Below are 144,179 nucleotides of genomic sequence, written 5' to 3' on the forward strand. Positions count from 1 at the left end.
TACACAGGTATTGTCTTCATACTGAAAGTGAAAGCGTTAGTCATGTCCAGATTTCTGTGACCCCATAGATTGTAGCCCACCAGCCTCCTCTGTCCATGTTATTCTCCAGGCAAGAATACTGGAGTGGATAGCCATTCCCTTCTCCAGGGAACCTTCCAGACCTAGGGATCAAACCCGGGTCTCCTGCATTGCAGGCAGATTTTTTACAGTCTGAGCCACCAGGGAAGCATCTTCATTATGGAGGGGATGAGAATATGCCACCCCAAATACGCCAGTTTGGCACAAGGATATTTTGAGATGAAGGCAATTGAGAAAAAGTAACCATAGGAAAAGCTTTCTGCTCTCCCGCCACTTGCTTAAAAGCAGGGCATAAATATCCCTTTGAGAAAATGTCCCCTTTTCCTCTTCCGTACCAGGAAGGTGACACCAATGTGAGTCTACATAAACAAACATTACTAACTAGCCCTTATCTTTCATTAGTTCCCTTATAATTAACATACCTCCCACATTTACTACCTCTAGAAACCCAAACCCTTTTCCTTTGTCTAATCACTCTCCACAATTTATCACCCTTTGCTGAAATGAAACATAAGCCCCCCAAAATAACTGCTTCTTTGAGTTTCACTTCTAATCTATAAACTCCTGTGAACATAAAAATATTAATAAATGTGTATTCCTTTTCTCCCATTAATCTGCCTTTCATCCATTTACTTCATAGGCCCCAGTCACAAATATAGAGGGTAAATGAAAGGTTTTCCTCCCCTACACTATATATGAGAAAACAATTTTTTGGAAAACTATATAACAATACATTTAGAAAAACAAAAACATGAAATACATAGACATAAATATACTGAAGATGTGTATCTGAAAACCACAAAGCATTGCTGAGGGAAATTAAAGATCTTGAGATGTCAGGTCTCTCCCACCACTGATCTATATATTTAAAACAATCATAATGAAAACCCTAGTAGTCTCTCTTGTGAAAACTGAAAAGCCAATCCCAAAACTCACATGGAATATAGTGGACTTAGGATAGCCAAATCAATTTTGAAAAGGAAGCACAAAGTTAGATGAAAACACTGTTTGATTTCAAAAATTATTATATAAAGCTTCTTATTCAAAACAGTGTCGTATTTGTATAAGATTAGGTATATAGGTCATTGAAATAGACCACACAAATATAGAGAGTTTACTTTTCAAAAAGTGCCAGGGTAATTCAATGAGGAAAGAATGGTCTTTTCAACAAATAGTGCCAGAACAACTGGATATCTATGTGTGTGTTGTTGGGCGGGGGGGACAGTGGGGATTACCTTTAACCCTTGGCTCTCAACAAACACAAGAATTAATTCAAATTGAATCATCAACTGAAATGTTAAGGCTAAATTGTAGTATTTTTAGAAGAAAACATAAGAAAGTACCTTTTGACACTGGGTTATATAAAGATTTCTTAAGCCACATAAAGCAAGAACCATGAAAAAAAATTAATGAATTGGACTCCTTCAACATTAAAAACTTCAGTTCCCTGAAAGATCCCATTAAGTAAATGAAAAGACAAGCTACCTTGGAGAAGAGATTTCCAGTTCATGTATCTGACGTGGACCTTGTATCCATAATATAAAAAGAACTCTTGTTTTTCAGTATTAAGAAGAGAACCCAAGTTTTTTAATGGGCAAAAGATTTTAACAGATATTTCACACACAAAAACACATAAATAGTCAACCATCACATAAATGACATTCAGTATTATTACTCATTGGGGGATGCAAATTAAAACTGCAATGAATGTCACTACACAGCTACTAGAATAGCTAGTCAAATAAAGAGTGATAATAAGTATTGACGAGGCTGTAAAGTACTTGGAATTCTTACATCGCTGGTCAGAGTGTCAGGCACTATAACCACTTCTGAAATTAGTTCAGCAGTCCTGTTAAGTTCAATATGTACTTCCCATATCATTGAACAATTCTACTACAAAGTATTTTCTCAAGAGAACTACTTGTACACAACTGTCCATAGCAGCTATATTCTTAGAAGTCCAAACCTGGAAATAACCCAAATGTCCATCGATAGAAGGATGGATAAATAAAATATTGTATATTTACAACATAGAATACTACACAGCAATAAAAATGAACAAACTACTGATACAACAAAATTAATGAACCTCAGCAAAAGAAACAGATACAAATGAGTATAGTACAAGGTACATGGCTGGGTTGTCACTAGCATGAAATTGAGAGAGTGTCTGCTTAACTTTGTATCTTAGGCACCTCATTTGCGTCCCCCTTGTCCCAGCCTGAAAGTTCTCACTGTATAGTTCCATTTATGTGAAACTCTAGGACAGGCTAAACTAATCCATAGTGACAGAAAGCAGATCTCTGGCTGCCTCAGGCCAAGAGTAGATGGAATTTACTGCAAAAGGCTCAGGGGAGTGATGGAGTTGTTCGGTGTCTTGATTGCAGTGATGGTTAAATGGCTGTAAACACATGTCAAAATCCATTAGACTGCATGCTTAAAATAGGCACAATTTACTTTTTGTTAATTATACCTCTATAATACTGACTTTTTAAAAGAAGGCGTTGCTCATGCTCTGCTCTGTCCCGCTGGCCTTGCTGTGAGCTGAGTGTGGAGTGGGCAGGGATAAGCCAGCTTCATCCACTGCAGAACAACAAGGAAAAGACCTGGAGCCCAACTCACCTCGAGGGCTAGACAATTGATTCCTGGAGAGGAATAAGCTTCTCTCTTGTTTGAGTCACTGCACTTTTGAGACATTAGATAAAACAGCTTAACTTGAGCCCCAACTAATACAATTACATGTAATTAAGAATTTTTATCAAATATTTTCCTGTGTATTAGCCTTATCTATTTGAAATAGACCATAAATTCTTCATAAGTCAGGCCTAGAGGAAAACGAGTCTTTAAGCCCCAAGTCATTCAGGACATACAGGCTAGTCAATTACAGACACACCCCATGCTTTGCTCTATTGTCCACAGCACCTCATCTAATTGAACTCTGCAGAGGTGGCCCATACAGAGCCAGCCAGAATGTATGACTAGTTCTTTCTGTGTCCCAGTAATATTCAACACTTAAGCAAATACTGGAGTCATTTCAGTCTCCTGCTTAAAAAAAAAAAAAAAAAAAAGAGAGAAATTATTTAAAGAAATAGCAGTACATAGATAATTAGGAACACATTAAGAATATTATGAATTCTTAAAATGGCTAATGATAATATTGAGAAATTCAGAGTCTATATGACACCAAAATAATCAAGCAGTTCAAGAGAAGAATGTGACTAGATTATCAAAAGACTATACACACACACAAACACATGCTATTAAAAGCAACTTTTAATTCATTTTATTGATACTGCATAAACGTATCAGTCTATCATTCTTCCCACTAATTTACTAGAATCTAAATTCACTTATATTTTGGGACATTGTGATAAACCATTTTTATGATAAAGATGATGGCCATTTTTCAAAATGGCTAGGTCGTAGCAATAGTTTTAACATAATTTTATACCTCAAATAAAATACAATGAGATGAAGAAATGGGGGGTAAAAGTTAGTATCATAAATTGATGACTGGCTCCTTTTCTTCACTGAGTACCTGCTATGTGCAGGGTCTCATCCAAAATTCTAAACAAATGAAGATATGTGGGCTGAAGCCACGGTAGGTAACAGTCTTAAATCCTATGCTCAGTTTATAGCAGCAGCTGTCTGTTAACTTTGTTACTTTTGTTACTTTTTAAAACTGGTAAATTGGAATTTCAGGACTGGGAGACCTGTATTTTGCTTAGAACATGCTGGTCTAAATCCCTTTGTGGCACCCACCCTCCTTTCCAGGGTTTTAAATTTCTATATATAACCTACTAAATGAGTAAAGGGATAACATTAGTTGAAAAGTCATGAAATCCCACAGGAAATTTGGAATTGACCGTGTAAAATCATTAGCTATTGTTTCATCAGAAACTCACAACTTTTTTCATTTAACAGAATTCAATGTAAAAAGAACATTTCCTATTTGAGTCCCATAAAATTTGACTTTAAAAAATTCAAATTTTAACCAGGATGTATTTTAAATGTTTAACTTTTTAAAGTCAAAAATAAGCAAGACTTAAAATTCACTGATAGAAGACAGTCATTTCCTTCTCCCTCCTATGTGAATGAGATAACTATACTTATGCATTATTAGCCAACTTTAAATGAAGGAACACCAAAATTGAAATACACAGCCTGTCAATTCTTAAAATACCCTGTTTTCTTTAGTCTCATTTCTTCATTTTATCTCTAAGAACTTAACAAGAAATAAAGCTGCTGCTGCTGCTGCTGCTAAGAAACTTCAGTCGTGCCTAACTCTGTGCGACCCCATAGACGGCAGCCCACCAGGCTCCCCCGTCCCTGGGATTCTCCAGGCAAGAACACTGGAGTGGGTTGCCATTTCCTCCTCCAATGCAGGAAAGTGAAAAGTGAAAATGAAGTTGCTCAGTCGTGTCCAAATCTTAGCGACCCCATGGACTGTAGCCTACCAGGCTCCTCTGTCCATGGGATTTTCTAGGCAAGAGTACTGGTGTGGGGTGCCATTTCCTTCTCCAAGAAATAAAGCTACACCATGTTAAATCATAGGTGTTAAGAAACATTTTGCTTTCTTAGAGATGTTACAGCCATGCCCCAGGAATAGTTTCCTTCAGTGCAGTCCTTCTGCTTATAAGATGGAAACATAAGATGTAATTTCTGAGTAACTACAAGCAAGGTATCACACATGTGTCATCTTTAGGAGATAGGAGGAAAATAAACTCTCAAACACACACACACACACATATACATACCCTTCCACCACCTACTTACAAGATTTTCATCTGAGATTGGCTAGCATTAAGATCCTGACAAGGTACCAAATTACTGGCAAAGAAATTCTTTGGAGTCATACATTGACAGCTCCTCTGGAGTTCTATAGAGTGACCCTTATCATGAGTGTGGCCTCGTATCCTTTCCTTCCATATTTCCTTGGGGTGGAATATATCTTCTCTGCGCAGACACAGTTAAAGAGGGAACTCTGCTTCTTGGCCACACACATGCACCCCTCTGCCTACTGCTTCATAAGTTACCTCTCACCTCCAAGTCCAAGGGAGGGAAACTGTTCATCTAACCCGCCTAAGTCCAGGACTTAGACTGGACCAGGATACAGGAAGTGCCTGGAAAGCAGGAGCCCTTCTGTTTTCCTGCCTCCGCATGGGTGACAAGTGAGGCCGGGCTGCAGGGCTCACCTCTTCCCCTACAGCTGCAACTAGTCAGCTCTCCTGCTCACTCTCACTCACTCTCCATCTCACTCCACCCCGTCACTCCTTCCCTTCCACCTCCTCTACTCAAGATGATGGAGCTTTCAGATTCAAAAGCAACCACACAGGAGGCCTCACCTGGGCCTGGAGCCTCACCTATTCAAATACAACTTTTATAAAATGAGATTATTGGGTTCTTCTCAAATACTAATAAGATGGGGTATTACCCAGGGTTCTCCAGAGAAGCAGATCTAATAGGACATATATAGACATATAAAGAGGAAATTTATTATAGGAATTGACTCATGTGGCTAAGGAAGCCAAGAGGTCCCATGATCTGCCATCTGCAAGCTGGGAAACAGGAAAGCCAGGGGTGTAACTCCGTCCAAGTCCAAATTCCTGAGAATCAAGAGGCTAATAGTATAGCTCCCAGTCTGAGTCTGAAGGCCCTAGAACCAGGAGTTCTGGGGTCCAAGGTCAGGAAAAGATGATATCTTAGCTCAAACAGAGAAAACAAACTTGTCCTTCCTCTGCCTTTTTGCTTTTCTCAGAACTTCAGAGGATTGGATGATGCCCAGCTGCATTGGTGAGGGCAATCTAACTAAGTCTACTGAACCAAATGCTAATCTTTTCCAGAGACACCTTCACAGACACACCCAGAAATAATGTTTACCAACTAACTGCATGTTCATCTCCTTAGCCCAGTGCAGTTAATACATAAAATTAACCATCACAAGTGGTATTTAGTTTCCTATTTGGCTATCGTTCACTACTGTGTGCCCCCTCCACAGGGATCTCCCCCCAAAAAAGAAGGGTGATGATTGGAATTCCCAAATGCTGCCCTGAACCCCTGAGAGGAAATGTGGAACTTCTCCTTCTTGCCATCCTGCATTGACCAAGTTGCGAAGCAGACTCAAAACAACCATAATGTGTTTAGGTGAGCAATAATCTGCTAATTCTCAATTACAACACACTGTCTCACTTGAATTCCATACACCCCTGTGCATCTGGTACAACAAAGATTATCAACTCTGTCTGTAATAGCAACACTACAGCTAAGAAGAACCGTTGGCTCACAGAGTGAGTTTACAGAAGGGCCAGGACCAGAAGCTGAGACCTATACTTTGTCAGGACATTTCCCTCCAGGAACTGCTGTAGTCTCTCAGTGTTCATTTGCTTCTAAAAGGGACAACTGGAAAAAAAATTTTTTTAATAAAAAGCACAACTGAAACTGTATTCAGAAAACATGTCAGGGGGGATTTTGTGGCAATTCGGATATAAGAAGAGTATGCCGGTATATGTCTGTGTGTACACGTAAGCTGGCAAAGGACCAGAGCATAAAAGGAATATACATCATTATTTGACCTAGCACCATTTTAGTGGGTCTTATTACTTTTTGCAAATTATCCAGAACTAAGCTTGTCCATTCTCCTGTCTTTTGGAAATTTGCACAATAGTGATTTTCCTCATAACCTCTTTCTGTTGACTGGTCTCAGTTTAATACAGGGACTCCTACCAGATTTCCCCACCAATAGGAAGTAATTACAAATACTACCATATGCAGTGATGTCACAGCCTTCTTTTCTTCCGTAGAATAGACAGCACACATCTAAAACAAAAAGATTTTGTCACTAGTAATAAAAAAAGTCCACTTGTTGGCTGTTTTCTCTTCTACCATACTTCTTATCTACCAAGTATTACTTTTAAACTAGAACTATAGAATTTAACTAGAGTACACCCAGTACCAATAAAAAAATGAGAAGAATAAAAAAGGAGGTCATCAGGCATCCTTACTGGTATTAAATAGACAAGTCAGCCCTGAGATGGTTGGCACAGAGATCAAACTAACGTTTCAGAATAAAAATAAATCCCTACTGTGATAAAATAAAAACAATTTTGGCTCAAAATCAGAAACTCACTATGGTTATTAATAGTAACAGTCTACACACAGAGTACAGCCAGACTGTAGCCATGGAGCAAAGGAACAATAACAACCACATTAAACAGACTTAGCAGGTAATGGAGCTTCAACCAGCTGGAGTGAAACCAAATTAACCTCCCTAGTTTATTCCCATGGAGAGACTCTTTTTGCCAAGTTCCCACATGACAAATGCTGCCCAGGATCACTGCAACACACAGAGCAGTGTAAGTGTTGACAGACTCATTAGGTCTGGGGTGGCCATCAGACTGCTCTAATGAACAGGATATGTGTTCTGTTTGCTCACAGGTGTCATTTGGCTAAAGAATCTAACCAATTTGCATATGCTGGAGTCTTAAACAGTGCTCTCATCAAACATCTGGGTTGATAGAGTTGTAAAATGAATTCCATGGTATTTCCATGAATTATGTATACCATTGCATCTTTTCATCAGTTGCAAAGCTTAGTTGTTTATAGGATGAAAAGGGGACTCTGAGTCCTGAGACCTTTGCCAAATAGTTGAGGTAACTTGATTCCTCCATCTGTTAAATGGTGATAACATATTACTTTACCCTGTTTGATTTTGTTTTGACTTTAACCAATTCATTTGTTGTTGTTTTTTTTCCTTCATTAAATCCTTATGGGATATCCGCTAATATGCTGGCCACTATTTGGGAGTATGGTGGGTGGAAGGCGAACGGGATTCAGCAATGAATAAACAGACAAATATTCCTGCCCTGTGGAACTTATACCAGCTGTGAGGGAGGGAGGGGACAGCACAACTAACAGTAGACACATAAACAAGCACAATGGATATTACATCAAAATGCTACAAATGCTATGCAAACAATTTCGTGTGAAGGGAGATAGGGATTGCCATGCTCATAGTGGCTTCCTGTTTCAAATGGAGGGATCAGGCAAGTCCTCACTGCTAAAATGTCAAAAAAGTTGAAAACATCTCATTGTTTGTATCTTCCCCAAAGAGAGAAAATACCTGGATAAGTGAAGAGTACATTTCAGGAACAACAAGGCTGTCCTCTATTCATTTTGAGCCCCTGGTTCCAATCCTCTCCTGAAGTCATAATGAATTATCTGAATGCTTATGAGTCAATACTGTATGTTATTTGGAATCAATCAAAATTTCATCCTCAGACAGGGTTAGTTTTCCATTGGGGAGTATTGAAAGACACCATCATTTGAGAAGAGATCAGAAAGTTGAAATCTGGGGCTGTGAGGGTCCAGTCCCCACTCTGTTTGTTAATATTTTTGTAACTTTACACAAGTAGTTGTTTTGTTTATTTCTCTTAATGGGTCTCAGAACATTTGGGGAGTGAGGTATATGACATGAAAACCACAAATTAAATTAGAAAAGAACTTTTCAGTACAACTAATGAAAAAAAAAAAAACAACTCTCAAAAGAGATTTGAAGAAGGTGAGTGAAGTAATTTATCAAGTGATGAATGTGAGACAAATCAAAACATTTAGAAGAGAGTGCACACTAGAGAGGGCCAGAAGTATGAGGCATGAGTGAAGAATAAAAAGAAAAATCATTCCCTTAATTGGAGCTAAAGAAGTTGGTCATACAGAATGAAGGAAAGAATGTAAACCAGAGCTGAATAAAAGATCAACTTGAAAAATCAAAACCAATGAACAAGCAAAATAATATGAAAACAAACTCACAGATACAAAGAACAGATTAGTGGTTACCAGAGAGGAAAGAAGGTGGACAAGATGGGTGAAGGGGTTCAACTAGTTGGTGATGGATGGTAACTAGACTTGTGGTGTGATCACTCTATAGAGTATATGGATGTTGAACTATAATGCACTGTATCTGAAACTTACATTAAAAAAATAAAGAACAAAGGATCAACTTGAAGATAGAAGAAACTCATGTCTGATCTAAAACTTCAAGGGATAAGGAAGCTCTGTTATTCTAACTAGGTAGGAAAAATAATGGGGTTCAGGCAAAAGTCAAGAAAGAGAATTTGAGAGGTAAATTCACAGTGAAGAGCAAAGTTCTTCAAAGATAAAACCAAGAGGACCAAAAAGATAAATCAATATAAATGCTGCAGATAACCTATTATGCTTTTATGTATTTTCCACCTTTTCCAGAAGTGACATTTAGTAGTTTTATAATCAGAAATATATGTGTATGTGTAAATATAAATACAGTCTGAACAAAAGACTGCAGTGCCAGAAGCTACAGAAAGCTAGAACTACGATCCGAATTAAGTCACGGCCCCAAGGCTGGTGGTTTGATGACCATCCATTTCTACTAGAAATATTTTTGAGGACAACTGTGGCTTTACAAAACATTCAGTCTCCTCAAAGGGCTGTTTCAGGTGTGAAAGATGTTTCTACAGTATAAAGGACGTGTGCAATTGCAAGTGGAGATACAATAGAGAGGATTAGCAGAAAAGAATCAGAACCAACATCACCACTAGGGCCAACCCTTCCAACAAGAAAGCTTTTGTCAATGTCCTAGCTAGAAAAGATGGGTAGGTCACACCAAAATGACATTTTAAATCTGTTTTTAAAATTTGACCCACCTAACTCTTCCAATCAAATCTTATCACAGCCTCAGTATAAACAGGAAAAAAAAAGGTCTGGATCAGCTGTGGTAGAAGAGCCTGAAAATCCACCTTCTCGGGGTATGCACACACCTATAAACTGGCTCACCTGGGGCACCTCTGTAGAGTCCCTAAATTCAATGAAACATGGCTGGAAAGCATCGGCTATAACTCATACTGATATTCTAGGAGTTACACTTGCTGTCTGGAGGATAACTTGTAAATATCTTCATGACTGTAGTCCGCCAGCCTCTTCTGTCCATGGAATACTTCAGGCAAGAATACTGAAATGGGTAGCCATTCCCTTCTCCAGGGGATCTTCCTGACCCAGGGATTGAAACCAGGTCTCCAGCATTGCAGGCAGATTTTGTACCAGCTGAGCCACCAGGGAAGCCCTGTAAATATATATATATAGCCAACGCTTTCCAGCCATTACACATATATATATATATATATATATATATATAATGTAATGTACTGGTGTTCTGGGATTCATGGGGTTGCAAAGAGTCAGACACGACTGAGCGACTGAACTGAACTGACTGAACATACTTATAGAAATATATATCCATATATTTCATGTATGAAAAATGAACTTACATTCAGTTCAGTTCAGTCACTCAGTCAGGTCTGACTCTTTGCGATGCCATGGACTGCCACATGCCACACCTCCCTGTTCATCATCAACTTCCAGACACTAACTGTTCAATAATGCCGGTATCTCTCTGATGTCTAGAGCTCACTGGGGGTCATCTGACCCTGGATTCAAACATCCAACTTTAGAGTCACTGTGCTGATGGGAGCAGTTGGCTGTGGGGCCATTTTGAACTGGCTGCCTAACAGTCTACCTGAAGGAGAGTCAACTAATAACACCCATCCTCTATAAACGTGTTTCCGGGAACACATATTCAAGGATGGTCTGTGAAATCCAATGACCAGTTCACTTGAAAGTCTGAAAATAGGTTTTTTAAACTGAAAGAAGCAGAAATTAGAGCAAAAAAGAGGCCAAAATAAATCTAAATCTAGAATATAGTCTTTTGCCTAAGAACACTGTACATCAATCATTTGTTATTCTCTAGGTTGCTGAGTTGTTTTTTTTTTTTTTTTCTTTTTATCTGGTTCTCTTTTGCTTTTCTGCCTGGGTATTTGCCATTTAGACATCTTTATCAAACAATCCACAGTGACAGCTACATATGTGATTTTCTCTGAGTCAAGAAGTACACAGTCCACTGTTGTATATAGACAGGGTCTATTGAGATGTCTGTAAGAAGGGTAGATGAGAGTGATAAATGACGTACATTGGACTCTAAAACAAGCCCCCAAATCTAAACTCTAACTCAATAGTAATACATAATGGAAATGAAATCATAGCCATTTATTCATTTTATTTGACATGTTTTATGGGTTCAGGAAAATAAGAAGAGCAGATTTAGATCAGGGCTTTCCATGCAGACAAGTGCAAGGGAAAAAAATGAACTGGTTAGCAGTACTTTATAAATCAATTCTTAAAACAAATGGAAAAATTCGCTCCATGCATTCACTCATTTAGGCTTATAAATAAGAACCAAGACGCCAGACAATTCTTCAGTAGGCTCTACACAACCTAGCAGAAATGTCTCTCAAGATTTCTGACTCTCACTTCTTCAAGAGCAAACAGTTTATCACCGATTTTCTAAGGTTCAAAACAAAGGTACACAGACCGGAGTTCCCTGAATTTTCAAGGAACAAGAAACTGAACATGTATATTACCATATGTGAAATAGATGACCAGTGCAAGTTCGATGCATGAAACAGGGCACTCGAAGCCAGTGAACTGGGACAACTCAGAGGGATGGGATGGGGAGGGAGGTGGGAGGCGGGTTCGGGACAGAGAACACATGTACACCCATGGCTGATTCATGTCAATGTATGGCAAAAACCACCACAATACTGTAAAATAATTAGCCTCCAATTAAAATAAATAAATAAATTTTAAAAAAGAAATACTATGTTTTAAACAAATACTTGTCAAATAAAAGCATTGGAACTGTGGCGGATTCATTTTGATATTTGGCAAAACTAATACAATTATGTAAAGTTTAAAAAATAAAATAAAATTTAAAAAAAATAAATAAATAAAGACTAATCTTCTCCCTCTTAAAAAAAAAAAAGCATTGGAACTAAAAAAAAAAAAGAAGAAGAAGAAAAAAAAATACTGAGCAGAGTTGGGGATGGGAGAAGTTGCTGCTGCAAATCCCTTGGAGGGAAATTCCCTTTCTATTCAAATTAAAACCAGCCAAGGTAGAGATCATAATTTAAAAATCGTCTCAGGTACTAGGCAATAGAAGATCATTTTCAAATTCTCTAGGAATAAGCTTCTCCAGCTGCATAAACCCTTTATAAGTTCAGAGGTTTTTCAGACAATAACTGGCTCCCATCCAAGCACTGAAATGACAAAAATCTACGTTTAATAAAGGCGGCCATGATGATGCCCTCTGGAAAACAGAGAGTAAAAAAGGTGTCTGCAGAATTCTGCAGAGCAGAGCTGGGTTTGACTGGAACAATACATTTTAAGGGTTTTATGACTCCAGTTACAAAAGGCAGTATCAGCAGGAGTTTCTGTCTGGGTTCTGAATGAGCACTAAGAACAGGCTGAGCTGGGGGTGTGGGGAAATGGGTCCCCCAGTGGAGGTGTGTGAAGATAAGGAAATGGAACTGAACATTTACCTAAACAAAGTATTACTGCACTCCTCACGTTCTGCCTCTCCTGGGGCCCTTGAATAAGTCTCAGCAAGAGACAAAAGGGGAAATGGTCATGTCTTTATTTCTCCAGAGGAGAGATGCATCTGATTTCATCCTTTAAATGAAGTGTCCAAGGGAAAATAGGAAAAATGAAATGTTAAGGTTCACTAAGTTTTCCTCTAATGTCTCTTATGTTGCCTTGAACCTTTGTAGTTCAGTTTAGACTTAATCTAATATTCCAAGGATTTCTCCTGAAATTTAATTGAAAGCAGCAGTATAAGCTCATGGGGGAAGGGGTGGAGGGAAGGGGAGATCAAAAAAAAAAAAAAAAAAAAAATCCTATCATCTCATCTCATGAATATTGCATCAGTTTAAAAACCCTGTCTAGCCAGCTTATCTCCATGGTTGTCAGATTCCACAAGCCTATATTGAATGCAATTAAAGGAAAAAGTAAAATTCATGAAAACTATTTTGAAACAAAGGAGTATTCATTCAGAGCTTGGTGAGATGCCCTCCTTGACCACATTTCAATCAAGCTCTTTTCAGCCTCCTTTTTCAACTAATCTTTGGGGATATTCTGAGCATCCTTTTTCAATATGTCTTTGGGCATATTCTCAAGAACCCAGTTTTAGCCAGAATCCTGCTAAGTCAGTTTAGAGATAATCTCCATCCTCAATATGTGACCAGTTCTTCATCCTCCACCCTTGGTATCTGATCACCCTAGTTTGCCTTCAGGAAGAATATTGTTAAGTCAGCTTAGCCAGAATCCCCAACCCCTGGTGCTTCCTCTTGGTAATTTTCCATCCTCTAATGTCCACCTGCCTCCTTGGCTATCAATCCCCAGTTGCCCATGCTGTACTGAGCCCATATGAGGAGATCTATACTAAGGACTCTTTTTCTTTATTGCGATAGTCCTGCATAAAATCTGCTTTTACCACTTTAAATCCTGTCCAGTCTGGTATGTCTTTGAAAATCTTATCTCTTCCATGAGGCTCATGCATAGGAACCTGTGCCATTAGATTATTCACAGAATGGAAGGAATTTTACTTCCAGTAGATGATTTTACACCAATCTGATACAGAATGGTTTTATATGTTGAGAATTCACAGAATCTGATTCTGAGTTCCATAGAACCGGTTAATTTTTTCGTTGGGTTTTAGAAGCAACCACAGGATCCCTGACACTGACTAGATAGGGTGCTATGAGACGAGAGCAAACCCCTTAATCCCACAAGACTCTCAGACTCCATGGGAGAACTTCCTGCTCCTCAAGCCCTGATGTTTATCTCCCTAAGAAATCTAGATTTAGCACCCTTGTGGTTAAACCTTTCCCTGTATTGAGACCCTATAGTGAAACGCCAAGCAATCTACAGAATCCCTACATACTAGACTCTTCTGTGGCTCTTATTTTACAGATGTGGGAACTGACAATCCCAAACAGCACTCTCCAATGCTCAGTAATGTCTTTCAGAGGGGTGACGCAATACGTGTGCAAACAGTTCCCAACAGTCAAAAATGAAAGGAAAGAGTTTAATTCCAAAATAAATTCAAATAATAGGCCATTCTAATAAAAAAAGATAAGCAATAAATTATTGTGCACCTTAGAAGCTAAAAGAAAACCAAGGTATTTGATTAAAATCTATCTTCCTTCCATCAGTTTAATGCCATAGTTAAAACTCCATGTTCTTTATCAGACTCTAAAGAGAGAATGATTATGGTTAATAGTAATTAGAAGACAGATTGAGAAAATGGTTAAGAAAGCAGGTGTTGATAGCAAACGAAACAACTGACAAAGGATTAATTTTCAAAATATACAAGCAGATCATACAACTCAAGATCAGAAAAACAAACAACCCAATCAAAGAGTGGGAAAAACACCTAGACAGACATTTCTCAAAAGAAGACATACAGATGGCTAACAAACACATGAAAAGATGCTCAACATTGCTCATTATTCAGTTCAGTTCAGTTCAGTTGCTCAGTCCTGTCCGAGTCTTTGCAACCCCATGAATCACAGCACACCAGGCCTCCCTGTCCATCACCAACTCCCGGAGTTCACTCAAACTCATGTCTATCAAGTCAGTGATGCCATCCAGCCATCTCATCCTCTGTCATCCCCTTCTCCTCCTGCCCCCAATCCCTCCCAGCATCAGAGTCTTTTCCAATGAGTCAACTCTTTGCAAGAGGTGACCAAAGTATTGGAGTTTCAGCTTTAGCATCAGTCTTTCCAATGAACACCCAGGACTGATCTCCTTTAGTATGAACTGGTTGGACCTCCTTGCTGTCCAAGGGACTCTCAAGAGTCTTCTCCAACACCACAGTTCAAAAGCATCAATTCTTTGGCACTCAGCTTTCTTCACAGTCCAACTCTCACATCCATATATGACCACTGGAAGAGAAATGCAAATCAAAACTACAATGAGATATTACCTCACACCAGTCAGATTGCTGCTGCTGAGTCGCTTCAGTCGTGTCCGACTCTGTGCGGCCCCAGAGACGGCAGCCCACCAGGCTCCCCCATCCCTGGGATTCTCCAGGCAAGAACACTGGAGTGGCTTGCCATTTCCTTCTCCAATGCATGAAAGTGAAAAGTGAAAGTGAAGTCGCTCAGTCGTGTCCAACTCCTAGCGATCCCATGGACTGCAGCTGACCAGGCTCCTCCGTTAATGGGATTTTCCAGGCAAAAGTACTGGAGTGGGGTGCCATTGCCTTCTCCTCAGTCAGATTGGCCATCATCAAAAAGTCTGCAAACAATAAATGCTGGAAAGGGTGTAGAGAAAAGGGAACATTCTTGCACTGTTGGTGGGAATGTAAATTGATACAGCCACTATGGAAGACAGTATGGAGATTCCTTTAAAAACTAGGAATAAAACCACCATATGTCCCAGCAATCCCATTCCTAGGCATATACCCTGAGAAAACCAATATTGAAAAAGACACATGTATCCCATTGTTCACTGTGGCACTATTTACAATAGCTAGAACATGGAAGCAACCCAGATGTCCATCGACAGATGAATGGATAAAGAAGTTGTGGTACATATACACAGTGGAATATTACTCAGCCATAAAAAGGAATGCATTTGAGTCAGTTCTAATGAGGTAGATGAACCTAGAACCTATGATATAGAGTGAAGTCAGAAAGAGAAAGATAAATATAATTTCCTAATGCATATGTATGGAATCTAGAAAAATGGTACTGAAGAATTTATTTACAGGGCAACAATGGAGAAACAGACATAGAGAATAGACTTACGGACATGAGGAGAGGGAAAGAGGGAGTGAGATGTGTGGAAAGAGTAACATGGAAACTTACATTACCATATGTAAAATAGCCAACGGGAATTTGCTGTATGGCTCAGAAAACTCAAACAGGGGCTCTGTATCAACCTAGAAGTGTGGGATGGGGAGGGAGGTTCAAAAGGAAAGGGATATATGTATACCTATGGCTGGTTCATGTTGAGGTTTGACAGAAAACAACAAAATTCTGTAAAGCAATTATCCTTCAATAAAAAATAAATTAATTTAAAAAAAAAAGAAAGCAGGTGTTGAATCTGACCAAATGACACCCTAAAGTAATAATAGAGCTAGTTTGCTGTTCTAAGTCCTTTACATGGGTTAATCTGTTTAATCTTACAACAAATTATTAGATAGGTACTATTATTAACTGTATTTCACAGGCAAGGAATCAGAGTTGAGAGGGATACATACGTTGCCAGAAGTTTCACAGCCAGCATCCTTGCCCAGGCAGGTTAGCTGCACTCTTAACCACTGTATTACACTAACTTACAAAGGAACGTCCAATACGACAACTAAGACACTAATCTCAGGGGTGGAGAAATACACGAGACTAGGATAAAAGTCAAAAGGCTTGAAAAGGTCAAAGGTTCTTATTTTCAAAAACAGACAGAAGATTATGAAAATGATATCCCCACGAGTCTGACATCAAATCCCAGAAAATGCATTTCTAAGCAGATAGTCTATAAGCTTAGCAAAGAAAGTAGTAAGTACTGAGTAGCAGCCCAGGCTCATTAAAGTGAGGTCGTCCCTTCTAATAGGATCACTAAAACAGCAGGCTGGGGAAATTCTGCAGACACAGAGTATCTGAGTTTAACAACACGTCAGCAATGTCTCTCTTACCTATTTTTAAATTCACAATGGATAAATGCTGTTGGTTGAAAATAATGTTCCCAAAGAGAGTTGACAAGTAGATATCTATCAAATAAGAAGGTCTTGAGTGACGTAGAACTTACAGTTATTTCTGATTTGTTCTATTGATCAGGATGGAACAAACTTTTCAAATACGAAGAGATCACAAAGTTTGGAGGTATCACTAAGAGAACAACTAAGAGAATCAATATTCAAAAATAATTTTGACAGGCTACAATAATATAACCAAATCCACAAGATGAAATTTAATGTAACAAATGAAACACACTGCACCTAAGTTAAAGAAACATAAGTTCCAGAATAAACGATGGCCTTGAAAACACTTCCTGTGGAAAATGACTTCAGGGCTGGAGTAGATGGCAAGCTCAAAATAGGCCCATAGCATGATCCTGCTGCTGAAAAAGCTAATGCAGTCCTAGGCCGTGTTTTAAAAATGTAGCTGTCATTCGCCTGAGCTCTGATCACACCCAGAACTAGATTTACTGGGATTTACAACACATTTGAGAGGTGCATTGGAATGTACCTAAGAGGAGACCTACCAAGTACCGTGAAGGGTCTAGAAAACCACATCAGGAAGCATAGTTGACAGAACCTGTAATTCCGCATGCCCAAACACGTAACTGTGTATTCCCCTCACCCTATTTGTTTCTCTTCCAGTGGTACCATGTTGGCTAATGACATGATCTGCCCACCTTTCCTCTCAATCTAGAAACCTATATATCACCTCCTAACCACCCATCTTACTACTGAGTTAATCCTTCAGTCCTGACAATTTCTATAATAAATTCTGTCTTGTCTCTCCATTCACTCTGACTTTTTTATCCTTCAACATCCGTTACTTAGACTATTGCAAAAGCCTCCTGACATGTCCCCTCATTTCATTCCTGGGTCACTTTAACCTACCTCATCACTATATGTGGTGTAATTTTATAAACATGCAAGCCAAATAGAAATGTGTTCCTCCACTTTAAACCACACTGTCCATAATATGAAGTCCAAACTCCCTAGCATGGCCACCAAGGCCACCATCTGAACCATTTTCCCATGGCCAACCCCACTTCTTGTGGCTTCTCAGTCTATACCAGATTCCAAACATACCAAAGTCTGTGCGCTTCCCTTGAATACGACCAGTACTGTAGATTAGTTCCACCATCAGAGGAGTGAGTCTGGAGTGTGAGGCGCAGGCCAAGCTGTAAGGCTTGAACCATGGCCCCTAGGACTTGACTGAATCTCCTGCCACTGCTCTTCCAAATCCATGACCTCATTCCTGCCGAGGCCACGATCCCTGAGAGCTGCTCTCCGCCTGAGTGGGGTGAGGGGACTGAGGCAGACCCATCCCAAAGGGAAGCATCATCCTCTAAAGGGTCACTTTAGAGGTCTCTCCCTCAGCCTGCCTGAAGCTTTCTTAGGACTGTGCTGCAGTAAGAGACCCTTCTTACCCAACCATCCCATTCATTCTTCAACACCCAGACCCAGATACCTCTCCTCGGTGAAGATTGCTTTGATCTACCTACAAATACAAGTTTCCTTGCGCCCCTCTTCTGGACCAGTTCCCTGCACTCTCACTCTCACTGTATACTTTTGGATGGTATAAAGGAGAAAAAATGGCATGAGAAGCCTTTATTTAAAAAAAAAATAATAATAAAGGATCAAATATAACTGACTCTTCTCCTCCTCCAACATGAAATTACTGTGCCCTGAAAATGTGTTTATTCCATAAGGCATAGAAACAACATAAATCTGCTCTGACCTGGCAGTCAGGTCTTAGAAGACACGTAAATAACAAAACTCTTTTTCACTGGGCACCTGTAGCAACGGTGCATGAAGGTAGTACTTTTGTTTCTTGAGGCAATCTTAGAAACGTGGTTTTAAAATATCATTTTTCTCCCGACAGCATTAATCCTAAAACATAAATTCTGATTTCAGCTCTCTTCTCTCTGACACTAATCCTGGGCCCAGCATGGACCATTCCTTAAATTTATAACATATGAAGCAACAGAAACCAACCTTAATCCTCTGCTCCAAGTTTCTAAAGAAATGTAACATCTTGATTGATTGAAATACTTTCTCATTTTGGAGAGTGGTGTTCACCTCTGCGTGATTCCTGTTGAGAGAAAGCTCTTGTGAAATTTCTTTTCTCCCATTAGTAACCCTTTTCCTACATACCTAGGTGTGTTTCCTACCCCTAGATAAATTTATGTTAAAATGTAAAATGCTTCTGCAGCATGTATAGCATAATGTCTCCCCAATATTATAATATCCCCATTACAAACAAAATATCATGTGAAATCTGAAATTATTTTGCATAGTCCCTTGTTTCTGTGGTTGATTTACTAATGTTTTCTTCTATGTGTCCCATACAATTAGGTAGAGTTTCTGTCTGTTTTATTCAATTCCTAGCACCATAATAGGCTCTCAAATATTTATCAGTTCAGTTCAGTCGCTCAGTCATGTCTGACTCTTTGCGACCCCATAAACTGCAGCACGCCAGGCCTCCCTGTCCACCACCAACTCCCGGAGCCTACCCAAACCCATGTCCATTGAGTCGATGATGCCATCCAACCATCTCATCCTCTCTTGTCCCCTTCTCCTCCTGCCTTCAATCTTTCCCAGCATCAGGGTCTTTTCAAATGAGTCAGCTCTTCGTATCAGGTGGCCAAAGTATTGCAGTTTCAGCTTCAACATCAGTCCTTCCAAAGAACACCAGGACTGATCTCCTTTAGAATGGACTGGTTGGATCTCCTTGCAATCCAAGGGACTCTCAAGAGTCTTCTCCAACACCACAGTTCAAAAGCATCAATTCTTCAGCACTCAGCTTTCTTCACAGTCCAACTCTCACATTCATACATGACCACTGGAAAAACCATAGCCTTGACTAGACAAGCCTTTGTTGGCAAAGTAATGTCTCTGCTTTTTAATATGCTGTCTAGGTTGGTCATAACTTTCCTTCCAAGGCGCAAACGTCTTTTAATTTCATGGCTTCAATCACCATCTGCAGTGATTTTGGAGCCCTCAAAAATATTTATAGGGTGAATGAAAATCCTAGAGAAGAGAAGCATTGTAACTCTCCAAACTGAGATAGCAAATACAACATGTTGCCGCTGCTAAGTCCCTTCAGTCGCATCCGACTCTGTGCGACCCCATAGATGGCAGCCCACCAGGCTCAGCCATCCCTGGGATTCTCCAGGCAAGAGTACTGGAGTGGGGTGCCACTGCCTTCTCCGAAATACAACATGAGAGTCTATAAAATCAGATGTGAACTATGTCCCATTCTATTTTTTCTAGGCAACATCAACATCATCATATTGAGAAGTTGAGGTGGTAGAGTGAGTATATTATAAAACTAAAATTTAGTCAGATTATGTAGTAAGCTGAATATCCAGTCCTCACCCCTGGAACCTCTGACTGTGACGTTACATGGAGAATGGACTCTGCAAGTGTGATTTGAGGATCTTGAGATGGAGACATTCTCCTGAATTATCCAGGTGGCCCTAAATATAATCATGAGGGACCATCTAAGAGGGAGGCAAAGGGAGACTTGACAGAAATAAGAGAGAAGGTGATAAAGGTGACATCATTACATCACCTTTGTCATGATGTAATGACAAAGTAAAGAGAGATCTGAAGACCTCATTGATGGTTTTGAAGATGGAAGAAGGGGCATACAGTGTGTGCCAACAAAGGTCCAAAGTTTCCAACAAGGGTCCGTCTTGTCTAGGGGCACGCAGTGTGTGAGGCTCACACTGCAAGTAATGAAGCTTTCGAAACTGGAAAAGGCAAAGGAACAGATTTTCCCCCAGAATCTCCAAGGGGGTGTGGCCCAGCCAACCCTTGGATTTAGTCCAGTGAAACTGATTTTGGACTTCTGACCTCCAGAATTATAAGAAATAAATGTGTGCTGTTTTAAGCCACCAAGTTTGCAGTAATTTATTATAAGAGTCATAGGAAACTGCTACATATATAAGTATCATCTCTTGGCAAGACCTATAACATTGATGATAGTGAATATTTACCAAGGCTCTGTTATAAGTCCCTTATGTGTATTGCTGCTTTCATATCTCACAGAGTATCTATGAAGGAATTACTATTTACATCCCCATTTTATAGTTTTTTACTATGTCATACAATTAACACAGTACAGAGATGGAATGTGAAGCAAAGCAGTCCACAAGCCATAGCTTGTTGCTCTGACCTCTACCCTTCAATGTTTACTATTCACATGCCTCTTGTATTTTGATATGTTAGGGGGTGAGAAGCAGTGATGGGCCACCCAGAAATCACACCATTACAATATAATGTGTCTACTACCATTATATCATTCACTTCAAAGGACTGTTTCAAATATTTCCTGTTTAACACTTGGAAAAACCGAGTCATAAAGAGATTCAGGGTGTTCAACAAGCCTGTGGCAGGCTGGGAACAGAGCAACCACTGAGTGACTGACTCTGCTCTCAATCAATTATATCACATTTTATGTGCTTTCAATTCTTTAAAGCTCCTTCACACCTTTTATCTCTTCTGAGCCTGTCAACAATTCTACAAGGTGAGAGGAACAAGTGTTATGACTTTCATTTTAAAGGTGAAAACCTGAAGTACAGGAGTTGAGCAAAGTTCATACACTCACTCTGCTGATTTGTGTGATGACAAGAAAAGTGCTCAAGTCTCCTGTTTCCAACTCTGAGCTCTTTCCACTCATCCACACTTGGCCATCTCATAAATGGTCCAACATGAGTTTCCAACAAAGGTCCACCTAGTCAAAGCTATGGTTTTCCCAGTAGTCACATATGGATGTGAGAGTTGGACTATAAAGAAAGCTGAGTGCTGAAGAATTGATGCTTTTAAACTGTGGTGTTGGAGAAGACTCTTGAGAGTCCCTTGGACTGCAAGGAGATCAAACCAGTCCATCCTAAAGGAAATGAGTCCTAAATATTCATTGGAAGGACGGATGCTGAAGCTGAAGCTTCAATACTTTGGCCACCTGACGTGAAGAGCTGACTCATTTGAAGAGACCCTGATGCTGGGAAAGACTGAAGGGGGGAGAAGAATGGGATGACAGAGGATGAGATGGTTGGATGGCATCACCGACTCAGTGGACATGAGCTTGAGTAAGTTCTGGGAGTTGGTGATGGCAGGGAAGCCTGGCATGCTGCAATCCATGGGGTCACAAAGAGTTGGACACAACTGAGCAACTGAACTGAACTGAACTGAGTTTCTGGGCTATTCTGTAAATAACTTCAGAAACAAGACTCATCACTGGAATGGGTCCTATCTAGTCCTGTGATACACAGTGTGGGAGCAAGAAACCATGATCAACATATGGCTCTTAAGCATTTGAAATGTGATGGGTCAAAATTGAGATCTGTTGTATGTGTAAAATGCACCCTGGATTTTGAAAACTTAGTATGCAAAAGAGAATATAAAATACCGTAGTAGTATTTTTATTTGAAAGTGAAAGTCACTCGGTCTTGTCCAACTCTTTGTGACCCCATGGACTGTTGCCCAGCAGGCTCCTCTGTCCATGGGGATTGTCCAGGCAAGAATACTGGAGTGGGTGGCCATGCACTCCTCCATAGGATCTTTGCAACCCAGGGACCGAACCCAGGTCTCCCGCACTGCAGGTAGATTCTTTACTGTCTGAACCACCAGGAAAGCTATTAATATAGTATTTTGGATGTATTGGGTTAAAATATAATATATTTTTAAATTAATTTCACCTATTTCCTTTTAACTTCCTGCTACTTGAAAAGCTAAAATTAACTATATGACCCACATTTCACAGCTCTAGATTGTATCCCAGCCAGTGCAGAAAAGAGTCCCTTACCAGCATCCATAAGACAATCCCAATTCAAAAATCTCCAGAGACAGAAACATACTCAAGGAGCAGCCAATTCTATTTTTGGAAGTCTCTAATGGAAAGTTATTTTCCACTGAATGAAAACTATAGGTAAGGGAAGGGAAATCGCTTACCAAGTATATATCCCTGAGTGATAACGTGCCAACACAACAGGATATTGATAGTGGAGTAGGCTGTTTGCATGTACATGTGTGGGGGCAGGGAATACACAGGTAATCCCCATACCTTCCACTAAATTTTGCTATGAAGCTAAAAACTTGTCTATTTTTTCACTACAATTAAAAGAAAAGAAGAAGAAAAGAGGTTGTGATGGCCAATTTTTTGTGCCAACTTGACTGGGCCACAAGGTACCTAGCTATTCGGTCAAAACATAATCTTGAGTATTCTGAAGGATGTTCTTGGATGTGCTTAACATTTGAATTGATAGACTAAGTTAAGCAGAATGCCCTCCATAATGTGGAAGGCCATCAGCCAGTCAGCTGAAGGCTGGACAGAGGAAGAAGCTGACCCTCTCACGTAGAAAGGGAACTCCTCCTACCTGAGTACATGTGTGGGTACACTGGTCTCCTCTAGCCCCTGGATCAGACTGAATCAGTGGTGCTTCCTGGGTCCTGCTGACTGCAGATCTTGGGACTTGTCAGCCTCCATAATCATGTAAGACAATTCCTTATAATTAACTGTTGTAATTCCTTATAGTATACACTATTGGTTCTGTCTCTCTGAAGAACCCTCATTAATACATATGTCTATAAGAATTGCCATAGAAGATACTTTGATAAATAAAAAAACTTAAAGAAGATTCACATGAAGAGAGAGAGAGGGGAAGTAAGGAAGAGGAAGGAAGGAGGGAAGAAAGGGGGAAAAATGAAAACCAACAAGAATAAAAACAAAATCTTTATCCATATAGTCTTTTTATATATATATACAGAGTATCTCTAGAAAATAGATGCAGTGATGACCTCAGGAGGGAGAAAGAAATTAGAGGTCTGGGCAATGGTGGGGGTGGATAGAAAATGCAGTTTTCACAGGATGTCTTTTGGTACTCTTTAGTGTTTTTCTTTGAATGTGTCCATTCGAATAAATACATTTGGAATAAAAATCACTATGCTTTGACTAAGAATTCCTTACCAAAAAATCCTAAGAACAGATATTTTAAAGAAAACTCTTCAGCTTATGAGCTTGAACAGGGAGTAACTGGCCAGAGTTTTATAGCATGAAATATTTTGGTACCTTATACCCTGACTCGAGGCTCACTCCACGTCTGAAAGGACATCAGCAATGACTGAAACCGAGGGCTGAAGGAAGGACACCACCCCGACACTGCCTTCCCAAGATCACACCCTCACCAGGCCTCTCTCCCCTTCTCTACAGGAGGGGGATGGCAGTGGGCAAGCTGCAGAGCTAAGCTGCAGACAGGACCGTGAGTCCCTTCACCCTCCCCTCGGGCACAGGGGACATGAGTCCCCAGGAGGGTAGCCCCAGACATGGGGCTCCTCCTCCCCTGACACGTCCAGTGACAGCTAGAAGGGTGTCATTCGCTGATGGCTGACACAGGATCAACTGAGAACCCCACGAGGCCAGCACCTAACTGGGAGCCCAAACTACTGACCTGTGAGGGTCTGGGCAGGGCAGCCTATTTCACCATTCAAACTGGGCACAGAATCCATTCCAGAAGCCCTTCCTTGCTTTCAAATCTAGCTCTGTGACACACGTGTAAGCACAGCACCCTCACACACGGGCTTCCCTCCTGAGGAAATCTGTTTGCTCTAATCCACAGGAAATGACAGTGTTGACATCAATGCCCTAATTTATGAACCTGCCTCCTAAATTGTTCAGAGTGATTTGCTACGAGCCTATGAACATTTCTCATCTGCCATCTACCGTGATCGATAGAGATTCAGGAACTGTGATCACAGTGGGGAAGGTGAGGTAACCGTGCTGAGCGATCATCCAAGTCCTCGAGTACGTCAAGAGAAAAATCCCTGTTTCTCTTGGAGGGAGAGGGGCGAAGTACTTCTTTCACTGTCCTCATCAGGAGACGGGGTTTAGACATCTCATACTTGCTCTTTGCCAACAAATGACTAATCTAATGGCCCTCAATTTGTTTCCTTGTCTGCTAAAAGAATAACGATGCCTTTTTCATAGGCTAGTGATAAGGACTAAATGAGAGAATATAGGGGAAACTGTTTATCGCTCCGTCAGTCATTGAATTTAATTTCCTCTCACCTTGGAAGAAGTGCAGAAACGTGGTGCAGCATTCTACATACAGAAAACAAGCGGTATCTTCTCAATCCAGGAGCAGCCTAAAAAGCTTTTCATGCTGTCTCTATGTTTCAGCTAAACTCTACCTCACACACTTTCTTCTAATGTTACCTGGTAATTAATACAATAGAGGATCAGTATGCATGGTGCATACTAGAGTCCCAATCTCTAGTTTCCAGAAAATGTTGAAGCAAAGGAGAGTCTCAAGTAGTAACAAGGCCCAGGTAGCAGCTGAGCACATCAGATGCTTTGACTCTTTCAAGTCTCTCAACAACCCTGACGTGGGTACTATTATTTTCTACCATTTTGCTGATAGGGAAATTGAAGCACAGAAAGGTAATTTGCCCCAGGTCACAGAGTCCATATGGTGGACTGGGATTAACAAAATGCTCAGTGCTTAATCATTAGGTTAAACTGCCCTCAAGGGGCCAGAAGACCACCAGCCTGAAGTTGAGAAGAGGAGGAGGCCAGTGTCTGAGGTCGGAAAAGAAATATCCCTCCTTTCCTTCTTGATCTTGCCTTTAATGTAACTCTGCCTTTTCATTTCACTTCAGCCCAATTCTCTAACCTGTTAGCTCTATTATTTTTTCCTTTGCATATAATTTTATTTATTTTTGGCTGTACTGGGTCTTCATTGTTGCACACGGGCTTTCTCTAGTTTGAGGTTTCGCGAGGTGCAGCAAGCAGGGGTTACTATTTGCAATGCATGAGCTTCTCATTGCAGAAGCTTCTTTTGTTGCAGAGCATGGGCTCTAGAGTACAGGCTCAGTAGTTGTGGTGCATGGGCTTAGTTGCTCCTTGGCATGTGGAATCTTTCCAGACCAAGGATTGAACCCATTGAGCCGATTCTTAACCACTGAACCACCAGGGAAGTCTGCCCCTGAATCTTTGACCCCTTAATTTAAATTAGGATTTTGTTTTTGGATGTTTGACTGAGGTCTCCTTTCCCCAGATTTTCTCTTCACATATGCTTTCAATGCTTGCCTTTTCCAATTCACTGTTCTACAACACCTTCCAAGCTCTGCTCAACTCTGCTCTAGTTTCATGGGTCTATTCAGTCTCCCCTAGTTCATCTGTGGATTCTTGACCTTCATAGCTTTCTTCCAATATTCAGTTCAGTTCAGTTCAGTCACTCAGTCGAGTCCGACTCTTTGTGACCCCATGAATCGCAGCACGCCAGGCCTCCCTGTCCATCACCAACTCCCGGAGTTCACTCAAACTTATGTGCATTGAGTCGGTGATGCCATCCAGCCATCTCATCCTCTGTCGCCCCCTTCTCCTCCTGCCCCCAATGCCTCCCAGCATCAGGGTATTTTCCAATGAGTCAACTCTTCGCATGAGGTGGCCAAAGTATTGGAGTTTCAGCCTCAGCATCAATCCTTCCAATGAACACGCAGGACTGGTCTCCTTCCAATATTACTCAGCCACAAAAAGAATGAAATAATGCCATTGCAGTAACATGGATGGACTTAGAAATTATCATACGAAGTGAAGTTAATCAGACAGAGACAAATATCATATGATATCACTTACATGTGGAATCTAAAAAAATAATTCATATGAACTTATTTACAAATCATAGACTTACAGACATAGAAAAAAAATTCTTACACCTACTAAAGGGGAAAGCAGGGTGTAGGGATAAACCAGGAGCTTGGGATTAACAGATACACACTACTATATAAAAAATAAGCAACAAGGACTTACTGTAGAGCATAGGAAACTATATTCAATATCTTGTAATAACCTTAATAAAAAAGAATCTGAAAAAGAACATATATATGTGTGTGCATATGTGTATAATCGAATCACTTTGCTATACATCTGAAACTAGCACAATATTATAAATCAACAATACTTCAATTTAAAAAACAAAAAATCACCCCCCCTCAAAAAAGTATAGTGAATCCTGCTCCTGTATGAAACCTTCCTCTTCTGCGCTCTCCTGTGGGGAGAGAGGTCATCCCTCTAGGTGTCCATGGCCTGCCTTGCTTGTGACACGTCTGCAAACTTCCATGGAGTGTCTTCTATATTTTGAAATATCCCATCTCACCTAACACAATGCCTTAGATACAACAGAAGACTGATAAGTTGAGGCTAACGTTACTGTTCTAATCAAACATGCCAGCGGCATCAGCCACATCCACTGTGTCTCCCTTGGGTCAGTTAAAGGCCTACTGGGCTTCGCTAGTGGTTCAGCAGCAAACCATCCGCCTGCAACGCAGGAGCTGCAGGAGATGCGGGTTTGTATCCCTCAGTCGGGAAGTTCCCTGGAGGAGGGGATGGCAACCCACTCCAGTATTCTTGCCTGCAGAATCCCATGGACAGAGGAGCCCGGCAGGCTACGGTTCATAGAGTCTCAAAGAGTCTCACACAACTGAAGAGACTTAGCACAGCACAGCACATATTCACACTCGTAAACCCATGTCTACACATGATCATTCTTGTTGCCAACAAAAAGCAATGCAGATGCCATTGTACACACAAATGGGCAAGAGAGCTGTTCCTCACACAGAGACAAAGAGAAGGAAATATGCAATATTAAGAGAAGGCGAAAGAGAAGGGAGGAAGAAGGAGGATAGCCGTGCTGCAACAGGAAGGGGGGAAGCTGCAGCGCTGAATTTGCGTCACTCTTAAATAAACACTCCCCACCCTGAGGCCTATTCAAAGACAGAAGAAAGGTTTCAAAACATAGTCTGAAGACGCACTGAAGAAAACATGTCAGTAAATTTAATATTATTTAAATTCCTGCTGCATGTTCTGAGAGAGTTATAAAGTCACATCCATTTTTCATTTGCTTTTATGTACTTTCTGATTCACAAATATACATCTGTACAGTTCTGGAGGGGAAAAAAGTCAGGGTTTTGTTTAGATTATTTTGTTTGTTTTTGCTAATCATATCTAACTAAGAGGAGTTTTTATTTTTGATTAAAAATAAGTCAAAAGATTATTGAATGTGAAGCCAACTGCTGCTTTCCAAACTCACCAGACCATTGCTAACTCACCAAAGTCAGGAAGCAATAATAATTCCTTCTCTTTATAGAATGCCTTTTCTCCCCAGGAAACTTCAAAGCTCTTTGCTGACGCTCAGGCTCTGCAGCTGCCAGGAAAGAAATGTGGCTCCACTTACCTCAAAGGGAGGGTCAGAAGCACATGGGGAACCACTCACCCACAGCGGGCATGCCCGCTGCTTCCACTTTATCAGAGCCCACACCCAAAGCTCTGGTTTGGGGGCAAGAAAACAGGAGAGGCAGCAGTAGTACCAAGCTGCTTTCATCCCTCACCCGCCCAGACAAAGGTCCTAATGACGGGAGTGACTAGATGCAATGTTGTGAGTCAGGTAATCATATCAATTACTGGAATGAATAGTAGTCAAAAACACAAAGTCACATCCTTCACTGCTGGAAAAACTGTCTTGGGCTAATCCTATCAACACTCCTACAAAAAAAGTTATTGTGTGAACAGAAAAGAAAAACAAAAACCTATGAACTCTGGTACCTCCTGGCATACATCCTATCTTCCCATTATTGTTGTTCGGTCATTAAGTTGTTCGGTCACATCTCTCTGTGACCCTGTGGACTGCAGCACACCAGGTCGCTCTGTTCTCCATTGTCTCCCAGAGTTTGCTCAAATTCTGTCCATTAAGTCAGTGATGCTAAGACCATCTCATCCTCTGTCGCCCCTTCTCCATTCACCTCAATCTTTCCCAGCATCAGGGTCTTTTCCAGCAAGACAGTTCTTCATATCAGGTGGCCAAAGTATTAGAGCTTCTGCTTCAGCATCAGTCCTTCCAGTGAATATTCAGGGTTGATTTCCTTTAGGATTGAGTGGTTTTATCTCCTTGCAGTCCAAGGGACTCTCTGCACCACAGTATTTTCCAGCACCATAATATCTTCTCAGACTCAACCCTATCCTCCTAGATAAAACAAAGGAACTATTATTTCCTGAATACCTAATATATGTGGGGCATTTCAGTCTTATGGTTCTGAATCCTCACAGCCATCTGGAGAGAGAGGTATTATTACTTATTTTTTAATAAATGATGACACTCAGGTGCAAAAAGATTTCATTTTTTTTTAATCAATGCTAGATATCTAAGGAGGAAACATTTCTAATAGAGCTGCAACCATCAGTTTGTCTTGGGAGATATAATTTCACTGCTGCTCAGTGTAGTGATGCCATGGCGGCCACCTCCAGCTTGCAAACCCAGGTCAGTTTGATTCCAACTCAATTGCTAGCAATGAAGCCTTCCTCCATCTTCATAGGTCTTAAAAGCATCCAGTTCTTTGGGTACAAATAAATGGATACAGGCAGAGCATCATACAAACTCCATTTCTGCTTTTACCCTCTCCATTTCTGGTTTTGCTCTCACAAAAAAGTCAAAGAAAAGAAGGCAAATTTGAACATATAAGCTAGCCATCAGCTGATGAGCCAGCTGAACGTGCACTCAGGTGAAACCAAGCAGAGGGTGGATCTGCCACAGTTTTACAGATGAAGAGACTGAGACTCGCAGAGATGGACCCTCTCACCCAAGAACAAAGAACTAGTTGCTGAGTCAAGAGGCGGAATGTCAACTTGAATCTTCCTGTTTCTATTGCACTTGCTCTTTGCAGAGGAGCCCACTGCATCCATGTTCATGATGACTCTTCTAGGCTTAGTCAACTTGTGGGGTCAGGCATTGAGCAGGACTCCACACTCTCCAGTGAGGTCTCATAATTAAACTTGAATGTTGACATCAGTCTCTAGGTTTACTGAACACCAGATCTGTTGATTTACATGGGAGCAGGAGTTGTTTCTCAAAAGATCTGGTCTTTCCAGGGAGAAGAGGATACAGTCTTCTATCTAGGGACACCCTGTGGCTCATAGACTCTCCCTCAATGGGCTGTCAGCACCACTTGACCATCCCTGAGCCTTCACCCTACTCAGGGGCCAGGGTGGCTCAGAGTCATCCTTTGTTCATGCTTTCACGTCATTTCCGATGCTGGGTATATTCTGCGGATAGAAGTGATCCAGGCCTTTCAGTTTACTTCTGCCATTACTGAACCTAAGACCTGTGAAGAGGCCTGCGTGTGATCAGTATAAATTTTAGAAAGACAGCCAGTCCCAAGGAAATTGTGGGCAGTGGTGGTCTTTCTGTGAAGTTTGCATAGTTTTATTCTATAGACTAAATGAAGCATGACAGTGTTAGTAGCTCAGTTGTGTCTGACTCTTTGTGACCTCACGGACTATAGCCCAACAGGCTCCTATGTCCATGGAATTCTCCTGGCAAGAATACTGGAGTGGGTTGTTATGGCCTCCTCCAGGGGAATCTTCCCAACCCAGGGATTAAACCCAGGTCTCCTACACTGCAGGCAGATTCTTTACCGTCTAAGCCACCAGGGAAGCCCCATAGACTGAATAGTAGCCCCTTATTCTGAGGAGGGAGAGCACTCTTCTATATATAAATTGGAATTTCCAGAAAATTTTGGAATTTCCAGAAAAACGATGGAATACAACTAGCCTCCGAGGATGGGTATATCATGTAGTGTCAAAGAGAGTTTGACAAAGAGAACTCTCTCTCACAAAGAGAACAAGAAGATCTCCAGCAGATGGAGAAAGGAAAGGAGCAGGAAAAGGCAAAGATACTGTTGAAAATTTAGAGATGAGAATGCACAAAATGCATGGCTTTAAGTATATAAGTATATAAGTAGCCTTAGGTGGAAGAAAAGGATGATGACAGACAGCATGAACTTGATCAGTTCTTGTATCTGCTGAGATAACATCCCTTTTCCTTTGCAAATAAATGCCAAAAGGCTAGCCCAGGCCCCTCAACATCCACGACCAGTAGTTTTGGAACAGAGTGCAAGTTATACACTGATTATCACTTAAATTTCCCTATGCAAGTGAGCGATGATGCCTATATTTGATGAGAGTTCCTTGCAGGACAGGGCAGCTTCTTTCTGGTTGTTTTCACGATGTTCCCAGGTTACAAACCACTCCCCTAAGAGGAAGATAGTGAAAGACAGATGAACCTGGTGTGTTGCAGTCTATGGAGGCACAAAGAGTCGGATACCACTTTGCAACTGAACAAAACAACAACAGAGGGTCCCAGTCATTCTGATTGGAGCCAAGACGTAGGCGGCTTAATGCCTCCCTTCCTTCAACCCCACACAACTCCAGTGATAGCTTACTGGAGAAGTTCGCACTTCTCACGATGTGAGCAAGGTCAATAACTACTGGAGAAGTGACAAGTTCAGAAACCAAACTAGGACACGGGCCCTCTGGCTCTAGCCCTACTACTGTGTTTCCAGGGCTTCAGGCCTGGGAGAGGACAACAACTGACACGGTGTGAATTCCTAAGCCATGCCAGGCACGTGCTGTGTGGCACTGCGTACTTTACACTACTCAACCCCTGTATAAGCATATAAAAGTGTTATTCATCCCCATTCTATAGATTAGAAAATCAAGTCTCCACAAACTTATGGAAGATCAAACAGTAAATTGTGGAGCTAGAATTCACACCCAAATTTTTCTAACTTCAAAACCAATAAATACCCTTCAAGTAAAGGGATAAAAAGGAATGGGAGAAAAAAGACCTTTTATGGAACAACACTGAGTCAACTGTAGTGATGTGGATGTACCTAGAGCCCGTCATACAGAGTGAAGTCAGCAAGAGAAAAACAAATATCAGGTATTAACTTATGTGCTGTGCTTAGTTACTCAGTCGTGTTCACCTCTTCATGACCCCGTGGACAGTAGCCCACCAGGCTCCTCTGTCCATTGGATTTTTCAGGTGATAGTATTGAAGTGGCTTGCTGTTTCCTCCTCCCGGGGATCTTCCCAACCCAGGGATCAAACCCGCGTTTCCTGTGTCTCTCTCACTGCAGGTGGATTCGTCACCCGCTGAGCCACTGGGGAAGTCCCTACACATATATATGGAATCTAGAAAAATGGTGCTGGTGAACCTATTTGCAGGGCAGGAACAGAGGGCAGATGTAGAGACCAGCCTTGTGGACATGAGGTCAGAGGAGGAGAGAGCGGAACGAGCGGAACGAGCTGAGAGAGCAGCACTGCCATATATACATCACTACGTGTTAAGATGCTAAACAGAATTAGCGGGAAGCTGCTGTTTAGCACAGGAAGCTCAGCTCAGCGCTACGTGCTGACCCTGTTGGGTGGGTGCGGGGCTGAGAGGGAGGCTCTCAGGGAGCGGGACATGCGGACACACGGTGGACTCACACTGCTGTGTAGCAGAAACGAACACTGTAAAGGAGCAATATTCCAATAAAAAAATACTCTATCACTCTTTACTAAATAGAAACTGCTTTTCTATTTAAATATTAAGACCTCTCTCTGTTTTTCATCCCTATTAGCTCTAAAATACTATTAATATTCTGATTCTGGATAGAGTCCTAATAGTTGAGTTCTTCCTTTCTGTGATTCATTACTTTATTTTTTTACTGAGATATAACTGTAACATAACATTATATTAATTTCAGGTGTACAACATAGCAATTTGAAATCTTTATATTGCAAAAATAGTTGAGTTCTAATAGGAAAAAAATTGTATCCACATGCCCTATGAACTGTTATCAAAGGAGATCAAAATAAATGAAAGCATATACAACTCATCAGGTAGGTATTGCAATAAAATTTTAATAAAAATGCGTACTTTCCTCCTAAGGCCTTTGACATTTCAAGAAGTAGGAGGTATAAGGTGCTCCATGAATATGTAAATATCTGAATTATTCTGAAACAACTAATGCATTGTCAACCCACAATTCAGTTAAGTTTTCTTTTTTGGTCTGCAAAAAAAAAAAAAATGCAGGTTTAAAGGAGGTATTCTAACAATCTTACTCAATTTTTCTATGGGTGTACATACATATACAAACTTGAAGAAACGGAGAGAGATGTCCACCCATCTGGCCAAATCCAGTGACGCATATTTCCCACCATCCTGCCTGTCCCCTCTGCAGCGGCTGACACAGGTAACATCACCCTCAGTCTTGAAACACTGTCTCCATCCCTTTGCTGCACTTTGGACATGACAACTGCTTCTCAGTGTCCTTTGCTCCTGCTCCTTCTCACTTCTAAATATCGAAATGTTCCAGAACTCCATCCTCTCTTCACATTATCCCTAAATTTATCTCATCCAGGCTCAAGACTTTAATTGACATTTATACTCATGGACCCAACATGTATATCTCTAGTTCAGCGTCTCCTCTAAGCACCTGGTTTATATATCCAGTCTCCTCCTTGACATCACCAGCTGGCCTCCATCAGGCATTTCAAACTTAACATATCTAAAACATCACTCCTAATAAACTGAATCCCTTTTCACATCACTGTTCAGTCCAGAATCCCAGGGGTCATTCTGAATCCTCTTTTTCCTCTAACCCTTTATTCAAGCCATCAGCAAACCCTGTTGACTCTCTCTTCAAAATGTGCCTCAAGTCCAAACCTTTTTATCACCTCCATTGAAACCACTATGGTCCAAGTTCCAACATCTCCTTTTTGCACAGCTGCTAAAGCTTACTGGCTCTCCCAACTTTGACTCCTCTCTGCCTTCAGTCTAGTCTTGATGTAGCAGTCAGTCAGAACTCTTAAAGATGAATCAAATTATGTGATCCACCTTTGCTCAAATCCTTCATTGTATTCCCACTTATAATAAAACCCAATGGCCTTCAGTGCTTCACATGACCCAGATGCTCCTACCTCTTAAAAGTGAAGTAGCTCAGTCGTGTCCAACCCTTTGCAACCCCATGGACTGTAGCCTACCAGTCTCCTCAGTCCGTGGAGTTTTCCAGGCAAGAATACTGAAGTGGGTTGCCATTTCCTTCTCCAACCTCTTAGGCCTCATCAATTACCTCTCTCCCTTCACTCACTCTGACCCTCATCCTTGCTACTTCCAGAAATGCTTCAAGCTTATTCCTACCTCCGAACTCTGCACTAACTCTTTCTTCTCCTGGAACATTATGCCCCCAATGTTCACATAGCCCATGACTTCACATAACTCAGGTCTCTCTGCTCAAATGTAACCCCTTCTGAGAAGACTTTCCCAGCTGTTCCAGTTAAATTCATACCATGAAACACAAACACCCCTAGTTCTATTCCTTTATCTTGTTTTAACCTCTTCAGAGCCCTTTACCTGCAATTATTTTAATTATTACTGTCATAACTATCTTATTATTTGTCCATATACATTTCTCCATAAATGGATTCATTTACCCATTTATTTATTCATTTATTCTCTGCTTTCCAATTAGAATGTAATCTCTTGTCTGTTTTATTTTTTTTCACTGCTATATTCCAGTGCTAACCATGGTCCTTGAAACACAGCAGGCACTCAATAAATGTGATAATTGAATACCTGAATTTTCTGGATGCCCAATGCCATTCTGTGATGCTCTGTTACTTTTCCCAATATAGCCTTTATCTTTAGTATCTTCCTATATAGTTGCCAGAAGTTCATTTTGTTTATAGTTCATACACTGAATTTTTATCCCTTCAATACCAGTTACCCACTTCCTAATTATGGCTAGACTTACTCCTCTATTTTTTAGATGCTACATCTCTGCCTTTTTTATCTAAATACTCTTGATCTCTGAGTAGTCCAAATACAGCCTATGTACCCTCAATGGTAAGAGTATTTTTATTATGCTCCTCTGGATACAAGTATAATCTTCTGATTAGGCTCTAGAGAGAAAACATTTTCCCTCCTTATCTCTGTCTCCTCCCAGCCCTCCTGCCCTAGACACACACAAATACTAGACAGCACTGTTGGGCTGATGTCACTTCCTGCATCGTGCTGTGGATCCGTCTATGTCTGCTGCTGTGTAAGCTGCATAATCACAGAAGAAAGATAATGAGAAAACCCCACATGATTCTTCCCCTTGACTGGGGCTGGGGCAGAAGGTTATCACAGTGTGTATAAGAGGATGTGTCTGTGTTTTGCTGGGGCTAATGTGCAGAAATACAATTATAGTCAGATTGGCCCCAGTCTGGGAGTAGCAATTAGTAATGCACACCAACTAAAAAAATAAAAGACTGTTCCAGTTCATCTTAAAAATAAGCAAACCTTTGAGAGAGGTATATTAGAAACCATTTCTAAAAGACATTGACAAACTTTTACTGCTAAACTATATTAAACAATTGAAAGAACAATATAGTTTTACCAGTCTAGAGTGAGACTTGATCACTGGAAGGCTTTTAAAAATGATTGAAAGCAACATTACTTTCCCTGTACTTCATAGAAACCATATTTGCATAATTGCATAAAGTGACTCAGAATTGACCTCACTCATGAAAACAGGCAACAGATGGCATTAAAATGTGAGGGTGAAGGAAAATGCATTAGGGAAATCATTTACAAAACCTAAGAGATCAGCCTATTTTTCAGAGTCCATGGAATTTATAATTATTTGTTTGCTGCTATGTTCATTGTTTTGAAAGATGTGACCCAGAATTTTGTGAAGGCTCCCATACATGGCCTCTAATTTTTTTTTTACTCACTTACACTTGGCTAAGGAGAAAAAAAAAGCTTCCATAATCATTGTAGTCCATGCAATCAAATCTTTTTCATTTTTTATATCCCATTTCTATTATTATCTGTTCTGAGTGTAAATCCTCAGTTGTCTTCAGACAGCCAGCTCCAGTAGGACTCTGAGATTTCCCCCTCTCGAACTGGAATTCATTTGGAGCATCACAAATCTCAAGCCATTTTACTGAATGAATATTGGATATAAACAGGATTTTAAATCATGTGAAATGAAGATAGGAACTTGGATTATCAGAGAAACAACAAGCATCAAAGAAAAATGGTGTTTTCCTTTATAAAATACCCAGCACTGAAATAAAGAAAACAGCTGTTTCCTAAATGAACATACAGCTTCTCCTAAAATCATGAGTTTCCTAGGTAATATGAATACATAAAATTTTTTCTGAGAACTGCTACATTTCCCTCCAGAGGCATCATGTGCATAATCTTCAAGCTGATCATAGAAAAGAGACAGGAAAAATTATCAGCGCTACTTGTTTCCTAGGCAACCCCTGCCACATACCTACTATGTGTCAGACACGTATCCTGAGCTCTGAAAACAAAATGGTCTTTACTGGGTTAGTAAGAAAAAGGATACACGGCCACTTTTTGACTCATATAAAGCACAATGTCTAAATGCACAGCTTCTGTGGTAAGACAGTGCACACAGGGAGGTTCAGGTGGTTTCATTCATCCATGGAGCATGCTCATCACTCATCAAGGCGGGTAACTTTCACTGGCCTCACCTACAGACCCTCAGCTGACATGCGGCCCATGGATGTGAAACGGATGCTACTGCTTCTCCATATCTCCAGTCTGCCTGCTCCTGGCAAAATCCTAGCTGCTGCTGCCCCTAACTCCCAGAAGACAGCTCTAAGAAAGGCTCAGTTTTCCATGTGGTACCTAAATGGTTTCTGTAGGAATGTCTGTTTCCCTAGTGGTTGCTGACATCAGAGCCATGCCCTCCCCTTCTCACCTCCCCCGCCTCACCCCTAGTCACCAGCAGGATCAAGAGAAGTCCTCACCTGGGAAAGCCCTCTTTATTTGCATACCTTCTCCCTTGGAAGACTTGTGCTCTTTGTCTACTTGGCTATAAGGGGAGAGACTGGAGGAGGAGGGAGGGTAGGAAGAAAGGCATTATTGATCCTCTTAGAATCCTTATAAGGGTGACAGTGCCTTGAATTTTCTAACCTAGCGCTTAAAACTTTCTTCCCCTGCATAAGTAAAACATAACACATAAAATTACCAATATTCAATCTTTTTTGACATGCAAAAATGTCAGTTTCATATGACTCAATCTAATAATAGCGACTTGATTCTTTGAATCTGTTCGTTCTGAAGTTCAGCTTTCTGGGACTTCCCTGGGGTTCCAGTGGTTAAAACTTCACCTTTCAATGTAGAAAGTACAGGTTTGATGTCTCAAGGCCAAAAGACCCAATTATAAACACCAGAAGCAGTATTGCAACAAATTCAATAAAGACTTCAAAAACGGTCTACATCAAAAAAAAAAAAAATCTTCAAAAAAAATTTTTTTAATAAAGTTCAGCTTTTTAATGGTTCAGATGACTACTCCAACCTGCCACTTTCCTTTGTAACTTTGTTACTATGGGAATTGGGTTCTACGTCCCTAACCAACTGACCACAAACAAATTTTGGAACATAACCCATTTATACACTGAGGATTGCCTACAAAGGACGTTCTTTCTTAGGGAAGACAAGGCTGATGGATTGCATTTATTAGAATTACAGGCTAAGGAAACCACAAAAGGCTTACTTTGGGTCTCCAGATATCCCTCTTAGCCTTCTGGCTCCAAAACATAATCATAATCTAAGGTTGTCTGGTGGTGAGCCAGACCATCCCAGGGAGAACTGGAACCAGGGATACAATCCACTCACGAACTGGACAAAAGCCACGGGTCTAAACATGGAGGCACAGAAGGGGCTGACTAATCTGTGGCTGGATAGACAGGACACATAGTCAAGAACAGTGGCACACTGGGTTAACCTGTGGAGGTTTAACATTCCTGGTACCTATACATCCCCCAGAAATCTTGATTTCATGGATCCAGGGTGTGCCATGGGCATTCAAATTCTACAAAGTTTCCTAGGCAACTCTAATGAACAGTCCCTTTTAAGAACCATTGTTCTAAACTTCAGTCCAAAGCCAGGAGAGAGATTCATGGGTTAAATAGTATTTAGAGGTCCAAAATGAGTCCTTGATCCAGGATATTACCCAGACAGGTGAGGCCAGTGGTCAGAAGTCCATGGCGCCTAGAAGCATGCAGGCTGCCAGGAATCAGGACGGCCTGAGGGGTCACGGGTGCCAGTCATGGCTCCTGGGGGCAGAGGGGAGGGTTGATGGGGAGAAGGCCAGAGACCAGGTGCAAAACTCCCTCCCAAGACATGGCCGCCGTCAAAAAAAACAAGGAGCTGAGGTTGATGGGCATGAGGTAGCACCCTGAAACTGAAAGGGGAGGAAAGTCATTCAATGCTAACTTCTCAGCTTCTTCTATCCTTCTGCCTACAGTCCGGATGGCTCCTACAGCTGCAAGCAGGAGGCTTCATTAACCCAGCTGCAGGGGTAAAGACTGCAGGGGCAGATCCCAGCGGGTCTTTATAGTTTTCCCCACAGAATAAACAACCTACCTTCCTCCTGTATGTCCTGCCCCAAAGACAGAGCTATTTCCTTTAAACCCTGCTCAACACCTAATTCTTCAGAAACTTTTCCAGTCAAAGGGCATAATGGATGGTCCAGTCTCTTGCCTCAAGGTAGAGTCATGCACAGCTGTACAGTTTGTACACTGCACAGACATCCACCTGAGAGAGGCTGAAGCCTAAAAGCACGTGGCTTGGTGCAGGGCTCTTTCTGCACAACTCAGTGTAGGCTAGCAGCAGCTCTGACTACAATGACTGATTTGTATCTATTCAAATACTTGCTGACTGAAAGATTAATTTGTTAACTCTAATCCATCTCCCTATCAAAATAGATGGATAAATGTTTTATTTTATACAACTCACCAGACATTCTACACTTAACTTCACACACATATATTTTCTTCCTAAAAAAAAAATGCTCATTAGACTTAAAAAAAAACAATCCATCCAGAGTAGCTAGGGAAAGCTTCTTGCTCTGCTTTTTCAGCCAATTTTACCCACTGACGACAGCAGAGAAAAGCATAAGGGCCCCTTGTTTTGCTGTCTTTGTTTCCCATGTCATGAGCAAAATTGCACAGGAATTATGAACAGTTAGCAAATGGTGTATAAGTGACCAAAAATTAAATGACAGCTCTATGAACAGAACCAGACCGGTCCCAGCAAAGCCAAGCTGCTGGAATCCTGGAACAAGAATCGGGGAATCAAGTTCTCCCTCTGGCCCGGGCCCTGTTCACTGCTGACCTTCGCCTGCTCTCACATCCCCAGCCTCCCAGGGTACACACAGGCCTTTGTGACCCATCCTGCACTGCCAAGACCATTGAGATGCTACTTGGATGGAGGCCACAAAGTCAAGTCACTGATGGGAGACCTCTTCAGCTGTGTCTCTCCCTGGGATCCAGCTCTCTCTCTCATCTCAGCCACTGCTTGGATGCCAATCCTTGAACAATGAGATCCATCGGAGGAGAAATGGGTTGTAGGAAGTATTTCATTCTCCAATGGGACTGACGTTCTTGACAGAGCTTAACCCAACAGTGTAGCAAAATTCTAGTAAAATGTGACTATGCCTTTAAAGAGCAGATACCTTCTGTACATTTGAACTGGGCTTTCCCTCTGCTCTCCGCACTACCCTTCCCCAGGCCACACTCAATAGGTAACCCTTTGATACCCTTTGTCCTGTGAGTCCATCACAGTTGCTATGTGCTCAGAGGAAGAGGACTCAAATGATCCCAAACGGACTTCATTTTCTGGCCTCTGTCTCTTTCTTCACCAGTGAAAGCACCCCTTCTATTTTGGAAATCGTATCTCTTGTGAACATGGTCTGTCTCAGCTGACTTGGAAGTCAAATCTATTGTGAACATGCAAACATGGTTCTGTCTCAGCTGACAGGGTTCTCCGAACACACGTCCAAGCCCGATTTGGTTGGTTGCCCAGAGAAATACCTCCCTTCTCCAAAACTGGAAGCAGCACAAAGAGGGAAAGGGTAGAGAATACACCTTTAGAATTTATTCATATTTGACTTCAAGTCTCACAGCCTTGTCTTCCTTCCACTCACTCACTGGAAAGCTCTGATAATGTAAGGAGTCTCTGAAGCAAATAGAAAAAAAGAAGTTCTTACTGTAGTGGAGTTTCTGATATGACCCCTGAGTCCTAGCACTGTCTCAGGGGCCTGGTTCAGGGGCTTGTCTTAATAGGGGCCTCCTACCCTAGTGCCACCTTCCTCTGGGAACTTGAAATGTAAGACTGGCTGAAGGAAGAGCTAGATTTTGTTTTGTATGTTTTGTTTTGCTTGCTTTTGTTTTGCAAAGAACCACATATTTGTCTTTATTTCTAAACTGGCCTTCACCTTGCTCACCTGGAAGAGACCAGGACCTGAGACAGACATTGTCACTCCCCACCCTTCCACTCAGGCCCCACCCCACCCCTGCACCCCAGATTTAAGAGATTCCAAGGCTGGACCAAGCTACTCCTAAAGCCCTTTCCAATTTGAGATTCTATAATTCTTTGAAAATTTTTCATCTACTGAAAAAAAATTTTTTTTTTTTTTTTCAAAAAACAAAGCTTTGCAAGTATAGCTTCTTATGGTGTTTCTTCTTTTCATGATTCACTTTCAGTTAAGTTGGTTCAAATCAAAAGGAATAAAGAGTAACAGAACCACATGTCTGTGGTGATTATTATTAATAGGAAACTCTAATTTTAAAACCTCAATCTTTTCATGGGGAGGGATGCATAACATCTATACTTGAACCTTTAACTTTCTTTTCTACTTTATTTTTCTTCTCTAGAAAAATTATCCTCTAAGAAAATAAATAAAAGAATAAAATATATTTAAACTGTAAGTCAACAAAGGTCCGTCTAGTCAAGGCTATGATTTTTCCAGTTGTCATGTAGGGATGTGAGAGTTGGACTGTGAAGAAAGCTGAGCACCAAAGAATTGATGCTTTTGAACTGTGGTGCTGGAGAAGACTCTTGCGAGTCCCTTGGACTGCAAGGAGGTCCAACCAGTCCATCCTAAAGGAGATCAGCCCTGGGTGTTCATTGGAAGGACTGATGCTGAGGCTGAAACTCCAATACTTTGGCCACCTCATGCGAAGAGTTGACTCATTGGAAAAGACTGATGCTGGGAGGGATTGGGGGCAGGAGGAGAAGGGGACGACAGAGGATGAGATGGCTGGATGGAATCATCGACTCGATGCACATGAGTTTGGGTGAACTTTAGGAGTTGGTGATGGACATGGAAGCCTGGCATGCTGCAATTCATGGGGTCACAAAGAGTCGGACACAACTGAGTGACTGAACTGAACTGAACTGAAACTGTAAGCATATATGATTTAATTTATCCACTCATATAAAATTAAATGGGGAGGAATGCAAGGTCCAATCATTTGGAGAGACTTAAAACCACCCAGTGCAGTGGTCCCAGCCAGGGGCAATTTTTTCCCCCAGGGGACATTTGGCAATGACTCAGGACATCTTTATGGTCCTCCCTGATGGTGTAACCATAAAGAATCCACCTGACAATGCAGGAGATACAGGTTCCATCCGTGGGTCGGGAAGATCCCCTGGAGAAGGAAAGGGCAACCCATTCCAGCATTCTTGCCTGGAGAATCCCAGGGGATATCTTTGGTTGTCACAAATGGGGAGGCTGGGTAACGGTGCTTTCAACATCAAGTTAGTAAAGGCCAGAAATACTGATAAACAACCTACGTTCCTCAGGACAGCCCCCACAACAGAGAACTATCCAGCCCAAAATTTCAATGCCACGGTCGAGAAACCAGCCCCGCCCACTCCTGCCCAGGTCTAAAAGTATGAATGACTCTAGAAATACAAAACCATAATTTTTCCATACAAAAGAGAAAAATCATTTTTTCTCATTAGTAAATAGTAGACTAAGTCAAACAGCCTCAAAAACAGCAATAAATAAAATTTGACTATAAAAACGTGCAGCCTCTGCCTTTAGTAGAGATGTGCTGTGCCACAGAGCTATTTCCCCCTGAGCCAGAAAGAACGCTGCTGCCACCTAGCGGATGACAAGGGATCCTCAACAGCACAGCATTCCTGGCTCCAAGGGCAGGAGACACGAGGTCTACAGGCATAGAATGAACCTATTTCCACGTTCATAACACTGAAAAGAAAAGAAAAAAAAAAAATACCTTCGGTTGCATGGCAAGCAATTGTTCACAACTTTTTAAAAATATACATGACTTATAGTATTCAATTAGTTAATTAACTTAGTGCCTTCAATTAATTTATTTTCTCCATTTCACGTATGTGATACAAAATGGAAGGTCAAGGTTTCTGATAACAGGTGTTTCACGGCTGTTTTTATTCTCACAGTTGATTGGGGGTGGAGAGTGGTGAGGCGGTCTCAGTGGCCCCAGAACCCTCTGGTAGGACCTTCTCTTCTACTCACGCTTTTCATTGGATCATAGCAAGACAGCAGTAAGTTCTCAGCAAATTATAAATCAAGGGAATGCCTTCACTTTAAAAAAATATATATGAATTTTTAAAAATTAAACAGACTCTAATGAAATGAAAATTAAGAAGAATGAGAATATAGACAGAAGTCTTTCTCCAACCACACTGTCCTACACACACATACACTGCCCCCCCACCCCCCCACCCCCCAGCCCCACCGCCCCCTGCCCCCCGAGGAGAGTGGAACCACCTTCCCTGCAGTTTCCAGAGGATCAGACCTCAAGCTAGGGGACGGCAGTTTACCCAGAACTGTAGGCTCCCTTCTCATTCTTTCTGGTGTTCTTTCTCAAGCTTTACCAAGGCTGAAAGGACTGAGCTTTACCTATTTTCATGTGCCAAAGGTAGAAAGCTTCCAACTCCTTCACCATGGAGATTCCTAAACATCCAAATGAGAAAACTTATTGTGATCTTCACAATGTGCCTTTTGAATGGGTTCTGAACTCTATTTCTGTGTTTTTGGACAAAGAGATGGTGGTTGGTTGGTTTATTAATATTAGGACATTTTATCCTGGCCCACCCAGTCCTTTAGTTCCCAAACCAGCTCATAGTTCAGGGTGCTCACATAAATTGAGATGGTTCTTCCTCCTCACTGTTTAAGGGAGTAGCCCTGTCCACCTCCTGCCTCTGATTTTGCTGGGGTCCTACAAATACTACAATCCTGAGCTTATTCTATTCAAGGGGGAAAAGCCTTGAGAGAAACTACTATTAGAACAAGAAAAGAGAAACTTATGTTATAACTCAGTCATGATTGAGTAATTGAGCAAAATAAAAAATTGGCTATCTGTATAATTATCTCTTTTACAGTCCCCAGACCAACCATAGATGGATGGATGGACAGAAGTGAGCAAGGAACAAAATTTCATCAGAGTTCCAGCATATTCATGAATTTTCTACAATCTGATGCTCCTAAACAAAGAATCTCATGCAATTTTACATGAAAAAAAAATCCTTTCTTAGACAAACACAAAGTGTTATTTATGGTAGATATTGTTATTAGTGTTTATATTATATTAAATATTAATGTGGGCTGTACAAAAAATCTTCTATTTATGTATCTCACAGTTGTTCTGAAATCAAGTGAAGTAAAGACAGCTCTTAAAGGACAGTATGCATATATAAGATGTCATTGTTATTGTCAAATACAGTAAAACTGAACTGAGGCAACTTTTATGTCAGAGTCAGTTTTCCTGAAGGTGAGAGCGTGTCCCCAAGGATAAGGATAAGGGCGCTTTTTCCTTCAAAGATCACATATTCTAAACTACCCCTTCCCCCTCCTCTAAAAAAGGAAACATGATTTGATAAATAGACAGAATAATTTGAAATTGGAATATCCCCCATTCAAGTCCAGGAAATTTGGTTCTTGTGTCTAGCCTAACTCATTATTTCATCTTATGAAGATACCCCAGAATATCTACCGGAAGCTCTTCTTCATCTAATTATTTATTGTTTGTGTTTTATATGATACAGGGAGAAATGTTTGTGATGCATTAATATGCAAGGAAAATAAGAAATAAATTATATATTACAAAATATGTAGGAAAAATACGTGAAAATAACAGTAGTGATTATCTCTGGATGCAAGTTTACAAAGTTGCTTCTAATGAGGGTCCAAAACTTTTTAACCTTTTGCTTCTTTTATCAAAGTTATATATGCATCTTTTACAGGTTTGTAACTTTTTACTGTCTGAGCCACCTTTTAAAAACTAGATTTTCCTAAATGTCCATCGACAGAGGAAAGGATAAGGAAGTTGTGGTACATATATATGTAATGGAATATTACCAGCCTTTAAAAAAGAATGAAATAAAGCCACTTGCAGCAACACGGATGGACCTAGAGATGGTTATACTGAGTGAAGTAAGCCACACAGAGAAAGAGAACTATCATATGACATCCCTTTTGACAGAATCTAAAAAGAAATTATACCAATGGACTTATTTACAAAACAGAAACAGACTCACAGACTTAAAGAATGAACTTATGGTTACTGAGGACACAGCTGGGAGGAAGGAATAGTTAGGGAGTTTGGGATCACCATGTACACACTGCTATACTTGAAATGGATAATCAGCAGGGGACCTGCTGTACAGCACAGGGAACTCTGCTCAATGTTCCGCGGCAGGCTGAGTATGAGGGGAGGTGGGGGAGAATGGATACATGCATATGTGTGGCTGAATCATTCTGCTGTGCGCCTGAAACTATCACAACACTGTTAATGCGCTATACTCCAATACAAAGTAAAAAAAAAAAAAAATGGATTTCCCTGTCTCACCTCTTTCTATCACCAAGTCCTTCTCCTCAGAGGCAATGAATAATTCTTTTAGACATTTGTTTTGAGTTTTGCCTCCTTATTTTTAGATAACATATTTATATAGCTATTCCTTAATGTTCCAGATTTAGATATTATCTGTGTCTTCCTATTAAGGAAGAGGAAGATTTAGCACTCTTGATGCCTCAATATGTTCATGGATTCCCTGTTCCCCAAACTCGGGTATCATTATATCATTAATTCTTATGGAATCATTAGTCAGTATTTACAGCACTATGGCCATCTCAGTATCACCCACATTTCTACCTACATGTTATTTTAGTGTTAATAACAGTCTCTTTTCTTTGTTTACTGTTCTATGTACCCGTCTCTCCAATCTCTATCAAAGAAATCTTTTCTCAATGCATCAAGCACATCAGGAATTCTAAACACTTCATCCATCCCTTTACAAGGCCTGTCTGGAGCCTTCTGTGCCCCATTCCCTCTGGATGTGTTGCTCTCCAAGCCTGTTTCACCACTTATTGCATCTGAATTTCCCTTTACCACCATCCTGGAGACATTTTTGTTTTGTCTTCTGAGTTTAGTTTCTGATTTTCTAGAGCCCCTGTTTTCCTCTTTCCGGGAATATATCTTCCAGTTTTCCTTGAGCACATATGCCAGTATGAACTAAGAAGAGGTAAATGGGAGATAAAATTTTGAGATCTTACATGTTTGGAAAAAAGCTTTATTGTTTCCTCAGATTAATTATGAGATTGGCTGGGTATGAAACTCTAGCTTGGATATCAATTTCTGCCAGAATTTCTCATTCTCTATTGAGAAGCCTGATGACACTCCAATTCTCATTTATTTGATTATGATCTGTGTTTTTTTTTCCCCACCTAAAGCTTTTATGACATTTTCTCTATGCCAATATTTTTAAGTCTTACAATGACATGAGTTGTGAGAGAGGTTCTTCCGTCTATTTGTAACTTTAAAATTTCAATCTGGAATTTTACATGTTTCAGTTCTAGAAACCATTTTTTTTTTCCTTTATGGAAAAAAACAGTTGGATTTTCTACAATTGTATTAATCATTTTATTTTTTATCTAAATTTCTTTTCTCCTATTTTTCTGCCTCTGTATCATTTTATTATACTTTCTGGGAGATTTCCTCAACTTTACATTCCAGTTGTGCTGTTGAAATTTTTATTTGTGCAATCTTGTTTTTAAATTCTCAAAGTTCTTTTTGGTGCTTTTAATATTTCTTTTTATGTCATCCTGTTCTTGGTTTATAGATGCAATATCACCTTTTATCTCCCTGAGGATATTATTCATAGTTTTACTTTTTGCAGGGTTTTCTTTTCTCTGTTTCTTGATTTTTTTTTTGGCATCTTTCATGGCCCTTTTGTTCCCATTGTCTTCTCAGGGTCTGTTTTTAGAAGCTGTTTTCAGATGACTGGTATTCTTGGCTGTCACTTATTCTTCAGAAGTGAGACACTTGGTGATCATTTTGTAACATACAAAGACACTGAACCACTAAAAAATAAAAATGTTTTAGATAAAAAATTTAAAAGTGAGGCAATAAAAAACTGCCTGGGGGCTCCTCATGCTTAACATGATATACTGCACCGTGGGATGGATTGATAAGTGTTGAAGATCTTCCCTCCATGGCTCATTTTACCCTCTACTCGCATGTCCAGGTGGTGCAAGCCTGGCCGGAAGCCTGCTTTTGAAGGCAAGTTGGGAAAGGAGGCTAAGGATCTCTCCATGAACAATGTAGACTTTTACTTAATCCCTCAGTAGAGTCTGTTCCCCTACAAGGTATGGTTCTGCCATACAAATGGCTTCTATGCATTTGGCACATAAAAAATGTCAGTATAATGCAAAAGTCACACTAATTCACATGCAGTATTTCCTAAGCACAAGAGAATAGATCGTGGAGTGGAATTCCAAATGTGCCTGTATTTTGTAAATTAAAAACAAGCATTTCCACCTGGGCTCCCACCCCAAAGAGGCTGCACCCAAGCCCTGTGTGGCTTTGGACTCCAGGCAGGTTTTTTGCCTCTTGGGACCTTAAGAGCAGCCAAACTGACTTAAAATGCCACTTCTATCTACACTGCATGAGTTACTAGCAGCCCTGCTATCATGAAAGTGTTGCCAACATTCCCACTCAATTATTTCTCCAACTTCTTATTACGTACCAGCCACAAGAGGCCCCAGCCACAAATACACTGCCTGCCTTCAGAGTCCAAGTTATTTCCCTGAGTATCAATTACTGTTTTTATTAATGTTTTGTATAAGTTTTGAGTTCTCTGCCCCAATCCTTTTTTTTTTTTTTTTTTTCTCTCTCTCCCATATGGCCTTTTATTTTTACAGTGCAATCTTGAAACCTATGGGTGTTTTCAGGAATCCCATCCTTACTGCATCTTATGGTAGACTTTTTCTCTTTTATCCATACCCCATTGGTGCTCACATGACTTTGCAGCCCTGTCCATCAAGAGGTAGAATCTCTCTCTGTCCCCTTGAATCTGAGCTGGCCATGTACCTTGCTTTGCCCAGATGAATGCATGGAAAAGACACTCTGTCGCTTCTCACTCTAGGCCTCAAGCGTCCCTTCAGGCTTCGATTTCAGGTTTCTCTCAGAAACCCACTCAGCCAAGGGGAAAAGCCTGGGCCCAGCCTGCCGGAAGATGAAAGACCCTATGGACCAGAGATGGGTCACTTCAGCTTTCCCAGCTGAAGATACGGGGCAAGGCAGGGAGGGTATCTTTGATTACCTGCTTTTGCTCCACATCTTTAGCCGATTTTCCTGTTTCTGACCCGAGTGTGCCCCCAGTTTCAGAAGTACCTGGGGTCTCAGCATATTGAGCCTTGCCGCGTCTTTGCAGGAAGAACATTATTGCTTGTGGGCTCCTCTACACCCGGCTGAGGTTTCCATTTCCTTAAGTCAGCTTACTCACCCCTCATTCACACCATTCCTGCTTTCAAAATGTTATTGCTGCGTCCTCTCCTCCTCTCTTTGCCCTCAATTTTACTGTCTTTTTACTTACCTACTGCAAAGTGTAGTGGTGTTTTCAGAGCACATGTAGCCAAACACGTATGTTCAATCTGCCAAGTAAAATGAAATCTCCTCACTTCATTTTATAGAGAAGAACACTGAAGTCATAGCAGCTGAGTGACTTGCCCAAAGCCAGGGTGGTTAGTGAAACATCTGGAACCCTCCAGAGCCGTGGGAGCAGTCAATGGTCCTTCCTCTCTTCCCTGCTGCCTCCATGACTACGTCAGGAAGCCCACAGGACTCAAGGTTTCCTTAGCTGATATAATTGCAGGTTTTTTCTGCACAGCACAGGAGATCCTGGGGTACCATTGTCTGTTCCAGCCTTAAAAACAATATGATCAGCCAATTCACCACACATTCTGAAGTAAATGGTAAAAATATACTGTATATTGTGTAAATATGTGATCTCTGAAGTGAAGTGTTGGTCACTCAGTCGTGTCCAACTCTTAGCGACCCCATAGACTGTACCCTGCCAGACTCCTCTGCCCATGGGATTCTCCAGGCAAGAATACTGGAGTGGGTAGCCATTCCCTTCTCTAGGGGATCTTCCCCACCCAGGGATCGAACTCCTACATTGGCAGGCAGGTTCTTTACCGTCTGGGCCACCAGAGAAGCCCACAGGATCTCGGCTGATGACTAAACCATCGTTCACATAGAATCGTGAATTTTTGGGGTTTTTTTAACCAATTACCTGTAAACACTCAGACACAATTTAAAAAATATTCAAAAAGCATTTAAAATTCTAACTACATAAACAAATGCTCATGCTCTACACTAAAACAAAATTGCAAAGTACACAAAGCATCCTCACTGGACAGACAAATGACTCTTGAACTGGTAAGAAGTAGCTGGAACTGGGTCCTTTAGAACAATGCCAACAACCATTGCTGGTGTCTAATGGCCCACAGACCAGTTGCAGGTATCTAGTTTCTGCCAATAGTCACCACTGACTATGCAGAAGAGCACAGTTCACATGTTGGGGTCACTCATGAGGTGCCCACGAGGGCTGCCCTTGTGCTCCCTGCCCTCTCCAGGAAGCATGTGCAGCTCTACCACAGAGGTGCGAACAGACCCCCTGTCTCCAAACCCCAGTAGTACAAGAACACTGCATCGCGATCAGTAGGAGAAACCTCTGGCCTTGTGTTTTCTGCTTTCTATGTCTAAATCAATAAATCACAAGAAACAACTTCATTTCCATCTCTGCTCAGAATATAGCCTGACATAGGATAACCAATCACTGCCCAGCTTATGGAATTCAAACCACTCACTATTGGCTGCAGGGTCTTTCACCAATTGTCCACCTCCCTTTTGTTGTTGTTGTTTAGTCACTCAGTCGTGTCCAACTCTTTCTGAACCCCGTGGACTGCATCATGCCAGGATTCCCTGACCTTCACAATCTCCCAGAGCTTGCTCAAATTCATGACCATTGAGTTGGTGATGCCATCCAAACATCTCGTCCTCTGTCGTCCCCTCCTCCTCCTGCCTTCAATCTTTCCCAGCATCAGGGTTTTCCAATGAGTCAGCTCTTCACATCAGGTGGCCAAAGTATTGGAGCTTCAGCTTCAGCATCAGTCCTTCCAATGAATATTCAAGGTTGATTTCCTCTAGGATTGACTGGTTTGAGCTCCTTGCTGTCCAAGCGACTCAAGAGTCTTCTCCAACACCACAGTTCAAAAGCATCAATTCTTTGGCGCTCAGCTTTCTTTATGGTCCAACTCTCAAATCCATACATGACTTCTGGAAAAATCATAGCTTTGACTATATGGACCTTTGTTGGCAACCTTTGTTGTCTCTGCTTTGTAATACGCTGTCTAGGTTTGTCATAGCTTTTCTTCCAAGGAGCAAGCGTCTTTTAATTTCATGCCTACAGTCACCATCCACAGTGATTTTGGAGCCCAAGTAAATAAAGTCTGTCACTGTTTCCATTGTTTCCCGCATCTATTTGCTACAAAGTGATGGGACCAGATGTCATGATCTCAGTTTTTTGAATGTTGAGTTTTAAGCCAGCTTTTTCCACTCTCCTCTTTCACCTTCATCAAGAGCCTCTTTAGTTCCTCTTTGCTTTCTGCCATAATGGTGGTGTCATCTGCATATCTGAGGTTATTGATATTTCTCCCAGCAATCTTGATTCCAGCTTGGGCTTCATCCAGCCTGGCATTTTGCATGATGCACTCTGCGTATAAGTTAAGTAAGTAGGGTATATACAGCCTTGACAATATACAGACTTGACCTACTCCTTTCCCAATTTGGAACCTGTCTATTGTTCCATGTCTGGTTTTAACTGTTGCTTCTTGGACACCTCCATTTAGCCATCCCTAACTGAACTTCCTTTTCTTAGCAGTATACATAGACTCCTGCCCCATATATAGAGTTTGCTCAGTCCCCATTAGGATCCTTGTCAGTTGATAAAGAATCCTCCTGCAATGCAGAAGACCCTGGTTCAATTCCTGGGTCAGGAAGATCTGCTGGAGAAGGGATAGGCTACCCACTCCAGTATTCTTGGGCTTCGCTGGTGACTCAGCTGGTAAAGAATCTGCCTGCAATGTGGGAGACCTGGGTTCGATCCCTGGGTTGGGAGGATCCCCTGGAGAAGGGAAAGGCTCCCCACTCCAGTATTCTGGCCTGGAGAATTCCATGGACCGTATAATCTATGGGGCCGCAAAGCGTCGGACATGACTGAGCAGCTTGCCCTTCAGGGTGGCTCTGCTGCCTGCCCTTCGCCTCCTTCACAGTGAGGAGGCGCAATTGAGCAGAGCTGAGCTAGCATCCCGAGTCATGGGAAACGCAATGATTGCTGTGCATATCCTTTGCACTCTTGCTCTTCCTCTGCACTCTGTTAAAGGTGCATCATCTCTTTTATAGGCATCATCTCTTGCCAAACCCAAGACAACTTTATGATGTAGGTACACTTATCTTCAGCTTAGAGAAGAGGAAATAGACTTTGGGGACTTCTGAAATGCCCTAGTTTACACTCGTAAGTGTAGGGACAAACCAAACTCTGCCAGATTCTAGAGCTCTGCTCTTAACCACTATATTTTGATAGTTATTGTAGAACCAGAGCAGGACAGAGAAGTTTAGATTTTATGTGGTAGCAAATTTGGAGCCTGGGAGATTTCAGTATACATGATTTAAGAGTTTCCTGGCAGAATGGTTTGTTGTTGGAAGAGTTATTCAGCAAAGTTCTCTGGAGCTTAATTAACTGTGAAGTGACCCAGGCCTGAACTAAGAGTAAAGAGCAGCAGAAATGAGAAAATGGAAATAATCTCAAAGAATACCCAATAGAATCTGGTGTCATACTGCTGCTGCTAAGTCGCTTCAGTTGTGTCCGACTCTGTGCGACCCCATAGACGGCAGCCCACTAGGCTCCCCCGTCCCTGGGATTCTCCAGGCAAGAACACTGGAGTGGGTTGCCATTTCCTTCTCCAATGCATGAAAGTGAAAAGGGAAAGGGAAGTCGCTCAGTCGTGTCCGACTCTTAGCGACCCCATGGACTGCAGCCTACCAGGCTCCTCCATCCATGGGATTTTCCAGGCACGAGAACCCACTGGAGTGGGGTGCCATTGCCTTCTCCTACATTATGATTTAAAAAAAAAAAAAAGAATAAAACAGTTGAGTCAAAAATGCCCTCCAAATTAGAAAATGGAATGATTTTCAATATTTTGAAGCCACTGGTGTAAACAGAGCATTTTGGAGAAGCTGATGAATTTGGTATTAAAGGTGTTTGGTTAGAATTTATACACAGAATATGTTGGAATGTTATCATAGCCCAATCAATCAAATACTATTTAAACATCGGAAGTATAGGTCAATAGGCAATAATTAAACAACAAAAGTCACAAAACCCTGTCGCTGGCCCTGTGAGAAATAAAACGTGGACCTGATCTAGAGAGTAGAGTGAGGGAGACAGCCATGCACATAAACAACATAAAACAGAAAAAGAAAAAACTACAACAGAAATCTGAGCTACATGCTGTAGGACTTGAGAGAGGCAAGACAGTAACTCCTACTGGGGAAACTAGAGAAGGCTTTATGGGGAAACTGATGAGCTTCCGAGACTAATGGAAGGTCAAACGACAGAGAAGGTGGAAAGGACATTCCCAGTGGAGTAAGTAACAGCAGAAGGTCCAAGGGAGTGGGAGTAGCAATTAGTCCAGGAGACTGGAACACAAGATTCCAGAATGGGGGAGGGAAGGATGGGAAATGTCAGGCTCGGGAAATAGGTTGGAGCCAGATAATAGAGGGCCTTAAAGCCTGTGCTAAGCAGTTTGGACTTTGTTCTACAGCAAATGGGAGTCATCAAAAGCTTTACAGCAAGCAGTGACAGGTTCATATGTGAGTTATATGCTAATCTTTCATTTCCATAAATGAATGTTGGATTTATGTAAAATAAATAAAATTCTGCTTTCTCTCTCTACCAAGTCACTCTACTTTCTTTGGCAAAGTTTGCCCTTAGGTTAACATTCCTGAATGTTTTTGCATTTTTATATTCCATACAGTACTTTTAATTAACCTTCTATCTAACCTAGAGTACTTTTTCTTTCCTTTTTGGTTAAAACTGAAAATGTCACCAATGTGGACCAGAGACATCAATGAAATAATTTTTCCTATTTTATTTTAATCCAGAAGTCAATTTCAGATACTCTACTAGTTTGATTCAGATTCTATTTATAGCTGATACAAAAGGAGGACTTACTCTGAATGCTTCAATCAATGTTTTCCTTGAGTGAATTTTTATATTGCAGCATTTTTGGGTGCCCTTTTACAAATAACTCACAGTTTCAGAGGAAAAGGATCTGAAGAAGTGAAAACACATTCATTTCCCTCATAAGGACAGATGTCCTGCTTTAAAGAGGTGGGGGAAAGTCCAGAATGAGATAACACCATTTAAAAACTCAGACTAGTCTTTTTCAACCTGTCCAACCAGAACAGAGAAAATCCCAGGTGCCACCCCTCTGAATTTTCAAAGCAGCAACAGAGACAGTTAACCAAAAAACAGAGTTGTAATGCATTATATTCTCAGCAATTTTCTTCTAATTATTTACTTAAAAATCCTTCCTTCTGTAAAACAAACCCATTCCGCCCTATCCCAGCCTCAAAAACAATGAAGAACAGGACCTCCCTTTGTGCCCTACTGTATTTTGAACTGAATTTCCCTTTAAACTCCTAAAGACTAAGTATTACATTGGACAGTTGTCATGTTAATTAAAGAAATTTGGCTACGTAGTATTTTTCCTCTCTTGTGGATACCAGCTCATACCCCAAACAACAAAGGGTCCCAGAGGACAGGCTTCCACCTGTCTCTTCCCCTCCCCAACCCTCCAAGATGCATGCTCCTCTTTGGCTTCTCAGAACACATTAAGCTCACCTATAAAGAGCCTGAATGAAGCTGAGTGGGAGCAATGCCACAGGAATGTGGGGGCTGGTGGGGGAAGGAGACCCTGTTAAAGGCGGCAGCTTCTCTTTAGCTGTACTTGGGCCCAGTGTTGCTTAATTCGTCTTTTTTTTCTTCCAAGAGAAGCGAGGATTTCAGAAGCTAATTATTTTGCAAATATTCACAAGTAAAAATTTAAAAACCTTTGTAAGAGCACTGTGTGGACCAAAGAAGTTGTGCCCAGTCTGCACGCCTGCACTGCTCTGAGGGTCAGCCCCGATGAGCAATCCAGGACCTGCAGCAAATAGCAGGACTGTCTTTGCCATAACGTCTTCAGTGATATTTCTGCTAGGCTTTGTGACATAACTAAAGGGAGAGAGACCATAACAGACAGGTGTAAGTTCTCATATTTCACTGCCCTTACTTTCTTCTAGATTCCCTACTGTAAGTTCTGCCCCCTCATCTCCTATACTCCATCCCAAAGGGTCCTCTTGCCCATTCCTATCAACAGATAACATGCTCTCTTGCCATCAGCAGAAAGAACTAAGAAAACCCTAAGGAGGCCTTATTGTCCCAGATACCAGAAACGATTCCCTGGCTGTGTCTCCTGAGATCCCCAGAAAGACCTCTTCCCTTGACTAGAGAAACAATACACTGAGTCATTTCTTGCCAATCACAACGTTTCCCCTGGAAAGTAAGTTACAGTGCTTCCAGACCCTAAGTGAGCTCCTCATCCTACGTCATCCCCTTCTACGTACTCGATCCTGGGCGGCGCATTCCCAGAGTATCAGCACTCTTCCAGAGAAGAGACACTGCTACAGTCCAGCATTTGACAGTCATAATCCCATTGGGCAGACAAGGACTTACAGATGATCCTAATGAAAATGCGCAATAAATCAGGCATGATACCTGAGCAGTCACAAAGCCAGTTTCCCTAGAATGAATAAGCAGCAGCAAACACAACCCAGTCACTGAAAGGTATTTTTCACACTTTGCTGTGATTTTTTATGAAAGACTGGACTCAGTAAATTAGCCTTAAGGACCCATGGTCTCCCCAGCGCAGCCTATATCAGACCATACCTACATGTAGAGTTGTTTATTCTGTCTATAACATCTTCCCTTCAGGTCCTGTCAGGTCCCCACACTCAGTGAATGATCTGAGCTCCCAGGTGAATTATCCCCAACTCCAATTTATAATCTTTACGATGTTCTGATCATTAGGGCCTTTATTTTGATCTGACATTTTTTTATTCTTAAGTTTTGCTACCTCACCTCTATAATCTATAGTTACTGTCCATTTTGGTTGACTTCTATTCTTGGCCTGCTTCAGAAACCATCAAATGGATTCAGTTACCCCAGGCTCACCATGCTTCCTAAATCCCTTGAAAGCAGAAAGTCTTTGCCCCACTTTCTACCATTCACCACTGGCATGTCATGGTCAAGTGTGGAGGTTTGGAGACAATGCCATTTACGCTCTGAAGACTGACACCGGAAGGCTTCACTTTGCAAATGGCTGCAATCCAAAGCATGCATTTACTGTAATGATTTGGGTTTTGCTATTTAGTGCCACATCCTGCAACTGCCTCATGAAATCACTTTTCTGCTATTTTCTTATTTTAGATCATAGATTTGACTCTTTACTTGTAAATGTCTTCCCATCTCAGTCCAGGCATAAGTCACCATTTCTTTTTCTCCATTTAGAGAGTAAAAGGTCATGATATTCTTATTAATAACTTGAAAGTGAAAGTGAAGTCGTATCTGACTCTTTGCGACCCCATGGACTGTAGCCTACCAGGCTCCTCCCTCCATGGGATTCTCCAGGCAAGAGTACTGGAGTGGGGTGCCATTTTCCTTCTCTAGGGGATCTTCCCTACCCAGGGATCAAACGTGGGTCTCCCACATTCCAGGCAGACGCTTTAACCTCTGAGCCACCAGGGAAACACCAATAACTTGAAAGAACCTGTTAAATTTCTCTATAATTATTTTTCGTTTTCTTCTTTTGACTTTAATATTCAACCTGGTCTCCACTCTACAATGGTGTTTGGACACTTTAAGATGATGTTTCCCAACAGGAATACAAAGACTTCACAGGCATGGTCCTAGCTGGTTGCCTGTCTCACTGGTTGCCAGTCAGAGGCCCCGTACACTCTTTCAGCCCATCTTCAGGCAGAGCTTGAGCTCTGGAATTGATCTGCTTGGATTCGAATGCTGACACTGCCCCTATCACTCTGTGTAGCTTTGATCAGTTTACTCACTAAACTTCAGTCTAATCCTTCTACGATGGGGATGATAATGCTAGATTTCTTGTGAGGACTGTCATGATGATTAAAGAACTGGCGTGTATGAGGAAAACATTTAGCAAAGAAATTGGCACACATTGAGTGATCAGGAATCCCAACGTTTCCTGTTGCTCTCTCCACCTTTCAGAACCAGAGCACAATTGGAGCTTGCCTGATGTGAAGCAGTGGGTGAGCCGCGGTGAATATTGACATTTCCATTTGCACAAACTTCCCCTGCTTTTTCTCGTCTTTCCTTAGACTCAAGATATTTTCCCCAGCCTCATCTACTGCACATAGAAATCCATTCCTCCTCTTGACAACTTTGTTTATATTAATAAATCAATCCATCTAGCCGAAAGCTGATCTATGGCATATTTTAAAGTTAAGAGTTAAGGAAAACTGCCATAAAATTCATTTCTAGTCCTCTTAAATATCACAGGGGAAGCCCTGTCAGCCTGAGGAGTGAATGCTGGTCTTGCTCACATAAAAATAGGCCAGCACAGGCCGGGGGCTGGGAGCTGTGATCACTGTGCCACTAAAACAATTTTGTGCCCCAATTATTCTTCCAAGTGCCTCCCAGAACTAACTAGGTGACACCTCGCCTCACCACCTCTTCCTCCCTCTTGCCCACACCTGCCTTAAAAAACAGGTGAGTTGGGTTTTATCTGGGGGAGTGCTTGTTGTATTTTGTAAATTTTTCCCATGTTTCTACAAAATTCTATATATTAAAATAAATAAACAGTAAATCATTATAAACTCTTTATCAGTAAATGCTTTTCATGAATTTATCACAAGAAATTATTAAACCGTAAAGTTAGACTTCTCTTGAGTGAACAATTATACTTCCCAATATATGATTAAGCCATTTTATCAATATGAAATATAAATATTGGATAGTATTTACATATAAGATAAAAGAGTTCTTAACTTAAAAAGTGGTCATCTATATCTATCAATGAATAAATCAGCAAATGTAATGAAAAAAATCTCACTACCTACTCATCCATGTATTTGAGTAGGGAACACAGTAGCTGGCTTCAAATTTCAAATTGGATCCCTAGTGTGGCAGCAGAAAGGGGCCTCATTCAAACTTTCAATCTCAAGTGGTTTGGTTTAGAGATGAGAGTCTGGGGATAGGAGATAATCACTGAGACAGGCCTCCATGGGCACATGGCCGAGAGACCCCTAGTCCAATTATCTGTGCACAGAGGGGAAATTACCTCCAATTCTAGAGTTCCCCTCACTCTGTCACCCCTACTAGTAGGATCCACATTCATGTTCCAAACCCTTGCTGACATTTCTATAGATACCTAATTCCAAATCATTATTGATTCTCTGATTTTTTTCCAAGTTCATACATGCAACATTCCCTACATGGGCCAGCAGCCTCCTGCTCTTCCTCTGAGACTCAGCATAGGGGTCTTCTTCTTCCCCTTACCCCAGGTTCAAGGCCTTATCCCTCCTCGTTCTTATCACCCCAAGCTCCTTCTCCCTATACATCAACCACGGTTATCTGTGTACTGGGGAATGATATTCAAAATAAGTCACAAGAACCGGTGCAGCCCAGGCCGTGCCAATCAGGACACAAGCTGGCTGCTCCTGCATCAGTGCAGAGTGACCACAAGTCAGCCTGATAAGAGGGGATTTTCACCCATCAGGCAGTTAACCCCTTAAAAATAAGGGCTGTGTTTTATTCATGCATACATCACCAGACCCCAGCACATGGGAGATGTTTAATAAGTGTTTGTGGATTAAATCAGCTGAAGGTTACATGGAAAAGGCAAGGTGATGGGAGGCAGGGCAATGCTTCAAGTGACCTCAGTTGACTGTCCTTACATGTCATGCCCCTACATATCCCTTCCTGGGGTTTTTGTAGCTGTGTGAGAGTCAAACTAGGCCAAATGTGAAAGAATATGACATTCTGGGCTTCCAAAAGTTAATCTTAAAGACCCCAGTAGGTTTTAGATTTAGGTAACTAAATGGGTTTCCCAGGTGGTGCTAGTGGTAAAAAATCTGGCTGCCAGTGCAAGAGATTCAAAAGATGCAGGTTTGATCCCTGGGTGGAGAAGGAAATGGCCACCCACTCTGGTACTCTTGCCTGGAAAATCCCATGGACAGAGAAGCCTGGTAGGCTATAGTCCATGGGGTCGCAAAGAGCCCGACATGAAAGAGCAACTTCGCTTTCACTTTGATCCCTGGGGTGGGAAAATCCCCTGGAGGAGGACATGGCAACCACTCCAGTATTCTTGCCTGGAGAATCCCATGGTCAGAGAAGCCTAGCAGGCTAGAGTTCATAGGGTCGCACAGAATCGGACACGACTGAGCAGCTTAGCACACACAACTAAATATCTGCAAATTCCAGTCAGTTATAAAATCTATCACCTTCAGGAACTAGAGACCCCTTGGAAGGACTGGTGTTAAAGCTGAAACTCCTATACTTTGGCCACCTCATGCGAAGAGTTGACTCATTGGAAAAGACTCTGATGCTGGAAGGGATTGGGGGCAGGAAGAGAAATGGACGACAGAGGATGAGATGGATGGATGGCATCACCGACTTGATGGACAAGAGTTTGGGTGAACTGTGGGAGTTGGTGATGGACAGGGAGGACTGGTGTGCTGCAGTTCATGGGGTCGCAAAGAGTCAGACACGACTGAGCGACTGAACTGAACTGAACTGAGAGCCCAGCTTTTGTAAACCCATCTTCCTATGTTTCACTCACACAAATTCTACTACTTTAAAAAAATGTAACCAGTCCAACAGATGCAATTTTTAAATGACTGTCTAATTATGATATATCCCTCTGGTATTATTGGGGGATTAATTAAAAGAACTTAATCTTATTTTAAGAATATATAATTGATGAAAATTTCTCTTGGGACACCAAGAGGCTAGAAGGTCTTCTAGCAAAAGCACACATTAGCCTCAGTCTCAAGACAATTATGCGGTGCAGACTCATTACCAGCCAGCTCTCAGCTCAAAGGCGATTCTAGGAGACTGCTTTAGTAAATCTAGAATCTAAAGGTTGTTCTTGGTGTCATATGGGCTTCTATACTGACATGACTTTGTTTTATATTCTGGAAGAGATTCATAAATAGGAACCAGTGCTAAATGCAATATTTTATTTTGTTTCAGTATTGTAGGATGTACATGCAGTTTCTTACAGGTCTAAATAAGAAAAAAACATTTCCAGAAGCACCGTCCTATAGCAATAAAATATTGTTTTAATCAAAAGCTTGGTTATGCTACATGAAACAGAAGTACACAGTACCATTCAGTGTGAAGGTTTAAGGGTGAATTCTTTAATTCTGTTGAAGGAGGAATGGGATTTGCAGCTACAAAAAAAACTAAGGGAAAAGATAGTGGGCGGAAAAAGAAGCAAAGCTATGGACTTTATAGTGAAGCACACATTTTTCCATGACTAGTTAGAAGGAAAGTTTCAAAGTCACATTATAGAGGAAAGCACTGGAAAAACCCAGAGAAAAAACAGTTCTATATCAAGTTGTAGACAAAGAAGAGGGTTTGACACTCACAACTTCGTGTTACCATGACCCTTCTAGGAAGTTCATGGGCAAGGACACTGCCTGATTCTGACCTTGAACTAGAGGATACACACCTGTCCAGGACTACTGGGCTACTGCTACCTCTTACAAAATGACCATTATTGAGATGATTCATTAATTAATTAACCTAAAGGAAGGTTTTAGATAACTTAGATATGGGCATGAAAAATTTACTTTAGAAGAGTTGACAGAGATTATATCCCACTTTTCTGTTGCTGTTGCTGCTGTTCACTCGCTCAGTCATGTCTGACTCATTGTGACCCCATGGACTGCAGCATGCCAGGCTTCCCTGACCTTCACTATCTCCCAGGGTTTGCTCAAATTCATATCCAACAAGATTGATGATGCTATCTAACCATCTCAACCTCTGCTGACCCCTCTCCTTTTGCCTTCAATCCTTCCCAGCATCAGGGACTTTTGCAATGAGTCAGCTCTTCACATCAGGTGAAAGTATTGGAGCTTCAGCTTAAGTCCTTCCAATGAATATTCAGGGTTGATTTCCATTAGGATTGACTGGTTTGATCTCCTTGCTGTCCAAGGGGCTCTTAAGAGTCTTTTCTAGCAGCACAGTTTGAAAGCATCAATTCTTTGGCATTCAGCGTTCTTTATAGTCCAAAACTCACATCCATACACGACTACTGGAAAAATCATAGCTTTGATTAGATGGACTTTTGTCAGCAAAGTGATGTCTTTGCTCTTTAAGGTGCTGTCTATGTTTGTTAAGGTTTTTCTTCCAAGGAGCAAGCATCTTTTAATTACATGGCTGCAGTCAACATCAGCAGTGATTTTGGAGCCCAAGAAAACAAAATCTGCCACTGCTTTAAATTTTTCCCTTTCTATTTGCCATGAAGTGATGGGACCAGATGCCATGAATGTTTTTTGAATGTTGAGTTTCAAGCCAGCTTTTTCACTCTCTTCTTTCACCCTCATCAAGAGGTTCTTTAGTTCCTCTTTACTTTCTGCCATCAGAGTGGCATCATCTGCATATCTGAGGTTGTTGATATTTCTTCTGGCAATCTTGATTCCAGCTTGCAATTCATCCAGCCTGGTATTTCTCATGATGTACTCTGCATATAAGTTAAATAAGCAGTGTGACAATATTCAGCTTTGTCGTACTCCTTTCCCAATTTGGAACCAGTCCATTGTTCCATGTCCAGCTCTAAATCTTGCTTTATGTTGTTCAGTTGCTCAGTTGTGTCTCTTTTCAACCCCATGGACTGAAGCACACCAGGCTTTCCTGTCTCTGCTTTTTAATACACTAAGTTTGTCATGTCTTTTCTTCCAAGGAGCAAGCGTCTTTTCATTTCATGCCTTCTTAACCTACATACAGTTGCTTCTTGACCTGCATATGGTTTTCTCAGAGGCAGGTAAGGTGGTATTCTCATCTCTTTAAGAATTTTCCACAGTTTGTTGTGATACACACAAAGGCTTTCATGTAGTCAATAAAGCAGAAGTAGATGTTTTCCTGGAATTCCCTTGCTTTCTCTATGATCCAACGAATGTTGGCAATTTGATCTCTGGTTCCTCTGCCTTTTCTAAATCCAGCTTGTTCATATGGAAAGTTCTCAGTTCATGTACTACTGAAGCCTAGCTTGAAGGAGTCTGAGTATAAACTTCATAGCATGTGAAATGAGCACAGTTGTGCAGTAGTTTGAATACTCTTTGGCATTGCCCTTATTTGGGATTGGAATGAAAACTGACCTTTTCCAGTCCTGTGGCCATTGCTGAGTTTTCCAAATTTGGTGACATATTGAGTTCAGCACTTTCACAGCATCATCTTTTAGGATTTGAAATAGCTCAGCTGGAGTCCATCACTTCCAATATCTTTGTTCGTAGTAATACTTCCTAAGGCCTACTTGACTTCACCCTCCAGGATGTCTGGCTCTAGGTGAGTGACCACAATATCATGGTTATCTGGGTCATTAAGACCTTTTTTGTATAGTTCTTCTGTGTATTCTTGCCACCTCTTCTTAATCTCTTTTGCTTCTGTTAGGTCCTTACCTTTTCTGTCTTTTATTGTGCCCATCTGTGTGTGAAATGTTCCCTTGATCTCTCAATTCTCTTGAAGATATCTCTAGTCTTTTCCATTCTACTATTTTCCTCTATTTATTGGCACTGTTCATTTAAGAAGGCCTTCTTGTCTCTCCTTGCTATTCTCTGAAATTCTGTATTCAGTCGAGTATATCTTTCCCTTTATCCCTTGCTTTTCATGTCTCTTCTTTCCCAGCTATTTGTAAACAAAGCCTCCTCAGACAACCGTTTTGCTTTCTTACATTTCTTTTTCTTTGGGATAGTTTTGTTCACTGCCTCCTGTACAACGTGCAAACTCCTGTGCATAGCTCTTCAGGCTCTCTGTCTACCAGATCTAATCCCTTGAATCTATTTGTCACCTCTACTGTATAATCAAAAGGGAGGTGATTTAGGTCATACCTGAATGGCCTAATGGTTTTCTCTACTTTCTTCAATTTAAGCCTGAATTTTGCAATAAGGAGCTGATGATCTGAGCTCCAGTCAGCTCTAGGTCTTGTTTTTGCTAACTGTATAGAGCTTCTCCATCTTCAGCTTCAAAGAATGTAATCAATCTGATTTTGGTGTTGACCATTTGGTGATGTCCATGTGTAGAGTCGTCTTCTGCGTTGTTGGAAGAGGGTGTTTCCTATTACCAGAGTGTTCTCTTGACAAAACTGTTAGCCTTTGTCCTCTTCATTTTGTACTCTAAGACCAAACTTGCCTGTTACTCCAGTTATCGCTCGACTTCCTAAATATCCCATTTACCTAATACATAAAAGAACAAAGTAATGAACTCCCATAGTTGCTGTTTCCTTGTAAGATGTTACCAATATCCTATGTTTTATCATGATACACACATTACCAGGTTATCTATATTTCTATCTATTTTATTAAAAATAAAATGCATACAAACTGCCTGTGAAGTGATCAGGGCTTAATACATCCTAAAACTGAAGGAAAGCTAATACTATTTCAATTGGATACATTTTAACAATTACAGAGATGGTTGATATCATAATATGAATCTTGAAGATCAAAATGTTTTAAAGATCAATTCAAATATTACTTAAAATTTTATCTTATTGCTAAAATTTGCTCATTGTTATAAAACAAGAATTATTGCATATAAATATTTTATAATCTGCATTTTATCTAATAAATCATTCAAGATGGTTGGACATTCAGCCCCTATGCAATCAACATGAACCCAACAAACCTAGTTCTATGAACAATGCCTAATAAGCATAGAGCTTAATGAAATTTGGTTATTAGAACTTATATCAGGAAAGAAAATCTGTAGTAGTTTATTGATTTTACTTGATCACTAATGTGCTAGAAGTCTCTTAAATATCTCTAAATTTTTACATGACACAAATGCATAATAGTTCCAGCTGTGAGGCCTCTCTTGGTCATTCATTATTTTTATTCATTAAAACAGTTTCTATCATGAGGATATCCTTTGGGGTTTGGAATCTAATGGGGAATAAAATCTTGAAAAAGTTAAGTTTTCAGAGTCAAGAACAATGTATTAAGAATGGAAAATTAAATCTAGGGTACAGAAAATGGACCCAGAGGGCAAACTAGGGAGGAAATGCCCCTTTTGGCATTGTTACCCACACCTTGTTCCAGCTTTCTTTCATCTTGCATTTATATGCCCCACTGCATCATCATAGTTATCCAGACACTGCACCAAAGCAAGCTGACAGCCTGTGTGGGTTGCCTAATTATAGTAACCTGAGATTCACCCACTTGGTAGCCAATTTTCCCCTTATGAAGGAAGGTCTACTAATGATTTGTATCATCATAATTATTAATACCTCAAACGCAACCCCACCCAGAAATGCTGAGAACTGGTGGGATAGGACATGGGAGGCGCCAGTGTGCACCTTTAAATACCTATCATCACAGCACAGGCTCCCCTCTCTGCAGGCAGCTCTGAAGAGTTGTCAGCCTGTTCATTCTCTCTCTTGCACACCAGAGTCTGGTCTTTGTATTTAACTTCTGTTCAGCCATCTGGAAGATTCTGGACAGGACCATGAGTGATGACGAGCTGTCTGCCTTGGTGGTGGATAATGGGTCGGGGATGTGCAAGGCAGGCTTTGGCGGTGACGATGCCCCCAGGGCTGTGTTCCCCTCCATGGTGGGGCGTCCCCGGCACCAGGGGGTCATGGTAGGCATGGGCCAGAAGGACTGCTACGTGGGGGATGAGGCCCAGAACAAGAGAGGCATCCTGACCCTGAAGTACCCCATTGAGCATGGAGTAGTCACCAACTGGGATGACATGGAGAAGATCTGGCACCACACCTTCTACAATGAGCTCCGCGTGGCTCCAGATGAGCATCCCATCCTCCTCACTGAGGCACCCCTCAACCCCAAGATCAACCGGGAGAAGATGACTCAGATCATGTTCGAGGCTTTCAACACACCTGCCATGTATGTGGCCATCCAGGCCGTGCTGTCCCTCTACGCCTCAGGCCGGACCACCGGCATCGTGATGGATTCTGGGGATGGGGTCACTCACACTGTGCCCATCTATGAAGGCTATGCCCTGCCTCATGCCATTCTACGTCTGGACCTGGCCGGCAGAGACCTGACCGATTACCTCACGAAGATCCTGACAGAACGAGGCTACAGCTTCACCACCACGGCTGAGCGGGAGATTGTTCGTGACGTCAAAGAGAAGCTGTGTTATGTGGCCCTAGACTTTGAGCAAGAGATGGTCAGCACTGCAGCATCCTCCTCCCTGGAGAGAAGCTACGAGCTTCCCGACGGGCAGGTGATCACTATTGGGAATGAGCGCTTTCGATGTCCAGAAGCCATTTTCCAGCCTTCCTTTCTGGGCATTGAGTCCAGTGGAATCCACGAGACAACCTTCAACTCTATTATGAAGTGCGATGTGGATATTCGCAAGGATCTGTACGCCAACACCGTGCTGTCTGGAGGCAGCACTATGTACCCTGGCATTGCTGACCGGATGCAGAAGGAAATTGTAGCCCTGGCACCCAGCACCATGAAAATCAAGATCATCGCTCCCCCAGAACGGAAGTATTCCGTTTGGATTGGGGGCTCCATTCTGGCCAGCCTGTCCACATTCCAACAAATGTGGATCAGTAAGCAGGAGTATGATGAGGCTGGGCCTCCCATTGTCCACAGGAAGTGTTTCTGACGGGGCTTCCATGCTAATGCATTGGCATTGTCCCCAAGTTCTAGATCATGGCGATAGTACTGCTTTTATCCACTTCCAATTGAGTCAAGGTAAATTTCCACTCTTGCTAGTGTGTAAACTAGCAAACTCATCTCCATCCAAGCATTGTGGGCTCCCGCCCAGCTAACAATATATGACCTCTATCAACTGGGGAATTCTGATATTCTATTCTATTTTCTTTACCATGAGGGGGTCAAAGAAATATAGACTTGCTTAAACGAAAATAAATGACAAGGAGTAAAATGAGAAATGTCCTTCCAGAACAGATAACTAGAATTTTCAATCTTTAAATACTAGTTCTTGCTTTAAATATTTAACAATATCAGGCTGTACAACCTGTAAAAAAAATGTGTATGTATTTAGCAAACATGCCTTATTAGTTAGAATTTTGGTTTTGTTTTACTTCTTTGTATAGAGACAGTGAATTAGATGGGTCAGTGATACTCGTATTTATATAAGCACTGAGGAAATAGAATATCTTAAAATATACTGAAAAATCTGGCTATCTGAACAGCTAATGTGAATTTCTTAATTCCCCAACAGTCACCATTTTGGTAACTCCTTATTTTGTTTCCCTTATTAAATAAGCATAATGGAACAGCAGCATTCCATTAATATTTATAAAGTTTATAATCAACTGAACTTTTAGCTCAGAGTAGAGTTCTGCTGATCAAATGTGTATTCTAATATCTGACTTATCAAACTTCATTATACTTGTAAAACAGCAAAACTGTTACAGATAAGGCCTATTAAAATAGAGAGGAAAATTGTAATATCAAATTAATTAACATCATTATGTTACCATTTGACAAAAATAATTTTATTTCCATTGCTTAGCATAATAGCATGTCTTGAGTTATTTCTATAGGTCATGATTTTGAATATTTCTCTTATCAAGGATTTAACTGTGGAAAAACATATCTGCAGCATTTTTATAAACTACAAATTCTAATACCAGTATAATAATTTCAATTTTATTATTGGCAGATTTTAGAATAATTCTATTTTATTATGTCCAGTAACAGGCAATATCTCTTTATGTGAAGTGTCTCTAAGATATCAACATCTTACAAAGCATCTGTGTATCTTCCTATGTTCTATAAACATTTTTAAGGAATTCAGTGGTGATTTTCAACCAATTTTAATTACTAACACATTTATTTCAATCATTCTGTGACTTCTCATTAAGTCAATATCAGAAATATTTGTATTTTTCAGGGTTTTGCTCTGAAATTTTAGACTGTTTCGGGAGAGTTGCTTATTAAGCCATTATCGCAGTCTCAGGAAAAGGAATTTTCTTCTCTTTTCCTTTGGTTTGGGAAGCTTATACTTGTGTTTTAAATGTTAAATTGGAGTCTTTAAGCTTTCTTTTCCTTAAAAATTTTCAGAGCATTTGACTGTTGCTTATTTCCTTTAATCTGAAAACAGTTTTTAATTTAATTTAATTTAATTTAACCAAAATTAACCTCCAAAGGCACTTTATTTTAGAAGACTTGAGTTTCCTTTCTTCTTTAATTTTAAATAAATGAAAATTAATTCACACCTACATTTCCTGTTTTTTCTCCTCAATTCTTCCCAAAGGAATGTAGAATGATCCAGAGAGGATCACTTTTTTTCATTTATTTATTTTTTTAATGGAAGGATAATTGCTTTACAGAATTTTGTTGTTTTCTGCCAAATATCAACATGAATCAGCCACAGGTATACGTATATCCCCTTCCTCTGAACCTCCCGCCCATCTCTCTCCCCATCCCACCCCTCTAGATTGTCACAGAGCCCCTGTTTGGGTTCCTTGAATCATACAGAAAATTCCCATCGGCTATCTATTTTACATATGGTAATGTAAGTTTCCATGTTACTCTCTCCATACAGAGAGGATCACTTTTTATATGTGTAACCTATTCATTCATATAATTTTATACCTCATACATTTGACCATTTAGACATTAAAAGGTAATTAAAATTTTAAAAAAGGAAAAGGACTAGTAGATAAGGTTATAAATTCCTTGCAGTCTGCATTAAAAAGTTAAGTTTTAGTGGATGAACTGGTCTTCAGGTAATTAGTAGGCAGAGTTAATAGCAATAATAATAATAGCTTGAATTTATACACTGCAACACTTCCCATTTGCAGAGTGGTTCTCAAAAACATTGACCTACATTCTCAATTACTGGAAAAAACATATCTCCCCATTCACAGGAAAGTTCTAGGACATGTAAAATGTCAGAGAGAGAACTATTGGGCCCTGGATCATTAGCTGAAAATATGAATTCCATAATGCAAATAAATTTAAGCCTGAGATCTTCGGATATTCTGTTCATCAACACTGACTGACTGACTGATGGCTGAATTCAATGAGGAAACACTCACAATTTTAAATTTTAGAATCAATGTCATCTTTTCAGGTAATGTAATTGGCTCGTTATTCACCAGTGTTTCACCAGATGGCACAGCACTGAGAGAGGCTTCACAGATGAATTTCACACCGTTGTAAGTGGTTCCCACCCTTTCCTGATGAACCATGCTGAGCAGCAATCTAGGACTGGGGTTGCACCTCAGCCTCCTTAAAACTGTTATTTCCTGACCACAGGTAATATTCTTCTGAAAGTGCACATGATGCGAAGCCATTACCTACACTTCATCCCTAACTTTCAGATGTGCTTTTTTTTAACAGTAAGATAAAGTCATGCTAGATGGTGGATTGAGCCTTACATTCACAATTCTGTTAGAGAGAAGAGGCTAGAACTAAGTGTTACATCTTCCAGATAATCAAAAGCGTAATCTTTTGACATGTCAAGAGCCTTACCACATTGATTCTCATTTTGCAGCTGTAAATTCCATGGGGTTGCAAAGAGCCAGACACAACTTAGGGAGTGAACAACAACAAACAACAAATGCTAAAATTTACTAGGAAAGTATTTCAAGGACACTACGGAATTTACGGAGAAGGCAATGGCACCCCACTCCAGTACTCTTGCCTGGAAAATCCCATGGATGGAGGAGCCTGGTAGGCTGCAGTCCATGGGGTCGCAAAGAGTCGGACATGACTGAGCAACTTCACTTTCCCTTTTCACTTTCATGCATTGGAGAAGGAAATGGCAACCCACTCCAGTGTTCTTGCCTGGAGAATCCCAGGGACAGGGGAGCCTGGTGGGCTGCCGTCTATGGGGTCACACAGAGTCAGACACGACTGAAGTGACTTAGCAGCAGCAGCAGCAGGGAATTTACAATCCAGTAATGAGGGAAATTACATAGAGTGGAAAGCAGTATGATCTAATGATGGTTCATAGACTAGACATGGTCCATAGTCTGTGATAATTCTAATAAGGACAGTTTAAGTCTGGGTGATCAAAGGAGATCACCTCCAAAGAATAGATGGAGTCACTGAGTTAAGTCTTAAGGCACACACAAGTTGTACAGAACATAAAAACTTTCCTTAGATGGTTCAGGCACCATTATGATCACTATTTACTAGGGTTGGTAGGTGGTTAATTCTTATTTTGAATGTCTCCATTGGAACCTGCCAGAAACTGTAAGGAAGTAACATTTAAGGCTCAGCTCAGAGTCTTTTCTAGCCTTCCTTCCTCATTTTCCAAGGAAAAGTGGTAAATTCCTCCCTTGTGCTCCCGCTGTATCATTTGCACACGTATAGCATCATCGCTATCATTGGAGAAGGAAATGGCAACCCACTCCAGTGTTCTTGCCTGGAGAATCCCAGGGACGGGGGAGCCTGGTGGGCTGCCATCTGTGGGGTTGCACAGAGTCAGACACGATTGAAGGGACGTAGCAGCAGCAACAGCAGCAGCAGCATAGCACCTATAACATGGGTCCACACTCTCCCACCCTCACCCAACATTGAGCACCTGGAGGACAGAGATGGGGACAGTATTTGTCCACCTTTGAACCATCCAGGATTTTCCTAATGTTAGGCACAGATGATTAACCCAATAAATGTGGTTTGAATGAATAAACGAGTGAATTCATGGAATCTGATACACATCATGAACGTCACAGTTCTGCATTATCTGTTTTTTACCACTCTGTTCTTAGCTCCCGGAGAAGGCGATGGCACCCCAGTACTGGAGATACCTCCAGTACTCTTGCCTGGAAAATCCCATGGATGGAGGAGCCTGGTAGGCTGAAGTCCATGGGGTCGCTCAGAGTTGGACAGGACTGAGCGACTTCACTTTCATTTTTCACTTTCATGCATTGAAAAGGAAATGGCAACCCACTCCAGTATTCTTGCCTGGAGAATCCCAGGGACAGGGGAGCCTGGTGGGCTGCTGTCTATGGGATCGCACAGAGTCGGACACGACTGAAGCGACTTAGCAGCAGCAGCAGCAGTTTTTAGCTCCTGTCTTCTAGTGTCTGCCACTTTTGTTGTGTTGTCTTTCCTCTGAGGCATATTTTTTATTTATCCCTTCTTTATCTCTTCTCTTTCCTATTCAGTTCTCCTATGCATTTCAACCTACAGAGCTGGATCTTAAAAGTTTTGGCTCACCCATAACATTTTCCCATTCTTCTAATTAATCAAAAGATTAATCAACCTCATCTTTTGGAGTGTGAGCTAGCTAAGTAGCTGCTGAAATTTTAGCCTAAAAAAGAGAAGAAGAAAAAGGAAGGAAGAATGGATGAATGAATGAATGAAAGAGAAGTTTTTCAGCGAGTACAATAGTATATTCAACTCTTCTAATCTAGTCACATCCTTGCTGATATTTTTCTCTTTTTTTCTAAACTCCAGATTGCACTAGAGTTGCGTTTCAGACATCTGACTCCCTAATAACTCAGACATTAGAATATATTGAAAAGTCTACTTTTTTGGTAACTATTCACAGCTTCCTTCCAAAATTTATAAAAGATTCTTTTCAAAATATGGTTTTTGATGTTAAGAACTAAGCACGCGGTTTGGCCAACACTGCTTCCAGATGTTGATAAGTATACTTGGAATGTCTGTAGGGATATACATGTACATATCAGTAGAGAACCTGCCCATTAAAATTAATTGATACCTGAAGACTTCCTCTTTAAATATGAAGGGTCTGTCTGAACTCTGTCATTTTTTTAAAGCTGATACCATAATTAATAAAAAACAATAGATACTCCTCAAGCTGCCTGCCTTTTTTTTCACGTCATTCCACATCTGCTGTTCTAATCATATTACAGTTTTAGATTCAGTTAAATCTAGTCAACAGATGTGCCAATGTGATAGGATGACAGATATTTTACCTAGACAACACCCTAACACCACTTGAAAAATGGAAAATCTTATTTAATTGGCTACTTGACAACATGTAAGCCAAAAGCCAAGTTGTTCTTTCTGGGATTGGGAATGAGGCCTTTGTAACTATATACATACCATACGAAACAGCGTCTGGTAAAGAAGGGAGAGGACGTGATACACAGACACAGCAGAAGGATTTAAGTTTCCGTTCATGTCCCTTTCATGGAGGTGTTGCAGTAAGAGGGGTTTTTCTTAACTATTTTATAGGTTAGGGGTGAACAGGGAAAGCCAGATGCCATCAAGATATTTTAACTTTATGGCTCCTGCATATTCTTTATGACTCACTCAGAACATCCCCAAATATCATTCCCTGTTCTTTTAATTGATAAATAGTAACTACTCAACACTGTCTATTTTTTCCATAGCTGGATCATGAGCGAAAAGCTGGCCTCAACAATGACGACAAAATTGTTTACCAGTGACAATACTGGGATCTTCTAGGGCAATTCACAGTGTTCATAGTTCAAAAATGGAAGGTTTCCACAGAAATACAAGCTTTTTCTAAATCTTTAATTACCCAAGTAATAAGAACTTATAATATGTGAAATCTACAATTTCTAGATAATAAGTTAGTAAAATGACAGAAGAAATCATAAATATGCCCCTACTTATTGTAAAAAATGGTATTCATTTAATCATTAGAATCAAAACATTACATCCTTGGCTAAATAGTCAATTTTATCAAAATGGAAGAAATTATCTGCAGCAGAGTAAATACAAAATGTACAATTTTCAAATTTTGATGGACTCAGAGAAACAACAGTTGAAACAAAGAAAGAGAAACTATATTAATTTTAAAAAGAGACAGTACAGATAACAAGAACATTCTTCCCCTTTACCTGTCCTCTATTATTAATATTTGATACTAGGAATGGCTTAGCATCACTTACTGATTTGACTAATCAGCCAAAATTACAAATAATAAAAAATAAAATTATCAAATCTCTATGGTAGAATGGAATACAAATCAACAAAGCTTTGTGACCAGTGGGATATTAGGAAAAAGGAAGAAAGGGAGAGGAGGAGTTTAGACCATAAATGATGTACATAACAATGCTCAAACCATAACCAATTTGAGTAATCATTACTTTCATATTTGAGTCACTGTGGCCAAGAATTATAGCAAGTATGCTTGACTGCTCTTCCAACATTGGCCCCACAAAGGGACTCTGACAATCCAGAGTCAAGAAGGCAGCATGCATATATTAAACAGTGATTGCTTCCTTTTTTTTTTTTATTCAGTTTTTGTCTTGATTTTTAGCTAACCAACAGCTGAGTGGATGCGTGCATGCTCAGTCATGTCTGATTGTTTGCAACCCCATGGACTGTAGCACACAAGTCTCCTCTGTCCATGGAATTTTCCAGGCAAGAATATTGGAGTGGATTGCCATTTCCTTCTCCAGGAAATCTTCTCAACCCAGGGATCAAACCCGCATCTCTTACATCTCCTGTATTGGCAGGCAAGTTCTTTCCCAGCTGAACCAATTCAGCAAGAATTCTCTTTTGTGGTAATATTAGTGGGAGGCAAGGTCCAGGCTCATACTCATTTACTAACAGCTAGAGCTTAGACTAAGTCTACCAAATGCTCCAATCAGAGATTTTTAACACCGGCAATCTGAGAAAATGCCCTGAATATGCGAGAAATGTTGAAAAATTATTCACGGTCTCAGTGACACCAGGAGGCTATCAATGACTATGGCAAGATCCCATGGTAGAATCCTAACCAGACTATTGCTTTGACATGATTTTAGTTAATTTTCTTATTTTCTAGACTCTTCACTTAGTGTCTGTTCACTTTTTAGTGGAATCTGAATTACTCATCATCCCTCCAAAAATTTCTTTTCTGGCTTAAACCACCTAAAGGCAATTTCTGTTGATTAAAATCAAGTATGCTGATTGAAACATAGTTTGATACCAGAGAATGAAATTGCAGGTAATGGACCCTTAAAGAAATGGTCAGATCTAGGATTGGTTATCTGGCTGAAAACATAAGAATCCCTTTAGTATTCAGGAAAGAGAATATTCTAACTCATGGCAGACAGGAGAAACAGCTCATTAAAGTATCTCCTGGGATCACTTAAAATGAAGTCCTTTTGTACTTCAAGGCTGTGGGGGACCAATTTTTCAGTGTCATGAAACAACATAAAGGATGCGAGGAATTCCATGTAGAGCGGTGGATGGCTTCTTTTACTGGCTCTGGACAGTTCAAAAAAGAGAGTAACACAGTCAAATCATGGCCTACATCTCAAAGCACAGACTGAGCTAAAAGAATCTTTTTATCTCTTAGAGATATAAGGCTGCTGCTGCTAAGTCACTTCAGTCGTGTCCAACTCCGTGCGACCCCATAGACGGCAGCCCACCAGGCTCCCCGGTCCCTGGGATTCTCCAGGCAAGAACACTGGAGTGGGTTGCCATTTCCTTCTCCAATGCATGAAAGTGAAAAGTGAAAGTAAAGTCACTCAGTCGTGTCCGACTCTTAGCGACCCCATGGACTGCAGCCCACCAGACTCCTCCGTCCATGGGATTTTCCAGGCAAGAATCCTGGAGTGGGGTGCCATTGCCCTCTCCAAATAAGTACCTTAAAAACAAACTCCACTGATTGAATTCACAGACTTACTAGAATGTTCATGTTAAATATAGAGCAATGATGGGAAAAAATGGTCCAAAAATCAAAGTGGAGCTATTTAGGAGGTTTTGAGAACTAGGAGACTCCAAACATCCAACCACACCCCCTTGTAGCCATAGCAACCTCTTTTCCTCATCTGATGAGGCCTTTACCATTTGGTTGCATAAATACAGATGAAACAGCCTTAGATGTTGGAGGTATCTTGAAAAGAAAAGCTAATTTTATCATTTAAGGTCCTTGTAGGTAAGATACAGAATACCCAAGGGGTTTTAACTGAAAAGGATTTATTTTATAACTGTTTACAAAGGTCTAGGTTCCAAGATAGCATTAATGGTAAAGAACCCGCCTGTTGATGAAGGAGACATAAACAGAGGTAGGTTCGATCCCTGGGTCAGGAAGATCCCCTGGAGGAGGGTATGGCAACCCACTCCAATATTCTTGCCTGCAGAATCCCATGGAGAGAGGAGCCTGGTGGGCTACAGACCATGGGGTCACAAAGAATTGGACACGACTAAAGCAAACTGAGCGAGCAAGTGAGCGAGGCAGCTTTAAGGAACCAATAAGGAATGATGAGGCACCCCGTGCTAACAGCAAGAAACCATTATCATGACTAAGCCCAAAGGAGCAAGAAAAGAAAGACATGTGGCCTGAAACCAGTGAAAGCTGTCCAGGAAGCGGGCCACCCACTGGGAAGTATGGGTATAGAGGAATACAGTCCCAACCAGGACCCTGGCAAAAGAAGAAAGAAGAAGGCAAAGGAAAAGTTCTGAACTCTATCCTCTTTCACTACCCAAGATCCTGTTTCCCATTCACCTAAACCAATGAGAAGTCAGAGGTCAAAGGAGCTCAGTCCAAGAGATCAGTTTGCCAAAGCACCAAGCAAGACAGAGAAGACAAAGAACCAATGGGAAGGAGCAAACACGTAACAACCTGCACACCCATTCTTCTCATGCCCGGCTCCACAGTCACCTCCATTATCTCTAGACCTAGAGTCAGATCCCAACATGACCTAGGGTACTCACTTCTGAAGTCAAAAATCTGGAGGAAAGGGCTTAGCTGCAAAAGAGGAACTGTGAAATTTTACTAATCTCTTTAGACAAAAATCTTCGAAATCTGTGTACAAAGAGTGCTTTGCTCCTTGTAAAGGGAAAAATCTGATAAAAAGAGTTCTCTACCTAAGAGGGAAAAGCATAGTTTTATATCAGGCTGAAGTCATACTTAGGAGTTTTCTCAGTGGGTATGTTGCATTAATGCGATAGCTTCAATAATTGATATCAGTTCCAATTGTGTGCTGCAATAATTGCTGGAAATTTGGACTAAGTGCTGAGCCCTATTAGATGAAGTTGAGATTCTGGAAATTCCCTACTGCAATACTGAGGAAGGAATCAAAAGATTCTGCAAGATAGGAATAACCGATTAGGTTGATCAAATGCTCCCTCTCCCACGCTGCCTAATTATGTTCTCCTAGCAAACCTGGAGTAATACCTTTCACCAAGACCTTGGGAAACAGATTGGAACGGAACCTACAATATTACTAAATTCTTTGTATTTGGTGTGCTGTTTGGTGGGGCGCGTTTCCCAGGTTTTCAGATGAGGCCTCACACCAAAGAAAGAATGACTATAACTTGAGGGTGATGCGCTTCACATGGATTCATTAAGCAGATGGAATAGAATTTCAGTTGAAAGTGAACATTTGCTTAGAACTTTTAAAGCATCAACCACTCACATCAGTGAAGTCTGTTCTCTTTGAAAATACAATGTGAGAAATTTTTGACATTTGAAATTTTTATTTCCAGCCCCAGCGATATTAAGGCTTACCGCTTTAGGAAGGAAACACATGCTTTCAAATGTGATGAAATATCAGGCTATTCCAGGGAATATGCTTAAGTAACTTAATATGATTCTAACAAATCTTAAGGGAATAGGTAACCCAAACAATTCACTCTCCTTCCCTCAAAAAAGCTTCAGCATTTCCACTAATTCTTTAATTCTTTTAATATTGACCCATTATATATTGCCAAAACTAATATAACGAGAGATAACATATTTAGCTATACTTGATTTATTTCAAGAAATAAAGAAAAAATGGTAAAAAGAAGCAGCTTTCATGAAGGATAATTCTAGAAAGACAAATAAGACTCCCATAAAAAAAGCAAAATCCAGCAAAATTAAGAAATAATTCAGCTGTCATCAGTAGGCTTTAAGTGACAAAACCAACTGAGCACTTGAAGTTGAAAGGAAAAATTAAATCTAAAGAAATTATATAAAGAAAGTTGACACTATATAAAGCTCTTGAGTTTTCCATAAAAGTGCTCAAACCAGGTCAGGATTATCATTTTAATTCTCTAAGTGCAGACAATTTCAAAAATGATTGCTCCTGGATTAGTGAAACTTTCCACTTCTTATATTTGCTAAGTGATTTGAATAAATCTCATCGCTATACTTTCTCAGAAATCTCAAGACAGGGACACATTTTGTCTCTCAGTTCTAAGTCAATATATACAGCTGTTCAATCTATCAAGACATTCCATGTCCCTGGCTGGAATAATAAAATGAGAAGTACAAGAAAGAATAATGAAACTGAGTTCTGATGTCTTCTCTACTCTCTTACATGGGGTACATACAAAAATGCTCTAACTTCTTAATTTGGCTAGCATGAATCATTAAGAGCTTCTTAGAATTTCAATAAGTCCACAATAATACCAAACACATTTCAGAGAAGTAAAAAGACCTGTTTGTGAAGCCTTTCTGTTTCCTCCAAATCACAATGCAAGTTGTCAACACCTGAGCAGCTCCCTCAGTTATGTGTGCCATGTGTATTTCTAGAATTTAATAACTTCTTTTTCACAAGAGCTCCTATCCCTTTTAGAATGACTGCATGTTACTAAGGTTTAGCTCTTAGTTTCGAAACAAAAGGCTGTGGGTGGAGGTAAACAGGAGGGTGGATGGGAGAAGGTGGATGTAGCTGTTGCTCCCTTCCTCTGGCCACACTGTTCCCAGGACAGCAGCACTCCTGGAACGCGGGTCTGATGGAAAGCACTGACCTCAGGGTGCACTATCCATTTCCCACTTTCTCTTCCCAACTCCGTTCTGTCATGTCAGACACTCCCTCCCACTTCAAATACCAGCTTCAGTCTGTCATCATGTTCTCACAACTGCCACCAATACCAAAGCAGCCACTCTCTCCCATAACCTCCAACATCATTTACTATCTTTTCCAGTCTCTCCTTTTGAATATGTGGCATTATTTGTTAGACAGTTGGTGAATCACAAAGTCCTACTTTCTGGACTACCCTCAGAAACCTATTTGGCTTGAACATAAACGTTTTAATTCCAGTATCACTTAAATAACTAAAATCCTTCCTGGGCTTAAGCCAGGTTTCTGATTGTGCTGAAAAGCTGGTTCCTGTGCTTACAGATAGAACTGCTGAGATCTGGGTGTGTGGCATGTACGACAATTGTCACATTACGCAGGGGGTCATGTTATTTCAGAAGAATTTTACACTCATTACAAGAAATGCAATTTTTAAAACTGCTTCTGTTTTATGGCAGACCAAAAGGGTTATGCATTTTCTCTGGCACAAAGGTGTTAAACAGTTGTTGAACAACTGAACAACTGTCCCACTAATGATTGTAGTGGGACATAGCAAAAGAAACACATGCTGTTTGCTGTTTAAGTGTTACAGTACCCGTGGTAAAGGTAACTGAGCCCTTGGCTGCGTATAATAGAAGCAATGACTCACCTGCCAAGAAGCTAACTCCACAGAGGCTGCCTCTGTCTATTTCTAGGGTTGACAGTCCCCATTGCCACCAAGCTCCTAAGTTCCACTTTGTTATTGCGTGTCCCCAGATCCTGGGGTTGAAAAGTGGTGGTTGGCACAGAGAGGCACACTCACATTGCAAAGGAATTTCATCCTAACCCTTATTGAGACAGGCTGGGACCTGGGACCCACTGGTATTAATGCTTACACCTGGATCCTCCTCTCCTGAAACAACAAAATACAAAGAAAGTTGGGGCAAATTCTGGACAAAAGCTACCAAAAGACCAAGAAAGCCCAACTGCTGCTTCTAAAGAGCAAAATCAGGAAGTCAGGAGCAAAAGCAGGGTACTGAGCACCCCTTGCACACAACATCACCCTAGGAGTGGTGGGCAAAACACCTAAGCCACCCCTCCTGCCCACCCCCTAGGCACAAGCCCTAGCCTCACTCCATATGAGGAACAAGCTCACGCCCCTTCAGGAGGTGAGTGAGCAAGGGACCCTGCTGTTTGTTCTCCTTCCCTGCTGCTGCAGCAGGGCCCCCATAAAGCCTGGCCTGAATTTCTTGTCTGGCCTCTAGTCAATTTCCAATTGATTAAAGAAGACCAAGAACCCTGATCATTATGGCCACGACATGCCTTTCTCAGAAAAAGCATTTTGGATTCTTCCCTGCAGGTGAGCATCCCCCGGGAAAATTAATTATCACTGTTGTCTCCCCAACTCTGGCTTCAAAGGGGCTGTTTCCCCGTTATCGCCTTGGCCGAAATAGTCATTAAGCTCCCCTTGCAAGTCTGCAGCACAGTTATGGCACACATGAACTGCTTTGGAGAGGCTTTAGTCAAGACTTGGGTTGGGGGGTGGGGGAGGGCAAGAAGCAAGTCAACATACAGAGCTGCACACAGTTAACTGATTGTGCTCAGTCGCTAAGTTGTGTCCAACTCTGTAACCCCAAAGAAGCTATTAGGGCTTCCCTGATAGCTCAGTTGGTAAAGAATCTCCCTGCAATGCAGGAGACCCCGGTTCAATTCCTAGGTTGGGAAGATCTGCTGGAGAAGGGATAGGCTACCCACCCCAGTGTTCTTGGGCTTCCCTTGTGGCTCAGCTGGTAAAGAATTTGCCTGCAATGTGGGAGACCTGGGTTCAATCTCTGGGTTGGGAAGATTCCCTGGAGAAGGGAAAGGCTACCCACTCCAGTATTCTGGCCTGGAGAATTCCATGGACTGTACAGTCCATGGGGTCGCAAAGAGTCAGACACGACTGAGCAACTTTCACTTTCACTGCACCCCCATGGACTGTAGCCCACCAGGCTACTCTGTCTACGGGATTCTTCAGGCAAGAGTACTGGAGTGGGTTGCCATTTCCTCCTTCAGGGGATCCTCCCAACTCAGGGATGGAATCCATGTCTCCTGCATTGGCAGGTAGATTCTTTACCACTGCACCACCTAATCAAGTTTCCCAATTAAGGCAAGTTCCTCAGAAGCACACAGCTGGTCCATCACCTCAAGTCCCCTTCACACCTGCCTATCTGCCTAGCTCACTGGTACGGCTGATACATAGGGGCTCTGTTTCTCCCTAAAACACAGCAGAGCACGTTAGGACTTCTCAAAATCCCAGTCCAAGAATGTGAAGCCATGGTGTGTGTTAGTGGGAAATGGAAAATGGTTTGAGTTCATCAGGAAAAAAAAGCAAAGCATCCCTAAGTCAGTGGGTTAAGTCTGTGATTTGAGGAAGCAACAGGTGATTAGGATGGGTTGGAAGGGGGCTGTATTCATTTCCAATTGCTGATGCCACAAATTACCACAATTTAGTGATTTAAACTAACACAAGTTTATTATCATATAGTTCTGGAGGTCAGGAATCTACATGGTTGGCAGGGCTTCTAGAAGCTCTAGTGGGCTAAGTCACTTCAGTCACATCCGGCTCTTTGTGACCCACACTGTAACCCACCAGATTCCTCTGCCCATGGAATTCTCCAGGAAAGAGTATAGGGAGAATCCATTTCTTGCTTGTTCCAGCTTCTAGAAGCCACCTGCTCTCCTGTGCTCAAGGCCCTCTTCTCCCTCCAGAGCCAGCAATCGCATCAGTCTGGCTTATGTTGCTGTCCTCACATCTCCCTCCTCTTCTGTCTCTCCTGCTACCCTCTTTTTTATAACTGGATGATCCATATAATAACTATAAATGTCATATAACCTTTAAAAGTGGTGAATCACTTTACTGTATACCTGTAACTTAAGTGGGGCTTCCCAGGAGGCTCAGTGATAAAGAATCTGCCTGTCAATGCAGGAGCCACAGGAGATATGGGTTCAATCCCTGGGTCAGGAAGATTCCCCTGGAGGAAGAAATGGCAATCCACTGAAGTATTCTTGCCTGGAGAATTCCATAGATAGAGGAGCCCGGTGGGCTATAGCCCATGGGGTCGCAAAGAGTCAGACACACTAGCTAGCTAGTTAACTTAAGTAATACTGAAGAGCAACTATATTTCAAGTAAAAAAGTAACTAGATGATCCACAATAACTTCCATCAAACACCCTGAACTTAATCACATGTGAAAAGTTCATTTGCCAGGTAAGGTAACATATTCACGTGTTTGGGGGATTCAGTTCAGTGCAGTCTCTGAGTTGTGTCCAACTCTTTGTGACCCCATGGACTGCAGCATGCCAGGCTTCCCTGTCCATCACCAACTCCTGGAGCTTACTCAAACTCACATCCATCGAGTTGGTGATCCCATCCAAACACTTCATCCTCTGTTGTCCCCTTCTCCTCCCACCTTCTATCTTTCCCAGCATCAGGGTCAGTCTTTTCAAATGAGTTAGCTCTTCACATCGGGTGGCCAAAGTATTGAAGTTTCAGCTTCAGTATCAGTCCTTCCAATGAATATTCAGGACTGATTTCCTTTAGGATGGACTGGTTGGATCTCCTTGCAGTCCAGGGGACTCTCAAGAGTCTTCTCCAACACCACAGTTCAAAAGCATCAATTCTTCGGCGCTCAGCTTTCTTTATAGTCCAATTCTCACATCCATACATGACCACTGGAAAAACCATAGCCTTGACTAGATGGACCTTTGTTGGCAAAGTAATGTCTTTGCTTTTTAATATGCTGTCTAGGTTGGTTAACTTCTCTTCCAAGGAGCAAGTGTCTTTTAATTTCATGGCTGTAGTCACCATCTGCAGTGATTTTGTAGCCCAAAATAATAAAGCATGCCACTGTTTCGATCTGGGGTATTAGGACATGGATATTTTGCAGGGGATGGAGAATTATTCTGTCTACCACATGGTGTTGTTCTTTTATTTGAAATCTCACACATAAGCCTCAGACACAGCGAGAACCAGGTACAGACAGAAGCACAGACCTGACAGGGAGGACACTTTATGAGTGACCTTCAAGTCCTACCTGAGTAAGGGAGAGTAGTGAGTGGACTCTTGGGTCAGGGCTTGTGCTTTAGAAGAACTCTCAAAACACAAAAATTTTCTTTCTCTTTTTAGTCCCACAAGAAAGATTTTTGAAAGTTTGATAACTGACTTGACTGAGGACAATTAAAGGAGAAGGAAGAATGGGCCGCAGAAGCCCCCAGGCCAGGTGGCAATAGGGACCAAGAGCCCTGGGGTATGATTGTGTCAGATGGTGGGAGAGGAGAAAAGAGGGTCACAGACTCTGCCTTTGCTTTTGTTTAAAGTGAAACAATAAATTATCTATTTGACACATCTGATTTGCCCCCAAATAACGGCACAGCCTTGTCCTTCTTTTCTGTTCCCATGGTATCAATTTTAGAGGTGCTCAGAATGATTTGAAAATCTCATGAAAAAAATGAGGTGAAGTGGAGGGAAACATGCCCTTTCCAGCTGTCCAGGAGCCTGACTGATCCAGAGTTCCATCCTGAGACCTGCCAGGAGTGCTGGGCACGGACCCAGCTCCTACGGGTCCCAGCAGAACCATACCACTGCTGGTTCCTGGGAATCAGGGCTGGTCCCCACTGGAGCATCCTCCAGTAGCTTCTAGAGCACTTGCTTTCAGTCCCAGGGAACAGGTTGCAGGGCTACGAAGTGGGAAGCTGCCCAGGACTGGGGCACAGTCTGGTTTCTAGTTTTTAAATATTTAGACATGTGGTGCATGCACACCTCCAGGTGAACTCTTGCCCTGAGCGCTTTAAATGTTAGGGACAGACCAAAGGCACTTTTTCCTCCTGTCATCACTAAATCAATCACTAGAAGGATGTTGATGAACCTAAAAAGTGGAACATAGCCAAATCCTCCAAGCTATAGACACAGACCTAGCCAGGGAGGCATAAAAAACAGGAGAACTGAGCAGAGAGGACACTGCTGGAAAATAAACATCTTTCAAATAAATCAAGGTGCCTTCAGTCCTAGAAATGTAAAACAGTTTCTCTGTGCATCAATTTAATGAATTCTATTCTATCTGAGGAGTTCCAACCACATCATTTACGGTAAAGAAAATTGGGCTTACATTAACAGAATGTCCATAAAACTCTTTAAATCCAAACCTCTTTTATGTCACATGGTCTTCATCTCGTGAAGAATGTGGTAGTCTGGTTGTTTCAGAAGCTATTTCAGGAGAACCGTGTCTGGTAAAGTCCTAGGAGGCCAGCAGCTGGGCTGCCTTGGGAACTTTCATCTGCTGCTATTTCCAGTCCCTGCAATTTCTGTGCCTTGAGATTCATCTTTCGATAGGGAGGCTAACCACCCACAATCCACTGTTACAAGCCATCCTTTCTGACATTTCCAGTATAGATTCTCAGTTAGGAAAAAGTGCTGCACTGATATAATAAAAATGTCATTCTAGGGAAATACTCCAAGAAGGGACAATAAGAATATCAAAGCTGATCAGAAAGATCATCTTAACAGGAAATCTTCAACCCTTCAGCCAAGAAAATAAATGAGCATAAATGCTGGAGAGGAAAGGGGAAGGAACCAAACAGGACAATCACCTTTTGCAGATTGGGTGTAGATTCAGACAGCAGCTGGCAGCCAGGGGACCAGGCAGGTCTCACCTCCTCTCCTCCCCCACACCAGGGGCCCAGGACACACCTCTTTCCCATCCTCATCTTCTGTGGCCCTGATGCTCAACTCTTATCTCCTTTCTCCATCTCCAGCTTTATTCCCTACCTACAATGCAAATACGTGGACACCTCTGCCAAATGTCTAAATGATGCTCAAGACACATCACAGGAACAAGGAAATAAAGAGAAAGCTGAAGTCTATCGCTTTTTCTTTAAAAAAAAAAAAAAAAATCACTCTCTGCATACAGGAAACGGTTTTTAAAACAATCAGCTCACAACGTTCCACACTACCCTTAGAGAGCCCCCAGGCTCTTCTGAAATGTCAGGAGAACACAATCAAGGTAGTATAAAGTCCTTTCCTTTCCTAAACAATGTGATCTTTGTAAACCTAATATTAGGTTTCTGAAGTGCTCTGTAAAAGCCTGTGTCTCCTAACTCTCAACTTCAGGAGTGTAATAAAGCTGCTGGCCCCGGGCTCCTTTTTTTATTCAAGGGAACATTTTCAGAATGAACAGAGTGGTCTCTTCCATTACCCAGGCTCTACCTTATTCATCACCAACTCCACTTTGGAGGTATGCTTGTCTTCCTCCTCTAGGAGGCCTCTTGGAGGCTGTCCTCCCTACCCACCCCAAATCTACCACCTTGGATTATAAATTATTCCATCACTGTCTCAGAGCAATTCCCATTTTCCTAGCTAGACTGAAGGCTTGTCCAGAGTACAAAGCATTCCCCTCTGTCCCATGCAGCCTCCACCCTCATGGATCCGCTACAGCAGAACCTTTCCGGGGTCCAGTAGATTCTGAATTGGCGTTTACTGCCTGACAACGTGGCTGAGATCTAACTCCCTCCTGGGAAGTGGAGGATTTGCAGGTACTGCACTAAGCAGAGATGCGTGCTACAAGGCATCTCTGTCTACTGAACAGCTGCAGGTTTCTGAGTCTGCCAGTCCTAAATACAAACCCTGACTCTGCCCCTCTTTGTAAGTTAGGAAGTTACTTTACTTTTTCTGTACTTGTTCTTTGTCTGAAAAATTGGAATAATATGTGAATAATAATATGTTGTAGCACAGATACAACATGAATGAATTCGATGATACATTTAGCTGGATGGGCTTCCTAGGTGGTTCAGTGATAAAGAATCCTCCTGCCAAGCAGGAGACATGGGTTTGATCCCAGGGTTGGGAAGATTCCCTGGAGAAGGAAATGGCAACCCACTCCAGTGTTCTTGCCTGGAGAATCCCAGGGACGGGGGATCCTGGTGGGCTGCCGTCTATGGGGTCGCACAGAGGCAGACACGACTGACGCAACTTAGCAGCAGCAGAGTGAGATCCCAGAGGGCACAATCAAGTCATAAAAAGGATTTGCTAAACTGGCTTCAAAAGAGGGTGAATATTGGAAAGAAAAGACTGTTGAAATAGACAAGACTGAGTTGAACTACTTTGCACAAAGAAAGAAGAGGAGTTTACTTCGTGGGGGCTGAGAGGAGAACTGACAGAGAGAGAAACCTGCTTGGATGGATGCAATTGGGAGAAAGAGAACTCAAAGGACCTCCTTGTGGTGAAGTGTTTGAGAAATTTCATTCGTAAGAGCATTAATAAGCTGTTACTGCCAGTGTGCGGTATACAGCTCTCTTCCTACTTCCCCTATAAAATCCTCAGTAACATCTACACCATTGACTCACATGGATTCCAGGGGGATTTGAAGAAGGCTTTGGGTCTACCTCTAGCTGGGCTCCAGAGAAGCAGAAGATGGGGTCTCTGAGCTTCACATTACATCCCAGAATTCCTTTACCAAGATCAAAATGGATCTTACAGTTGAATTACTGATGGAATATAGTTGTTTTTAATTTTCCCAAAAAATATTGTTCTAAAATCAATGTCATTTTATAATCAAGAAAATCCAAATAATTAAGAAGTTTCTGGCTCATAGCAGGTACCTAATAAGTGATATTTTTCTCTCCTTTCCTCCTCATTTCCCCCATGGATATAGCAGGAGAGTGAGTGATATTATCCCACTAGGCTGAGAAGATTTATGAGAGGCATGCAATGGAAGACCAAAAAAATAGCTTCAGGTGTTCAAAGTCATGGCTTGAACCCACACATGCCCCTTCTCGGGCAAGAGCTACTGGCTCGATGCCTGCTATTCCCAGTGCTGCCACATCCTTATTATTCAAATCACTGCTGCTTCCATTTGGTTCCACAAACATATTTTAGCTAACCTCTTCCCTGGGTGGAATGGGAGCCCCCCAGATGAATAAAGCATTCCATTGCCTTGAAAGAGATTACTAGATGGACATGGCATGTACAAAAATAACTGGAAAGTCCAGCTGAATGTGTGAAGCCCCTGAAGAAAAGGCAAAAGCAGCACTGGGTGTCCCGAGAAATGAGACAAGATAACCAGTTTGGTGAAATCAATAAAGGCTTCATGGAGGAGGTGGCGTTCAAAGCTGAGTGCAGTTTTGACACGCAGATTTGGGAGAGGATCGTGTAACACATCATGATGCAATTTTAACACTGGCCCTTACAACCATCACTGTCGCCTCTGCCAGCTAGGGTCGGGCAGGCCTCTCCCATTTTATTGGATTTGAGTGCACCTGCCACCTCAGAGCCTTCAGCTCTGCTTCTCTTTTCTTATCACCTACAGATCAGAAGCAGGATACAAACCACATATCTCATGACTATCACTAAAAAAGTTTCTTTCTCTCTCTTTAGTCACTCAGTCATGTCCAACTCTTGCGACCCCATGGACTGTAGCCTGCCAGGCTCCTCTCTCCATGGGATTCTCCAGGCAAGAATACTAGAGTGGGTTGCCATTTCCTTCTCCAGGGGATCTTCCCAACCCAGGGATCGAACCTGGATCTCCTGCGTTGCAGAGAGATTCTTTACCAACTGAGTCCAGTTCAGTTCAGTTCAGTCGCTCAGTCATGTCCGACTCTTTGCGACCCCATGAATCGCAGCACACCAGGCCTCCCTGTCCATCACCAACTCCCGGAGTTCACTCAGACTCACGTCCATCGAGTCAGTGATGCCATCCAGCCATCTCATCCTCTGTCGTCCCCTTCTCCCCCTGCCCCCAATCCCTCCCAGCATCAGAGTCTTTTCCAATAAGTCAACTCTTCACATCAGGTGGCCAAAGTACTGGAGTTTCAGCTTTAGCATCATTCCTTCCAAAGAAATCCCAGGGCTGATCTCCTTCAGAATGGACTGGTTGGATCTCCTTGCAGTCCAAGGGACTCTCAAGAGTCTTCTCCAACACCACAGTTCAAAAGCATCAATTCTTCGGTGCTCAGCCTTCTTCACAGTCCAACTCTCACATCCATACATGACCACAGGAAAAACCATAGCCTTGACTAGACGGACCTTTGTTGGCAAAGTAATGTCTCTGCTTTTGAATATGCCAACTGAGTTATGAGGGAACAAATAGTAAAAGCTAGAGATGGTATGGAGAAAAGAAGATCTCCTACACTGTTAGTAGGAATGTAAATTGGGGCAGCCACTATGGAAAACAAGTAAAAACTAAAACTAGAGTTTCCATATGATCCTGCAATTCCACTCTTGGGCATATATCCAGAGAAAACTCTAATTTGAAAAGCTACATGCATCCCAAATGTTCACAGCAGCACATTTACAATAGCTAAGACACAGAAGAAAACTAATTGTCTACCAACAGATGAATTGATAAAGAAGATGTGGAATATATATATACAATGGAATACTACTCAGCCATAAAAAGAACAAAATAATTCCATTTGCAGCAACATGAAAGGATCTAGAGAATATTACACTCAGGGAAGTAAGTCAGACAAAGAGATAAATATTATATGATATCACATATATGTGAAATCTAAAAATAATATAAAAAATTATGTATACAAAATAGAAACAGACTCACAGGCATAGAAAACAAATTTACAGTTACCAAAGGGAAAATGTGAGGGGGAGGGGTAAATTAGGGGCATGGGATTAACAGATATAAACAACGATATATAAAATAGATAAGCAATAAAGATATGCTATATAGCACAAGGAACTAAATATCATCTAGTAACCTATAACAGAAAAAAATATATATGTGTGTATATATATATATGAATCATTTTGCTGTACACCTGAAACTAACACACTATTGTAAATCAACAACACCTCAATTTAAAAAACACACATCTCAAAGCACGCATGGCAACCCCAGACTACAGTACTTCTCTGGGATCACTCAGAAGTCCTAATTGTCTCCTTCCTTCTTTCCCTCCAACACGTCCCATTCTTGTCTCTAAACTTGTCTTCTCAGTGCTTCTCTTGTATCTAGGATGCTTGTCCATCTGCTCCTCATCCACCAGTTAACTTTTTTCAAACCTTCCCACTAGCAACATTGGTGGGATCACAGTGAGCATAGCTGCCTTCCATACTTTCCTATGACGGCCAAGAAAATGTACCACCTACCAGAAAAGGAGTGGCTTTTTCCACTGGGACGTATTCTAACCAAAGCATTCCCTTTCTCTTTCAGGATTTTGCAAGATAATTTTAGTCCAAAAACATTTTGTTTCTAACCAGTTTGTTTATGCTCTGTATCTGTTGTATTGGTACAGTTACAGATATGTTTCTCTTTCCTGTTTATTCCTTAAAACAAATCTAACTTAAGCAGCTCTCACATGTGCCTGGAGGGCTGAGACCAGGCCTGGCTCACTCAGTTTGCATAGTGCCTGGGACGGAGCAATAAAGAGAAAAGCACCCCATTAATACTGTCTAATGTTTGTGGACTTACAGTAAATGTTAATTTAATATTTTCTAAAGCTTTTATTTGCAACAAACTCTAGCCCTCGGCAGATCTTCCTGAGGGGGGTCAGAATTATTGTCCTAATATTTAACCAAGGAAACCAAGCAGGAAGAGGTGGGAAGACTTATGCAAAGCTACACAGTCCGGTAAAAGACACTGGTAACTGGAGTTTCTGCCTTCTAGCCCAAAATTCACAGTGACGGGGCAGTTCAGTGACACGGAGCAAAGCCAAACCTGGAATCTAATCTAGGCTCTGCTGCTTGAATCTTTTATGAATGTGAACCTCTCCAAGCCTCAGTTCTATCACTTTTAAAATCATATAATGATACTTGAGAGGGATTGCTCAGGATTAAAGGAGGTAACAGAAGCATCTGGAAGGATTCTTGCTAAATAGTAGGCTCTCACCAAATACAAGTTCTCTTTTCCTTCTGGGCCTTGTGAGATATTCCAGAGACCAATTCCATTTTTGATCCAATTCCACGTAGGAGAAAAGAGATCAAAAATGGAAGATGGTGCCATGTGAGAGCCGCTGGGAGCCCCTGGGAGCCTGTGAGCAGAGCAGAAGCCACGGCATGAACACTTCCAGGACACCCGGACCTGGTGCTAGAACCATAATCATGGCTCCTGGTCTTGGGCCTTGACCACTGCTCATGATACTCCGCTGGAGTCATTTTCTTTTCTCTCCACTGGATCCTTGATCAATGACAGATGTGGAGAAAGACAGTGGATACCAGCAGTAACCCAGAAGAACCATGCTTTCTAAATAGGAAAAAATCCACTGAAGATTGGTCTTCTCTGTGTGCATCTCATGCCCCTCAGCTGCCCCATGCTCCTCGCGCTATATAGACAGCGTTCCAAGCACAGCACATCAATTCACATGGTGGGCACATCTAAGGCTCCACAAATTAATTTGACAGCAAGCCGCCAAAGGCACACTTATTGCATCATCCTATGCCTGACATCAGAAGCCAGCAACTCACCACATCCTGCTTTCTTCAATGGAAACATACTATTTCCTGCCTCTCTCTCCTGGTGGCTAATAACAAAAGACAAGGAGGCTTCAGAGGTAACCCATTACATCAAAGGCATCTAAGCCTAAATTAGATGCTTGCAAGCCCTGTGTTCTCAGCTTATGCCCTGCTGCTGTTTTCTCTGGCAGAGCTAGGGAAGTCATAAACACAGAGGGATTTCCCAGGCACAAATGTTGCCTTTTGCACTGTGTTCAAGTTCCTGTGAATTAAGCTCACCTTCTCTGAAAATACAGCAAAAAGAGTATTCAGCCAGTCACAGAAAAGACAATGGAATTCAAGCCACAGAACGAAAAGTCCTTTAGGAATGTATCTTGGAGAACTCCCAAGTCTAATTCAGAGTTTTGCTTATTTTGACCAGAGATGGGGACTAGCAATTATCACTTCATCCATTGTACCCTGCATAGGTTCCAAAGAAAATAAAGCAAAAATTCAGTACAATGATTTTTTTTTTTTTCCTTCTAGTCTTCTGTGAAAAATAAATAGCATGGTATCACAATAGGAATGAGTGTTTCTGGAGATTTTGATTATTTTGGATCTATGGTCTGAAATCTTTACATTCCACAGGAAGGCTCTCTTAGACTGTGAAATCTTTTAATTTGGTGTGACAGAATCATGTACAGGGAAACCTATCAAGGAACATTATCTAGCTTCTTGACTTACTTCAAATACGCAGATAATTCATTCCTTCTCCCCAGTTTTCCTCATTCCTTGGGTAGATCTCTTTTAACTGCCTCAAAATCCATCCAGCAGCTTACCAAATTCTCTCCGAAAAAACTAGACAAAAAAACAAAACATGATTATCTTAGCTGAACAACCTCAAATATCTAATGGTGCTGGGTGCCCTGACAACCCCCTCCAGTGATGCTCACAAAGTAAGACTCAGATTCCTTCCCCTTAGCCGCAAGCCTAGCCCTAGGGGAAAATGATACCTTTACATGGTCCCCTCCTAAACCAACCCACCGTCATCACTGAAGTTCAAGCCCTCTTCATCTCTCACCTAACCTCTTGCTCTACACTCTCATTTGGAAGATTCACATCTCATTTCTCTCTACTCTAATCTAACCTCCACCACTTTTTGATTACCTTTTTAAACTCAGCTTTGATTGTGTCATTGGATTGCACAGAACCCTCCCTGGACCCACTCCCTACCGAACTATAGATTCCTCAATAGCCATTTGAGGTCCCACGTGATCTAACCCTAAAACATCTCCCTCTGCCTCCTAAGAGGTACCTCCAGCCAATGTAGACTTCCTACAGTTTCCTGACACAGTGTCAGTAAGTATGCTTTTGTGACTACTTATATGTTCAGAGTTCCAACTCAGATCATGCCAAATCAATAAAAGCTAGACATGACCTAAGAAATACTATTGGGTTGGCCAGAAAATTTGTTCAGGTTTTTCTGTACAATGCTATGAAAAACCTGAATGAACTTTTTGGCCAATCCAATATATTCCCTCGGGTTCTTCACTCTAACCCACTCTTTCCTTTAAAATCATCCTGACAGACCATTCTGCCTTTATGGTTGCTTGTTAATTCCTCTGCATTTGACAATTCTGCTTCCCAGTCTAACCTTTGAACTGCCATCTTGGATCGAATAGGTTGTGAGTTAAATTTTGTCTCCCCCAAAAAAGATACATTGACATCCTAACTCCCAGCACCTTAGAATGCAATCTTATTTGGAAATAGGATCTTTACAGAGGCAATGAAGTTAAAGTGAGGTCATTGCGGGGGCAGGGGATCGTAATCCAGTGTGGTTGATGTTCTTCTAGAAAGGTGAAATTTGGACAGAGACAGGATAGCTAGAGGGAGGATGATGTGAAGAAATGCAGCAAGAGACAGCCATGTGAATGGAGTAATGCATCTATAAGCCAAGGAACACCACGCATTCCCAGAAAACACCAGAAGCTAGAAAAGGCCAGGAAGCCATCAGAGAGAACAAATCCATCTGCCTTGGAGCCATCAGAGAGAACAAGTCCCTGCCACAACTTGAGTTCAGACTTCCAGCCTCCAGAACTGTGAGACAATAAGTTTTCATTGTTTTAAGCGACCCAATTTTTGGTACTTTGTCAAAACGTCTATAGGAGACCAATGCAGAGGTTCCCTCTGCTCTCTCCTTAGGGCTCCTGACTACTCACCGCCTCTTCTCCTTTGTTTCTCTTATTGTTGCTCTTTCCACACCAGAAACTGGCTACCTCCAGGCTTTATATTCCTCATGATCATTTTACTGTAACTTTACAATGTATATTTTAAAAACTACTCCAAAAGTTTTCCCCCATGTGGTTTAAAGAAACATTTAAGTTATGCTCAACATCCTAACTCAAACAGTACTGGCCCTCCCCTGGTGCGAGCATCTCCCCTACATCCCGAGTTGCCTTTTGAGAGAGAGAGAGAGGGCAGCTTGTCTGCACCTGCATCTGGAGGGTGACTAATCCAGAGGATTCTTTGGAAAATTCCAAGTAATTCCAAGATCTCAGGCAGAACAAACTCACAGTGAGTCCTGGTTTTGCCTAAACTATCCACACTTAGTATCCTCTGCCTTTTCCAGGGTTGCCTCTTGTAACTAGTAATATCCCAGGATTACTCCCTGCTGGCTCAGAATAGAAAGAATCTGCCTGCCATGCAGGACACTCAGGTTCAATCCCTGAGTTGGGAAGATCCCCTGGGGAAGGGAATGGCAACCCACCCCAGTATTCTTGCCTAGAGAATTCCATGGACAGAGGAGCCTGGAGGGTTACAGTCCATGGTGTCGCCGAGTTGGATACAACTGAGCAACTAACACACACAAGGATTATTCAAACATAAACCTAGTGGTCTATCTATTTAGCAGACATGCACTGAGTGCCCACTCTGAACAAAGCACTATGCTAGACAAGAGGGAAAAGATAAGAGGTTGATTAACAAGATACAAGCAGTCTGTAAAGTTGCTTTGGTGAAAGAAAGACACACACAAAATACCATAACGGTTGCAGAGGAAGTGTTAGGGCGGAAGCAGTCCCTCTTCAGATCCAAAACAGGACCCCAGAGTAGAGTTGCTTTCAAGTCCCACACTGGAGGTATGTGTGGTAAACAGAATAATGTCCCCCTAAAAGAGGTCTACATCCTAATCCCCAAAACCTGTGAGTGTGTTACCTTACAAGGCAAAGGGGACTTGGAGGTTGTGATTAAGTTAAGGATATAGAGCTGGGAAGCATAGAAGACAATGGCACTCCACTCCAGTACTTTTGCCTGGAAAATCCCATGGATGGAGGAGCCCGGTAGGCTGCAGTCCATGGGGTTGCTAAGAGTCCGACACAACTGAAGTGACTTAGCAGCAGCAGAAGCAGCATAGAGCTGGGAAGATTATCCTGAATGATTATCCATCCTTTTATCTACATGGGCCCAAAGAAATCACAGGGGTATTTATAAGGCAGAAGGAGGCAGAAGAGCTCAAGTCAGAAGAAGAAGCTGTGATGATGGAAGAAAAGTCAGAAGAAAAGAGGTCAGAAGATGCCACACTGGTGGCTTTGAAACTGGAGGAAGAGGCCACAAGCCATGGGTTGCAGATGGCCTCTAGAAGTTGGAAAAAAGCAAGGAAACAGATTCTTCCTTTAAAGCCTCCAAAGAAATGTAGTCCTGCTGACCCATTTTGGATTTCTGACTCCAGAACTATAAAGTGGTAAATCTGTGCTGCTTTAAGCCCTAAGTGCACGGCAGTTTGTTACAGCAGCAATAGAAAACTGATACACATGGTTTCCAGGGGACAGGATGGTGGGTTTGAATGGCAGGTACATTTTTCAACCTGTCCAACTACAGATACGCTCTTCCCTTGGACCTAAACACCAGAGCATCTCTAAGAGCTCTCCAACAGCCTCAGGTTGTGGACTCAGGAGTGGGACAGGGTGGCCCTGTGAACAGCTCATGACAGCATTTGTTCCAATCCCTGCAGTGCCAGTATTGGAACACAGGTCCTGGACTCAAGGATGCTGATAACAGAAGTGAAGTGAAAGTCGCTCCCTCGTGTCTGACTCTTTGCGACCCCACGGACTATCCATGGAATTCTCCAGGCCAGAATACTGGAGTGGGTAGCCTTTCCCTTCTCCAGGGGATCTTCTCAACCCAGGGATCGAACCCAGGTATCCTGCGTTGCCAGCAGATTCTTTACCAGCTGAGCTATCAGGGAAACCTGATAACAGAAAGCTAATAATAGATAATAGAAAGATAATAGATAATATAAAGAGCTATAATATATTGACTATACATCACATGGTGGGTATTCTGCTATGCCAACCATATATATTATCTCTAATTTTCCCAATTACTCTACAGAGTGAGTAGTCATATTTCCACTTAAAAAAAAAAACTGGGTATTAAAGAGACAATATGAGTTGCCCTAAGTTGTACAGATTTGAGCCCTAGTTTATCTGACTCTAAAGTTGGTTCCTTTCTGCCTCTAACCTAATGTCTCAGAGGGGCCTAAATCCCCTATGTTTGTGTCCTTCCAGTTCCTCGGGCTTCACTAGCTTGTGGTAACTCAGTTTCACCAGCTTCTGTTCCCACCTGAATGGCACAAGCCCTCCAGACTCCTGTCAGTCTCTGTATCAGACCAGTTACATCTGATAGAACCCAGGGCAAGTCTCCTGAGTGCTCACTAATAGCTCTCACATCTTTCTCCCAAAGCCCGAGCATATTCACTTCTGGAAGGCCCTGGGAAGACAGCGACTCTAGTCTGGTGCATTCGCTAGTGCCAATAACCTCCGACAAAGCTATGACAAACCTAGACAGTGTATGAAAAAGGAGAAACATCATTTTGCTGACAAAGACCCATATAGTCAAAGCCCTTACTTTTCCAGTAGTCATGTATGGATGTAAGAGTTGGTCCATAAAGAAAGCTGAGCACCGAGGAACTGATGCTTTGAAACTGTGGTGTTGGGGAAGTCTCTTAAGAATCCCTTGGACTGCAAGGAGATCAAACCAGCCAATCCTAAAAGAAATCTACCCTGAATATTTATTGGTAGGACTGATGCAAAGGACTGGCCACCGGATATGAAGAGCTGACTCACTAGAAAAGACCCTGATGCTGGAAAAGATTGAGGGCTGGAGGAGAAGGGGCAACAGAGGATGAAATGGTTAGATAGTATCACCAACTCAATAGACATGAGTTTGAGCAAACTCCAAGAGATAGTGAAGGACAGGGAAGCCAAGCAAGCTACAGTCCATTAGGTCACAAAGAGTCGGACATAACTTAGTGACTGAACAACAACAATGCCCTCTGACAGCATGATGCCCGAGGCGGGGCTGCCCTGTCTTCCTGGCAGCCCTCGCCACGCTGTAGCCACACTGAGTTCTGTGCAGAGGCTCAGAGAAGAGCTTTCTTTCTGCTCTGTGCTTCAAACCCCAAGCCAACACCGAATGAGACTCTGAGTCTCTCCCAAAACAAGCCCATCATCTGCCTGTAGCCCTCCCTCTATAAAATTTGCTTTCGTTTGCTCATCACACTCCTTACAGAACCCCCCCTTTCCATATCCATCAACTGACCTAAATCCCTGCCAGTGGGTTGTCAGAGCCACAATGGCATAAGGAACACTGAGACATGTAGATCATCTAAACCCTGAATCAGAGCAAACTGGAATAAACTCAAACTGCTTATACAGTGTGTGCAATTTATATGCCTTTCACATCTATTGTCACACTTGGCCTTCACAGTAGTTCTCAGAGGAAGTAATATCCTTTTGTTATAGAAGAAAAATGTAAGACTTGAAAACTGAAGGGGCTTGTCCAGTGATGCTAATACATGGAGAAGCCAGGACTGAATCCGGGACTGTTATTCCTTAGTGCTGGTCCCGCTCCATCACCCACAGAAAAGGCAGGGGCCCTGGGACAGCAAGTGTTGTGGAAAGCCTTGAGATCCGACACTGCCCTTGGGCTTGAGCAGACTGCTGGGGGCTTCAGAGCAGTAATGACTCCTCAAGAGAAAGGCTGTAACTCAACCCTTTCCCCCTCCAAGAACAATAAGAGTGCCTGTCTCCCCAGGACAAGCAGGCATTCAAGGAGAGAGACAGACGCTCAGCCAAGCAAAACCTGCTGTGCATGTGGAAGGAATATGAGGAGTGGAGCTTTTCCCACTTTACAGGAGACCAGCCTCAGGGGTCGTCTATCTCCTCCAAAGTGTAAACTAGACAAGGCAGAAAGGGCCCAGAACCCAACTGAGCAAAGAAACTTAAGAAAAAAGGAAAAAACAATCAAGATTGTGGGCTGGGTCTTTTATATGTTAAAAAAAATTTTTTTTTGGCTCTCCATTCAGGCTAAAGTCTTGTTTTCTATGTTCACTAAAATAGACCTTGGAAAGATAATAAATATATAAAGAATAAAATGCTTTATCTGGAGTCTGCAAGCTTCCTCTAAATTTAACTCAGTGTGGTGAGGTATAAAGAGCCCTTTGTACAAACTATTGCAGTTTAAGTTTCTCCGAGAAAATCATTTCCCAAGTCTGCCTGATACTCTGCTCTTGTAGTCACAGAGACAAGATGAGGTCCCAGCAGCGCCAGATGGAAGAGGGGAAGGACGAGGATTTCTCGGCCTCAGGTGGAAGCAAAAGGTGAGGGCAACCCAGTCTCTTGTCCACTCCCCTCTGGAAAAACCAAGGGGCATGTAAACACCACCTTCTCAACCAGGGGCTGTGTGACTGAATTTGAACTTCAGCCCAAAATGCGCAGTTTCAGAGAAGACCTGGCGTTTTTTTCAGCGTGGCCTCTACCACATCTATGGGATTATCACAGGCCACCCTTGCACCCCCAGAACTCCACCACTGTAATCCTCCCCTTGGGCCCGTGGGCTGAGGAAGTGGGTTCTAGATTGGACATTCCGTGAGTGCTTTATTGACTGCTATGTGCCCGAGATTTAGAGGAGCCCATGGCAAGACTGTAGGTTCTCAATAAATAAACACTGAAAGTATGGATGACTACGGATCTCAGCAAATGCACCTCAAGCCTCTGTGCTCCCTTCGCTCTGCTTCCCAATAATCCAAGTGGCAGTCAGAGCTAACTGAGGATCCCATACAGATAACAGTTAAGAGGATCTTTTCTTAAATTGAAATATATGCATGCTCGGTCACTTCAGTCATGTCTGACTCTGTGACCCCAGGGACTGTACCCCACCAGGCTCCTCTGTCCAAGGGATTCTCCGGGTAAGAATACTGGAGTGGGTTGCCATTTCCTCCTCCAGGGGATCTTCCCGACCCAGGGACCCAACCCACAGCTCTTACGTCTACCTACATTGGCAGGTGGGTTCTTTACCACTACTGCCACCTGGGAAGCCCTAAATTGAAAGAGAGTTGATTAAAATATATTGTGTTAGTTTCCTATCTGGAGAAGGAAATGGCAACCCACTCCAGTGTTCTTGCCTGGAGAATCCCAGGGACAGAGGAGCCTGGTGGGCTGCCGTCTATGAGGTCGCACAGAGTCGGACACGACTGAAGCGACTTAGCAGCAGCAGCAGCAGTTTCCTATCATTTATAGGAAATACTGACATACTTCACTTAGTATGATAACCTCTAGGTCCATCCATGTTGCTACAAATGGCAATATTTCATTGCTCTTAATGGCTGAGTAATATTCTGTTGTGTATGTACCACATCTCCTTTAGCCATTCATCTGTCGATGGACATTTAGACTGCTTCCATGTCTTGGCTATCATAAATAATGCTGCTTTGAACATTGGGGTGCATATATCTTTTGAATTAGAGTTTTCTCTGGATATATGCCCAGGAGTGGGATTGCTAGATCATATGGTAGCTCTATTTTTAGTTTCTTATGGAATTTCCATACTGTTGTCCCTAGTAGCTATACCAATTTACACTCCCACCAACAATGTATGAGGATTCCCTTTTCTCTCACACCCTCTCCAGCATTTGTTATTTGTATATTTTTTGATGACGGCCATTCTAACTTGTATGAGGTGATATTTCATTGTAGTTCTGATTTACATTTCTCCAACAATTAGCAATGTTGAGCGTCTTTTCGTGTGCCTGCCAGCCAGCTGTATGTCTTGTTGTTCAGTGGCTCAGTCGTGTCCAACTCTTTGTAACCCCATGGACTGCAGCACACCAGGCTTCCTTGTCCTTCACCATCTCCCGGAGCTTGCTCAAACTCATGTGCATCGAGTCTGTGATGCCATCCAACCATCTCATCCTCTGTCGTCCCCTTCTCCTCCTGCCTTTGATCTTTCCCAGCATCATGGTTTTTTCCAATGAGTCAGTTCTTCACATCAGGTGGCCAAGGTATTGGAGTTTCAGCTTCAACATCAGTCCTTCCAATGAATATTCAGGGCTATTTCCTTTAGGATTGACTGGTTGGATCTCCTTGCAGTCCAAGGGACTCACAAGAGTCTTATCCTACACCACAGTTCAAAAGCATCAATTTTTCAGTGCTGAGCCTTCTTTATGATCCAACTCTCACATACACACATGACTATTGGAAAAATCATAGCTTTGACTAGACAGATCTTTGTTGGCAAAGTAATATGTCTGCTTTTTAATATTCTGTCTAGGTTAGTCATAGCTTTTCTTCCAAGAAGCAGTTCAGTTCAGTCACTCAGTCATGTCCCACTCTTCGTGACCCTATGGACTGCAGCACACCAGGCTTCCCTGTCCATCACCAACTCCTGGAGCTTACTCAAACTCATGTCCATCGAATTAGTGATGCCATCCAACCATCTCATCCTCTGTCATCCCCTTCTCCTCCCACCTTCAATCTTTCCCAGCATCAGGGTCTTTTCCAATGAGTCAGCTCTTCACATCAGGTGGCCAAAGTATTCGAGTTTCAGCTTCAGCATCAGTCCTTCCAATGAATATTCAGGACTGATTTCCTTGAGGATGGACTGGTTGGATCTCCTTGCAGTCCAAGGGACTCTCAAGAATCTTCTCCAACACCGCAGTTCAAAAGCATCAGTTCTTCAGTGCTCAGATTTCTTTATAGTCCAACTCTCACATCAGTATATGACTACTAGAAAAACCATAGCTTTGACTAGATGGACCTTTTTTGGCAAAGTAATGTCTCTGCTTTTTAATATGCTGTCTAGCTTGGTCATAGCTTTTCTTCCAAGGAGCAAGCATCTTTTAATTTCATGGCTGCAGTCACCATCCAGAGAAGGCAATGGCAACCCACTCCAGTACTCTTGCCTGGAAAATCCCATGGACAGAGGAGCCTGGTGGGCTGCCGTCTATGGGGTCGCACAGAGTCAGACACGACTGAAGCAACTTAGAAGCAGCAGCAGCAGCAGCAGTCACCATCTGCAGTAATTTTGGAGCCCCCCAAAATAAGGTCTGTCACTGTTTCCATTGTTTCCCCATCTGTTTGCCATGAAGTGATGGGACTGTATGCCATGATCTTAGTTTTCTGAATGTTGAGCTTTAAGCCAACTTTTCACTCTCCTCTTTCACTTTCACCAAGAGACTCTTCAGTTCTTCTTCACTTTCTGCCATAAGGGTGGTGTCATCCATATCTGAGGTTGTTGATATTTCTCCCAGCAATCTTGATTCCCACTTGTGCTTCATCCAGCCTGGCATTTCACATGATGTACTCTGCATATAAGTTAAATAAGCAGGGTGACAATATACAGCCTTGACGTCCTCCTTTCCCCATTTGGAAGTCTGTAGTCCCATGTGCAGTTCTAACTATACATTTACAAGTGCATTTGCGGCATAAGATGGCAGAGTAGAAGGGTGTGCACTCATCTTCTCCTGCGAGAACTCCAAAATTACAACTCACTGCTGAACACCCGTCGACTGGAGAATGTTGGATCCCACCAAAAAAAGATACTCCATTTTCAAGGGCAAAGGAGAAGACACAGCAAGACAGTAGGAGGGGCAAAATCATGTTTAGAATCAAACCCCTTACCCACCAGAGATGCACAGAGGTCTCCAACCAAACTTGTGCACACTAGGACCCAGAGACCCCACCGAGACTGAGCCAGAACTGTGTTTGAGTGTCTCCTGCGAAAGTATGGGCCAGCAGTAGTCTGCTGCAGGGTCAGGGGCTCTGGGTGAAGCAGACCTGGGTATGGCATAAGCCCTCTTAGAGGAGGTCACAATTAACCCCACCATAGAGCCACCAGAACTTACACAGGACTGGGGAAACAGACTCTTGTAGGGCACAAACAGAACCTTGTGCACACCAGGACCCAGGAGAAAGGAGCAGAGACCCCACAAGAGACTGACCCAGACTGCCGTGAGTGTCCAGGAGTCTCCGGCGGAGGTGTGGATCGACGGTGGCCTGCTGCAGGGTTGGGAGCACTGAGTGTGGCAGTGTGTGCATGGGACTTTGATTTGGGCTTTCACAGTTCATGAAACATTGATTCAAATGTCAGGTTATGAGTTTAGTTTGTTTCAATACTTGGTTGTTTTTTTGTTTGGTTTTGTTTGTTTTTGGTGCTTAAAATCTTGATGCCACATTAATGCCACTGTTTGGTCTTAGACCAAATGTGATTAAACCAAGCTGGCTGGCTTTCCTTTGTATTGCCTCTCATTCATTCTGACATTTGTGATACTTTTCCAACTGATCTGGCTGTTCTCCAGACACCCCTTCCACCTACCTAACCTATCCCTGCTGAATTTATGTTCAAAGGAAGAAAATCTGAGCTCTACTATCTCTCAAACTTATCTACTGACTATTCACATGCAGAGACCTTGCTGTAGTCATCACAGACATTTCGGTTGTTCCCAAACATGCCGGGTAAATTTCCATTCATGTCAGGTACATTTCAGCCTATGCTACCCACCCTGCCATGTCTGCCCCCTCACTTTCTCTTTACTTGTTGAGATCATATATGTGGTGAAACTGGAAAAAGGTTAGGACTTGAAGTCATATACCAGCTGTGTGGTCTTAGGAAGTTTAATCAATTGTGCCAAGCATCGGTTTCCTTGGCTGTAAAATTAGAATAGTCAAAATCATGATAATATTTTGCAGGATTGTTGCAGGGGTTAAACAAAGCCCTGCTAAAAATTCTGAGTACAGTGTCTGTCACTCAGTAGGATATACAAGTTCATCTTATTCTGCTCCTCTGATCCTTTGCTTCTTTATCCATAAAATGAGAATACTAATAACATCCTCCTTGTAGGATTTTGTAGTGATCAGACAGGACGTTGTTACCACCTTTTCTCCCCAACCTGACTCACAGCCAGATACCTTCCTGCAGTGCCTCTGTGGCCTCTCCTGCTGCCTGGGCCACTCCACAGGGATTCATTCAGCACAGACTGTCTTGAGACTTGGGGTTGTAGTCGTGTCAGGCTTTGTTTTAGCTTTCTCGTGTATTCTTACCTTTCTCATCTGACTGCAAGCCCCTGAGCCAGGAATGATGTCCTCTAGCAGCTCAGGTTCCCTGGAGCTTCATACACTGTAGAGTCAATCATTATTGCCCACAGTTGCTGCTGCTGAGCTGGGCATGGTGGGGGTGGAAACACCAAGGGACATAGCTCTGGCTAAGTGTCCATCTAGCTCATAGGCCCAACAATCTGCTGGAGACTGCCTTTCCTTCTCACACATGAAGTGGGAGCCATTTTGCCAGATACTGCTGAGAAATGAGATCAGCAGAAAAAGCAAGGGAAGAATCTGTTCATTGCTCTGCTCTCCCTTCAGTACCTTTCAAACATGTGTGGTAAACCATTTCTTATTCCCTGGAGAAGGAAAGTGCAGGAGGAGATATGGGTCCTGACTCCGTAGAGCTGCTTCATGTTTGAAGGCAGTGCATGTCCTTAAGGGCTGCTGCTGCTTTAAAACTAAATGAGGGCTTTAATGACCCCTCAGAGTGATAACTGCACAGTTCCCACAGAGCTCTCATTTCAGTGGTCACACAGAATTGAGCTCTCCCCCTTACACTGTTTTTACATCTGCCTGGTACAACTTTTTGCTCACTCCCTACTCGGCAGGGCAGGCAGGATTTTCTTGTCTTTAAGCTGCAGCCTCTCTTTCAAACACCCTGGATTTAAATTTAACAACTTTCTCCCCACATCCAATTTCTTCAGAACTGGCTCTTTGACATTGAGGAGAACCAGTTGAGAGTCAGTTTGCTAAACTCTAATGTCTATGTCCATCTTTCCGCACCACTCACCTTCACCTCCACCTCCTCCCTCAGAGTGGAATGAACAAGAAACTGATGATAGCTTTCAGACAATGAAAGATCCAAGAGCAAAAACATCCATGTGTATACACTGAAAGTCAATTAAGTTGTCCTCAGTGTTTCCTTTCTAGGATAAGTAGGATTAGAGAAGTCCTACAAACTTGTGTGAACAGATTTTATCTACTAATGAGCTGGGACTAAGAAGCATATAGGGAAGTTTGCAGAAGACAAGAAACCTGAGGCCTGCTCTCATAAATAAAATTGGATCAGCAAACTTGGGCAAGTCTCAGTTGCTTCTTGCTCCTCATCTTCATCAGTTTACCTCATGCACCAAGGGCAAAGAGAAACATCTTCCTTACCTGGGAAAAGGAGGCTGACCAGTTGCTCTAGGACAGAGGTGCCATGGATGCCAACTCATGCCCATAGGTGAACTCTGGTTGTAGAAAACTGGCAATGGATGTAGCAACTTCTACAGCACAGAACAGAAATGAATTTTCCTCACTTTGATGCTCCAGAATGCCAGGTTCCTCCAGCATCTCCCCGGTCCACTAGATCCCTACAAGCATCATCTCAAAGCACCAGCCCCTGAGCTGAACACATGGGAAAACGTATCAAACTGCAACCAGGAGGATGCGACAGGACCCAAGCAAACAGCCATCATTTTTAGAGTAACTGCTATGCTAGAATAGCTCTCTTCTCATTCAAGGATGAGCAGGCAGAAAACAAACCAAAAAACATGGGGACCATGAAAGAAAGAGGCAGAAGAAAGCAATGTGGGACAATGATTTACTATTTAGAAAAAGAATTTAGATAGCAATTGCTTTCTTTGTTAATAAAATCCTGATTATAGGAAATAAAAAGATAAAAGGATTAGACATAAAAATAAGTTAAAAAGAAACCTGCAGAGTTAAGGAAAGGATGCAATAAAAATGCTGCAGTAGAATTTAAGTCTTTAAAACAGCAGCATTAAGAATGCTGAAAATTAAATCATATGTAGAAGATAAACACAAGAGCTTCACCTAGAAGCAGAGCATAATGATAAAGAGAAGAAAAATATTGAGAAGGGAAAGAATCTGTATGGATAACAAAATACATGAGGGATTAGTGCTCTTTCAGATGGGACCAGAACAAGTAAATTAGAATATTATTTAAAGAGTGTCAAAGAAGAAAGTTTCCAGAATTGAATAAGGATTACCTTGACCAAAAGAGTATGGGGCTGGCACAAGAGGCCAGGTCATAAAAATGCCACGTGTTTCTGCCTTGTTGATTGGGAAGCTCACTCTTGAAACCCAGCCACCACTCTGCGAGAAAGGCGAGCTGCCACGTGGGGAAGCCTCGTGTACGTGTTTTGGCTGATCGCTCCAACTTAACACCCCAGCCTCAGGCAATGTCAAATGCCAGCCACATGAGTGAGCCTTCAGAGTGTTCCAGCCCCCAGCCAGCAGGTCACCCCCAGCTCTAAATGCCCCAGAGTGACACTGTGCGTGGGAAGACAAGCTGTCCCTGCCAAGCTGCAAGTTCATGAGCAAACTCGATGATTGTTCTTGTGAACTACTCTGTTTAAGGGGATTATTACAAAACAATAGATAACGTACACCAACCAATAGCTTTCTAACTGAGAGGAGTTCAAACAGATATTAAGCATAGTGGCTCCCACACAGTGATATGTTCTGGCTGCCTCAGAACTGAGATGTGGACAGTGTGGGGAGCAGGGGTTTCATCTGGGCCTTCAGGTTCATGTCCTGCCCCCTCCCCGCACCATATCATGGAAGAGGCTGCACTGCGCTGCTCTGGGCCCTCCGGGCCCTGGGGACACTCTTATCTCCAGAGCATCTCTGGTTATCTGAGAGACTTCCCAGCAACATCCTGGGGGTTGGAGAGATCTTTTAGACGAGTTTTCTATGCACATACACATACAACACTGCAAAGTTATTTATGTGAGTGACAAAGACAACCTTCACTATTTATGGCTCAACTTGGAGAGTTCTTTTCCAAGATCCAGAGGCCACTTAGATGGGATAAACAAAGCAAGGTGGGGGGTGCAGGAGGGGATTGTCCTGTGATATGTTTAAACTGACTTGAACTGTGGCAAATGGCAACTGTCCCAAGATGCTGGGCAAAGACAAGGGCAATGCAGAGCACCCAGGGATCTGAATTTTCTTGGCAACTTGCCCCATTCCTTGTGGTTCCCCAAGTCCTCCCTTGCTGCTTCCTGCAGGGAGTGACTCCACACCTGTTGTGGGCCATTTCCACCAACATGACCTGGGGCAACTCCACCTCCTGTCCCACATGGGCTGACTCACCTCTAATGTGCTCCCCGCCAAGACAGCCAGAGCGCTTGTGTAAGGCACACGACACTGCCATGTGACTTAGAGCGTGGGGGTGGAGAAAAGGAAAGCGCTGAACCTTGTGAAAACAAAAACAAGGCGTTCACTGTGCAGAGGCCAAGTGTGCAAAGTTTACTCCTGCCCACTGAGCGGCCACACGTTGTCCTGAAAACAGAGGTGCCCCCTTTATGGCAGACAATTAACTCCAGTGGAACTTAAAACCGAGGTGGAAGAGAAACAAAAGTTGCCCAGTGTGGCTCGACAAACAGAGCGGCGACGGGTGGAAGAGACTTTGACCAGCCTCTCTGCCCTCAAGCTCCAGGATCATGTTGGTTCTGTGTCCCTCTGGGCCAACCCTGGGGTCAGGCCTGCTCCCCGACCCTGTCCTTCTCCATGCGCTCCTCAGCCTGCTGACCAGGACAGTCTTTGCACCTTTCCCCCAGCTGACCTTAATAAGGACAAGTGCATGCTTGCTTGGTCACTCAGTTGTGTCCAACTCTTTGTAACCCCATGGACTATAGCCCACCAAGCTCTTCTGTCCATAGGATTCTCCAGGCAAGAGACTGGAGTGGGTTGCCATTCCCTTCTCCATGGGCTCTTCCTAACCCAAGGATTAAACCTGGGTCTCCCTAATTCCTTATAGATTCTTTACCAGCTGAGCCACCAAGGAAGCCCCAGGGACAAGTGCAGAGGCCTGTTTTAATGCAAGGGTTTTATGGCAAATTCTAGGAGGAAACTGACAAATGCCCTCAATAAGAATCAACAAAGGGGAGTAGTAGATGTCTAGAAATCTTATGGAGCTTTAACATCTAGGAGGGAGGTGGACCTCGGGCAGGGCTGCATGGAAAGAGTTGGCCGAGTCCACTTCAGAGACTCACAGAGGAACAAGCACTGACCAGTAGATCATCCTCTAACCTCCTTCTCTGCTCTGGTCTGTCACTTTCTCTGAGCTTCATTATGGTCTTCATTGTCAGATGACAAATTATATATGTGTATGTGTGTGTATATACATATATATAAATATAACAATATATATTATTACATTTTTAGATAATATTTCCACAAGAAACTATTGTTCCCTTCATCCTTCCCCCTTTCCATGTCAGGTTGGCATACTTTGAAAGCCCAAGGACTTTACATCTGAATGATCTATAATTCATGAGGCTGGAGGATTTTCCTGCTCTTTCTTGACTTTATTTCCTTTCCTCCTAATCCATTCCCTCTTTTCCCCCTTATCTGCCTCTGGTCTAGAGCATTATCTCTTTCTTCCCCAAAATATCAGCAGAGTTTTTTGAGCCTCCATTCCTTGCTTAGCATCTAGTCTCCCATGCCCTGGTGTTCTCCACCAGAATCCTACCAGTCCCTCTTCCCATGTCCTTCAGAGCAAACTTCATGTCCCACCAGCAGGGATTCCTGGGCCCTCCAGGTCTTCAGTGGTGCCATTACATGGAGTCTCCATTTGGACCCACGTGCTCTCAGGAAGGTCTCAGGATTAGATAAGAATGAATTACCTAAGAACACCCACAGCTTATAACACCAATAGAAATGTGGTAAAACATTCAAATATAAGCTATGGTCCTAACAAAGGCTTTGCATTCAGTGAGTGAATCTGTCTGCCTACTATAGAAAAAAAAAAAAAAAAAAAAAGAATGATTTTAGCTAGCACTTAATAGTTCTTTCTATATGCCAGGCACTTTAAATTCTAAGTTCTAAGCACTTTACATACATTAACTCATTTCATCCTGATACCTACTCTGTGAGGTTATTGTTATCCCCATGTCACAGAGAAAGAAATCGGGGCCCAGAGAGATCAAGCAACTTGTGTGAACATCTCCTAGCTATAAATGGCAGAAGCAGGATTCAAATTTGGGCAATCTGGCTCCTGAGTTTGGACTTGTAGCCATTATGCCATACTGCTGATAAGATCTGGAAGAGAAGAATTGGGGGAAAACTCAAGATCACCCTTCCAGTAAAAAGCACAATAAACAGTCAAAAATAAGCAGTGGCACAGAATAGCCATAATATGGGACTCCTCCGCTTAAGTGTCTTTATCTGCAAAATAGGAAAAACTATAATAACTTTCAGGATAAATTTGAGAATTAAATAAGAGCATATGAGTATAAAGGAAAGATGTTTTAGGAACTTCACTCATTGCTCAATAAGAAAGGCCAAAAATAACAGCTGCTTTAACAAGATAAAAATTTATTCATCTCACACATTAAAAAAAAAAGAAGAAGAGGTAGCCAGTCCTAGAATAGTACTAGACTCACACTCAGTAGGAATCCAGACACCTATCTTTCTCTATAATGCTTTGTACCACCCTCAAGGTTAGATCATGATCCAAGATGGCTGCTGCAAATCCAGTCATTATGTCTACTTTCCAGAGGAAGTGGGGAGTTAAATGATTTTTATAAGCCTGCATTAGTTGATTTTTTCCCTTTTAAGGTACCTTCCCAGAATTCCCTCCTAACAACTTCTTACATTTCATTAGTTGGAACTTAGTTACATGACCATATCAAGCAGCAAACAAAGCTGGGAAATATCATCTCACTACAGAGCCCTGTGCTATCTGAATTAAATCAGGGTTCTGCTTCTGAACAACAAGGGGATATGAAAATTGGTTGGGCAATAAGCAGCCTCTGACCAGAGAAGGGCTGTAAATTTTATTGAGAATCAACTCCCTGCCAGACACTTCACATAAATTTTCTCATTTAATCCTCATAACAACCCAGAAAGATTTGAAAATTAACATTACATTTACATATGGGATCAGAGAGAATAAGCAACCCAGCTCCTCACAGGGGAAACATTTAAAAGATCTAACTTCAAAACTTGAACTCTATCGACAACCATTCAGGCTTCAAAGTTTCCTCCAAGGAAAAACATTTTGCCAAATTCAAACACCATGTACATCTTCAAGATTTCTCTTATATTAATACTTAAAATCATTTATCAATTTCTTCCCTGGAGAATGTGAAGGAATAACTTCAATTACTTTGTAAGAACTGCAGAAACAGAGCTACAAATCATTTCATTGGTAACACTCATGAACACCCACACACATGTGTCACACACTGATGTATCTACACTTGAAGAGAATTTCCTAGCCTCTCTCTCCCCACAGGCAGAAAAGGTCATTTGTGCCGAAAGTAAACTATTGATGTGATTAATACCCAGGCCTCAAACTCCAGACCCCGTTCCTGCAGCCACAGATTGTTTATACCAGAAGGAAGTGATGGACTTTATGTTTTCTATGCTTTTGATCCATTCTGACAGGAGGTGTGGCAGAGAACACAGAAACACCGCATCAGAGCCCTATGCCTGCTGGGTCCACTCCAGCAGTCAGGGCGTTGGAAGACTGAGGAGGTGCAATGCAAGGGAGGAAGCAGCCGGAAAACAGGCTCCTCAACACTTTGTGCTCAGTCTCAGTAGAAGCCTCTATATGCCTGTCGCTTTCCTGTCTAAATGGAAAACAATCTCGACTTGTACCAACTGGGCATAAACTGTTGCTATTATGGTCTCTTCCTAAGAAATGTCCCTCAGGACAAGTAGACTCAGTCCTGAAGGTGGGGCCCTCTGTGCTGTGCAGGCATCCAGCACATCAAGACAAAAGCCTTTTCAAAAGCCCTAGAATACTACTCCCCCGCCCCCACAGCCATAGGTCCTTTGGAAGGATTTGGGTCTTTTCTTCCACTTCAGAGACACCACCTGTGATCTTTCCGGATTCTTTCCCGAGAGCTGCTTTTGAGAAGAGAGAACGAGCACAACACAAAGGTGGACAAAGACAGCCTGGTGCTTAAAGGTGAACTTCACCTTTCCAGTCTTTTCTTTGGGATTAATCTGAAAATTGTTCATACGCTTAACACAGCTTTTCTGAAGGAAAGAGAGTTTTGATGACTGAGGAAAGAGGTAAAAGACAAGGCTTGGAAGGGGGTGGTACTTTCAAAGCACAGAAACCGTGAGGAAGGGGACAGGTGAAGGAGACAAAAGAGACATGGGATATTTGGCAAAACTAATACAATTATGTAAAGTTTAAAAATAAAATAAAATTTAAAAAAAAAAGAGACATGGGAGAAAAGGCATCTGATAGTCAGGGTATGAGGGCGGGGGCGGGGGGAAGACATCTGGGAAACGAGAGAGAGAACAGAACAGAAACCTTGGACATGCTATCTTTCCACTGCACAGCATTCCCTAGAACAGACACTGAGCCATAGCAGAGAAGAGATTCTCAAGGGCTGAAACTGTACCAGGGCTTACATAGACTCCTAGCAGTAATGCTGGAGAGCAAAACTTAACACAAGGAAATACAGGATAAGGGTATTTCAGGCCAATAAGACAGAGAAAGAAGACTGGCTGGAATTTTTCCTACATTGAAGGCTTGTCCAAGGGGTTTGGGTGCTCTCTATACCAGGCGGGAGCCATCCCTAACAGATGACATGAAGTCAGAGTGAAAGAACTTCCAAATGGTGTTTTGGATGCATTTCAGCACTTCTAGACCCTGGGTTCGATCCCTGGGTTGGGAAGATCCCCTGGAGAAGGGAAAACCTGCCCACTCCAGTATTCTGCCCTGGAGAATTCCATGGACTGCATAGTCCATGGGGTTGCAAAGAGTTGGACACGACTGAGCGACTTTCACAGACCCAAGTACATGGAGCCCTGCCCTGGACACCCACTGAGGCTATAACCAGTTTCCATGGGATAAGGAGTCTGCATGGCCAAGGGGAGCTCGCATCCCTCTTCTAGACCACTCTCTGGGAGCTGAGGATCCTGGAATTTCTTGCCCAAACATCCCTAAGCCTGCTTACTGGGCCTGTGAGGGCCTCTTCCCAGATCTGTCCTACTGAGAATGGGCTGCAGAGCTGGTGAATGCCACATAAGCCACAGGGGCCGCTAACTGAAGGGGACAGTGGACAGAACTGGGTTTTGGTACACCAGGCTCCTCCTAGTACTGGGTGGAGTTGATGCTGGGAAGGGTAAGAGATGGGTGATATCTGGGAACCAGATTTTGAAAGGTCAGAATGTAAAGCTGGCCTTCCAGTTCATTATTAAGATATATTTGTCAAGTTAGAAAGATAAATAAAATAACATATCTTATTTAACATCTTGTAGCTTGACTTCTAGCTTCCAAAATATAGGCACAGGATATATAGATTTCTATCTGTACTCTTGTCCTGGGCCCTGAAAGTTTGAGGGTGGACCCACCGGATTTCACTTAAATCTATTTGCTCAAGTAGGAGGAAAACAATAAAATAAGGTCAGGACATGATGTGGGGAAGGCAGGCCAAGGTGGGGGTAGGGGTGTCTGTCCAGGCTGTCACCAACCACCACCTTTGCGCCCTATAGCCAGAAACATCCACTCTGGTATTCAGAGTCTTCTTAAGGCTATTGGGCTAGAAGTTCCATTAAATTTGAACACTCAGCAATCAAAGAAATCTAGGGTCTGATTCACCTACAGGGAGATACAATAGGCAAGAGTTTTTCTATCTTAAGCTACCATGAGAATTAAGGCAGAAAGAGTTCCAATACCCTGCTTCTGAATTGTTCATTTTCCATTGAGAGAACTATTTTTAACAGAACCCTGAATTATAAGAAGAAAACTCTCCACAGACCTATAGCTATGGAAATTCTTACACTCAAGGACCCACATGGTCACATTTTTCTGTGATTAGTACAAGGTTTTTCAGATAAGTGTTTGCTTGCATTGTAGAAACAGTTCCAAAATCAATAAGAAATGTTATACCTTATCGCTCCCCAGAAGGGAAAAACAATAAAGAATTTTGCAAACCATGTCTGGGAGGCTGAGCAAGACATACATTCAAGTCTAATGCAGAACAACCACAGCCCAGAGACAGCACATCAACCCTCACTGTGGGAGCCAGTTCTTCCAATCAGGGAATCAGTCCAGAGAAACCACAACACAGGAAGAGAAAACTAACTGATGATTCTGTTTTCCTTACCACCTGCATTCAACCCAAATAGGGGAAGGCATCAGGAAGCAAAAACCCCGTTAAAAGTTATGAGAGTCTATGGCTTCCTTGAGAACAAACTGGATTCTGCTTGAGTTATAACTCTTTCATCTTTTAAAACTGGATGAAGAAGTACATAGAACAGTAAATGGTGGAGAAGAGGCATCTCAGAGCATAGAGCATCTGTTCTGTTCAGTTGTTTAATTGTGACCAACTCTTTGCGACCCCATGGATCACAGAACACCAGGCTTCCCTGTCCATCACCAACTCCTGAAGCTTGCTCAAACCCATGTCCATCGAATCTGTGATGCCATCCAACCATCTCATCCTCTGTCATCCCCTTCTCCTCCTGCCTTCAATCTTGCCCAGCATCAGGGTCTTTTCCAATGAGTCTGTTCTTCACATCAGGTGGCCAAAGTATTGGAGCTTCAGCTTCAGCATCAGTCCTTCCAATAAATATTCAGGACTGATTTCCTTTAGGATTGACTGGTTTGATCTCCTTGGAGTCCAAGGGACTCTTGAAGACTCTTCTCCAACACCTCAGTTCAAAAGCATCAATTCTTCGGCACTCAGCTTTCTTTATGGTTCAACTCTCACATCTATACACGACTACTGGAAAAACCAAAGCTATGACTAGATGGATCTTTGTCAGCAAAGTAATGTCTCTACTTTTTAATATGCTGTCTAGGTTGGTCATAGCTTTTCTTCCAAGGAGCAAGTGTCTTAATTGCATGGCTACAGTAACCATCAGCAGTGATTATGGAGCCCAAGAAAATAAAGAATGTCAGTGTTTCCATTGTTTTCCCATATACTTGCCATGAAGTGATGGGACCAGATGCCATGATCCTCATTTTTTGAATGCTGAGTTTTAAGCCAGCTTTTTCACTCTCCTCTTTCACTTTCATCAAGAGGCTCTTTAGTTCCTGTTAGCTTTCTCCCTAAGGGTATGTCATCTGCATATCTGAGGTTATTGATATTTCTCCTGGCAATCTTGATTCCAGTTTGTGCTTCATCCAGCCCGGCATTTCACATGATGTTCTCTGCATATAAGTTAAATAAGCAAAGTGACAATATACACCCTTGATGTACTCCTTTCCCAATTTGGAACCAGTCTGTTGTTCCATGTCCAGTTCAAATTGCTGCTTCTTGACCTTCATACAGATTTCTCAGGAGGCAGGTAAGGTGGACTGCTACTCTCATCTCTTTAAGAACTTTCCACAGTTTGTTGTGATCCACACAGTCAAAGGCTTTGGCATAGTCAATAAAGCAGAAGTAGATGTTTTTCTGGAACTCTCGTGCTTTTTCTATGATCCAACAGATGTTGGCAATTTGATCTATGGTTCCTCTGCCTTTTCTAAAACCAGCTTGAACATCTGGAAGTTCTCAGTTAACGTTATGTTGAAGCCTTGCTTGGAGAATTTTGAGCATTACTTTACTAGCGTGTGAAATGAGTGCAATTGTGCGGTAGTTTGAGCATTCTTTGGCATTGCCTTTCTTTGGGATTGGAATGAAAACTGACCTTTTCCAGTCCTGTGGCCACAGCTGAGTTTTCCAAATTTGCTGCCATATTGAGTGCAGCACTTTCACAGCATCATCTTTTAGGATTTGAAACAGCTCCACTGGAATTCTATCACCTCCACTAGCTTGTTCGTAGTGATGCTTTCTAAGGCTCACTTGACTTCACATTCCAGGATGTCTGGCTCTAGGTCAGTGATCACACTATCATGGTTATCTGGGTCATGATGATCTTTTTTATATGGTTCTTCTGTGTATTCTTGCCACCTCCTCTTAATAGCTTCTGCTTTTGTTAGGTCCATACCATTTCTGTCCTTTATTGTGCCCATCTTTGCATGAAAAGTTCCCTTAGTATCTCTAATTTTCTTGAAGAGATCTCTAGTCTTACCCATTCTATTGCTTTTCTCTATTTCTTTGCATTAACCATTGAGGAAGGCTTTCTTGTCTCTCCTTGTTATTCTTTGGAACTCTGCTTTCAGAAGGGTATATATATTTCCTTTTCTCCTTTGCCTTTAGCTTCTCTTCTTTTATCAGCTATTTGTAAGGCCTCCTCAGACAACCATTTTGCCTTTTTGCATTTCTTTTTCTTGGGGATGGTTTTGATTTCATCCTCCTGTACAATGTTACAAGCTTCCATCCATAGTTCTTTAGGCACTCTGTCTTTCAGATCTAATCCCATGAATCTATTTGTCACTTTCACTGAATAATTGTAAGGGATTTGATTTAGGTCATACCTGAATGGTCTAGTGGCTTTCCCTATTTTCTTCAATTTAAGTCTGAATTTGGCAATAAGGAGCTCATGATCTGAGCCAGAGTCAGCTCCTGGTCTTGCTTTTGCTGACTGTATAGAGCTTCTCCATCTTTGGCTGCAAAGAATATAATCAATCTTATTTCATACCAGAGAGAGTTGACTCTCTGGTAATGTACATGTATAGAGTCGTCTCTTGTGTTGTTGGAAGAGGGTGTTTGCTATGACCAGTACATTCTCTTGGCAAAACTGTTAGCTTTTGCCCTGCTTCATTTTGTACTCCAAAGCCAAACTTGCCTGTTACTGCAGGTATCTTTCTCTCAACTCCCTACTTTTGCATGGGCAAAAGTAATTCAGATGACCATTATATCTACTACTGTGGGCAAGGATCCCTTAGAATAAATGGAGTAGCCCTCATAGTCAACAAGAGAGTCCAAAATGCAGTACTTGGGTGCAATCTCAAAAATGACAGAATGATCTCTGTTTGTTTCCAAGGCAAACCATTCTATATCACAGTAATCAAAGTCTATGCCCCAACCACTAATGCTAAAGAAGCTGAAGTTGAACAGTTCTATGATGACGTACAAGACCTTCTAGAAATAGCACCAAAAAAAAAATGTCCTTTTCATCATAGGGGACTGGAATGCAAGAGTAGGAAGTCAAGAGATAAAGCAAAACAAATGAAAATAAAAGTACTTACTAGTCAGGGGTAACAACACCATAGGGTGGTACAGCAGTTTGTAAAAACAAAAGAAAGATAGGTCACTTGTTGCCATAGAGGCAGTCTGAACCAAGAAAGACAATGGCATTGGGAACAGAAAAGTGGGATGTGAGTTTGAAAGACAAAAGTTTGAGCAAACTCCAGGAGATGGTGAAGGACAAGGAAGCACGGCATGCTGCAGTCCATGGGGTCACAAAGAGTCAGACATGGTTTAGTGACTAAACAACAACAACAAGGAAGAAAATTTTTACATTGTTTTGGGGGAAGAAAAAGAAGCTGTCCAAAATAATAGAAAACATTGATCTTGGTGAACTGAGAAACGACACCACCAATAGAAGTGAAGATATCTGGGAGGGATCAAGAAGAGTCAATGTTTAGATATAAGTTTAAGGTGGTGGCTGGATGCATAGGTAAAGCTGTACCATAGGCACCTGGACATTAGAGGCAGAATCCAAGGATAAGAACATAGTTTGAGCTTTGGATCTGGGAGTCTTTCAAAATTAGGGTCAGATATATATACATGTGTAAAATAGCTAGCTAGCGGGAAACTGCTATATAACAGGGAGCCCAGCCAGGTGCTCTGTGATGACCTAGAGGGGTGGGATGGGGGTAGCGGTGAGAAGGAGGCTCAAGAGGGAGGGGATATGTATATATTATATATATGTAGTTATGACTGATTCACATTGTTGTATGGCAGAAACAAATACAACAATGTAGAACAATTATCCTCCAATTAAAAAATACATTAAAAAAAATTGGAGTCAGAGATGAAACCACAAAAGCAACTGTATGCTCGGAGGCAAAAGTGAATAAAGCTTAGTGGACTACGGGTTAAATCCATTGCTATAGAATGGAGGAAGAAAATTATGCTGGAAGGGGGAGAAAAGAAAGAAAGAAGAGAGAAACTAAGGAAGGGAGGGAGGGACAAGGGAAGGAAGGAAAGAAGAGAGGAGGGGAGGAAAGAAAATGGTGTCTGGAGAGCTAGAAAGACAACCAGAGCAGGAGACTGGAGAGAGAAAGAGAGTTTCAGAAAGAGGAAGACAGCCAAGTTTAGGTGAAGGAGAAAGAAACCTGAGAAAATATATAAAGCTCTTCATATTAGAGTTGACCTTTGGAAGAAGCACAAGCTGGAATCAAGATTGCTGGGAGAAATATTAATAACCTTAGATATGCAGATGACACCACCCTTATGGCAGAAAGTGAAGAGGAACTAAAGAGCCTCTTGATGAAGGTGAAAGTGGAGAGTAAAAAAGTTGGCTTAAAGCTCAACATTCAGAAAATGAAGATCATGACTTCTGGTCCCATCACTTCATGGAAAATAGATGGGGAAACAGTGGAAACAGTGTCAGACTTTATTTTGGGGGGCTCCAAAATCACTGCAGATGGTGATTGCAGCCATGAAATTAAAAGACGCTTACTCCTTGGAAGGAAAGTTATGACCAACCTAGATAGCATATTCAAAAGCAGAGACATTACTTTGCCAACAAAGGTCCATCTAGTCAAGGCTATGGTTTTTCCAGTTGTCATGTATGGATATGAGAGGTGAACTGTGAAGAAAGCTGAGCACTGAATAATTGATGCTTTTGAACTGTGGTGTTGGAGAAGACTCTTGAGAGTCCCTTGGACTGCAAGGAGATCCAACCAGTCCATTCTGAAGGAGATCAGCCCTGGGATTTCTTTGGAAGGAATGATGCTAAAGCTGAAACTCCAGTACTTTGACCGCCTCATGAGAAGAGTTGACTCATTGGAAAAGACTCTGATGGGAGGGATTAGGGGCAGGAGGAGAAAGGGACGACAGAGGATGAGATGGCTGGATGGCATCACTGACTCGATGGACGTGAGTCTGAGTGAACTCCGGGAGTTGGTGATGGACAGGGAGGCCTGGCGTGCTGCGATTCATGGGATCACAAAGAGTCGGACACGACTGAGCGACTGAACTGAACTGAACTTGGAGAGAAAATAGGGCTTCTCTGGTAACTCAGCTGGTAAAGAATCCACCTGCAATTCAGGAGACCCTGATTCAATCCCTGGGTCAGGAAGATCCCCTGGAGAAGGAATAGACTACCCACTCCAGTGTTCAGGGACTTCCCTGGTGACTCAGACAATAAAGAATCCACCTGCAATGCCGGAGACCTGGGTTCAATCCCTGGGTTGGAAAGATCCCCTGGAGAAGGGAAATCTTACTGCAATGTGGGAGACCTGGGTTTGATCCCTGAGTTGGGAAGATCCCCTGGAGAAGGGAACAGCTACCCACTCCAGTATTCTTGCCTGGAGAATTCCATGGACAGAGGAGCCTGGCAGGCCCCAGTCCATGGGGTCACAAAGAGTCAGACATGACTGAGCAATTTTCACTTTCACTTTTGGAGAGAAAAGTCAGAGGGAAAGTCAAAGCTAACACCAGGTAGACAAGTTGAAGTTAAGAACTGAGGAATTAGAATGTGCAGGTGAGTGCTACTCTTTTGAGAAGTTAGGCACAAAAGGGATGATAGCCAAGAGATCAGCAACAGAGATGTGTGAGTATGAGTCTAAGGAGAAGGGAAAACCAGTTAAGTACACAGCACACCGGAGGTGGCAGGGGCCCATTCTTGTTTCAGGAAGACCAGAAATGAGCAGCCTACCCCACAGCCTCTGGGCACGCGCCAAACAACCCCCATGGTTGTCCAGTCCTGCTCCCTGCTATCGGAGTAGATTAGACTTGAGTGTCTGGAATGTGCCTGGATTTTCTCAGAGAAATGAGCAATAGAAACACAAGACATCGTGATAAGCAACACATGCATATGAAACAAAAGTTGGCCAGAGCAATTCCAAAGGTAAAGGTTGATCTTTATGGGAAGTGACTCAAACGTCCCCCTGGATCCATTGAAATGGGGCTTTAACAGACTTGAGTACAATAGGCTATCAACATGAACTTGAGGCACAGGAAACCTAATTACAACCACAACACGGCCGTTCGAGTTAGGTGACCCAACAATCTCTGAGCCTTCGTTTTCTTATCTGAGAAAAAGAATAGTATCTCCCTGACCTAATGAAACACTTTATAAACTATAGAGGTCTCTACAAATGTATATTTTGTAATTCTTTTACTGCATCATTGAGAACAATAAAATTATGTTCTTAATGGTCACAAATATTTGAAGCATAAGTTTTAAGCTTTGTGTATAATGATAAAGTTGCATCAGAGTGGCACTGAAGTTTACTGAAATATCCAGGGGAAATTATTTACATAGAGGTAACGTAGTGGTCTACTTTTCTCTCTTTGGCCTGATGACAGTTTTAGATGAAACATTTTTATAAAGCACTTCTCTCAAAGTCTTACTTTCAGTGATATCAGTAGAGGAGAAAATAAAGAAACAAATCTGATTCTTCCTGCTGATTAGGGGACTTTAAAATTTTTGAACTTTTACTTCAAACTGTTTGGCAAAAGAATTTTTTCATTTCATATTTTATGTGGGTAGAGAACCGACTAGCAAGAGACTGATTCAATCAAGCTGTTGTATTTTATGAGTTCATTTGAATTTTCTGACTGAATTATAACTCCTTAAGTCAATTTTTTTCCACTTGAATTTTGGTGTTATAAAATACATTTACATATAAAATATCTGGTCTCTTTAAGGAGGCATTTGGTGGCCAAAAATAGAAAAATTAATTTTTTAAGTTCAAAGAATCAGCCATTTTTCTTTCTACAAAAAAAAAAGAAAAGAGGAAGAGAGAGGGAGAAATTAGGCAAGGTTTAGGTATGACTAAATACCTAGATACGAAGACTGAAATAATTGATTCAAAAAATTTAAACAGGAGAATTGTTGTTCAGTCACTGTTGTGTCTGACTCTTTGCCACCCCATAGACTGCAGCACACCAGGCTTCCCTGTCCTTCACCAGCTCCCAGAGTTTGCTCAAACTCATGTTCATCGAGTCACTGATGCCATCCAACCATCTCATCCTCTGTCATCCCCTTCTCCTCCTGCCCTCAATCTTTCCCAGCATCAGGGTCTTTCCCAATGAATCAGCTCTTCACATCAGGTGGCCAAAGTATTGGAGCTTCAGCTATAATAGGAAAAGAGTTAAAAATTAAAAAGAAATCATTTTCTTCAAATATAAGAAGTCTCTTATTTAAAATGGAACATCAGTGATATTTTGGATGCATTAAGGATCAAATATTAATATATATTCCAGCTCTTTGCCAGTATCAAGAGCATAGTAGGTTTTCAATGAATACATGTCAAATGATAACATTTTTAAGTGAACCTAAATTCCACCATAAGGAACTGAAGTTTTATATATACAGAAGAATTATTCCAAGTGGAATGACAAAACTACCACATGGAATGAATTATTGAGATATATTAGGGTGTCCAAGCACTTCACTGGGAAGTCAGATAAAAGGCTGGATCCTTAACTCTTTCTTGTGGCTTGCTTACAATTCTGTCTAAAGACAAAACATTTCTAGACAACTTACCAAATCCTTTCTTTACTAGGATTCCATAAAATATCCAAAATTGAAGGTGAAATAGATTAAGGAAAGTAATTAGGCCAGAAAGATTTTTTTCCCATAAATAATGCTTTCGTTTCACTGAGTTAGAATGCTTTGGACACATAGTAGATACAATGCTTTCAAAACGTAAAACTTAAGAACATGACTATGCTTAGTATAAAGCCCGATGTGCTTCACTGGGAAGACAAAGGACTGTAAGTCATCTATATTTGGTCTTCTTTAAGATATCTCTTAGCTATCTCAGAAACATTTATTGAGGGTCTACTGTGTGCTCTTTTCTGCAAAATAACCTGGCAGAATTCAGAAATACAGGTAATTTACTCCAAAACATCTAGATATTAATTGGCAGAATCTCAATTGTAACCAAATATGCCTGATTCAAGGTTTATTTTAAGTACCTCTTTGTTACTGTAGCTATTTCTGTGTGACAAGAAAATCAGAGGCTAGTTCCCTCTCATCACCTCCAGCTCCTTCCACCTGAAGGGAGAAAACTGCTTCATGTGACTGCTTGGGTCCATGGTTCATGGAATCAGCCTGGTGTGGGCTGCACTGTGATCTGAGTGACCAATATAGCAAATAAGTCTGTACACTACGGGCACAGGGAACTGTGGAGACCTCCTCCCTCCAACAAGATGTGGTTCTCTACAACAATACAGGCCAAAGAAGAGGGCTTGCCTCATGACCTGGTCATTTTTCTCCCCAGAGAGTTCGTCTACTTCTGGCCGCAACGGGAGCTTGTGTCTCCACTGAGTCCATCCATAGAATGACCTTGCATCTGTGTTTGCTGAGTCGGCTTGTATTTACTAGCTAATACTCCAACTTTGTCCATATGCCCAGGGGCCTTGGCAATAGGAGGTTTTTACAAGTCTAATAAATAATTATATGCAATATTAACTGCAGGCCATTCCTATTACATCGGGTCCCATTAAAATAAAAAGTGCTGATTCTTTTCCCAGAGCGCTGCATCTTGTGCTATAAAGTATTTCCTTATTAGGCAAAATAGGCAAATGGGTTTGGGTTTTTTTCAAGACCTTCTTCCCTAATTCAAATAAAGCCTTTCTGTTGTAAAAACTCTTTGAAGATTTCATTACTACTTGTTGGTTATGAGTGCCTCTTCTGTTATAGATTTGAGCCAAGGCTAATGATGCTGAAATACCAAAGGAAAACCTTTTAAGTGGAGTATATCATCTTTCCAATTGCAATTAAAAACTCACATGTGAATATTTGCCTTTGAGAGTTTTCTGTCTGATTTCCCATGATGAAACTCCACATCTTCCCCAAGATCACTTTTGTCTCTGAAGTAATTTTTTTTTTTAATTTAAATGTGTTTACCATACTCCTCCTTTTGTCCATTTTCATAATGAATTTTTATTTTTTAAATGTAAAATACCAAATTATTGTTTTGCATGGTGCTTTCTGGTTGACAGGGCATTTTGTCAAACATTTTGTTGTTGTTCAGTCACTAAGTCATCTCCAACTCTTTGTGACCTCATGGACTGCAGCATGCCCGACTCCTCTGTCCTCCACTACCTCCTAGAGTTTGCTTAAATTCATGTCCATTGAGTAAGCAATGCTATCTAACCATCTTATCCTCTGCCACCCTCTTCTCCTTTTGCCTTCAATCTTTCCCAGCGTTGGAGTCTATTCCAGTGAGTCAGCTCTCCACATCAGGTGGCCAAAATATTGGAGCTTTAGCTCCAGCATCACTCCCTCCAATGAATATTCAGGGTTGATTTCCTTTAGGGTTGACTGACTGATCTCCCAGCAGTCTGAGGGACTCTAAAGAGTCTTCTCCCACACAAAAGTATCGATTCTTCGGTGCTCAGCCTTCTTTATGGTCCAACTCCCACATCCATACATGACTACTGGAAAAACGATAGCTTTGACTATACAGACCATTGACATCAAAATGATGTCTCTGCTTTTTAATATGCTGTATAAGTTTATCATAGCTTTCCTTCCAAGGAGCAAGTGTCTTTTAATTTCATGGCTGCAGTCACTGCCCAAATTGATTTTGTAGTCCAAGAAAATAAAACCTGTTACTGCTTCCACTTTTTCTCCCTCTATTTGCCGTGAAGTGATGGGACCAGATGCCATGATCTTGGTTTATTGAATGTTGAGTTTCAAGCCAGCTCTTTTACTCTCCTCTTTTACTTTCATCAAGATGTTTTTTAGCTCCTCTTCACTTTCTGCCATAAGGGTGGTGTCATCTGCATATCTGAGTTTGTTGATATTTCTCCCAACAATCCTGATTTCAGCTTGTGATTCATTCAGCCCAGCATTTCACAAGATGTACTCTGCATATAAGTTAAATAAGCAGAGTGACAATATACAGCCTTGACATATTCCTTTCCCAATTTTGAACCAGTCCATTGTTCATCTCTGATTCTAACTGTTGCTTCTTGACCTGTTTACAGGTTTCTCAGGAGACAGTAAGATGGACTGCTACTCTCAACTCTTCAAGAATTTTCCACAGTTGGTTGTGATCCACAGTCAAAGGCTTTAGCATAGTCAATGAAGCAGAAGTACATGTTTTTCTGGAACTCCCTTACGTTCTCCATGATCCAATGAAGGTTGGCAATTTGCTCTCTGGTTCTTCTGCCTTTTCTAAATCCAGCTTGTACATCTGGAATTCCTAATTCACATACTACTGAAGCCTAGCTTGAAGGATTTTGAGTATAACCTTGCTATAATAGTATATGAAATGAGAGCAATTGTATGATAGTTTGAACATTCTTTGGCATTGCCCTTCTTTGGGATTGGAATGAAAACTGACCTTTTCCAGTCCTGTGGCCATTGCTGAGTTTCCCAAGTTTGCTGACATATTGAGTGCAGCACTTTAATAGCATTCATCTTTTAAGATTGGAAATAGCTCAGCTGGAATTGTATCACTTCCACTATCTTTGTTCGTAGTTATGCTTCCTAAGGCCCACTTGACTTCACACTTCAGGATGCCTGGCTCTCAGTGAGTGATTGTCCAGGTCATTAAGATCTTTTTTGTATAGTTCTTCTAGACAAGAACTTGTTGTATATTTTTGCCACCTCTTCTTAATCTCTTCTGTTTCTGTTAGATCCTTACATTTCTGTCCTTTATTGTGCCCATCCTTGCATGAAATATTCCCTTGATATCTCCAATTTTCTTGAATGATCTCTAGTCTTATTTTTCCTATTATTATCCTCTATTTCTTTGCACTGTTCGTTTAAGAAGCCTTTCTTGTCTCTCCTTGCTGTTTTCCGGAACTCTGCATTCAGTTGGGTATATCTTTCCCTTTCTCCCTTGCTTTTTGTGTCTCTTCTTTCCTCGGCTATTTATAAAGCCTCCTCAGACAACCACTTTGCCTTCTTGTATTTCTTTTTCTTTGAGATTGCTTTGGTTACTGCCTCCCATACAATGGTATGGACTTGCATTCATAGTTCTTCAGGCACTCTGTCTACTAGATCTAATCCCTTGAATCTATTTATCACTTCTACTGTATAATCATAAAGGATTTGATTTAGGTCATATTTGAATGGCCTAGTGGTTTTCCCTAGGCCTAGTAGGTTTTTCCTACTTTCTTCAATGTTAGCCTGAATTTTGCAATAAGGAGCTGATGATCTGAACCACAGTCAGCTCCAGGTCTTGTATTTGCTGACTGTATAGAACTTCTCCATCTTTGGCTGCAAAGAACATAATAAATCTGATTTTGGTATTGACCATCTGGTGATGTCTACGTGTAGAGCAGTTTCTTGGATTGTTGTAAAAGTATATGTGTTATGACCAGCATGTTCTCTTGACAAAACTCTATTAGCCTTTGCCCTGCTTCATTCTGCACTTCAATAATGACAAACATTACATCATTTAATTTTGCTTTATCCTTGCAAAACCTCAATGAAGTAAATATTACTCCTGTGATTTTTCCAGATAAGAAAACTGAGGTTCAAAAAATTGTAGTTCTATGCCTAAGATCACAAACTACTGTAAAGAGTCCAGTCCAGTCATTGATAGAAACTACCAATTGTACCTTAATATCATCTCTCTCTCTTTATTCATTGAGTAATAGAACCCTCTAATTCCAGCTGGCCATTATATTCCACTATCATATTCTACCCTGAAATACAGATTTCCTTGTAGTTGCAAGTATTAGTCGCTCAGTCACATCTGACTCTCTGCAACCCCACAAGCTGTAGCCTTCCAGGCTCCTCTGTCCTTGGAATTCTCCAGACAAGAATACTGGAGTGGGTAGCCATTCCTTTCTCTAAGGGATCTTCTCAACCCAGGGATTGAACCCCGGCCTCCTGTATTACAGGCATATTCCTGTAGCTAGGTATGACCAAACCATGATTTTTTTCCAATGGTATTTAAGGCATATGCAGCTCCCAGGAAGGACCTGTGAGAGGTACCATGTAGTATTTTATACTTTTCTCTGCCCTACTAGCTACATTATAGAGATAACGGCAGGAACAGGAGCAGCCATCTTGGACCATGAGGTAACCCTGGGTGTGGAGATCCTGCATAGCAGAGTCACAGACAGAAGAAACCTGGGGCCTACAGACTGTGTGGCATGCAGCAGCCGTGCTGTCCAGGACAGCCTACAACCTGACATTAACATGGGAAAGAAATAACAGAGTTCAATGAAAGAGCAAACTTCTGCCTTGTTTAAGCTAGTCTTGTTTTGATTTTACTACTGCTTTAACTGAACCTCAATTTAACTGAGAACTAAGTCCTAACTGATAAGTAGTTTGACTCCTTCTCTACGATATGATGGACCCAAATGACTAGAGAGAGAAATGACCTGATGAGAGCAGGTGGCTTCCTTACAAATGGCCAACTGAGGTAGAAAAGCCAGGTGATTTCTGTGGGGCTTTTGACCAGCTAATTTGCATTAAAACTCATTTTGCTCTCTTGGTCCTCTGGGGTAGAGAGGCAACTATATTAACATCCTCCCTCTAATCTAAATCATCCAGCCTCTTGTCAGCCTTCTCTAAGGAGAAATCCAGTGGAAAGGGAGATCACAGAGCTGAAAGTTACATCCTCTGATGTGATGTTTTAAAAGCTGCACTTACCTCTCAAATATCAGCAGCCTAGATCTGATACCAAATGATGCCTTAAAGACCACATCTGAGACCGAAGACCCAGACAGCATGGTCCTTCAACACGCTGGGGCAGCCCTGAGAGGGGCTCCCATTGTCTTCTATCCTGAGTGTGGGCTGGGGGTTTGCCAGCCACATCCCAGCAGGCACTGATGGAAACCACATGAGCAAGAACACATCACAAGCCTGCGTTGGACAATGCATCCGAAAACTCTAAAGCACAAACTCTAAAGCACAGTTCATCTGGGACTTTTCTCTGCCCTACAAGAGGCTGGGCAGCCTCTGTACCCAGGAGCTGGGAGAAATTTGGCAAAGAGCTGAGAACTCCAGATGGGAAGCAAGGGAGGGAGCAGGCACTCTCCACACAAACCCTCTAAATCATGGGTGGAGCAGCCATACAACCAGCCACAGACTCTGCCCACAAAACCAAAGCTTCTGAAGGTGCCTGCTTGGATAGAGCCATAGCCCTTATCACTACATAGGGTCCCTCTTAGCCCAGAAGGGGAGCTGGGGGCTTGGAAGGGGATGAAGGACTTGTGGGCAGTCACATAGGTTGTTACGTGCCAATGCTTTTGAAGACTGGCCTAAGCTCACTCCTCAGTCTCTGCATCCCACACAACTCAAATTTGAGGAAAAGGTGAGTGGGGTATACTTTCCTCCACATGGAACAAATGATCCCCTTCACCTAGCAGGTCTCTCTTCATCCAGTCCCTCTTGTCTGGGAGTTTAGTCATCACCTCTCTCAGGAAGCCTTTCTGATTCCTCAGGATGCACCAAATGCTTTCAAAATACTTTGTGCCTACCACTGTCCTAAATTTTATCATGTTCCGTTAAAGTAATATGATTGCTGCTCCAGTATTTTCCCTATTAAAATTTAAACTCTATGAGGGCGGACGCACATATTCATCTCTGATGCCAACAGTCTTATGTTTACATGTTTTGTTTTTATTGTCTAATTTAATCTTCACAGGCACTTTACTATGCCAATTCTGTAAATAAGGAAATGAAGCATAGAGAGGTTACAGAACTTGACAGGTAAGCTATACAAGGGCCAAAGATGGGATTTAAACCCAGGAAGTATTAAACTCCCAACAGCATTTAATCACTCTGCCTTCACCTGGCAGGTCTGCTGTTTTCATCAACATCAGATTAAGAGTTGCATCCTCATTTTTCAAAGGAGAGAAAGGAGAGTTGCTTTGTGATGTCATTTACAGACCCAGAAAGCAAGGCTGCTGGTAGAGACGCTATATACGTCTCACTGAACCCCATACACCTCACTGACCCCCCCACCTCCCACCATGGATGTTTGCACTCAAGTCACATTCAGATGCTAGTATCTGTATCCCTTGACTCAGGGGATCTTTTTTCCCAGAAATCCTCACTGCCCACATGCAGCAGACCAGAGGGCCACAGAATTAAGACCTTCGACCAACGACTGTACGGAACTGCTATATAAAGCTCCCAGTTCTCTGCCCCCCAAGATGGGATCATTCCAAGGTTGTGTTTGCACCATTTCCCAGGGTTCACAGGATGAAGCTTCAGTTGTCCGCTGTGGTAGCAGGCAGAGTAGTACACCCTATGTTATCACCCACTTTTCTCTGTATCATTCCCTGCTTCCGTACTGGTATCCTCTGTACTTCCCAAATACACAATTTACATTTTCACCTCCAAGCCTACCTCTGGGAGAGCCCAGCTACCGTCAGGCACAGCCCCAGAGGGCCCAATTCCCCTTGCGGCTTGTCTGTGTGAACAGCGCCCCCTGGAATTCCGCCCTGTGTATCTCCCAGCAACTGTGGGCGGTGACCAATCAGGGGAGGATTCTCTCAGCTGACCACCCTATCTTAATTAGCTATCCTCCACGAGGATTAACAGACATCTGTCATGTGCACAAAATATCAGTGTGAGGCCAGTGCCTGATGTGAACTTAGCAACAAGGGCAAGTGCACATGACAAGTCTCCCTGCCAACAACGTCTGAGTCCTCGGATCAGAAGGTGACGGTCACGTAACGTCGGTGGCCAGTATGGGCGTCACTCAACAAACGCTCTGTGAGCAAAGGAGAGGGAGAAAGCAAAACCCTGAAGCCTCGAAGAAAGGCCACAGATGGCGTCATGGGGGAAAGTGCAGGATGCCTGCGGTGGGACTGTCCCGCCTAAAACAGAAATTTAACAGAGAGCAAATCATACATCAGAAGCAGCCTGTACATTGAACTTAACTTTCTCCAAAAATTCTCTCTATTCTCCATGTTTCTGAACAGCAACTATCTCAATGAAAAATCTCGAAGTGTTTTCTAAAACTAAGAGAGAGGAGTTCACTTCAAGACAGTAGAAACTATATGCATAAAACCCTAGTCCCTCTATAGTTTGTACCTTTGTTTTTAAAAATTTCACCATTATCACAGGTGGCTCAGCCAGTAAAGAGTCTGCCTGCAATGCAGGAGACTCATGTTCAATCCCTGGGTTGGGAAGATCCCTTGGAGAAGGGAATGGCAACCCACTCCAGTATTCTTGCCTGGAAAATTCCATGGACAGAGGAACCTGGTGGGCTATATAGTTCATGGAGTCACAAAGAGTCAGACTCGACTGAGCGACTCACACTTTCAGTTTTCATTATCAAAATATTTATTCAAAGAGGAAATAATTTTCTTGGTAGGTTTCCCTTTATATTCTTGTTAGCTTATCTAAAATCAGGAAAGTGGGGACCCTCATCACATGATTTTATGAGGAGTAACTAATGAGAATGTAGCCTAGCTACACAGACCTGATGGGGAGTGTGAAGGATGGTGTGACCATTGGAACTGCAAGTTTCAGTACTTTGGTCTCAGAAATGCACTTTTCCCTGTTTGTATCACATGACCCACGTGAGTTCAGGAATATTGACTGGTCCCAGAGACACGTGGGCCAGGAGAGCACCACGGAGCATGCTAAGCAGTGTTGTAGCTTCATTTGAAAGAAGGCCTTTCTAGACCGCAGACCATGGGCCATTCCCCAGTTGCCAGCAACCAGCTCAACCTAGGAAGGGAGACAGCTGTTCTATCTGTGCCTGTGTTGCATTTTATTTATATTAGTTTGACTTAAGTACACTATGCAACATTAATGTATATATTTTCATTATATTTTCAGGTTAGACATCATAGAGCAAATTTCATCTGTTCAAGATGTCAAATTTGGTATCTGATACATTGATATAAAGTACATAGAAATTAGGATATCCCTTCTGTAAATTACAAACCCCTAAGGCCCATATCATTCAATCTTATCATAGGCTTGCATTCAGATAAAACCACTCCCATCAATATTCACTTATTATATACCTGTTGGGTGCCTACTACATGCTAAGCCCCATTCTAAGTGACAGGAGTACAGCAGGAAATAAATAAAATTTCTTTCCCCTACAGACTTTACATTCTTGTGGGAGGGGACTGGATAAATAAACACTATCTATTGCATATCAGAGGGCTGTAAGTGCTATGGTAAAACTGGAAAGGGAATAGAAGTGCTGGGTTACAGGTGAGTTTCAATTTAAATAGGTCAGGAAAATTCTCACTGATAACATGACAATCAAAAATAATTGAAAATATAATTTATATCTTAGCCTCTGAAAGAATATCAAAGAAGGACCCAAATGAAAAAGCACAACTGATTTCACTCATGTTCTGTTTCTTCATTTCTCTCTTCCTGCATGTGGGGGCACGTACACACACACACGCATACACAGTTTAGTATCTTCCAAGAATCCCTTTGAACTTCCATAATCTTTCTTTACCAACCCAGCCTGAGTGGGCTTAATTAAATTTAATTAATTTATCTTAATTAAATTCAATAATTATTTATTGAGCATCTGCCATGTGCTAGGAACTATGTTCAGTTCTGGGAAGACATGAACAACTGCTCAGACGTGCAGGAGAGATGAACATAAAGTGAGAATTATAAGGGTGGAGTATACAAAAGGGGTTCCTAACCCAGATTGGGGGGCATGTCAGATAAGGCTTCCTGGAAGACGTAACATCCAAGCTGAAGTGTTGAGTCAACTAGGTTAGTCCAGTAACAAAGGGGAGATCAAAGTCCCAGAGAGAAGGCAAAGATGAGAAGGGTAATTCTTACAATGATAACGCCCAAATCAACATTTATTTAACAAGCTGTGCTAGGCCAGTCAACTCCACCACCCCCACCCCCATCCCCCGCCAATGACTCTTTTTTTTTTTTTTAATATTTATTTATTTGGTTGCACTGGGTCTTAGTTGCTGCATACAGAATCTAGTTCCCTGGCCAGGGACTGAACCTAGGCCTCCTGCATTGGGAATGAGGTGTTTTAGCCACTGAACCACCAGAAAAGTCCCCAGTGACTCATTTTAACAGGAGTCCACTCCAGTATTTTTAATATTTTTAATACTCCTCCAGTAGAAGAGTCCACTCCAGCCCTCATTTTAACAGGAGTCCACTCCTGTTAAAATGTTTTCCTTTGGATCCTTGTTTAGTACTTGTGGCGGCTGCTGCTGCTGCTAAGTCGCTTCAGTTGACCCCATAGACAGCAGCCCACCAGCCTCCCCCGTCCCTGGGATACAGGGTTAATAGAACCATTCTTCTTTCCAAGTAAGAATATGACTTTCAGTTAACTTTCCATGACCTTCAACAACTTTCTCTATCACCTGGCTGACCTGCTTACAACAGGGCCAAATCTGTTGCCAGGACACACTGAAGATGATAGAATGACTTCTGGTTGGTAAGTCGCATCTGGACTGGGTACACCTAGGAACGAACAGGTAATGGGAATTGTTATAAGAGGCACTGGCTTGGAAGGGAGGTTCAAGAAGGAGAGGATATATGTATACATGTAGCTGATTCACTTCATTGTACAACAGGAGCTAACATAACATTGAAAAGCAATTATACTCCAATTGAAAAAAAAAAAAAAAAAAAAAGAGGTACTGGCTCCTGCAGGACAGTTCAGTTCAGTTCAGTTGCTCAGTCATGTCCGACTCTTTGCAACCCCACGAATCACAGCGCGCTAGGCCTCCCTGTCCATCACCAACTTCCGGAGTTCACTCAAACTCATGTGCATCGAGGTGGTGATGCCATCCAGCCATCTCATCCTCTGTTGTCCCCTTCTCCTCCTGCCCCCAGTCCCTCCCAGCATCAGGGTCTTTTCCAATGAGTCAACTCTTCCCATGAGGTAGCCAAAGTATTGGAGTTTCAGCCTCAGCATCAGTCCTTCCAATGAACACCCAGGACTGATCTCCTTTAGGATGGACTGGTTGGATCTTCTCACAGTCCAAGGGACTTGCAAGAGTGTTCTCCAACACCACAGTTCAAAAGCATCAATTCTTCGGCACTCAGCTTTCTTCACAGTCCAACTCTCACATCCATACATGACCACTGGAAAAACCATAGCCTGGACTAGACAGACCTTTGTTGGCAAAGTAATGTCTCTGCTTTTTAATATGCTATTTATGTTGGTCATAACTTGCCTTCCAAGGAGTAAGCGTCTTTTAATTTCATGGCTGCAATCACCATCTGCAGTGATTTTGGAGCCCCAAAAAATAAAGTCTGACACTGTGGGACAAAAGGCTTCTAAATCAGGGTTGTTTACCAAGAGACTGGTTCCTGAACAGTTCTGTGGACACCAGTAAAGACTATTGCAAGAACCCCCCTTCACCGGCCAAGGAGCACCTGGCACTCTGAATAGATGAAAGTGGGGGTTGCCAAAGGTGGCCTGTGATCATCAAGTGAGTCTAAATATTTAGCTGACCCCAAGAAGATGGTACGGAGAAGGCGATGGCACCCCATTCCAGTACTCTTGCCTGGAAAATCCCACGGACGGAGGAGCCTGGTAGGCTGCAGTCCATGGGGTCGCTAAGAGTCAGACACGACTGAGCGACTTCACTTTCACTTTCATGCATTGGAGAAGGAAATGGCAACCCACTCCAGTGTTCTTGCCTGGAGAATCCCAGGGACAGCGGAGCCTGGTGGGCTGCCGTCTCTGGAGTCGCACAGAGTCAGACATGACTGAAGCGACTTAGCAGCAGCAGCAGCAGCAAGAAGATGGTAGCCATGCACAAATTCTTCATCTAACTCTCAAAACACTATTTCTTATAATGGCTAGCATTTAGGAAGGATGAGAAAATAACCATATAGTTTTTTTCCTGTAATTATCCTTTCATCACAGCACCTACGCTAAGAATCCCACTGCTACTGCTAAGTCGCTTCAGTCGTGTCCGACTCCGTGCGACCCCATAGACGGCAGCCCACCAGGCTCCCCCGTCCCTGGGATTCTCCAGGCAAGAACACTAGAATGGGTTGCCATTTCCTTCTCCAATGCATGAAAGTGAAAAGTGAAAGTGAAGTCGCTCAGTCATGTCTGACCCTCAGCGACCCCATGGACTGCAGCCTACCAGGCTCCTCCGCCCATGGGATTTTCCAGGCAAGAATACTGGAGTGGGTGCCATCGCCTTCTCTGAAGAATCCCACTAGTCATTATTAATTAAGAATCATCTTTTACCTTGTACTAAGGCCCTTCCTCTCTCTGAAATCTACCCTCTCTCTGTTAGTCCCCACCCCCACACAAGATATCATTCAGTCATGCTACTTTTCACACCATGTTTCCCTCTGGTGATGGTTTAGTCTCTAAGTCATGTCTGACTCTTGCGACCCCATGGACTGCAGCCTGCCAGGCTCCTCTGTCCATGGGATTCTCCAGGCAAGAATACTCGAGTGGATTGCCATTTCCTTCTCCAAAGGATCTTCCAGACCCAGGGATCAAAACCAGGTCTCCTGCAATGCAGACAGTTTCAGACCAACTTAGCTATGAGGGAAGCCCATGTTTCCCTCTGGTCTATTTTAAATTCAACCAAAGTGGGCTTTCTCCTAGCTCGTTTTCCTACAATCATTTTCTCACCCTTTATTTATATATTATCCCTCTGCTCTCTCATCAAAATCTTGGCTCTCTACTGCGTTCCTATCTATTCAGATCACCTGTCACTCATTTTTATTCTAATATATCTCAACACTTTCCCATGTCCTGGGAGCATGCATCTCTGGATTGCCAAGCATTTGTTGTGCTCTGGGAATCCTTCCAGGACCAAAATTCACTTCTTTAATGAAGGTTTTCTCATTGCTCAAAACTTTCTTGCCGTTCAGTCACTCAGTCATGTTTGACTCTGTGATCCCATAGACTGCAGCACGCCAGGTTTCCCTGTCCTTAACCATCTCCTGGAGTTTGCTCAAACTCATGTCCATTGAGTTGGTGATGCCATCCAACCATCTCATCCTCTGTTGCCTCTTTCTCCTCCTGTCCTCAATCTTTCCCCTCATCAGGGTCTTTTCCAATGAGTTGGCTGTTTGCATCAGATGGCCAAAGTATTGGAGCTTCAGCATCAGTCCTTCTAATGAATATTCAGGATTGATTTCCTTTGGGATTGACTCGTTGGATCTCCTTGCTGTCCAAGGGACTTAACTTTCTGGTTGCGTCTATCTGACCCCTCCTCCAAAATAGTGTAAATGTTAGGAAAAGAAGCCTATTAATACACAAGTTACAAAGCTGTCAAATGTCTTGAAATATCTAGAGTGAGAGCTATACACATACTGGAAAATTCACTGAGAAATCTGGGCTTGAATTTTGATTCCTTAAGAAGAATGGGACTGGGCAACTGGGAACCAGTAGTTTTCTTGCTAGGAAAAAAAAAAGTTCTGGTTTTTAATACTTTTATTATTCTATTTTTAAATTATGAAAGTATGATAACACATTTATAGGAGACTTGGAAAACACAGAACAAAGTTACATGTAGTTCCACTATAGATTACAATTGTTTTTTAAGTAGATAAATTAAGATTTTTAGTTGGAGTTTCAATATCAAACTCTCAAAAATTAATAGAATGAATAGACAGGAAAGTAGGATATCATAGACCTGAAAAGCACTGTGAACCAATTCAACATAATTAAGACTTATACAGTTTTCACACAACCTCAGGATACAACTTCTATAGTCTATACCATAGACTATAAATCAGGAAACACTGGAATACATCCAGGGATGTAAAACAGGGGCAAAAGTTTTATGGTCTAAAGGTATTGAAATCATACAGAGTCTGTTCTCTTACCACTATGGAATTATGTCAGAAATCAATATCAAAAGATATTTGAAAATAACCCACATATTTTCAAGTTCAGTGTGACATTTACCAAGAGAGATCTTTGACTTAGCCATTGAAAAACCTCAATAAAGTCAGAAGACTGAAAAAAACACAGAGGGTGATTGCAGGGAAGAAAGTATTTAAATGATAAATTAATATTAAAATGAAAAATTAATGTCAAGGTTACTTTTAAAACCCCATGTATTTTGAAATTAAATGTTCATTTTAAGTTATGGGTGTATCTAAGAAGACATACAAGCCATAATAACAAGGAAAATGAGAAAATAAAAAATTGTTCTGCTTTTTAAATAAGATCAAAAAAATCCATAGGTAAAACTCTTTAGGTATGATGAGTAGATTAAAATTAAAAGTGTATATGAGATATTCTATAGAGTATTATATTTTTATAAATATGGTGGTGGTTGGTGGTTTGGTCACTAAGTCATGTCTGACTCTTGTGACCCCAGGGACTGTAGCCTGCCAGACTCCTCTGTCTATGGGATTCTCCAGGCAAGAATGCTGGGATGAGTTGCCATTTCCTTCTCCAGTGGATCATCCAGACCCAGGGATCGAACCCAGGTCTCCTGCATTGCAGGCAGGTTCTTTACCGACTGAGCTACAAGGGAAGCCCAGAATAGAAATATATTTTATGTTTATTGATTTTCTACATCATTTTATTCTTAAGGTTTAGGAGTTTTAGCTAATAAGTTTTTAAATTCTACATAAAATAGAAGGCTAGACTTTATCCAATTCCTCCTCTCCCTGCTCTATAGATTCAGATTTGATAGTTTCATTGTGGGGTCAGGAAATCTTATTTTCTAATTAAGCTCTATGGATAATTCCAGAGCAGGCAGACTTGAAGCCCCTCTTGGGGAAACACTTCTTAGATGGATATCAGCAGCAAAATGTTCTGAATTTAAAGGTGCTAGTTATTATAAGACTTCCACAGAAAGTCTAATATGTTTGCCCACCCTTCTAAAAGTCCAAAGATAGAGTCCTGATCCCCTAGAAGGGATAAGCACAAACAATATAAATTTTTGTCAAGAGACAAATGGAGCTTATTATCTCTTACTGGTAATTTTCCTTTTTCACATATAGAATAAACTGATTTCTGTTGCTGTTAAAAAAATGTATATATATATGTATCAATAAAAAGTCTAGAATCCCTTTTTATGTAGTATCCTAGTTTCGCACACCTTGAGAGTTGGGTCTTGGAAATTGTGACTCCTCACCACCCTTGCTGACACTAGAGATAATTATAACTGCAGGAATTGAAAGGAAAAGTTTAACTACTGAAGCACTGAGGTTGCCATGAGTTCCACAGCTTTGAAGTAGTATCTATTATTGGACTTTTGGTTTGCTCTATTTGACAACATTTAGACAAAACTGAGAAAGTTGAAAGTAGAAGAGACAGGATAACTAACACAGAAGAGCAGATGAGACTGCTCAAACAAACGAAACATGCTCTAGCTCCATGTTCTTCTCTCTGTGGATTAATTTGAGGTATTCCCTAGCACTTGTACTTCTGTCTTCTTGACTTGATTTAAAACACATTGTGCTAAGAATATGTTTACTTGGCCAGAGACAAGATTTCATTAATCATCAAAGAGCAATAAAACATTGCTGTTTAATGAGGTTCCAAATATACTATCATCGCTGAACTTAGCAACCGTCTAGACTATGTAACCACTTAACATCAGAAAGACATCAAAGAAGCTCCTAAAAAGAATGAATCCTTCATAAGGTTGAAGCCCCACCTCAGCACTCAAGACCCCTGCTCTTTCCTCTCCAATCATCAGTTTTACTCCAGTTCCTCAAGTGCTGCAAGAACTTTCCCATGTCCAGGTCTCTGAATATGGTGCTGTTTCTCCTGGAATGTTCACCTACTTCTCACTGGAGCCACTTTATCAGATCTCACATCAGTATCACTTCCTTCAAGGGAGGCCCTCCTAAGCCCCTCTCTCAGGCTAGTTTAGGAGACCCCACAGCCTTCTGCAGTCCCCTTCAGGGCACTACTACATTAGTGATTCATGATTAATGTGTACAGTCTCTGCTAGACCCTATGCTCCATGAAAGGAGGGACCATCTCCCTTGCATCTACACCACAACCCTGAAACATAGTAAAATTCCTGGCACGCTGTGATGTTCAACAATAAATAGATCAATCAGGGAAACAGATGGACAATGAAGACACAATATGATTTAATACCAAATTAACATATGTCAATCCTCCATGGGTTGATAGAGTCAAGAGTTAGCTAACACGAAAGCAGCCAAGTCTTCGTGGGTCCAAACACAAGGGAGCTCTTAATTCTTTGACACCAAAAACCAACTTAGAAAGTTATGCCATTAAAGAACCATAAGATGATGATTTTTTTAAAAAAGACAAGAAATGATCAGCCATAACTCAATCTAAGGAACGCCCAAGAAGCTATGAGTGAAACACTTGGATTTATTCTTTATTCACTTCCAAAATGCTATGTAGGAGGCTTGGCATGCTAAAGCAGATATGATAGATTGAAAAGAAAATGAGCATGAGCCCAGAATTTAAAATAAAAGCAAGTCAGATCTTTAGAAAAGTAGTTTTCAGATGGACAAGAAATATGAGTGTTCAAAAGCGACGCTGAAAATATGATAAAGTCTAGCTCAGTTGAGTCGTCAACCATATGCCTTCAATGTGATAAGCATTTTGCAAGCCAGTTAAGTCCTCCAAACCATCTTACACGATCGGGACAATTATATTCTTCTTTTGCAAATGAGGTAAACTAGGTTTTAAATGGTTGAGTAATTTTCCCAAGGTCATATAGTTAATTAGTGTGAGACCCAAATTCTTTTTTTTTTAACTTTTTATTTTATATTGGAGTGTAGCCAATTAACAATGCTGCGATAGTTTCAACAGCGAAGGGACTCAGCCATAGATATACATGTATCCATTCTCCCTTAAACTCCCGTCCCAACAAGACTGACATATAACAGTGAACAGAGTTCCCAGTGCTATACAGTAGGTCCTTGTTGGTTATCCATCTTAAATACAGCAGCGTGTACATGTCCATCCCAAACTCCCTAACTATCCCTTCCCCACATCCTTCCCCCGCTGGTAATCATAAGTTCATTTGGAACCCAAATTCTTAAACTTGCTATACTACAAACTACCCAAATCAAAAACTCTGCATTTCATTTCAGCTAAATGCACATCAATAGCTCCCCCTTCCAGTGACATTTCTGATGCCCCTACACTGCTCTCATGAGCATTTCAGTGAAAATATAGAAGTCATTTAAGTTGTTCTCCCCAGAAAGTCCACAGAGAGTCCCATTAAGAAACCCAGGGGAAGGTTCCACTAAAGAGGGGAACCAGGACCAGTGTGCTGCGACTTCCAATCAATGGCAGTATGATAGCAAAGTCCCATTTATATATCCATTCTAATTCTGCATGTATGTCACTGTGCACGTATTTGCTTCTGCTGGGTGTCTAAGCCTGCCTGCTCAGAGAACTGTGTAGGTGGATTTACACCAAACTAGCAGCAGTGATGCATGGGAAGGGGAGTGGGATTAAAGCAGGGATGAAGGGCAAAGATTCGTTTCTAGGTAGCACACATCTATAATACTTTAGCGTTTTACAACAAGCCATGAGGTCAAAGAAGTCATGTGGCCCATTTTCTGCTTGAAAAGAGAACTGTCTCACTGCAGCTCTGAAAGGGAGGAGGAGGTTGTTTTCATTCACTTTCTCTCAACCCCCTGGGGAGTTGGCCTCTCTCCACTCTTCATCCCTACTCCACCATGAGAGCCAAGCTGGACCTGCTCTCAGTCACCACTTGGTGAGACTGTGCTGGAGGTAAAGGGGCAGTGGATTTGCCCCTGGAATTACTGGGGGCCAGGGAACCCGAGTGCTCATCTACTTCTCCCAGCCACAGTCTCAGGGAGACTGTCTGAATTTGTTCTCCTGTAACTGTTTTCTTCATCTTCCTCCACCATGAATTCATTCAACAAATATTTAGAGAGTACTGGCTCTGTGCTGGGTACCCGGCTAAGCCTGAGAATTGCAGTGCAGGTCCAACAGACAGTCCCTGTGCCCAGGCAGAACAGGCCTTCCTCCACTGCCCTTCTGCACAAGCACTTCTATGGGGCCAGGATCCAGGATCTATTTTCAACACGTTTTCCTCTACTTTCTACCACCACCCACGGCTGCTGGCTCCCTCTGCCTTTCCTGCACACCAACCCCCACTGAATAAAACTATAGAACAGCTCTGCCAGCGAGCATGTAGGACATAACCTTATGAATCTTGTTCTTTAAATCACATCAGGATCAAAGATATCGTTCTGAGAAACCTTACTGTTTGAAATCAAATCAGGAACTTCCAGGCCAAAATAAACCCGTTTTAACCTAAGACAGATGGAATGCTGAGTGTGTTAAGGCAACCCCGCTCTGCTCTAGGAGGCAGGCAGTATTCTTGTCGCCACTTCTGTTAATTAGAATCGTCTGTGCTTTCCTAGCAACATATATAAGCTCTGCTCAACACCACTTGGGGAGACTGCACTCCTAAAGTCAGGGCTCTCTTGCTTGGCAAGCATAATAAGTTGAGATTTGTTTCTCAGAATCAGAGGCTGTTAACATATCAGCAATGCTTTATCACAGCATTTCCATGGCTCAGTGTTCTGCAAGCACTGGCGTTAGTCTTTCAGGGTTGGTGGGCCAATAACAGATAACCAGATATTCCACTCAGAGATTTTTCAGGTGCGGGATGGTGAACCCAGAAAAAGAAAGATTGGTAAACAGTCTCAGTGTTCTAGATGTAAGCATGAAACAGTCTGTTTCTAGCAACTCCTACCAACTTCATTGTCAAACCATCTCCTGCTGGCCAGTAGGTTCCTGAAATGATACCCCGGGCTGATTTCCATCACATACAGTCATGAAAATGGATTTATGTCTGTGTTTTAAGATTCCATTCAGTTCACTTTAAAATTTCAGTCTTGTCTTTGAGACAAAACCATGAGAGTTTAGAATGGAAGTGAGGGGAAACACTGTGTGATGTGTTCCCATCCCTCAACTGGACACAAGATTAGGGCTTTAGGCTTTCCTTCCTATTCCTCTCGTCAAGAAAAACCTGACATCTGAAAAGTCAAACTCAAGATCTTTGTTTTTATCAGAAAAGAAAGTGCTTCTGGAGCATGTATGTGTTATGGAAGGCAGGAAGAAAGGGAAAGAGAGAAAGATGTTACATGCATTTCACTTTGCACATTTCAACTTTCATATGTACATGGTTTCAGGAAAAAATCTCATGATTAACATTTCTGGATTAACATAGAGTCACTGACAATCATTTATGATGGCCCTGCACCATTGATGGTACTTACTGAGTGAGTGCCTGTTAGGTCTAGCCCTGAAACAGAAGATTAATTCAGGCATAAAGTCTGCTTGATTCAATAGTAAAAACATGTCCATGTATGCTGAATGTTCGATTACTCATATCATTGTCTGTTTGTGGCATTCACAGTAAAAGCAAATGATGAGTCCAACCCCACATGTAATTTAAGATTACATTGATTGAGTAGGGCTGAAGGAACTAAAAATAACATGGTATTTGTAACTGGGGAACCTGCAAGCGGGCCACTCAGATTGTTCACTTATAAGTAAAGAAACAACCATTAGAAGTGCTATTAGTTCCAATGAAAACAAAACTAACAAATTCGGAAAAGTGCATCCATGAAAAACATTGTTAAGAGAAAAGAAAGAACAGCTAAGAAAAATGTGACCTGCACTTAACAAGCAATCCAAAAGTCCTGCTCAGGAGACATTTAACAACAGAATCTGCTTTAGTCCTAAGGCATTATTCAATTCTGAGCTAAAAGTACATTTTGAATGATTCATTGACAACTTTGAAGAAAATGAATCTGGATTTGCAGAGAAATGAGTAAGGCAGATAGAATATGAATAGATACAGAAACGCATACACACCAGGATGTTGGGGAAGTGGTCTGGGGGACAAGCAACATAGCCAGCCCCAGATTTATGTCTTTTGAAGAACTATGGGAAAAGGAGAGCTATGAGGTAAAGTTCTCTGTTGAGGGGCTACATTTGACCCTGAGTCTTGGTTCCTCCCCAGCAAACTGGATCAGTAAAGAGTTGGCTAAAAATGTCAGGCCGTGAACGCTTTCTTGCTTTAAGGCTCTTGTTGCCATAGGAACAGTCACCCTCTATTTTCTGAAAGGTGGTTAATAATTAGACTTAAGAGAAGCAAATTCGATCTCAACCTTGAATTCAGCCCACTCCTTTTCTGATACTGCCATCCTGGATGTTATTACTGAAAATTCAGAATATCTTGAGAGACAATATCCAGGGAAAGAGTCTAGGTCCAGATTCCCAGAGTCTATCCAGAACCCTCAGTATGGGTCTATGAGATATGACTACAAAATCATTATATTTGAGTGTGAGCCTGTGTTTCAGCAAACAAACCAGAACTTGCATAAAGAATCCATGCCATGTCCTGCTATAATATCATTGTTTGAAACGTTTCTAGAACTCCTCTTTTAATAGGACTTCCAGGGCTAGTTTAAAAGCCCCACTGGGAAATCTGTACCCAAACATTTAGACCTATCTTGTGCAATAAATACATAATTTTATGTCAGTGGCAAAAGTCACTGTGACTCCAGAGCAAGAAAGAATGAACTATTCTTGTTTAAACAAATAGGAGAAATAACAAACCATCCTTAAAAATTATGTCTATCTCAAAGTACCCAAAGTCAGAGCACAGTACGACCCCAAATTATTGCCTGGCTTCTGTGCCCCCAGGCTGTGGGTACTGAAGTGGGTTGCATAGTGGGGGAAAAAATTACATCTACACACACCCATCAAGACAGCTATTAGCAAAAGAAGAAAGAGGAGGAAAAGGGGGAGAAGGAGGGAGAGGAGGAAAAGAAAAGAACTAGCAGGAATGTGGGGAAATTAGACCCTCACACACAGCTGCTGCTGCTGCTAAATCACTTCAGTCATGTCTGACTCTGTGTGACCCCATAGACAGCACCCCACCAGGCTCCTCCATCCCTGGGATTCCCAAGGCAAGAATACTGGAGTGGGTTGCCATTTCCTTCCCCAATGCATGCATGCATGCTAAGTCGCTTCAGTCGTGTCCAACTCTGTGCAACCCCATGGACAGCAGCCCACCAGGCTCCTCTGTCCACGGAATTCTCTAGGCAAGAGTACTGGAGTGGGGTGCATTTCCTTCTCCCACACACGGCTAGTGGGTATCTAAGACGGTGCAACTGCTATAGAAGACAGCATGGGGATTCCTCAGAAAATTAACAACACAACTACAGCATGGGCCAGCAATACCACTTCCAGAGAGATGCTCAAAATATTGAAAGCAGGGACTTGAACAGATATTGGCACACCAAAGTTCATAGCAGAGTGACAATAACTAAAACTTGGAAATAACCTACATGTCCATTGGCAGATGACTGGAATAAAATCTGATATATGCACACAATGGAATACTACTCAGCTTAAAAAGGATGCATGCTACAACTCGGATGAACCCTGAAGACATTACACTAAATGAAATAAGTCAGACACAAGACAAGTATTATATTACTCCAGTTATATGAGGTCTCTGAAATACTCACACTGAAAGAGATGAAAGTAGAATGGTGGTTGCCAGAGATGGCGGCGTGGGGATGGGGGGCGGAAAACACAGCATTATTGTTTAATGAGTACAGAGCTTCAGACTGGGGAGAAAGAAAAGTTCTGGGGGTGGATAGTGATGACGGTTATACAATAATGTGAATGCATTTAATACCAATGGATTGTGTACTTAAAATGGGTAAAATGGTAAATTTTATGTTATGTATATTTTATGACAATAAAAAATTACATCTATAAAAGCAAAATCAGGGCCACCCTCTTTCTGCAAACCTACCTGTTCTCAGCTTGGTACACACAGAAATTCTTCAGGACCAACTCAAATCTTTGAAGTCAGTTTTCCTGTTACTCTCGACCAGATCCTGGTTTGAATTAAGAAAAGAGAAAAACAACTTCTCACTGATAAGACTCACTCCCAAGTAAAGTTGTCAGATTTGTCAAATAAAAACAGGATATTCAGTTCAATTTAAATTCAGATAAACATTGTTTAGTATAAGTATGTCCTAAATGTTGTCTGGGACATACTTACACTAAACATTTTTTTGTTGTCTACCTGAAGTTCCAATTTTCCTGAGAATCTTTATTTTCTCTGACCACCCTAGTCCTAAATGAAATAGCTTCTAGTCGATGACATCTTCTCTTGCCTTTACTTTAAATTCCGGCTTGATTTAAAGGACTCCACTGTCTGGGTCTGCCTCACTCAGGCACGAACCAAGCTGGTATCAAGCCTTCTAGTGCTGAGGCAGAAAATGAAGGAGGGATCTGGTCACAGTCATTTCCCCCCATTATGCAACAGTCAATATATCTCCAAAATCCAACACTTCAGCCCCTGTCCTCAGCCAGGGGGTTAAGTACTCTTCCACTCTACTATGAGCTTATCTTTCCGTGGGGTCTGGAGCTCAGAGGAGGCTGTTAGATTGCATCAATCCTCCCTAATCGGTCATGAGATTTGGAAATATCACATTGAAAAGCTGTTTACTGGACCATTTGTAGCCCTTCTTATCTAAACATGTCTGTGATGATTTCCAGCAACAGGAAGGCTATTTTAAAACTATCACTGCCAAGTTTATCTGTAAATACATCCTCTGGGTTATTAAACATGTAGTATAATTCTACAGTAAAATTCATGAAAAGGACAATATAGTCCCCATTTTATACCTAAAGAGACAGAACAAGCACTGACTTTCTCAGTCAATAGTCCACTCTACACCCACTCTCTCCACTTGCCCTTCTATCTTCCTGATAAGTTTCTTTTCTTAAAATATGGTGCTATGAGCAGGCATGTGTGTGTTTCCCAACTTGACCTCACTTGCTTGTCCTCTTTGACCTGATTATTCTTACTGTTACATCAGAAGAAGGAAATATTCAAAAGCATAAAGAATAAAACTAATAGGGAACTGGTCATCAGGGCTGTTTGCCTTTCACTGTGTCACGCATGGGTCTGCTATTAAGGGAGGTCAAGGCTAAAGGAATACATACTACCCTCCCACCGAGCCTACTGTGTTCTTGGCTTCCTGGAACAGAAATGTGCACTCAATATAACAAGTACCTACAGGTTTTCCATCACATGAAAGGCACCACTAATTGATGCCAAGAAGAAAGATTACTAAAACATGGATTTTCCCTGCCCACAGGGCACATAGAAGCCCATACAACCTGAAAGTGAACAAATTATAAGTGGATCCTTAAGGCATCTTAATTCAACTAGAAACTAACACAAAACAGTTTTCTTTTTCTCTAGTTCCTGCATTCAACCACGCTTCACATTTCATACATGTCATCTTTTTTGTTCACTTGAAATGATTAAAAGTCCAACTCTTTAAAACTCCAATCCTACATTGGATTCAAAACCTTCTCCATATCAGGGTTCAGGGAGCTTGGTCAAGAAGAAAGTGAGATCAGGCCTTTTGCCCGCCCCTCTCCTTCAAGTCCCCTTGAAGGGGATGGGGGAAGTCATCTCATCCCTCCCCACCTCTCCCTTCTGAAGCCAGTCCCTTCAGAGTTCAGGGCTAGGAGATGCAGGGAGAAGAGTTCGCCTCAGCCGACAGCCTGTTGATGGAGACCAGTGCCCCATTCTGCTCTGCTTTAGTGTGGTTCCATCTACTGGTATGGTGGTTTTGATCAAAACAACGTGCGTGTGTGTGTGCATTTGTGTATGTGATGTATGTGTTATGTATATGTATGTGTGTGTGTTTGCATATGTGTGTATGTGATGTCTGTTTTTGCAAATGTATGTATGTGTGTGTATGTATGTATGCATATGTATGTTTCTCTCAGGCATTGTTCAGCTTCACCCCAGCCCCTCCTCACAACAGTCAGGTGGTTCCTCCTCTCAGCTGGTTGTGCAAGCATAACCTGACTCTTGAACCTCTGTGCTCCTTCCTGTGGAGTTACATGAATCACCGATGTCCCTCTGGAAGCCTCTGCAGGGCTCAGAGTGGTGAGAAGCATTCCTCACCCATTTTTCCCTTTCCCCCAAGAAATTATGCCCCAGTTCCTTCTCATCGTGTCTGTCCAGACTCCTTTCATGGGGCTATCAGACTCAGAAGTCTCCAGATGAGAAGCAGCATCAGTCTCAGATTCAAGAACACCCCTTCCCTTCACCTGAGGACATAGGGCATGCTCTCCCCCAAACCCCCTCAGCACACTCTCCTCTGTGTCAATGGCGGCTGCAAGTTGCTCCTCAGCAAGCATACACTCAGGGAGCCGGAGGCTGATCTTCCTTTCTTACAAATACACTCAGATCTGAGTGGTTTCCTTGGACCTAGGAGAGTGGTTGGAGCAGCCCCAGCTCATCCACCATCACAAGGATGGGAGAGAAAGGCTCTCTCATCATGAATATTCTGCCATGCCTCTGTGACTCTGCCCTCCCCTTCTGGTGCTCTCCTTACACAGACTTAGCCATGGCATGAACAGGGGGGCATCAGGACTTTGTGTCCAGTGATGGATTCTTGTTGTCCATCCTACAACATCAGGAAAATCCTCTCTCAACACCCCTGTAGCTCCTCCTAACCTCCTCACTGACACTCACCAGCTGGTATACTCAACTCTCCCTTAGCTGTATTTGCTTTTGTCCATTAATTTCATTCATTCGATCATTTTATACTGAGCATATACTGAAGGGGAGTCACTGTGAAATGGTGATGGAGAAGGCAGACCTATGATGCAGTCCCTCCCCTTGTGGAATTTACAGTCAAAGAGGACCAGCTAAACAAAAACAAACTCGGGGAAAGTAAATGAAATAATTACAAATTGCATGAAATCCAACAAGGGAAACAAACAAGAACCTGAAATAGAACTGTTGGGTTGGAGATGCAGAGGGCTAACTAGACAAGATGGTGGGTGCTTTGTCACTCTCGTTCTCTTTTGAGCACACAGTTGCATTTTCCAGAGGTTTCATAATGTACAACATGGCAACAGATTGAATGCAGAAGCAGTTATGAAAAGCCATTTGTCTTTTATTAAACCAGATACAAAAGAGATGTGCAAAATATGGAAAAGGATACCATTTCTCTCCTTAATTTTGCTTTGTAAAATAGAGTTGTTTTTCATATTTATTTTGCAATAAGTTCTTATTGTTTTTTAACTAATTAACTGCTTTATTTTTTTTCTCCATTTTCATTTCCAATATAGTTAAATATCAATAGATAAAAACCCACATAAATGAAACTCTGGGGTTCTGTTATATACCCCCAAATCTGTATGCTGATGCCTTAACTCTTGATGTTATGGTATTGAAAGTGGTGCCTGTGGGAAGTAATTAAATTTAAATGGGATCATGAAGGTAGAGTTCCTATGATGGGATTAGTGTCCCTATAAGAAAAAGAAGAGGGTGCAGAACCCTCTTTCTCTCTGCCATGTGAGGACCCAGATGGAAGGAGTCTGTCTACAAGAACAGGAACTAAATGTGCTGGCATCTTGGTCTAGGATTTCACAGCCTCCAGAAACGTAAGAAAGAGTTTTACAATAGTTTAAGCCGCCAAGTTGATGGAATTTTGTGATAGAAGCCCAAGATGACCAAGACGACACCCTTAATAATTTTTAATAGGAAAGGTGCCCTGACACAAGATTTGAGAAACACTGTTTTGATCCAATGGTCTTTTCTCAGAATGTATTCTATACACCTGGCTCTCATTCATGATGATTTTTCCCTTCTGAAACTCTCTCCTTTGGAATTCAGGATAATCTGGAGAAAGCCTTTCTCGACCATGTATTTTAAGTCTTTTTCTACTGATTTCTGTTCATCATGGTGCAGCCTCCCTGGTAACTCAAATGGTAAAGAATCTTCCTACAATGTAGGAGACCCAGGTTTGACCCCTCAGTTGGGAAGATGCCCTGAGAAGGAAATGGCACCCACTCCAGTATTCTTGCCTGGAGAATCCCATGGACAGAGGAGCCTGGTGGGCTACAGTCCATGGGGTCACAAAGAGTTGGACACAACTGAGTAACTAACACACACTATTCATACACCTACTTCTTCAAAATGGAGTATTCTTTAGAGATTTAGCCTATGTCTTCCTGTCTTTTATCCTATTTCTGTTCCAAGATTTCAGCTCCTACATCTATGTTGTGCCTGCCCAATCTTCTTACCTTGCCCTGGACAAATATTTTCCATATTCCCACTGGACATCTCTATCTGGATATTACATGGCCCCTCAAATTCAACATGCTTCTAAGCTAATGCACAGTCTTCCTCTTGGGTTCTTGTTGCTGAACTTCTTAGATCAATTGCACCAAATGCATCATGATATTCTGGTTCAAAATTGAGAAAGGAGTACCTCAAGGCTATATATTGTCACCCCACTTATTTAATTTATATGCAGCATACATCATGCAAAATGCCAGGCTGGATGAAGCACAAGCTGGAATCAAGATTGCCGAGAGAAATGTCAATAACCTCAGATATGCAGATGACACCACCCTTACAGCAGAAAGTGAAGAGGAACTAAAGAACCTCTTGATGAAAGTGAAAGAGGAGAGTGAAAAAGCTGCCTTAAAACTCAGCATTCAGAAAACGAAGATCATGGCATCCAGTCCCATCACCTCATGGCAAATAGATGGGGAAACAATGGAAACAGTGACAGATTTTATTTTCTTGGGCTCCAAAATCACTGCAGATGATGACTGCAACCATGAAATTAAAAGATGCTTGCTCCTTGGAAGAAAAGCTATGAACAACCTAGATAGCATATTTAAAAACAGAGATGTTACATTACTGACAAAGGTCTGTCTAGTCAAAGCTATGGTTTTTCCAGTAGTCATGTATGAATGTGAGAGTTGGACCATAAAGAAGGCTGAGCACCAAAGAATTGATGCCTTCGAACTGTGGTGTTGGAGAAAACTCTTGAGAGTCCCTTGGACTGCAAGGAGATCCAACCAGTCCATCCTAAAGGAAATCAACCCTGAATATTCACTGGAAGGACTGTTAGCTAAAGCTGAAGTTCCAACACTTTGGCCAGCTGATACAAAGAGCTGACTCATTGGAAAAGACTCTGATGCTAGGAAAGACTGAAGGCAGGAGGAGAAGGGGACGACAGAGGAAGAGATGGTTGGATGGCAGCATCGACTCAATGGACATGAGTTTGAGCAAGCTCCAGGAAATGGTGAAGGAGAGGGAAGCCTGGCGTGCTGCAGTCCACGGGGTCGCAAAGAGTCAGACACTGAACAACGAAACAACAACAAATATTCCAAATAGTGGAAAGTAAAACTCTCTTTCCTCACTCCGAGACACAGGCATTTACAGTATCCAGCCAGTCCCACTTCCCACAATGTCTCCCACACCTTCCCCGCCAGTTCCAATAACCTCACCTTGGTTTTCATCTGGCATCACAGCACCACACTTGCTTTGCAACTGTTCCCCTGATCTCTAATCTCTCCCTTTTCTACCCAGGCTTCAGGCCACCTCCAGACTTATCTAAAATTGCTAATCAAATCACATTACCCCTCTACACAAAAACCCATAATGTCTCCCCATTGCCTGGAAGAAAAAAATCCTTGAAATGCTATTCAAGGCTCTGCCATCTAACTCAACTTTGTTTCCCCAAACATCCTACATTTAGGCTACACAGAGCCTTGCAATTTCTCCAAAATCCACTCATTTATTATTAACTCAAGGCTTCTCCTCCTTCAAGACTGCCCTTCTCTTTTTATTTATTTTATTTCCCCTTCTCTTTTTAAAAAAGCACATTTGCTTGAAGCAAAATGTCTGAATTCAAGTGCACTTGCATTCAAGTGTGATATTGGTCAAGTTATATCTACCTCAATTTCTTCACTTATAAATAGGGACAATAATTAAATGTACCTCTTAGAGCTTTTGTGAGATTTAAAAGATGATATATTGAAAAGAGTTTAGTTTCTGTCATTGCTCTTGTTGATTTGCCTGTATTTATCAAAAACTACTCATTCTTCAAGGCCCTGATATACTTCCCCACGGAAACTTCCTCAATTGCTTAAGCCCAAACCATCATGAACTCCTCCCTCTGCTTCTCATCAATACATTTGTCACTCAAGTTAGCAGATTTTCACTATTTTGCATTCTAATTAGTTCCTTGTATGTGCATCTTCCCAAAGCTTCCCTCTACTCCCCGACCCCCTAACATACACACTAGCACACAGGGAAACAAACTCCTATTAATTTAGGGCCATTTGTGGCTCCAGCTAAAAGTTTAAACTTAGTGCCTTATGATCAAGTAAAACTTGTTTTTTCAGACCCAAGCACCCCCTGCGAAGAAGGCAATGGCACCCCACTCCAGTACTCTTGCCTGGAAAATCCCATGGACAGAGGAGCCTGGTAGGCTGCAGTCCATGGGGTCGCAGAGTTGGACACAACTGAGCGACTTCACTTGCACTTTTCACTTTCCTGCATTGGAGAAGGAAACGGCAACTCACTCCAGTGTTCTTGCCTGGAGAATCCCAGGGACGGGGGAGCCTGGTGGGCTGCCGTCTCTGGGGTCGCACAGAGTCGGACACGACTGAAGCGACTGAAGCGACTTAGCAGCAGCAGCAGCAGCAAGCGCCCACTGCAGCGCTGTTCTCAATGAAACTTAAGGCCACAGAGAAGCTTTTCACTTTCCACTTTTCTTCTTATTACTATGTAAGTGACTAGTTCTTAATTCCCCTGCTCTTCAAATTCACCCCTAATTACTCTAAATGCCTACTTAACTTTTTTTTTTTTTTCTCTCTTCAACCATGAATTTATTTTTTTTTTTTTTTTTTTTTTAAATTTTATTTTATTTTATTTATTTATTTTTTTTTTTTAAATTTTATTTTATTTTTAAACTTTACATAACTGTATTAGATTTGCCAAATATCAAAATGAATCCGCCACAGGTTTACATGTGTTCCCCATCCTGAACCCTCCTCCCTCCTCCCTCCCCATTCCATCCCTCTGGGTCGTCCCAGTGCACCAGCCCCAAGCATCCAGTATCGTGCATCGGACCTGGACTGGCAACTCATTTCATACATGATATTTTACATGTTTCAATGCCATTCTCCCAAATCTTCCCACCCTCTCCCTCTCCCACAGAGTCCATAAGACTGTTCTATACATCAGTGTCTCTTTTGCTGTCTCGTACACAGGGTTATTGTTACCATCTTTCTAAATTCCATATATATGCGTTAGTATACTGTATTGGTGTTTTTCTTTCTGGCTTACTTCACTCTGTATAATAGGCTCCAGTTTCATCCACCTCATTAGAACTGATTCAAATGTATTCTTTTTAATGGCTGAATAATACTCCATTGTGTATATGTACCACAGCTTGCTTATCCATTCATCTGCTGATGGACATCTAGGTTGCTTCCATGTCCTGGCTATTATAAACAGTGCTGCGATGAACATTGGGGTACTCGTGTCTCTTTCCCTTCTGGTTTTCTCAGTGTGTATGCCCAGCAGTGGGATTGCTGGATCATAAGGTATGTCTATTTCCAGTTTTTTAAGGAATCTCCACACTGTTCTCCATAGTGGCTGTACTAGTTTGCATTCCCACCAACAGTGTAAGAGGGTTCCCTTTTCTCCACACCCTCTCCAGCATTTATTACTTGTAGACTTTTGGATCGCAGCCATTCTGACTGGTGTGAAATGGTACCTCATAGTGGTTTTGATTTGCATTTCTCTGATAATGAGTGATGTTGAGCATCTTTTCATGTGTTTGTTAGCCATCTGTATGTCTTCTTTGGAGAAATGTCTATTTAGTTCTTTGGCCCATTTTTTGATTGGGTCATTTATTTTTCTGGAGTTGAGCTGTAGGAGTTGCTTGTATATTCTCGAGATTAGTTGTTTGTCAGTTGCTTCATTTGCTATTATCTTCTCCCATTCTGAAGGCTGTCTTTTCACCTTGCTAATAGTTTCCTTTGATGTGCAGAAGCTTTTAAGGTTAATTAGGTCCCATTTGTTTATTTTTGCTTTTATTTCCAATATTCTGGGAGGTGGGTCATAGAGGATCCTGCTGTGATGTATGTCAGAGAGTGTTTTGCCTATGTTCTCCTCTAGGAGTTTTATAGTTTCTGGTCTTATGTTTAGATCTTTAATCCATTTTGAGTTTATTTTTGTGTATGGTGTTAGAAAGTGTTCTAGTTTCATTCTTTTACAAGTGGTTGACCAGAGTTCCCAGCACCACTTGTTAAAGAGATTGTCTTTAATCCATTGTATATTCTTGCCTCCTTTGTCGAAGATAAGGTGTCCATATGTGCGTGGATTTATCTCTGGGCTTTCTATTTTGTTCCATTGATCTATATTTCTGTCTTTGTGCCAGTACCATACTGTCTTGATAACTGTGGCTTTGTAGTAGAGCCTGAAGTCAGGTAGGTTGATTCCTCCCGTTCCATTCTTCTTTCTCAAGATCGCTTTGGCTATTCGAGGTTTTTTGTTTTTCCATACAAATTGTGAAATTATTTGTTCTAGCTCTGTGAAGAATGCTGTTGGTAGCTTGATAGGGATTGCATTGAATCTATAGATTGCTTTGGGTAGTATACTCATTTTCACTACATTGATTCTTCCAATCCATGAACATGGTATATTTCTCCATCTGTTAGTGTCCTCTTTGATTTCTTTCACCAGTGTTTTATAGTTTTCTATATATAGGTCTTTAGTTTCTTTAGGTAGATATATTCCTAAGTATTTTATTCTTTCCGTTGCAATGGTGAATGGAATTGTTTCCTTAATTTCTCTTTCTGTTTTCTCATTATTAGTGTATAGGAATGCAAGGGATTTCTGTGTGTTGATTTTATATCCTGCAACTTTACTATAGTCATTGATTAGTTCTAGTAATTTTCTGGTGGAGTCTTTAGGGTTTTCTATGTAGAGGATCATGTCATCTGCAAACAGTGAGAGCTTTACTTCTTCTTTTCCAATTTGGA

At 41.8% G+C, this 144,179-nt stretch overlaps 1 protein-coding gene and 1 long non-coding RNA gene across 4 annotated transcripts; one reads left to right on the forward strand and one right to left on the reverse strand.

Annotated features, from left to right (window-relative positions):
• Positions 1-2,075: 2,075 nt before the first annotated feature.
• On the reverse strand, positions 2,076-119,167 carry LOC129633308 (uncharacterized). The gene is made up of 8 exons (XR_008705013.1): positions 119,036-119,167; positions 98,585-98,694; positions 86,796-86,909; positions 27,910-28,695; positions 18,671-18,767; positions 6,841-6,894; positions 2,567-2,661; positions 2,076-2,479 (listed from the first exon to the last, which is right to left on the reverse strand). It is a non-coding gene; the product is annotated as an uncharacterized LOC129633308 (long non-coding RNA).
• Positions 62,485-63,615, forward strand: ACTBL2 (actin beta like 2). Of its 3 annotated transcripts, none has more exons than XM_055555229.1 (2): positions 62,485-62,613; positions 62,740-63,615. In XM_055555229.1, the coding sequence occupies exons 1-2, from the start codon at positions 62,485-62,487 to the stop codon at positions 63,613-63,615; spliced, it is 1,005 nt and encodes a 334-aa protein (XP_055411204.1). The 3 variants fall into 3 exon arrangements, with proteins under 3 accessions (XP_055411204.1, XP_055411203.1, XP_055411205.1); XM_055555230.1 differs by lacking the exon at positions 62,485-62,613 and having other exon boundaries at positions 62,783-62,795; positions 62,936-63,615; XM_055555228.1 differs by having other exon boundaries at positions 62,485-63,615.
• Positions 119,168-144,179: the final 25,012 nt, after the last annotated feature.

The sequence above is a fragment of the Bubalus kerabau genome, chromosome 18 (assembly GCF_029407905.1).
Source record: "Bubalus kerabau isolate K-KA32 ecotype Philippines breed swamp buffalo chromosome 18, PCC_UOA_SB_1v2, whole genome shotgun sequence".
NCBI lineage: Eukaryota > Metazoa > Chordata > Mammalia > Artiodactyla > Bovidae > Bubalus > Bubalus kerabau.

Excerpts from the sequence above, each read along its gene's own strand:
- ACTBL2 (XM_055555228.1), top strand. The coding sequence starts at position 62,485 with ATGAGTGATGACGAGCTGTCTGCCTTGGTGGTGGATAATGGGTCGGGG.